This window comes from Rhinatrema bivittatum, chromosome 5, assembly GCF_901001135.1.
Source record: "Rhinatrema bivittatum chromosome 5, aRhiBiv1.1, whole genome shotgun sequence".
Taxonomy (NCBI): Eukaryota; Metazoa; Chordata; class Amphibia; order Gymnophiona; family Rhinatrematidae; genus Rhinatrema; species Rhinatrema bivittatum.
Genome location: NC_042619.1, coordinates 307,298,215 through 307,442,393, shown reverse-complemented (window position 1 = coordinate 307,442,393; position 144,179 = coordinate 307,298,215). Strand labels below are relative to the sequence as shown.

Here is a 144,179-nt window from a genome sequence, read left to right as displayed (position 1 = left end):
GACTTTGGCCCCCCATTGTTTTGCTTTCTGGCTGTTGCAAGCAGTTATCTGTGGGACTGACAATGGATGCATTGTCAGGGGCTGGACCTCTACAGCTCGTGACCGGCTGGACGCTGAGTAGCACAGTCACCCCCTGAACCTTCACAATGCACAATGAACCACTACAGCCTGTCTTTCTCTCCTCTTCTTTCTGCCATACTCTCATACTCCATCATGCCTGCTCCTCGCCCTTCTTTTTCGTGTGTTTCTAGCTGTGGTGATGTATCACCCTCCTCTCCTCTTATGCTCACCGTCTTTGTATTACATCCTTTAATGAACCTCTGGACATCTTTCAATTGAACCAGGTATGTAACTATTTAGCACTATTCCTGGCAAAGATCAGGATATACACAGTCACATTTAAAGCCTAGGAGAAACAATCAAGCTGCGTAGAATCACCTGCTCTGCCTCACCTCGTTACCTCTCTATTCACACAAACCCTTCCACCTCCAATGACAGAATATCCAACCCCCACCACCCAGGGCTGGATTTTAAATGACTACAGCCATAGGCACAGCACTCAGAGTAGGAGGATGTTCCCCTGGAAATTAGAGCATAGTGGGGGGAGTCCCAGGTTTTGGGTGCCTTCAGAATTTGGTGCCCTAGGTACGAGCCTGGGTTGCCTATGCCTAAATTTGCAGAACATCCTAACTCTCTCACGTTCAATAACAGAACACCCAAACCTTCCCACCTCCAACAGTAAAACATCCAACCCCCCCCTTCCCCCCACTACCTCCAGCCGCAGAACACCCAAACCTTCCCACCTCCAAAGCATCAGGCTGAGAACCAGGGGAAGCCAGGGCTCAAATCCCACATTTCCCATTGACAATCTTTGTCGCCTTGGGCAAGACACTTTGCCCTTCATTGCCCTAGGAACCAACTTAGTATAAACCCTCTGGGACAGAGAACTCCTACTGTACCTGAATGTAATTTGTGTTGAACACAAGTTTAGAAAGGAAGCAATTAAATGCAAAATACAACTCCAAAAGCAGAACACCCACACCCTCCCACTTCCAATGGCAGAACATTCAAATCTTCTCACCGCCAGGAGTAGAACCAAATCTGCATGTATTGGGCTACATGGGCACAGCGTAAGCCCAAACACTGGAATTTATATCTGAAATTCCCTCCCTTTCCTACCATCCTTTAGGATCGGTGCTTGTTATTTTGTATTAGTAAAGATGTTCTTTCAACATATTAATGGATCAATTTGGTATTTATGAAAAGAAAATTATTTCCTTACCTGCTAATTTTCGTTCCAGTACCATGGATCAGTCCAGACCGTGGGTTATGTCCCCCTTCCAGCAGATGGAGTCAGAGCAAAAACTGAGAGGCAGTCCCTCATGACTGGTGCTCCCTCTGTAAACCTTCAGTATTAAGAATATCCAAGCAACAAAGAAAACCCCTTGGATGGATCAATACAAAAATGAACATCAACTAAATTGAACATCAAACTGTAAATCTGAATAGGCAAACTTGCAATGTGAACTCTCAGTCAGCCCCAAACAGGTCCTGAAATGATTACATAGTCGAGCTGAAGGATTAACCCAAAGAAAAAAACCCAAACTCCTTAGGGTGGGTGTCTGGACTGATCCATGGTACTACAGGAACGAAAATGAGCAGGTAAGGAAATAATTTTCTTTTCCCTGTATGTACCAGGATCAGTCCAGACAGTGGGATGTACCAAAGCTTCCCTTAAATAGGGTGGGCCACTGATATCCCAGCTTGAATGACCTGAGCCCCAAAAGAACCCGAGGTCGTTGATTGCAGATTCAAGCGATAGTGATGTGCAAAAGTGTCCAAAATACTTCCAAGTGGCCGCTCGGCAAAATTCCTGTGGAGAGACCACTCGGCTTTCTGCCCAGGAAGCTGCTTGAGCTCGGAGAGAATGAGCTTTAATACCATCTGGGGGCTAACGCCCCAAGCCATTGTACGCGGCAGAGATTGCTTCCTTCATCCATCGGGCAATGGTGGTCTTTGAAGCCTAGTTCCCCTTCTTGGGACCACTCCAGAAGACAAAAAGATGATCTGATAAGCGGAAGTTGTTAGTAACCTCCAGATATCGAAGGAGGACTCGCTTGACATTTGGGTGCCTGAGCTCCTTGGAATCCTCATTCTGGAATGATGGCAGTTCCACCAACTGATTCAGATGAAAAGACGAGACCACCTTTGGAAGGAAAGATGGCACGATACCAGAGGATACTCCAGGATCCGTAGAGTGGAGATAAGGCTCTCTACATGACAAGGCCTGCAGCTCCGAGATTCTGCAAGCGGAACAGATGGCAACCAAGGAAACTGTCTTAAGAGTCAGGTCCTTGAGGGTAGCACTCTACAGCGGTTCAAAGGGTGGCTTGCCAAGAATACGAAGGATCAAAATCAAAACTCCCCGAGGGGCATAAATTCTGTAACTATAGCATGGGTTATTTTTCCCTATATGCATCACCTTGCACTTATCCACATTAAATTTCATCTGCCATTTCGATGCCCAATTTTCCAGTCTCACAAGGTCTTACTGCAATTTATCACAATCTGCTTGTGATTTAACTACTCTGAACAATTTTGTATCATCTGCAAATTTGATTACCTTACTCGTCATATTTCTTTCTAGATCATTTATAAATATATTGAAAAGTAAGTGTCCCAATACAGATCCCTGAGGCACTCCTGCCCACTCCCTTCCATTGAGAAAATTGTCCATTTAATCCTACTCTCTGTTTCCTGTCTTTTAGCCAGTTTGTAATCCACGAAAGGACATCGCCACCTATCCCATGACTTTTTACTTTTCCTTGAAGCCTCTCGTGAGGAACTTTATCAAACGCCTTCTGAAAATCCAAGTACACTGCATCTACCGGTTCACCTTTATCCACATGTTTATTAACTCCTTCAAAAAAGTGAAGCAGATTTGTGAGGCAAGACTTGCCTTGGGTAAAGCCATGCTGACTTTGTTCCATTAAACCATGTCTTCCTATATGTTCTGTGATTTTGATGCTTAAAACACTTTCCACTATTTTTCCTGGCACTGAAGTCAGGCTAACCGGTCTGTAGTTTCCCGGATCGCCCCTGGAGCCCTTTTTAAATATTGGGGTTACATTAGCCACCCTCCAGTCTTCAAGTACAATGGATGATTTTAATGATAGGTTACAAATTTTTACTAATAGGTCTGAAATTTCATTTTTTAGTTCCTTCAGAACCCTGGGGTGTGTACCATCCGGTCCAGGTGATTTACTACTCTTCAGTTTATCAATCAGGCCTACCACATCTTCTAGGTTCACCGTGATTTGGTTCAGTCCATCTGAATCATTACCCATGAAAACCTTCTCCGGAACGGGTATCTCCCCAACATACTCTTTAGTAAACACCGAAGCAAAGAAATCATTTAATCTTTCCGCGATGGCCTTATCTTCTCTAAGTGCCCCTTTAACCCCTCGATCATCTAACGATTCAACTGACTCCCTCACAGGCTTTCTGCTTCGGATATATTTTAAAAAGTTTTACTGTGAGTTTTTGTCTCTACGGCCAACTTCTTTTTAAATTCTCTCTTAGCCTGTCTTATTAATGTCTTACATTTAACTTGCCAACGCTTATACATTATCCTTCAGCTACTATTACGAGCACGGAGGCACGGTCGTTTCTGAAGCGGGTGTTGTGAGCCCTTGGGCCATGGCATGATTCAGGGAGGAGCCCCAAGACACACCGCGGGAAGTGAGCTGGTGCGAGCACGGGTAATGTAGAGCAGGACAAGGCTGAATCGGAGACAAGGATACAAGGTCTGACCCTCTACCGGACCTGCACGCCCCAGGATGACCAACAACGCAATGTTGATCGATGAACAGTCCTCTGACCGTTCCAAACCCTTTCGGACCTGCCGCTGGGTATGGCAAGAGGTGGTATGCCGGACAGAGGACGAGGGTAGACGGAGTCCTTAGAACACAGAAGTCTTGGGACAAAGACTGAAGCGAGGACACTGTAGATGAAGGCTGAAGCAAGGACACTGTAGACGAAGGCTCAAGGCATGGGACCAAAGTGCTGGGTCAAGACTGCGACGCAGCGCGCCCTACACAGTCCACCAGCAGGACTAGTCGCGGACCACGCTGGGCTTGAAGCAGACTAGAAGAGATAATAGAAGCTGATACCAGAACATGACGAAGATATTGAAGAGGCCTGCATCGGGGCGCGCCCTACACAGTCCACCCGCAGGACTGGTCACGGACCACGCTGGTGTGGAGCATGTTCGAATAGAGTCTTGACATGGACAGACGCAGTTTGCAATAGGCTCAGAAGACCAGGACAAGACTCAAGCACAGGATACAATTCTCAAGGAGTAAAACTTAGGACTGAAGCAGAAGTCTTCCGGAGGGTTGCACTGCAGAGATGAAGATGGCCTTTGTACCGTGAGGCGCCCTACACAGCCCACCCATGGGACGTCGCGGACCATGACAACAGCATGCAGGAAGGTAGACATCAGGGAACCAAGGCATGGAGGCAGAGGCGAAGACAAAGGCATCAGGAAGGGCATTGGACATCAGGGGGTATGAACGAAGAACATCAGGAACATGAAGACAACTGAAGACCTGGACGAAGGACATCAGGAACATGAAGACGACTGAAGACCTGGACAAAGGACATCAGGAACATGAAGATGAAGCCGTCAAAGCAAGAGAAGACCATGGAGGACCTGGACCGGAGAGAAGACACAGCCAACTGTGGAACCCGTCCCGAAGGCCCGGAAGAACTGAAGCAGGAAGACGTCATCAGGTAGGGCCAGGAGCACTTCCTGCTACTGGCCCTTTAAATACTGTGAAGAGGCGCAAGCCGGTGCCTAAGAGCAGGGCCCTGGAGGAAGCAGGACCATGGACAGCAGTAAGCTGCGCACAGGAGCAGAACAAGGAGCAGGCAGGCTTTGGAGTGGCCTCCAAGCTGCAGGATCGCGAGGACCCCAGCAACGGCGTCACTGCTCTATGCCGCCGAGAGGAGCTGGCTGGTGCGGCCTCCCGCAGGGCTCGGCAGTGGATCAGGGCCGCAGCAAAGATGGCACTGGCGGCGGCCCTGACGCATGGGTCCCGGCATGGGTGTCGGCAGCGACGGCTGCAGTCGGGGCGGTGGCCCTAGGCTGCAAAGACAGTTGGCAGCGAATACCGCATGAAGGGTGTCCCGGGAGCACGGCCCAGCCGCAAAGGACAGAGACAGCGGTGATCTGCCGCATTTGAAGGAAGGTTAGGGGATTCACAACAGGCTTCTAGCCTTTCCGCCTGTTGTGCCTCTCCTGGAGCCAGGACCTGAGTCCAGGGTAGTTGTTGGACCACCGGAGTCATGCACGCTGCATCAGGGAGCTACAAACAGCAGCCTGAACTCCCAAGGCGGACGCCTCAAACACTCTCTTCAAAAACACCTCAAGTTTGCGGTCCTGCAAATCCCTGAGGGCTGCTCCTCCAGTGACAGGAATAGATGCCCTAGCCGTGACTGCGGATACCGAAGAATCCACCTTCGGTACCTTAAGTAGTTCCAGGGACTCCTCGGGGAGTGGATAGAGTCTGTCCATCACTCTGCCAACTAGCAGAGAGGCCTCCAGAGTCTCCCACCCCCTGGACAATAATTGGAGGAGCATAGGATGAAAAGGAAAGTCTTTGAAGGTGGCTTGAGCCCTAGTAGAACGGGATCCCCTCTCTTCGGTGCAGTGCTGGCGGCAGGAGCCTCATGGGGGGCCTCAATATTTAATCCGGCCAGGACATGTGAGATAAGCGGAACCATCTCATCGCTCTGGAAAAGGTGTAGAATACGAGGAACATCCCTTTCGACTTGCACCGAGGGCATTGGGTCATCTAGATCAGGGTCCACTGCAGGGTCCGTCGTGGGTGGAGGGTCAGGACTGAACCCTAGAGGATCCCGAAGGGGCCACTGGAACGGCAGGGCCAGAAATACTGGTGCTGTACCGGGCCGTGACAGTACCGATCCCTGAGGCCCCCTGCCACGTCTGGGAGTTCCCCCAGACTGACCACTTTAGGAGGAGGGGGAGCCAAAACTGCATCCTGGTGCTGGCTGAGTCTTGCCAAATAAGCCCCATGCATCAGAATAAATTCTGTGGAAAAAGGCTCCGGGGAGGGATGGTCGGAGGGTCCTCTGAGGGCGGCTCTTTGTCGGGGAGGTGCGCCGGAAAGAGAACCGGAGGAGAATGAGGTCCGTCCGGGTCTGAATCCCCGGGAGGCAGCGCTGGAGCAGCAAGTAGTGGATCCAAGATGGCCACCGTTCTCGCGTTGGACGGGAATGGAGCCAACCTCCTCAGAGCCTGGCGCGCATTTGCGCACGAAACAGACCGCTCTCTAGGGCTCGAGGTACCCTCCCTACCGGGGAGGCACCGAGCACACAGGCCTTCCCGGGAGAGCCACGATCCAGGCTCCCCGCAGGCGCTGCATCGTGTCAGCCACGGCATGGAGGCAAGTAAAGAAGGGCTTGGAACCCAGACTTCCGAAAACCTTCGACAGCAGGAACGAAAATCAAAGTCCTGCACTGCCTGACTAACTTTAACAACCCGTTCCATTTTTTTTTCCAAGCCAGAGGGATGTTGCGCTCTGAAGCTTAGGGGCTGCCCTGAGGAAACGACAGCGGGCAGCAGGTCGATATCGAGGGGGAGAGGTTGGACTACCAAATTCACTCCTAAAGGCAGAAAATGACAGCCCTGTAAAAGGAAAGTTAACAAACTTACCCCCAAAACGATACTGCAATAAATAAAAAAGATGACAGTTCTGCCACTGAAACATAAGAACATGCCATACTGGATCAGACCAAGGGTCTATCAAGCCCAGCATCCTGTTTCTAACAGTGGCCAATCCAGGCCATAAGAACCTGACAAGTACCCAAAAACTAAGTCTATTCCATGTTACCATTGCTAGTAATAGCAGTGGCTATTTTCTAAGTCAACTCAATTAATAGCAGGTAATGGACTTCTCCTCCAAGAACTTATCCAATCCTTTTTTAAACACAGCTATACTAACTGCACTAACCACATCCTCTGGCAAAAAATTCCAGAGTTTAATTGTGCGTTGAGTGAAAAAGAACTTTCTCCAATTAGTTTTAAATGTGCCACACGCTAACTTCATGGAGTGCCCCCTAGTCTTTCTATTATCCGAAAGAGTAAATAACGGATTCACATCTACCCGTTCTAGACCTCTCATGATTTTAAACACCTCTATCATATCCCCCCTCAGCTGTCTCTTCTCCAAGTTGAAAAGTCCTAACCTCTTTAATCTTTCCTCATAGGGGAGCTGTTCCATTCCTCTTATCATTTTGGTAGCCCTTCTCTGTACCTTCTCCATCGCAATTATATCTTTTTTGAGATTCGGCGACCAGGATTGTACACAGTATTCAAGTATTCAAGGAAAGCTCTGCCTGCAAGCGTGCAGCAGGACAGCCCATAGAAAGTAGAGCAAAGCTACAATGAAAAGTCTTTGCCTTTCTTTTTATTTTTAAAATAAGTTCCATCCAAATAAAAAGTGTTAACAAGAAAACAGGAGAAATAAATCAACAAAGACTATTCTCACAGAAAAAAAATGGGAGAACCGAAGGTGCAACCTGAATCTGCTGGAGTCAGAGAAATACTGAAGGTTTATAGAGGGCGCACCAGTCATACTCTCAGTTTTTGCTCTGACTCCATCTGCTGGAAGGGGGACATAACCCACAGTCTGGACTGATCCTGGTACGTACAGGGAACAGGATGCCATCAATGGAGGCACAGAATATGGAGAGAAAGAAAAGCAATCTAATTAAAACAGGGATGCCATCATGTAGGGAACTGGCTTCTTTCCACTGAATTTTATCCTTCTTCCACAGAGGCTGAGCAGATACCTCACCTTACATTGCACGATGCACTACATACTACCTCCAATCAACTTGCCAATTCCTGAAGGCAGAGTATATTGATACAACTTGCCAATTCCTGAAGGCAGAGTATATTGATAAAACTTGCCAATTCCTGAAGGCAGAGTATATTGATAAAACTGCTGATTAAGATCTGGCAACGGTTATCTCAATCTTTACAACTTTTGCCCTATTTTTTTCCTTATTTACCAATCCTGGGAAATTGTCACATTCTTCCAAATTTGAGTCAGGCTGTTTTTCGCCACTTGAACAAAAAGGGATTGAGAGTGCTCTAATCGGTCACTGGCTGATCATGGTAGATGTTTTTCATTTCCACATCTACGGAAGCAATACCTACTGGAACATACTGATTTATTTGGCTACTTACAAATTTGACATTACCTTCATAGTTTAAACCTTACTAAATGGCTGGACACTCGTTGGTGCTCTATTCTCGAGATATTTGATATGCAGGATCCAGTTCATTTTGCGCTCTCTACCCTTCGTAAATTCTTGATGACATTTGAAGTCGTTTGATTATCAGACTTTATTGGATAAATGACAATACAAATTAAAAATGCTGTTTATCTCTTAAGCATTTCTCAGACTGTTTTTCAGATATTAATACATTATCCAAAAATATGCATTGTGACCCATAATATAAGTTTTTAATACATTTTTACATTTCGCAGTGCAGAGCTTTCCAATTTGGCATTGTGATGACCGATTCATGTTTGAAATATTCTGCAGATCCTGGAAATCTGGGTCACACTTTATGGACTTGTCTTGTAACCCAATCATTTTTGGCAAAACGTGTTATCTTTCACGGGGAGGATAATGGGTGTCCAGATTCCTATTGAACCAGCCTTTGTGTTGCTTGAAGATTCCTCCTCTTTCGTACCTGGCAATAAATACATAAAATTATGGTTACCTAAGGGTTTGTTTTTTTTACTGGGTAAAACAATTCTTCATTTTTGGACGGCTTCACAGCCCTTAAGCTTCCCTATTTGGAGAAACTTGCTGCATAACTTAGTGATGCTTAAAAATATGTGAGCTAAATTGGCCTCTCCAAAAAGGAAATCTGAATTTCTACATATTTAGTCTGTTTACATTGATGACTTACCCCATAGATCCAGCTCAAATGACTTTAGTTGACTTGTTTTTCTTTTTGAACGTTTATAACTCCAGCTTTCTTTGTGCTTATATGGAGCTACCTGTATATATGCTCACTATGGGAAGGGGAGATTACACTGTTTGGTTCAGATAAGATGTACTAACCATAATGGTGTTTGAAGGCAAACCTTACACTACGTCTTTGTGTTGCTGCTTGCTAAATATTCAATACAAAATATTTGACCATGAAATAAGGATACTTGAAGATCATTCCACAAACAATTCTCACACTTTCATTTCAGGGTCTCCTGGCTGAGTTTCCGAGTGCTTACACAAGGGCTTACACCCCTATGGCTTTGACACTAACTTACTAATTTTACAACGAGCATACGTATCAGCACACAAGCAAAGATATGCTGTAATTTTAAAATGTCATAGGTAAATAATACACATGGGGTAATTAATAACCCAATATCCCCTTACATATAATCCATACCAAATACTGAGAATATTACATACTGTTCAAAGTATATGCAATCTTTATTAATTCACATAGAATACCTCACTCTATCTAGACAATAAAATCTCACTATACCACATACATATGCATTCATACCAAGCTAAAAACATGTTAAAATATAATTCCTCCAAACATTGTGACCCAAAAATATATGTTAACAGCAAATTATATTATATAAGGAAAACTCTATAAAGCTTTTCATCGCTTCAATGCATCATCTTCATGCAAATATTTATCAATGTCACTGTTCCGTTGTTCCTTTATTCAGTCACTGTTGCATTATCCTGTCCGACAAAAGATCTTTGTTTCTCCCCTCTCACGGGGCTTCCTCAGGGACTTATTCCATAAAGTGACTCCTCACTCCATAAGGTACTAAATACCGATATCTAAAACACTGTTGCGATCCCGGGTCGGCCCCGGGATCGGCGCCTACCCGATCGCAGCTCCGGCACCAGCCCGTGCTCCCCGGGCCCCCAGGGACCTCCACCTTCGCGGCCCCGACGTCGGCCTATCTCTCCTGGGCCTGCAGACCCCTCTACCGCCGCGTTTCTGCCCCGCCGGAGCAGCCGGCGTTCCTCGGCGGCTGGCCCCGCCTCCTAGACGCACGCGCGCATCTCAGTCTTTAATTTAAAGGGGCCAGCGCGGGAAAATGCTGGGTCTGCCTCCGATGACGTCAGACGCTGCAGGGCTATTTAAGTCCTGCAGCTGCACCTCTTCAGCGCCTTGCAACGAGGTTCCCAGGTTTACCTGTCTCCAGTTGCTGCGTTCCTGTGCCCTCTTGGTCTCCTGTGGTTCCTGATCCCGGACTGGCTTACGGTGATTCTTGGCTTCTGACCCCGGACTGGCTTACAACAACTCTCTGGCTTCTGACCCCGGCGCGGCTTACGGTGATCCCTCTGGCTCTTGACCCCGGACTGGCTTACGACGACTCTCTGGTCTCGGACCCCGGTTTGGCTTACAGCGATCCTTTGGCTTCTGATCCTGGACTGGCAAGCGACGATTTTCTGGTACACGACTCTGGACTGGTGAGCAACGACCTTGGACTCCGTCTGACTCAGCCCCCGCGGGCCCTCCTAAGTCCCAGCGGCCGGGTCTCTACGGGCTCCTCCTGGGGGGACTCCGGCTTCCAGGGTGAATCTCCTAAGACCCAGCGGCCGAACTCCTATGAGCTCCTCTCGGGGGAGGATTGGCTTCCAGGGCGAAGATCCTCTCACCATTGTACCAGCTCCACCATTTCATCCTTCCTTGCCACGGCCCTTGGACGCATAGGGCTTCCTAGGATCTTCCTCCGGCCACCTACAACTCCGTCCTTGCCGCCTCCCGGTCGGGACCACCGCTGCCACCTCGCTCAGCGGCTCACCCTCTGGTTCCGATCGGCCCAAGGGTCCACGAATCCAACAGATTGCAAGGCCATGGACCCGGCGGACCTTGCCGGCCTCAAGGCTATTCCGGGCATAGCCCAGAAGCTGCAACAACAATAGACTTGCCTCGATACCTTGATGTCAACCGTTCAACGTCTGGCGGATCGGGTTGAGGGGGCCTCCGTAGCCCGCTCCGCAGCATCCTCGTCTCAGGCCAATGCGGGCTCCTCTGCCCCGGTACAGATGCCACCACCGCCCCGGTATTCTGGAGATCCGAAGGCGTGTCGGGGTTTCCTCAACCAATGCTATATCCGCTTAGACCTTCTGCCTGCGCAATTCTCCACGGACCGGGCCAAGACGACCTACATTATTTCCCTCCTGGATGGCAGACCCTTGGCTTGGGCCTCCTCTCTTTGGGAGCGCCAGGATTCCCGATTGAATAACCTCGTACAGTTCGTCAAGGCTTTCCGGAGAATTTTTGACGAACCGTCTCGCGCCTCCACGGCTGCCTCAGAACTACTCCAGCTGAGACAAGGCAATCGCCCCCTAGAATACGCTATGGAGTTCCAGACCCTTGCCTCTGAACTGGCCTGGGGGGAGGACAGCCTACACGGAATATTCCTGGAGGGCCTTTCCCCACGGCTCCAGGATGAACTCGCGGCCCGGGACCTTCCGGACGACCTTCAAGAGCTCATAGAGCTGGCCGGACGAGTGGACCGACGCATCCAGCGCCGCTTCCGGGAGCGAAGGCCTGTCCAGGCAATGGCCGCTCGTCGAACCACGCCACCTCGGGTCCGAGCCTCACCACCTGCGGCAGCTGCCCTCCCGCCTGAAGAACCCATGCAATTGGGCCGAGGTCATCTCGGGTTATGTCTCTACTGCGGTGGTAAGGGGCACTTCCTGGCTCGCTGCACAGAGCGTCCGGGAAACGCCCGAACCTAGAGTCTAGTGGGGAGTTGATTCTAGGCAGTGCCTCTCCGAACTCCCCATGTACCGTCCCGGCGAAACTCTGCCTTCCTGGAGGAGGATTCGATACCCTGGCACTGCTCGACTCCGGGTCTGGGGGGAATTTTATCCTCCGAGATCTGGTACAACAACTGCAGCTCGAGGTCTTGCCTCAGGAACCACCTTTGCGGGTATCATCCATCCAGGGGATTCCTCTCCTAGGGACCATTACCACTCGTACGCACCTTCTCCAGCTTCAGGTCGGGCTTCTTCATAAGGAGGAGATCTCTTTTCTCATCCTCGAGAAATCCATTCACCCGCTCATCTTGGGACTGCCCTGGCTATGGAAACATTCCCCGGTGATAGACTGGGACTCGCTTCAGATCACATCATAGGGGTCAGCCTGTTCCCATCGCTGCCTTCCTGCTCGCCTGCTACAGACGCTCCCCCTTCTGGCAGCCCCGCTGATGGTGCCACCACAGTACCAGACCTTCCGGGATGTCTTCTCTAAAGAGAAGGCTGAATTACTACCTGAACATCGCCCCTTCGATTGTGCGATTGACTTGCTGCCAGATACCATGCCACCTCGCGGTAGAGTTTACCCTCTGTCTCTGCCAGAAACCAAGGCCATGTCTGCCTACATTAAGGAGAATCTAGACCGAGGGTTTATAAGACCATCCAATTCCCCGGCAGGAGCCGGCTTCTTTTTTGTGGCCAAAAAGGATGGGTCTCTTCGGCCCTGTATCGATTACCGGGGCCTGAACCAGATCACCCGACGAGATCGCTATCCGTTGCCCCTGATTCCGGAACTCCTGGATCGTCTGCAAGGGGCCCGCATCTTCACCAAGCTGGATCTTAGAGGAGCGTACAACCTCGTACGGATCCGTCCAGGAGACGAGTGGAAGACCGCTTTTAATACCAGGGACGGTCACTACGAATACCTCGTCATGCCATTCGGTCTCTGCAACGCCCCAGCCGTGTTCCAAAATCTAATGAACGAGGTGCTTCGCGATCTCCTTTACACCTCAGTCATTGTCTACCTGGACGACGTATTAATATTCTCCCGAAACCTTGAGGAACATCGTCAACATGTGCGCCAGGTTTTGCTAAAGCTAAGAGAGAACCGACTGTATGCCAAGCTGGAGAAATGCCAGTTCGAGGAGGAATCCTTACCCTTCCTGGGGTACATCGTCTCCTCTACCGGCTTCCGCATGGATCCCGATAAAGTCGCCGCTATCCGGAACTGGCCACAACCGATGGGGGTAAAAGCGCTCCAGCGTTTCTTAGGCTTCGCCAACTTTTACCGCCACTTCATCCCGCAGTACTCCACCCTGGTGGCGCCTCTAACAGCTCTCACACATAAGGGAGCCGATGCCCGAAACTGGACTCCAACCGCCGTGCAGGCCTTCCAGGATCTTAAGCAGGCCTTCCTTCAGGACACCTGTCTCCGACACCCGGATCCCGTACGCCCGTTCATAGTGGAGGTGGATGCCTCCAACGTGGCCGTTGGGGCCATCCTGTCCCAGATCTCCAAGGACGGTAAAGCTCGGCCATGTTCCTACTTCTCCCGTAAGTTTTCGCCTGCCGAGAAGAACTACGGCATCGGGGACAAGGAACTACTTGCCATCAAACTAGCCTTTGAAGAATGGCGTCAGTGGCTGGAGGGGGCCCAACATCCAATCGTAGTGTACACGGACCACAAAAATTTGGAGTATTTATCCCATGCGCAAAGGCTCAACCCCCGGCAGGCACGCTGGTCCCTCTTTTTCAGCCGGTTCAATTTTTCCCTCCGGTACCGACCGGCGGCCAAGAATATTAGGGCAGATGCTCTCTCACGCACTTCAGAGATTGAGGATACCTCGGAAACCCCTCAATACATTTTGGATCCGGCGAAGGTCCAATTGTCTGCCACCGAGCTTGCACCCGCGGGGAGGACAGTAGTTCCCGTACGCTCTAGAAAGAAGGTCCTGGCTTGGGCACACGACTCCCTGACAGCCAGCCATCCCGGGATTGCCTGGACACTTGAGCTACTAACTGAGTTCTATTGGTGGCCACGGGTGAAGGAGGATGTTCGCCTATATGTCCAGTCTTGTCCCACGTGCGCGCAGCAGAAGCCGTTACCAGGCTGCCCCTGGGGGCTCCTCCAGCCACTCCCTGTACCCGCAGAACCGTGGACTCACATCTCCACGGATTTCGTGGTGGAGTTGCCTCCGTCCCAGGGTAAGACTGTGGTCTGGGTCACTATTGACCGCTTCTCGAAAATGGCCCATTTTGTGCCCCTAGCCAAGTTACCCACGGCTCCAGAGTTAGCTGAACTGTTTATCCAACATGTCTTCCGACTGCATGGTTTGCCCCTACATATTGCCTCGGACCGAGGGCCCCAATTCACGGCAAAATACTGGCGGGCACTCTGCAGGAAATTTGGGGTTCAGCTGGACTTAACCACGGCATTTCACCCCCAGGGTAATGGTCAAGTGGAACGCACGAATCGAACTCTGAAAGCTTTTCTCCGAGCCTTTGTAGGGGAGCAGCAGGACAACTGGGTCACTCTTCTTCCGTGGGCCGAGTTCTCTTACAATCGCCATCGACACTCCGCCACGCTACAGTCTCCCTTCCAGTTGGTTTATGGGAAGGTTCCCAAACCTCCCCTACCGTTACCAGTATCTACCTCCTCTCCAGCGGCGCAACTGACGGCCAGCCAGATTCATCGGCTTTGGCGCGCCACCCAAGAGAAGCTTCACCGCACCACCGCCCGGTTCAAGGCTTACGCGGATAGGTCTCGGCGACCCGCTCCAGTGTTTCTGCCCGGATCTAAGGTGTGGCTGAGCACCAAGAACATTCAGCTTCGGACTCCCTCCATGAGGCTAGCGCCCCGATACATTGGACCCTTCCGGGTGGCCGAACGGGTTGGAGCAGTCTCCTACCGCTTCCGTCTTCCGTCTACCCTTCGGATACACGACGACTTCCATGTTTCCCTCCTCAAACCGGTGATCCTCTCTCGCTTCCGACCTCTGCCTCCGGGGCCCTCCAAGGTCGCTTCTGATCCTGGGGCCACGTATACAGTTCGGGAGGTGTTGGATGTTCGGCTCCGTCGTCATCGCTGGGAATATCTTCTCTCTTGGGAGGGATACGGTCCTGAGGAGAATTCGTGGGAGCCCTCTTCACGCATCCTGGATAAGGACCTCCTCCGCCAGTTTCATTCCAGGCACCCGGACAAGCCACGGCCTCCCGGGAGGGGGCGTAGGAGGGGGGGTACTGTTGCGAACCCGGGTCGGCCCCGGGATCGGCGCCTACCTGCTCGCAGCTCCGGCACCAGCCCGCGCTCCCCGGACCCCCAGGGACCTCCACCTTCGCAGCCCCGACGTCGGCCTATCTCTCCTCTACCGCCGCGTTTCTGCCCCGCCGGAGCAGCCGGCGTTCCTCGGCGGCTGGCCCCGCCCCCTAGACGCACGCACGCGCGCGTCTCAGTCTTTAATTTAAAGGGGCCAGCGCGGGAAAATGCTGGGTCTGCCTCCGATGACGTCAGACGCTGCAGGGCTATTTAAGCCCTGCAGCTGCTCCTCTTCAGCGCCTTGCAACGAGGTTCCCAGGTTTACCTGTCTCCAGTTGCTGCGTTCCTGTGCCCTCTTGGTCTCCTGTGGTTCCTGATCCCGGACTGGCTTACGGTGATTCTTGGCTTCTGACCCCGGACTGGCTTACGACAACTCTCTGGCTTCTGACCCCGGCACGGCTTACGGTGATCCCTCTGGCTCTTGACCCCGGACTGGCTTACGACGACTCTCTGGTTTCGGACCCCGGTTTGGCTTACAGCGATCCTTTGGCTTCTGATCCTGGACTGGCAAGCGACGATTCTCTGGTACACGACTCTGGACTGGTGAGCAACGAGCTTGGACTCCGTCTGACTCAGCCCCCGCGGGCCCTCCTAAGTCCCAGCGGCCGGGTCCCTACGGGCTCCTCCTGGGGGGACTCCGGCTTCCAGGGTGAATCTCCTAAGTCCCAGCGGCCGAACTCCTACGAGCTCCTCTCGGGGGAGGATTGGCTTCCAGGGCGAAGATCCTCTCACCATTGTACCAGCTCCACCGTTTCATCCTTCCTTGCCACGGCCCTTGGTCGCATAGGGCTTCCTAGGATCTTCCTCTGGCCACCCACAACTCCGTCCTTGCCGCCTCCCGGTCGGGACCACCGCTGCCACCTTGCTCAGCGGCTCACCCTCTGGTTCCGATCGGCCCAAGGGTCCACGAATCCAACAAACACCAACAGAAAACATCCTTAATATCCTCAACTCGTATAAACTTATACCAACCTCTCAAAACCATCTCTACATAGATACTAACCCAGATTATCGAACTTCAATACTACATTTGCATCAGCTTGATATCGCATTTCAAGGCAACAATATCCCAAATTGCCGAAAAATCATTCCAAAACTTTTCTTCATGAACGTGCCAAAAGCACAGTACACTGTAAAACAGCAAGCAAGACAATGAACGAATAAACAAATACTCACAGCAAATAACATTCAAAAATGCACACCATGTAATCTCACTCCCGATCCCGCCACCATATCTTGTACTCACATTAAACGGAACTGACGTCCTCACCGACGTAGATCACATGTTACAACGTCATAGCGTAACTCCCTATGCATAACCAACTTATAAAGATCTATCAATCAACCTACTTAACTCTAAATTGGAAAACCCCTACACATTAAACAGAGCTACTTAAAAAAAGCGTTCCGTTCAATGGGTCCATTAAGGCCACCAGGACTCATTGTCCCCCATTGAAAAATAAAACGTTGTTCCGTCCTCCGCAATTTGGCCAACATATCACCATTATAAGAATACAATTTCTTAATTACCAGAAATCTCATCTCATTCACAGTATGCCCATATTCAACCCAATGGTCAACACGCGGAGCATGCTCAGTACGAGCATTTATCAGACTCCTATGTTCAATAATACGTGCCCGAATTGCTCTTGTAGTTTGACCAATATAAATTAAGTCGCAAGGACAAATAGCGTACACTACTCCTTTGGTGTCACACGAAAACAAGCCAGGTAATCGATAAGGGGAACTTAACTTCGGATGACTAAAATCTTTACACTGTAACCAGTGGCGTAGCCACGGGTGGGCAGGAGCCCACCCAACTTAGACCCAGGCCCACCCAACTGGTACCGGAACTGCAAGGCTGTCGCGGGATCCCATCCCCGCGACAGCGAACAAGAGAACCGACGCCTCGCGCGCCATCACGGCACACATGGGGAAGCGCTGCTGCGGCCGTATGGCCAACCGGTCTTCCTGTTGGGGGGGGAGCGGAAGCGCCGCGCGCAGCTTCCGCTTCCTCCCCCCAATGCAGGAAGATCAGCTGGCCTCTCCTGCTGCCACCCGTTCTCCTGCTATCTTCGGGCCAAACGGCCCGCTGAACTTCCTGTTTGGGGTGGGGGAGCGGAAGCGCCGCGCACAGCTTCCGCTTTCTCCCCCAAAGCAGGAAGATCAGCTACCTCTCCTGCTGCCACCGGACTCCTGCTATCTTCGGGCGTCGGGCCGTACTGCCCGCCGATCTTCCTGCTTGGGGGGGGGGGGGAGGGAGGAAGCGGACGTTGTGTGCTGCGCTTCCGCTCCCCCCCCCCCGACAGGAAGTTCGGCGGGCTGTACGGCCCGACGCCCGAAGATAGCAGGAGTCCGGTGGCAGCAGGAGAGGCAGCTGATCTTCCTGCTCTGGGGAGAAAGCGGAAGCTGTGCACGTGCTTGAATGTGTATGTGTGGATGAGAATGGGAGTGTGTGTGGGTGAAAACTGGAGCCTGGGTGTGTATGTGGGTGAGAATGGAAGCTTGAATATGTGGGTGAATGGGAGCTCGAATGTGTGTATGTGTGGTTGAGAATGGGAGTCTGGGTTTGTGGGTGGGTGAGAATGGGAGCTTGAATGTGTGTATATATGGGTGAGAATGAGAGCCTGGGTTTGTGTGGGTGGGTGAGAATGGAAGCTTGAATATGTGGATAAGAATGGGTGCTTGAATGTGTGTATGTGTGGGTGAGAATAGGACCTTAAATGTGTATATGTATGGATGAGAATGGGAGCTTGAATATGTGTGGGTGAGACTGGGAGCATGGGTTTGTGGGTGAGAATGGGAGTCTGGGTTTATGTGTGTGGGTGAGAATGGGTGCCTGGATGTCCGTCTGTGTGTGCATAAGAATATAAGCCTGGGGAGGGGTGAGAAAGTGAGAACTTGTATGTGTGTCTGCAGAGAATGTGAGCTTGTGGGGGGGGGGAGGAGAGCATATGAGAGTGACAGCTTGAGTGTGTGAGAGGGAGTCTGTGAGAGAAAGCGTGTATGTGTGTGTGTGTGTGTGGAAGGGAAGAAGACAGTAATAGAAGAAAGACACTGAAAAGGAATTAGGAAATGAGCTATAAGGGAAAAAATGGGAAAAAGAGACCAGGACCAACTGATTAGAAAAATACAAAGATCAGACAGCAAAGGTAAAAATATATATCTATATTTTGAGATGTTAGCAATTTAAATATAAGCAACACAACCGCTCTCTCAAAATTTATGGACAGGTAGGAGCCGTGTATAAAATCGTAATAATAAGAAGGCTAAAGTACCACAAATCACCGTGAATTATGTTTGTATCATTAAGTAAACCTCATACTTAGGCGTAGATGTGAATGCTATGCTGCATAATTTGGCATTATTTATCAGTAAAAAAACAACTAGTAGACCTGCATGCCTACAGCCCACCCATGTTAACCTTGTGCCCACCCAAAAAATCAATTCTGGCTACGCCACTGACTGTAACACATGACAACATACTGAACACGTACCACACGTGGTTTGTCCATATTCTTGACTGTCCGTGATCTTTAATGGTCTGTGTTTCAATTTTCCCCTCAAATTCTGACTTTTTTTATGGCAAATATTGGTTTATCACCAAATCCTGGCATAGAAGACAAAATATGCCAATGTCTCAAAATGCTAAATTTAACCTCCGCTGATTTAGAAGAATGGGGAATTGCACAAATCATCCGCTTTAGTCTATCTCTAGGTTGTTGTATTAAGAGATTCTCCCTATTAGCATAGAGGGCCCTTTTATATGCTTTCTTGATCACTGACTTCTTATACCCTCTATCCATGAAACGTTGGGACAACTGCTGTGACTGAATTTCATATTCAGAGATCGATGTACATAACCTCCGATAACGTAGAAATTGTCTGGTGGGAATATTGTAACGAAGTAGTTTGGGATGAAAACTATGGTAATGCAGTAATGTGTTCCTGTCGGTCATTTTTCTATAAACTGTAGTCACTAATTTATGATTGTGGATATAAACTGACATATCGAGAAATGTTACAGTAGATGTATTCTGATTAACTGTAAACCTCAGATTAACATCACTCGTGTTTAACATCGCTAAAAAAGCTTGTAAATCATCCTAACTACCCTGCCAGATAAAGAAAAGATCATCAATATATCTTTTCCATGTTACTGTCTGTCTGAACCATTTAGACTTGTATACATATTGTTCCTCAAATGCTGCTACATACATGCACGCAACACTCGGTGCAATCGGTGATCCCATAGGGATACCTTTGATCTGTAAATAATATTTAGAATCATAAGTGAAAATATTGCAGTTCAAAACCATAGCTGTTATATTCAATAAGAATTGCAACCTACGTTCTGACAGATCCATCTTCCCTAGTTCACTTTCTACAATCTGCATCGCAGCAAATTGAGGAACGTTGGTATAAAGCGATACAATGTCAGCTGTAACTAAAATCCAGCTCTTTTGGACTCGAGGTAACTGATCTAATTGATTTATAAAATCCGTAGAGTCCTTAACATAGGATCGAATGGCGGTAACCTGGGGTTGCAAAAATCGATCTATTAACTTTGCCAAAGGTTCCAAAATCGTCCCCACACCAGCCACAATTGGTCTACCCGGTGGGTGGACTAACGATTTATGTACTTTGGACAAAATATAAAAATATGCTACAGTAGGATGTGCCACATAAAGGTAACGGAACTCTCTGTGAGTAATGATCTTGTCCTTAACAGCAGATATTAATAATTGCTGAATCTTCTGGCATATCTGAATGTGTAAGGTCTCATCCGTTTCTTTATAAAAATGTACATCATTCAACTGACGTAACACTTCTCGATTATAGTCCACACTGGTCATAATCACTACCCCTCCCCCCTTATCTGCAGAGGTAATTAAAATAGACTTGTCCTCCTGGAGTTGGCATATAGCCTCCATTCATCTTTAGTCAAATTATATGATAAATGCTCTTTTTTCTTATCAATATTATCTATATCCTTTAATACTAACATCTGGAATGCTTGCAGCAAAGGGCTAGGAGCAACTGGTGGGATCCAATCTGATGCCTTAAATAACTCATTAGGGTTCAAAGAGCTGGAATTATCACCAAAGAATTCTCGTAGATGTAATCGTCTAAAAAATGTATACAGCTCAACCCGAGTGTTAAATGCATCATATCGGGTAACCGGGACAAACAAAAAACCTTTATTTAACAATGAAATCATAAGAAGGTGTCAACACTTTAGAGGACAAATTAAATACAGCAGAAACTTCATCGCTACTGGCTATTTCCTCAGATTGTACCCCGTACCTGTATTTTTTCCTTTTTGGAACTTGGATTCCCGTGCATACTTGTAACCCCGAGATCGTTGATCTAAAAAAGTTGATAAAGAAGATGTAGGAGCCGAAGAGTGCTGGACAGAGTCACGTGAAACCTCTGCTACGTTGTCTTTAAATTTCACATGTCGAGAGCCTTTCTGGCTCTTCTGGGGAGGTATGTCTGACTCCTCATTTGAGTCATCAGAAGAAAAATCCCCCCGTCTTTTACTTTGTGTTCTTTTAACCTGCATCCAGGCGTAAACATACCCCTCAGTGTAATCCCTTTCATCCCTACGAAATTTATTCACTTTAATTTGCTTAGTTTCTTTCTTATAATCATCTAATTGACTCTGTAATTCATTCATGTACTCCTCCAACACATCTTTCGGAAATTCTTCCTGAATCTTCTCCAACTGAATCGACTTCAGTCTGTATGGTCATGATCTTATTTTTAGTGTATTCAACTATCAGGACCATCAGATCATGCGAACACTTATTTAAAATGGAATTCCACTTCTGTATAAACACTGCATCATCTGAAAACAGAGACGGCTCTTTATTAAGTCTCAATCCTCGAGGGATACGTTTAATATGGCAGTACTCCACCAATGTTGCTGCATGGAGTTCCATCCTAATTATTTTCTTACGGTTGTTGACATTTATTTATTTTATTTATTTATTTAAAGGTTTTTTATATACCGCGGATCGTTTCAAACATCACCTCGGTTTACAATGAACAATAATTTAGCAACAGGCTTTACAATCAATTCAGAAAGAACAAGCATATATCAATAAACAAGGTAATGAGTCAACATATGGTACAATTGAATCCCATCTAATCTTATGGGAGAAACTATGTATAATTACCAACGGTATAAACTTAGGTGTATTATGTACAAATAAAATATACAATCTATGTATAATTAGGTACATTCAGGCAGAGGAAGGCAGATAGTAGTGAGAGGGAAGGGGGGGGGTGAGAGGCTGGCTGATAGAATGGTAGGAGAGGGAGGCTGTTTGAGGTAGGATGACTGTTTGAGGAGTCTAAGGGCATTATGTATAAGCTTCTCTGAAGAGCCAAGTTTTTAAGTTTTGTTTGAATTTCTTGAGACAAGGCTCCAGGCGCAGGTCTGTGGGCATTTTATTCCAGATGTTTGTTCCTGCTATGGTAAATGATTGTTCTCTTGTGGAAACATGTTTAATTTGTTTGAGAGTGGGAGTCTTGAGTTTGGCTTGGTGTATTGTTCTTGTAGGTCTATTGGATTTGTGGAATGTAAAGTGGTCAGAGAACCATTGCATTTCTTGGTTGTAGATTGATTTGTGTATGAGGGTAAGGACTTTGTATGTAATTCTCGATGCTACTGGTAGCCAGTGGAGGTATTGGAGTACCGGTGTAATGTGGTCATGGCGATGCGCATTAGTGAGTATTCGGGCGGCTGTGTTTTGTAACATTTGTAACGGTTGTAATGAGTTTTTAGGCAATCCAAGTAGAATGGAATTACAGTAGTCCAGTTTTGACAATATTGTAGCTTGTAAAACAGTTCGGAAATCGTGCGGGTGTAGGTGAGATTTGATTCTTTTTAGAGTGTGGAGTTTAAAGAATCCGTTTTTTACAGTGGCTGCAATGAATTTTTTTAGTGAGAAATAGTTGTCTATGATAACACCAAGACTACGGACATAATTATCCCAATTACCCGTTTTATTTTCATTAGAGGCTACATCAAACAGATGTAAACCGCTAAAATCATGTTCAGTGTGTCATGCATATGAGAACAATCTGTCAGGTGTGTTCCAGCAGAAAAAAAGATTGAGAACCACTGCTCTACACCACCAAACCAGCCTTGCATTTGATGTCCGGTTTTCAGCTAGCACCCTTCATGCCAGACAAGCTGAGCCAACCCTAGTTTTATCTCGCTGGAAAATCTGAACTACAAGTCCGTACATGCAACATGAGTTTATCAGGGGGGGGAAAATTGAGCCATCTGTCAATCCTTGTTCAACAGTGTCTGCCATTTTGCTTCCTGGCGTCCTCGATATGCGCTACACGGTATTTACATGTCATCATGGCACATGAAGAGAAGCATAATCATTGCCAGCATCGCGCTGATATAGAAGCCAGCAGCCAGGACATGTATGAAAAGAGCGAGTTATACCAAGAAGAATGGCAATGTCCACCTACGAGACGAAAATCAGTTTAAGTCGCTTTGTGATAAGCAAGGTGCATTAGAGAGGAAGCATTGTACTTCTCCATGGGTTACTGTCCATAGTGTCCCCCACATCTCTCCATCTAGCTAAACCTGTGGCACTTCCACATGAAAACAGAACAACATATTGCCGCAATCTTGCGGGAGGAGGCACAAAGAGGTAGCGCGTGAGATCCCCACCCTACCCGCATCTCTACCTCAAAGATAATTAAATCAGGCTGCCTAGCGATAGCACCCGCCCCCGCGGACAGCTTTCCGCCGGTGCTTGTAATTAATCCATCTGCTGAGATCAAGCATCCCCGGAAAATCCCCCCCTGCTGCAGCCCACAGCGCGTGCGCACCGGTTCACGTGTGCTAGTCCTGGCCTTCCTTAACCGGCTTTACAACGTCCCGGGGCTGGAAAAGATGGAGGCTCGAAGCGCGCTCTCTCTCCCGCCCAACCCCCAGCCTCAGCTGCAGAAGTCCCGCCTTCTGATCGGCCCATCATTCCGATCCGGGCGTCTTGATTGGTTTCCTGGGAAAGGGGGCGGGGTGGAGTGTAGAGTGCGGAAGTTGAGGCCGAGGGAAGCAGCTGTGTCATACTGTTTGGGTCGCGGCTCTTCTTGAGGGGGGGAGGAAGCTGACCATGGCTTCTTATTTTGACGAGCATAACTGCGAGCCCACTGTGCCCGAAGAGCAGTACCGCCGTAACGCGCTGCTCGAGCTGGCCAGGTGAGCCCGGGCGCTGGGGGTGAGGGTTTGATAGGGCCCGTGGAGGAACCCTCACGGCACTACGGAGAGGGTACGTGCCGTCACTGTGATTGTACAGTGCTGTGTGCACTGATGGTGCTTTTAGAGATCTGCCAGCTGGATCTGTGCTTTTTTTTTTAGCTCAGTCTTGATTTCCATTAAAAAAAAAAAAAAAAAAAAGCCAACACTACAGTTGAGGGCGGGATATGTTAGAAGTCTACAAAATCATGAAATAAACTTGAATGGGCTAGGGGGCACCCCATGAAGTTAGCAAGTAGCATATTTAAAACAAATCGGAGAAAATTCTTCACTCAGTATACAATTAACCTCTGGTATTCCTTGCCAGAGAATGTGGTTAGCTAGTGTAGCTGCGCTTAAAAAAGGTTTGGATAAGTTCTTGGAGGAGACATCCATTAACTGCTATTAATCAATAGGGTATAGCCACTACTTGTTGTTGGCATCGATTGCATGCAATCTATTAAATTTTGGGTACTTGCCAGGTACTTGTGACTTGCATTGGCCACTGTCGGAGATAGGATACTGGGATTGATGGTTCCTTGGTCTGACCCAAAATGGCATATCTTATGTTCTTATATTCTTATTTAACCATTAAGCCTTATGATTCACTTTTGTTGCAACTCCAACATTATTCACTTCATCAACGGCAGGGAGGTAGCAGGAAATTCGAATCAAATAGTTACCAACAAGGGCCCTGAACTTGGTAGTCGGTGAAACAGATAAGTATAGGAAAATGTGTGGGAGCTTGCTGGGCAGACTAGATGGGCTGTTTGGTCTTTTTCTGCCGTCATTTCTATGTTACTAACCAGTCTGGAAAAAACACAGCCAGTTGCCAACCCATGTTTTTAGGAATAATACAATCTGAGTAACCTTGCCTTTCTCTTCCCAGATGTGGAGCAACTCATTTTGCTCTGAGTAACTCTTCTCTCTTTGCTGCGTTTGCAGAACTCTACTGAGTAGAGCAGACCTAAACTTGGAAATGGTAGCAGACTTCGCGGACTGGGATCACCGTCTGCCACCTCCAGCTGCTAAGCAAGTTGTCCAGAGCCTGCCCTCAGTGACAATCACTCCTGCACAAGCTGGTGAGATGCCTTCCATAGTGGGTCCAGGGGGGGTTTGCAGGACATCTAGAAGAGGGTTGCGGTAAAGCCAGAATTTCTGATGGTTAGCAGTCTGTACTTATTCGTAGGAGTCCCCAACCTCATTCCCAGCTTAGGCTGCCTGAGCCAGCGAGAACTAAGTACTGTTTCAGAGCCACCTACTGAACTGCTGAAGCCCATTAGAAATGCCCATGTGTGTGCTGCATGCTGCTCCTGGCTACTTGCTGAATGCCAAATGGAAAGGATATGCAGAGAGGCAATGCATGATGGTCTCAGATACAGTATATGACCACTTGGGACTAGGGCCAAATCAGACAATGGGAAAAGTCAGATATCTGGACTTATTGGTATATAATAAATTGGTATATAATAAATGATAACTACTGGAGTCCAAGGAGAAAAAAAAACAAGGTGGAGTGAAGGATAGAATATATTTTTTTAATGAAACTTCTTAAACATGCTGTAAGAATCTGGAACCAAGAAATGCTTCTCCCATTGTTCTGTGCAGAATTTTTGGACTTATAATTTCAAGCTGTTTACACATGCTAGAAGACTCTGGAGGTCTAGCCTGGAAATGACATGTACTGGGGACTGAGACAGCAAGAGGTCCGACAGGCTGATTGGTGCAAAGCTTGCATTCAAGAAAATATAAAAACATAATAACTGACAGCAGATAAAGACCAAAATGGCCTTCATTTTGTTCAGTTGAGCTTTCTTCAGTTTGGATAGATAGGCATATAAATTCCCATATTTATTTATTTATAAAAAAAATTGATAGTCCACTTATCTACAGTACTAAGTGGGTTACAATTTACATACACAGTATTTTTAAAAACAGAAGGACAATGACAAATTAAGAACATAAATAAGACATTATAAAAGACATATAACAAAAAATCAAAACAAAACAAACAAAAAAGATGACCCAGATTAAAAGATACCTCCTAGCTAGCACATAGTAAAACTGAACCATAGCAGCAATAACTACTCCATACCATAATTAAAGGCTAACAAAAAATAAATGAGCCTCCTTTCTGAACGCCGCTTTAAGTGTTTCAGGTAGATGCATTCCATAACATTGGGCCTGCAACATAAAAATTGTGCTTCCCAGACTCTGCTAGTGATACTGGACAAACTGAAGGAATTTCTAGGAGATTACAAAAAGAGGACCCCGTGTGCGAGTTGGCTGTTAATTTTTTTAAATGGAATTAAAACATGAGGGCTAGACCATTAAGAGCTTTAAACACCAAAAGTGAAATTTTAAAATGGATTCTCCAAAAAATCGGTACCTAGTGAAGATCATGTAACAGGGGTAAAATGATTACTTTCTAGCAGTCACATTTTTTTTATCTCACCGCGGAATTCTGGATCATTTGTAAAGCCTTCAAGGACGATTGAGGCAGACCTATATGAAGGGAATTGCAATAATCCACTGAGGACATAACCAGGGCACACACGACAGTTTTCAAAACAGTACAGAGAAAAGGCTTGATATGTCTTAATAAGGTAAAGTTTAAAATAACATTTAGAACACCACCTTCAGTTTGTATTTTCATAAGTAGTGAAGAGTTCATAATTATTCCCAGATATTGAGCTTTTGAAGAAATTGGAATATTCACCCCATTAAATGTTAAAAAAAAAAAAGGGGGGGGGCATACCATCTACCCCCCTTCTCCATGTCTTATATCTGACTTCTCAACCCTTTTTAACACCATCCTCCATATCTGTCCCAGGAATGGCCAAAACCAATTACAGTGATGAAAGTGAGGGTGAGGATGGTAGTCAAAGGTCAAAACAAAGCAGCTGACACTGGTCATTTAGCTGGACTCTGTCCTCAAAAGCTCATGCTCTAATAAATTAGTTATTCTGAAAGGTGCCACCCAACTCCTGTCTTTTTTTTTTGTACACCAGACTAACATGGCTATCCCTCTGAAGACTTTTTTCATTGCATAATAACATAGTAAATGACAACAGATAAAGACCGAAATGGTCCATCCAATCTGTCACCCTTGAGTAGATGGTGTACAAACTCCTATATGTATCTTTACACCAACTTTGCTTCCTCCATTTCTTCTATTGAACCTCTTAAATCCCTTGGTACCATCACTGCCCTGCATCCATCCTAAGCATGCCCCGAATCGTCCACAGTAATGGTCTGCATCACCTCTGCCAGCAGGTTGCCCCAGGGTCTGCCATCCCCAACCTTGCCACCCAGACCAAAACTGGGGCCCTCTTCCATGACCTATTAAATTTTGCAATAATCTTCACAGCCATCAAGGTTAGTGAAGCTGCCTTAAAAATAAATAACATCCAGTCTCCCCATGTTCAGATCTTGACCATGGTCCCTTCTTGGAAGCCCAGCACTGTTGTACCCCTTCTGTACAGAGCTGTAGCTGCCACTCCATGCAGGCTTTCTTGGAGGCCCAATGCCACGCCCCTCATTGTTTTAACTGCTGCTTGGTGCAGATTAATCTGTCGTCTTGGAAACTCAATGCAGTCACGATACTACTGTTTTGGGCAGTATATCTCGGTGCTTCATCACAGTCTTCTTGCCACTAAGGATCTTTGGTGTTTATCCCATACTTTATTCAATTCTGTTACCATGGTTGTCTCCACCTCTGAAATGGTACTCAAGCCATCCACTACCCTTTTCATGAAAAAAGTTTTGAGGTTCTTATTCCCCTTAGACGCCTCGTTCCACAACTTCCTTTCCTATGAAAAACAACTGTTTGTGCAATATCAATACCTGTTAGGTATTTGTCTCTGTCATATCTTCACCCCCCCCCCAACTCTCTCCTCACTAGGGTATACATATTTATGGCCTCAAGTCTCATCTCCTCTGGCTTTTGATGCACAGCTCCCACCATTTTATTTGTCTTTCTGTGTAGCGCATCTAGATATGGCCTGTGTGAGATACAGCCTCCAGAACTGAACATTGTATTCTAGGTGAGATCTCACCTGTGACCTGTACAGAGGCTTTATCACGTCCTCCTTTCTGCTGATTATGCCTCTCCCTGTGCATCCCAGCATCCTTCTGGCTCTGGCCACCGTTTTTTGTTACCTCAAAATCATTAGACACTGTCACTTCAAGGTCTGCTTCCTGTCAGTGCACATCAGCTTCTTGCCCCATTCTGTATCTCTCTTTCAAATTTCTGCACCCCAAATGCAGGACTCTGCACTTTTTGGTATTGAATCTTGTCAACTTGAGATGCAATCGAATACTTTCTCTTAGATCACTTCTCATTCTATCTTTTCCCTTACAGGTATCCACTCGTAAATAGTTACATTTTTACTTTTAATTTCTTCATCATATCACTCAAAGATATAGAACAGCCCCAGAATGGATCCCTGGGGCAGTCCACTAGTTACCTTTCTCTCCTACGAGTGAATTGCATTACCACTACCATTTTTCTGTTGTCTTATCAGTCAACCATGTTCTAATCCAGTTCACCACCTTCAGACCCTCCCCCAAGCTACACAATTTATTAATGACCATACTATTCAGATCAGTACTGAAAGCTTCGCAGAAATACAAGTAAACCATATCCAGCGCACACCCTTAATTTAATTCTCTAGTCACCCAATTGAAGTTAATTGGATTCATTTGAAATGGTCTGCCTTAGATCCTGCTACCCACTCAGCTGTAGGTAATCACTATCCTTTCCATTAATTTCCCCACCACTGAGGTAAGACTAATTAGCTTGTGATTTCAAACGCACCCCCTCTCTGTTTGTTTGTTTGTTTATTTATTTATTTATTTTATTTGCTTTTATATACCGACATTCGTTGGTGTACATCACATCGGTTCACATTATAACAGGGTAATAGTATGACGGAGGGGTCGTACTATTTTTACATTGTAACATTAACTTATACGTAGGAACATTTTTACATTGGAACGTAGAGACATTACTTTGTACATTGCAACAATTATGCATTACTTTATACATAGTAACCTTTATACATTACTTAAAACATAGTAACCTTTATACATTGAGGCTTTCTCGTAGTATCTGTGAGACAGAGGAGGGAAGGGGGAGAGTGCGGGAGGGGGGGGAGGAGGAGTTAGGTCGCAAGTTGGTAGGCTTTCTGGAACAGCCATGTTTTCAGTTGTTTTTTGAATGTTTGGTGGGAAGGTTCCAGTCTGAGGTGAGAGGGTAGCTACTGAGAAGGTGCGTTGTCTGGTAGAAGTCAGGTGAGCAAGTTTTGTATGTGGAATGATCAGGAGGCCTGTGTTTCGCGAGCGCAGGTTTTTTTGGCTATGTTGTAGTTTAGTCCATTTGATTTTTTGGTTGTCGATGGTTTTGTGTAGTATGGTGAGGGTTTTGAATTGAGATCTGTGTGATATGGGGAGCCAGTGTAGAGCTTTTAGAGTAAGGGTGATGTATGAGGTTCGGTTGGTGTTTGTGAGGGATCTGGCTGCAGCATTTTGGAGTAGCTGAAGTGGTTTTGTGGTGGTGGCGGGCAGTCCGAGGAGGAGGGAATTACAGTAGTCTAGCTTGGATAGTATGAGGGTTTGGAGTACTGTGCGGTAGTCGTGGTGGAATAGAAGTGGTTTGAGTTTCTTGAGGATATTTAGTTTGTAGAAACCTTCTTTGATTGTCAGGTTGAGGTTGAGTCAAGGTGGATGCCTAGGTCTCTGACCTCGTTGGAAAGGGTGGTGAGTGGCTGGTTGGAGGTGCTGTCTTTGCTAGAGTTGGATGTGTTTTTGTTCGATAAGTAAAGGATTTCGGGTTTTTTGTGGTTGAGGGTGAGGGATATCTGCGTGAGGAGATTTGATATTTGGATGGAGAGAGAGGTCCAGAAGGCGATAGTGTTAGGGATGCTTTCTTTGACAGGGAGAAGAATCTGGACGTCGTCTGCGTAGATGAAGAATGTGAGGTCCAGACTGGAGAGGAGTTTACAGAGAGGGAGCATGTATATGTTGAATAGAGTAGATGAGGGAGGAACCTTGAGGGACTCCGTGAGGGAGCGGAAATTGTTCAGATTCACTGTTGTTGATGTGAACTTTGAAGGATCTGTTGGCTAGGTAAGGTCGAAACCAGTTGAGGGTTGTTTCGCTGAGGCCAATCTCCATCAGTTGTGTCGTGAGTATGTTATGATTTACGGTATCGAAGGCAGTGGAGATGTCCAGTAAGATGAGTAGGAAGGATTGACCGGCATCAAAGCCTCTTAAGACAGTGTCTGTGAGTGATAGGAGGGTCTCCGTGCTGAGGGATTTTCTGAAGCCATGTTGGGTGGGGTAGAGGATGTTATGAGTTTCAAGGTGTTCAGAGAGTTGGAGGTTGACGTGTTTCTCTATGATCTTGGATATGAATGAGAGATTTGAGATAGGTCTGTAGTTGGAGAGGTCGGAGGGGTCGAGATGTGGTTTTTTGAGGATGGGTTTGATAATGGCGCATTTCAGGGCTTCTGGGAAGATGCCTTGCTCAAGTGAAGTATTTATTATGTCCGCGATGGGTTTGGCGATGGTGTCAGGAATGAGCTTGAGAGACTTAACTGGGATGGAATCGATGGGGTGTAAGGCTGGGTTGATTTTTTGGATGGTCTTTTTTACTTCGGTTGAGGCAATGAGATCAAAGTTGGACCAGATAGATGGTGCTTCGTTGCGCGGGGAAGGTGTTTCTTCTGATGTGTGAAGGTTAGGATTTATGAGATTGCTGACTTTATCAGAGAAGAATCAGGCAAGATCTTCGCAGGTCTTTCTGTTGCTGTCTGTGGATGGGGCGAGAGGAGGAGGTTGCGTCAGTTTGGAGACGAAGTTGAAGAGGGTTCTTGGGTTGTGTTGATGTTGATGAATTTTTTTACCAAAGAATTCACGTTTGGCTTTGTCAGTGTCGGTTCTGTAGATGTAGAGGAGCGTCCTGTATCTGTCAAGGTGCGGGGAGGTTGGTTGTTTTCTCCAGGTTTTTTCGGCTTGACGGAGTAGTCTTTTGGTGTTTTTCAGTTCGGGGGTGTACCATGGAGTATTGTAGGAGTTGCTGTTAGGAATTGCTTTGGTGATGATGGGGCATTTTGATTTGGCAAGTTTTGAGTTGATGTCAATCCAGGAATTGATGGCCGTGTTTGGGTCTTTGAGTTCCAGTGCAGTAAAAGCATTAGTGAGGTCTTCAGCAAGGATGTCACTGGGGCACGGCTTTTGGAAGCTGATGTATTTTTTGGAGTTATTTGGAGTGGGGTGGTGGTTTGTGAGGTGGAGGGTGTTCTGGATGAGTCTGTGGTCGGACTAGGGGATGCTGGTGGTGATAGTGGGACTATTGGATGTAGAGATTTTGCTGTTGATAAAAATCAGATCGAGGGTGTGTCCTGATTTTTGCGTTGGGGAGTGAATTATTTGCTTGAAGTCCATCGCATTTATGGTATCTAGGAGGAGTTTGCATTGTGGTTGTAGGGGGGAGGCGTCAAAGTGGAGGTTGAAATCTCCTAGTATTATTGCTGGAAGGTCCAGGTTGATTTGTGAGGTGATGGTTTCGATGAGGGTGGTGAGGTTTTGACCTAGGCAGTTTGGGGGGGGGGGGGGGGGGCATATAGTAGGAGGATTTGGAGGTTTTTGGATTTAAAGATCCCTATTTTGAGGGGGGGTGGGGGGTGAAGGGGATGCATGTGAGGTTGCCACTTTTATGAAAAGGAATTTGACCTTCTCCTGTCTCATGGAATCATGCCAGTTTCCGAAGATCTATTGAACATAATCTTCATTGAGCTTGCTCCCTTAGTAACCTAGAACGCATTTCATCTGGCTCCATGGCTTTTCTCACATTCCATTCATTGTGAATATCTGCTTTACACACACTCCTTTTTTTCATGTTTGAATTAGGGATGTAAATATTGTTTACATCGTTAACCATTTAAAATGAATGGGATACAAGAAAAAAAAACTGTGTGGGGATCTTATGGTTGCTTGTGACCCAGACTGACCAGTGCTGGAGACAGAATGCTGGGCTTGATGGGCTGTGGTCTGACCCAGCATGACCTTTCTTATGTTAAAGCTGGGCTTAAGTCTCTTTGTTTGTTTACATGTTCATTGGTGGGTGGAGGAGTACCTGTCCCTTTAAGAGGCCTACTCCGAGCCATGATCAGCTGAGAGAGGCAAGGGCTTCAGTGGCCAGTGCTAACCCTGCACCTGCTTCAATCAGCTGTTGGACAGAACAGTGAAAGGGTGTTGGTTGGGCAGCAGTCAGGTTGGTGAACCCAAAAGTGAGGCTAGATGGGGTGGAGACTGGTGGCAGGATCATGATCGCTGCTTCCCTGTATGTATCCGGATCAGACCAGACTCCTGGGTTTATTCATTCGGGCCAGCAGGTGGAGACAAAGAAAGTAAAACTGACACGGCTTTATATACCCTGATACCACCTGCAGTTCCTCAGTATTTCTCTGTCTCCAGTAGATGGTGGCTGATGCTTAAACCTGTAGTTGGTTTAGTGTGCCCAGTATTTTTTTTTTCTAACTTTTTTTGTTTCTTTGAGCCTTCCTCCCAGGGGTCGGGGTTCCTAGGGAGGGATCCCTACCCTTTTTGGTTTGAGTCGGCTGGGTGTTGGTGACCCCTTTGTATGCCCAGTCCAGGGTTAGCCGGGGGGTCTGATGGTCCAGATCCCTCCCCTTCATGAGGTCACTTAGGTGACTGTTCCTTTGGCTCACTTTGTCTTTTCCTCGCCTTTTATTTGCTGAATTGAGCTGGACAACTCTCTTCAGTGGTAGGAGCAGGGAACTGCGGTAAGGCTGCTTAAAGTTTTTTGTTCAAAAAAGAAAAAGAGAAGCAGGCAGGATCAGCGGTAAGGATGGCTCTCTCTTCCCCCTGCGGGTCTTCGCATTGTTTTCTTCTTGGTGTCTGTTTTTTTTTTTTTTTTTCAGCCCAGGTTTCTCTTTCCTCCTGTGGGTCAATTATGAGGCTGGCGGCTTGCCGCACATGCAGAACAGTTCCCATGCAGTTGAATCGTCACAGTCTCTGTGTGCCCTGCGTTTCGGGAGGGAAGGGGCTCTCTGAACTCCCAGCACCCGCAAAAAAGAAGGAAATTCACGGTTGCCCTGACTGCTGCAGCTTTGGATGGCTCAGCCCGCGCGCCACCCTCTGCTCCTATAACCGCGGGAACGGCAGCCATTTTGGAATCCTCGGCAGTCAGGCCCGCGCCATCGGGGACTGATGGGGATTTTCCTCCGGCGCTTTCCCCAATCCACCTGGGTCCTGTTGGGGGACAGGGGGACTCTGAGGGATCCCAGGGTCAGGGTCCTCCACCTGTGGGTGAGGACATTGTGGCCGCAATCTCACCGCGGTTCCGCATCCCTTCTCACCCAAATTAATTCTGCTCTTGCACAAGGCCTATTTGATGCAGCAGGAGGGGCTTAGGTTCCAGCAGGGGGGGTCCAAGACCCTTCCGCTTTATCTCCAGAGCCGGTATTGTGGCCGGTCGGTCCTGGGTCATCATGGGGCACATCAGGTACCAGGATTTTGCGTTCTGCTTGATGATGTCTCAGACCTGGGGGCGGTGCTCTCGGGGGGTGGGGGGGACCAAGCAGCGGACCCGGTGGCTACAGACGCAGTCCAGGGAGATGATACTGACCCGATGCCGGCTGCCGAGGGGGATGACCCCAAAACCGTCCATTTGTTCTGCAGGGAGGAACTTACCTCTCATTTCCCAGGTTCTTGAGGAACTGGGGCTCCAGCCTCTGCCAGAGGACTCTCACAAAGATGGGGCAGATCCGGTCCTGGAGGGCATGAGGAACCCTCCTTCTGGGTTTCTGTATCATGCGTCCATAAAGAAGATGGTGGATTAGGAATGGGGTACCCGAGATGCCGGATTTCGAGTAGGCAGGGCAATTGTGACGCTTTATACCTTGCTGGAGCAAACCTTGGTGCTCTTTGTGCTTCCCAAGGTGGACGCGGCGGTCATTGCTGTCACGAAGAAGACTACCATTCCTGGTGCAGGAGTTGCAGCGCTGAAGGATATTCAGGACTGCAAGCTGGTGGTCCATCTCAAGCGGATTTTCGGGCTGCCATTTGTTCCAGTTTCTTGCAGAGAGCTTTCTTATACTGGGTGCAATGTCTCCAGGAGGGGCAAGTGATAGTTTTGTTCCCAAGGGAGTCAGGCTGAACGGTTGGAAGATTCAATAGCTTATGTGGCGCATGCCTTGTATGATTTGGTGTGGACATCTTCCTGTATTAAGGGGGCTGCAGTTTCTGCATGGCATGTCTTGTGGCTCAGTAACTGGTTGGCGGATATTTCGTCTAAGTCCCAGCTGGCTTCTTTAAATTTCAAAGGCTGCCTTTTATTTGGGGAGGACCTGGAACAACTAGCGAAGCAATTAGGTGACAATAAGTGCATAAGTTGCCTGAGGAAAAACTTAAGGACAAACTAAACTTTCCATCACGACTGCATTTTTGGGACAACTGGAGAACTCAGCAGCCGAGGGGGATTCAGCAGCGCAAAGACCTTTTTTCTTCTCGCGGTCAGGCCTGGGGGCAGTCCTTTCGTGGAAGCATCGGCCCTTCAGAACCTCCATCAGTGGAGGAGCCTCAGGGTCCAAATCTGCCCAATGAGGCGAGGCCGGCCTACTCCGTCGTTCCTTTTATAGGGGGTCATCTGACTCGCTTTTATAAGAAGTGGGCCAAGGTCACCCAAGATCAATGGGTCCTCAGTGAAATAAGAGATGGTTACGCATTAGAATTTGCTTGTCCCATGCGCGACCTTTTTCTTGTCTCCCCCTACAGCTTGTTGCAAAAGTGCTGGGCGTAGGGGGAGACTCTAGACAGGTTGCAGCGCTTGGGGGCCATGTTTCCAATGCCTCAGGACGAAATCCGAATGGATTGATATTCCATTTACTTCGTTGTCCCAAAGAAGGAGGGATCTTTTTGCCCCATTCTGGACTTGAAGCATGTTAATGCGGCGTTGAAGATACTCAGATTTCGCATGGAAACATTACAGTCTGTGATAGCAGCCATATGCTCTCAGGAGTTCCTGGCATCTCTGGACATGACAGAAGCATACCTCTGCATTCCAATTCGGCAAGATCAATGCTACCTGAGATTCATGGTCTTAGGGCAGCATGTCCAGTTTCAGGCACTTCCATTCGGGCTGGCCACAGCACCCCGTACCTTCACCAAAGGCATGGTGGTCGTGGAATTGACTTTGTAGTGCCAGGGAGTCTCGGCTATTACGGATGAAGTCGGAGACTAGTTGTCGCTCCGCCATACAACAGTGCTTCGGTCTCTACAATCCCTCGGCAGGGTGGTGAAGTTAGCCAAGAGCCACTTAATCCTGTCCCAAAATCTGGAGTATTTGGGGGCATGCTTCGACACGAGTCGGGGTAAGGTCTTCCTGACTGAGGAGAGAGTGTACAAATTACAAAATAAATTTAGACGCTTGTCAAAGTTGCGTGTACCTAGAGCTTGGGACTTCTTGCAGGTTCTCTGTTCGATGACTTCCACTTTGGACCTGGTACCGTGGGCCTTTGCTCATATGTGACCACTTCAGAGAGCTCGCCTAGCTCAGTGGAGTCCATTATCAGAGGAGTTTAATCAACTTGTATCTCTCCTCCTGCCAGGGACAATTTGTCTTGGTGGCTTCAGGCACCCAGCCTGGTACAGGGGGATCACGTTGGAGGTTCCGGATTGGGTCATCCTTACTACCGATGCCAGTCTTTCTTGTTGGGGAGCAGTATGCCAGAGTCAAGCAGCCCAGGGCACCTGGTTGGTGGAGGAGGCTTCTTGGTCTATCAATAGTTTGACCAGGGCAGTACGGTTAGCGTTACTTGCCTTTCGGCCTTTGGTTCAAGGGCGTTCGGTATGAGATCTGTCAGACGATGTGATGACCATAGCTTACATCAACTGGCAGGGTGGCACCAAGAGTCCTTCAGGAGCTCAGGAGTTGATCCTTTGGGCGGAGCAGCATCTTGTTCAGATAGTAGCATTGTATATCGCAAGGGTTGAAAATGTCCAAGAAGATTTTCTCAGTTGCAGTCTTCTCGATACGGGAGAATGGGAATTGTCAGACATAGCGATGTGGCTCATTTGCGAGAAATGGGGCCGTCCTCATGTCGATCTGATGGCGCCTTGGCACAATGTGAAGGCTCCTCGTTCTTTCAGCAAACGAGGGAGTACAGGGCAGAGGGCATAGATGCTCTAGTGTTGCCTTGGCCTCGGGGAGTAGTTCTGTACATTTTCCCTCTGTGGCCTCTGGTAGGAAAGGTCTTGTGGCGGATAGAGAGGCATCCAGGGGATGTGGTGCTGGTGGCCCCGGAGTGGCCTCGCTGGCCTTGGTTCGTGGATTCGGTCAACCTGGTAATTGAGGAACTTCATGATTCAGTCAACTCCCTCATCTTCTGCGGCAGGGCCCCATATTTTCTGACAGGCAGATAGCTTTTTTCTAGCAGCTTGACTTTTTTGAGAGGAGGCATTTGAGGAACAGGGGGGTACCCAGAAGCAGTGATCATTACCCTTCTCCAAGCAAGATGGAAGTCAACCTCCTTATCATATGTCAGTCTGGAAGGTCTTTGAGTCATGGTGTGTGACTAAGAGTACAGGCATTGCAGACTTTGCTCTCTCACATCTTGTTCCTTCAGGAGGGGTTAGTCTAAGGTCTCGCTTTCAGTTCTCTTAGAGTTCAGGTGGCAGCCTTGGCTTGCTTGAGAGGGAAGGTGGATAGGTACCAGTTATCTTCTCATCCTGACGTGATCAGATTTATTAGAGAAGTCAAGAATTTGCAGCCTCCCGTGAGCCGAATTTGTCTTCCCTGGAACCTGTAATCTCATTCTTCGGGGTTTGTGAGGCTCCGTTCGAACATCTCTGCAAAGTGACCCTTAATGATTTGACTCTAAAGGTCATTTTCTTGGTAGCCATTTGCTCTGCGAGAAGAATTTCAGAATTACAAGCTTTGTCATGTTGAGATCCATTCCTTCAGATATCGGAAGTAGGCATGTCTTTGTGGACGATGCCATCTTTTCTCCCGAAGGTGGTATCTGCCTTCAATAACAATCAAACAGTGGCCGGCCTTTCCGGATTTAGGTGCTTATGAGGCTAATGCACAAGAACTTAAGTTGCTGGACATCCGTAGAGCTTTGCTGCACTGTCTCAGTCACAAATGATTTTGGAAGGTCTGATCACCTTTTTATTTTGTGGAATGGCCTGAAGGCCTCCAAAACTACCATTGCGAGGTGGCTTAAGGAAGCTATTGGATCAGCTTACATCCTCAAGGACAGGCTGGTTCCGGAAGGTTTGAGGGCCCATTCTACTCTCTCAGGCGACCTCTTGGGTGGAGGCCCAGTTGGTTTCTCCACATGAAATTTGTAGAGCGGCGATTTGGAAGTCTCTGCGTATTTTTGCAAGGCACTTAGCTGGATGTGGGGGATCATAAGTCTCTGTCATTTGGCGAAAGTGTCTTGCGAGCGGGACTGTCCAGGTCCTACCCTCATTAAGGAGCTTTGGTACATCCCATGAGTCTGAACTGATCCAGGTACATACAGGGGAAAGGAAAATTGGTTCTTACCTGCTAATTTTCGTTCCTATAGTACCACGGATCAGTCCAGAACCCACCCAATTTATGGAAGTGGAGAGTCGTCCACTCAGCTATTGTATATCTCAGATAGCAGAAAATGTATCTACCAAGTTTATTTTTTTTTTTTTTTTTACCAGTTTTATTGGAAGGTTTTTTTGTTTGAGTGCACGGTTTGTTGCATTTAGCTTGGATACAGGTCAATACTGAGGAACTGCAGGTGGCAAAAGAGTATATGAAGCAGTATCAGTTTTACTTTGTCTCCATCTGCTGGCACAGATAGATAAACCCAGGAGTCTGGACAGGAATGAAAATTACAAACATAGATACATAGAAATGACAGCAGAAAAAGACCAAACGGCCCTCTAATCTGCCCAGCAAGCTCCCACACTTATTTTCCCATACTTATCTTTTTCACCAACCACCAAGTTCAGGGCCCTTGTTGGTAATTGATTCGAATTTCCTGCCACCCCCTGCCATTGATGCAGAGAGTAATGTTGGAGTTGCATCAAAGATGAATCATAAGGCTTAATGGATAAGGGTAGTAACCGCTGCATCAAGCAAGTTACCCCGATGCTTGTTTACCCCGACTGCACAGATCAATGACTTGTCTGAATGTAAATCCTCTCTCTCACATTTCCCCCTTCCATTGAAGCAGAGAGCAACGCTGTAAATGCAGTCAAAGTGAAGTATCAGGCTTAATTGGTTTAGGGTAGTAACTGCTGCAATAAGCAAGCTACCCCCATGCTTATTTGTTTACCCAGACTGTGTAGTTCAGTCCTTGTTGGTTGTTTGAATGTAAATCCTCTCTTCCACATTTCTCCTTGCCATTGAAGCAGAGAGCAATGTTGGAGTTGCATTAACCGTGTGAAGGCTTATTGAGTAAGGGTAGTAATCACCAGGTAGTATCCATTCCAGCAAGCCAGTCCCATGGCTCTACTCTTCCTTTCTGTCCCATCAGCTGAATCAGAAGAGGGGATGGGGACAGCTGGTCAGAGAGCACCAGGGCTGGTGGTGACTGAAGGGGCTGCTCCTGCCTCACCCCCTTCCCAGTGTGACCATACACAGCCTAGGCTGGCCAATAGCAGCCCAGCTTGCTTGGAACTCAGCCATGGCTTAGCTGGAGATTAAACTATTTAATATTTAGAACTGGGAGAGGAGAAGTGGGTATGTTGGTTTTATGTTTTGAGTGTGTTATGTTTTTATGATGTTGGTTCTAAACTCTATGTTTCTTTGAGTGATATTTTTTTAAATTAGGAAAGTAATTAATACATTCCATTAAATAAATAAAAATTTAGCATCCCTAGTCTAAGTCCTGACTAACCTTTTGAAAATATAACCCATGTGTATACTCACAAAGTAAGCCACTTTTCTTTCTTCTTTGTTGCTCCTGTTTTTATCTTTCTTTTGTGTATCCTCTTTCCTTTCTCCCTTTAGACAAAGGCCTGAAGTGTCCAGTTTGCCTGCTGGAGTTTGAGGAAGAAGAGTCTGTGAAGAAAATACCTTGTGAGCATCTCTTTCACTCTGCCTGTATCTTGCCCTGGCTGGGGAAGGTGAGTGCACACTAGCTCTCTCCTCTTTTGTCTCTCTCTGTTTCTCAGCCCGTCTCCTGCCGTGATCATGAAGGTACGTGTACTCTGCCTCTTCATCTAGCTGTCTGTTGCTCAGACTGTCCCTTGGCTTCTGAAGGTGAGTACACACTAATTCTTTCCTGGTTTGTCACCTCTGTCACTTAGTTTATCCCCTGCCCTGGCTGGGGAAGAGCTTTCATTTCTTTGCCTTTGTTTCGTGCCAGCTCTGCTTAGGATCATGTGACATGGAAATCCCACCTGTAAGCTGCAGAACTCTGTATAAGCTTCTTGTGTATTTCTGCTTCTTCTGAAATAAAATAAAGCTTTGTGACATGATTGATATCATATAAAGACATTATCACATGAATCAGAATTTGTAAGATTTAAATAGTTGGAAAGGAAATGAGCCTTGAGAGACCATAAGAAATGTCAGTGCCTTCAGGCCTAACTGATTTCACGTTCAGAAGACCAGCATAAGGCCTTAAAATTCTTCTTTCCCTCAGAAAGAAGTTAAATACTGTTTAAAATCAGACTGCCATTCAGCTCTGGTTTTGGGGTTTTTTTGCACAGTATCCAAATGAGCGAATCGGGTTTTCCTTTTCGTCCTGTAGACCAGTCCATACAGGTGGGATGTATCCCCTGACCAGCAGATGGAGGCAGAGACGAAAACAATCGCGTGCTGACTTCACTCTGTGTAAAAAGGACTGGTGCTGCCTCAGCAGATGTTGACTGAAGCTGTAAAAGATGGATTAATTTGTGGCGACCAAAATGATAAAGGGACTGGAACTGCTCCGCTATGAGGAAATACTCAAGAGGTTAGAGCTGTTCAGCTTGGAGAAAAGATAGCTGCAGGGGGGGTGATATGATAGAGGTCTTTAAAATCATGAGAGGTCTAGAACTGGTCTATGTGAATTGTTTATTTACTCTTTCAGATGATAGAAGGACTAGGGGGCACTCCATGAAGTTAGCAAGTAGCACATTTTAAAACTAATTGGAGAAAATTCTTTTTCACTCAACTCTGGAATTTGTTGCCAGAGGATGTGGTTAGTGCAGTTAGTGTAGCTGGGTTTAGAAAAGGTTTGGATAAGTTCTTGGAGGAAAAGCCCATTAACTGCTATTAATCAAGTTGTCTTAGGGAATAGCCACTGCTATTACTGGCATCAGTAGCATGGGATCTACTTAGTGTTTGGGTACTTGCCAGATACTTGTAGCCTGGATTGACCATTGTTAGAAACAGGATGCTGGGCTTGTCGGACCCTTGTTTAAATTATTTTGTATTGATTTATCATACATTCTTATTTTTTTATTTTTATTCTTTTTATTTTTATTTTCACACCCAAGTTTTTTTGCCCATAAAAAAATAGCTAGTCTAGCCCTTTTACCACATGTGCGTCCCTCTACTACATTAGAATGTGTATATTTAATGATATCATCAAGTTGTTCTGTTCTCCCCCTTCCGCCCAGGATTCTAATCAACAATTTGTGGTATTATCATAACGAACCGCGATATGAGAAATTCGTATTGGAACAGGTACTTACATTTGTGATTGTATTCCTCCACTACAAATGGTCTTTTCACTTATTTGCATCCACGTCCACTGACCTAATAGACACACACGTTTGACTTATTTACCCGCAAGCATAGATGTTCATATTTTTCGCATGGTATTTAAGGAGATTCTTTGTATATACTGTCAATATATATACATTTTTGTATATTATTAATATATATTTACATTGGTGATTATCTTTTAATTTGCTATTTGATTTTTTTATAATTTTTTGTTTTTATGTCCTTTGACATTTTATATGTATCCACACATCTGTCTGTTTCAATTTTATGTATGTGTGTTTTCTTTTAGTCATTTTTTTACCATTGTATTATTTTATTGCCCTTGCAGTAGCCCCTGAGGCAGCTCTGTTATGAGCGAAACTCGGCCAGAGTCGGGCGTTTTCCAATAAAGAATCCCTTGTTACACCAATCTTTACCTTTTTGTCCTGCTTCTCTGCAATATAGATCGGCTTCCGCTTTGCTTTTTGGGCCCAAGAAATTAATATGGAAAGTTTTGACTAAGCCGAAACATTTTATTTTGGGAATTTGACCTTAGTGTTACTTTGGATGAAGAGATTTGGGACCTGTTTTAAACTACTTGCATCACAAGATATTCCCAAAGATACCAAATATTTGAGTATCCCATTTCCTGACTTGCCTAAATCACATTAACATTTAATACATCGAATTGTATTAGCTGCTAGATTTTCTTTGGCGACCTTCTGGTTGCGCCTGTCGTGTCTATCATTAGAAGTGGTCAGAAAAAGGCTGCATGATATATATTTTCTAGAACGTCTTACAACTTTGAGGTGGGATAAGTTAGAGGTCTGTAATAAGGTGTGGGAGAGAGAGATTACTGGCAGAATAATCAGCAGCCATGAATTTCCATTTTTCACCTTTTTATTTTTCATATATCTCTGTTAATCGGAGTAAATATTGGAGTATTTGGTTGCCAAGAGGTTATTGGGTAGGAAGGGAAAATGTTGGGACAATTGTTTTTCTGCTGATCATATAATTTTGTTTTTGTACGTGTACAAATGTTGATCATGTATATTTGATTATTAATACAATGACAATAAGGAATCTGTAGAGCAGCTACAAGGGCATCTCTGTATACATTTACAGAATATTAGAGGTTAATTATTTTAGGAGAATAAGGAAACAGCATTTAATATGAGAGAACTGGAAACAGGTCTAAGTAACTCCTGCTCAGGTACGTCCCACCTATATGGACTAATCTGCAGGATGAAAAAGGTGATCCTAGCAGACCAATCCAGAACCCACCCCAGGAAGAGAATGATGGTCAAAACAAAGGGGTGTATCTACCTACATATGGTATATCAGTGAATGATGACATTGACTTAATTGGCATCTCAGAGACATGGTGGAAGGAGACTAACCAATAGGAGAGTGCTATACCAGGGTACAATGACAGAGAGGAACATCTGAGAGACGAGGTGGCGCTTTATGTCCGGGATGGCATAGAGTCCTGCATGAGACTAAATGCACAATCGAACCTTTATGGGGAAGAGTTGAGGAAAAGTATAGTGATAGGAGTATACTACCATCCACTTGGCCAAGATGGTGAGACAGTGAAATGCTAAGAGAAATTAGGGAAGCTAACCAAATTTGTAGTGCAGTAATAATGGGAGATTTCAATTACCCCAGTATTGACTGGGTAAATGTAACACCAGGACATGCTAGAGAGAAAAAGTTCCTGGATGGAATAAATGACAGTTTTATGGAGCAATTGGTTCAGGAACAGACGAGAGAGAGCAATTTTAGATCTAATTCTCAGTGGAGCACAGGACTTGGTGAGAGAGGTAACTGTGGTGGGGATGCTTGGCAATAGTGATCATAATATGATCAAATTTGAATTAATGACTGGAAGGGGGAAGTAAGCAAATCCATGGCTCTAGTGCTAAACTTTCAAAAGGGAAGCTTTGATAAAATGAGAAAAATAGAAAAAAACTGAAAGAAGCAGCTACAAAAGTAAAAAGTGTGCAAGAGGCGTGGTCATTGTTTAAAAAAAAACAACCCATCCTAGAAGCACAGTCCAGATGTCTTCCACATGTTAAGGAAGGCAAAAAGATTACAAGCATGGTTAAAAGGTGAGGTGAAAGAGGCTATTTTTAGCCAAAATATCTTCAATCAAAAATTAGATCCAACAGAAGAAAATAGGATAAAGTATAAGTGTTGGCAAGTTAAATGTAAGACATTGATAAGACAAAGAGAATTTGAAAAGAAGTTTGCTGTAGAGGCAAAAACTCACAATAAAAACTTTTTAAAATATATCTGAAGCAGCCTGCAAGGGAGTCAGTTGAACCATTCGATAGAGGGATTAAAGGGGCACTTAGAGAAGATAAGGCCATTGCGGAAAGATTAAAGAATTTCTTTGCTTTGGTATTTACTGAAGAGGATGTTGGGGAGGTACCCGTTCCGCAGAAGGTTTTCATGGGTAATGATTCAGATGAACCAAACCAAATCATGTTGAACCTAGAAGATGTGGTAGGTCTGCTTGACAAACTGAAGAGTAGTAAATCACCTGGACCGGATGGTATACACCCCAGGGTTCTGAAGGAACTAAAAAATGAAATTTCAGATCTATTAAAATTTGTAACCTATCATTAAAATCATCCATTGTACCTGAAGACTGGAGGATAGCTAATGTAACCCCAATATTTAAAAAGGGCTCCAGGGGCGATCCGGGAAACTACAGACCGGTTAGCCTGACTTCAGTGCCAGGAAAAATAGTGGAAAGTGTTCTAAAGATCAAAATCACAGAACATATAGAAAGACATGGTTTAATGGAACAAAGTCAGCATGGCTTTACCCAGGGCAAGTCTTGCCTCACAAATCTGCTTCACTTTTTTGAAGGAGTGGATAAAGGTGAATGTCTCCGCAGCGTCGGCCCCGGTGCCGCCCCAACTCTTTCTCTTCTGGGGACGACTCCGCCCCGATCACCCTATCGCACGTGAAAAGGGACTTTTCGCGTGCAAAAACTATTGAAAATGACCCCCAATGTTAGGAAGTATTAGGAAGGGAATGGTGAATAAAACTGAAAATGTCATAATGCCTCTGTATCGCTCCATGGTGAGACCGCACCTTGAATACTGTGTACAATTCTGGTCGCCGATGGGGAAGGTACAGAGAAGGGCGACCAAATTGATAAAGGAGATGGAATGGCTCCCCTATGAGGAAAGGCTAAAGAGGTTAGGACTGTTCAGCTTGGAGAAGAGATGACTAAGGGGAGGATTTGATAGAGGTCTTTTAAATCATGAGAGGTCTAGAATGGGTAAACGTGAATCTGTTAATTACTCTTTTGGATAATAGAAGGACTAGGGGGCACTCCATGAAGTTAGCGTGTAGCACATTTAAAACTAATCGGAGAAAATTATTTTTCACTCAAAGCACAAACTCTGGAATTTGTTGCCAGGGGATGTGGTTAGAGAAGTTAGTATAGCTGGGTTTAAAAAAAGATTTGGATAAGTTCTTGGAGGAGAAGTCCATTACCTGCTATTAATTAAGTTGACTTAGAAAATAACCACTGCTATTACTAACAACAGTAACATAGGATATACTTAGTTTTTGGGTACTTGCCAGGTATTTGTAACCTGGATTGGCCAATGTTGGAAACAGAATGCGGGGCTTGATGGACCCTTGGTCTGACCCAGTATGGCAAGTTCTTATGTATATATGAGTGTATGTACATATAACAATTAGGAAAAAAAGAGGGCTTTTCTCCCAGCAGAGAAACACACAGCTCAGGGAGAAGGAGCAGATGTCATCCTCAGCCATGATCTTTTTGGTTTCATTACTAAAATTTTACTTTTTTTCTTCTCTATAGTTCTAGGGGAAGCCTTACACTCAGAAAGCTAATGGAAAGTATAGTGTTGTCCATGCGGACAGCAGTAGTCCTGATTTGCGAACCTGGAATTGAAATTTGGATTCTGGGGCTAGCATCCAAGAAGGAGACATTAGTGATGGTGGTAGGTTTTGGTTATAATGATGATTTGAGAAGCAGCACTAACAAAGGCTGTTCTTTAAGCTTCAGGATAGCACGCTAAGGCAGCACCAGCCCCTCTTATAGTGAAGTCAGTGCTTGAGTTTTTTTTGCCTCTGTGTCGATCTGCTGGTCGGGGGACACATCCCACCTCTGTGGCCTGCTAGGACTGAAGGAAAGAAATTAACTGGTAAGTATAAATTTCACCATTCTTACCATAAGTCCTTGAAAAAAACCTGTGATATTTTTGAATGAACCGACACAAAGTGTATGTGTGTCTGTGTTTAACTGCAGACTAACTCCTGCCCACTGTGCCGCCACGAGCTACCCACGGATAACGAGGAGTACGAGGAGTTCAAGAAAGATAAGGTGAGGCTTGGCAGAGGCCGGGAGGTCAGGGCTGGAATCTACAGATGGGTTTTCTTGGAGAAGGGGTCTTGAGTGGGGGAGGGGTGTCTGACCTGAGCACCACTCTCTTCTGTTTTCAGGAACACTTCCTGGCTAGAGTGGCAATTGCCAGCTCCAGGCCTTGAACTGTCCCCAGGCAGGTCTTTTTTGCATGATAACCAAGATGTATAAATTAACTTGAACCTTTGCCAAAACTCCTGCAAATATACCTTGAGACTTCAGTGTGGATTTCCTGAGCTGTTGTGTACGTACTCAAGGACAGGTTTGGGAACCACTGGGTTAGAAAAAATTCCTGTCTGCTGTATCCTGCAGAAACATTCATTTAATTTAAGACATTAAACTGATGCTTCTGGCCATTTACCTCCAAAACCTGTCTGACCAGGAAGTGTAGGAAGCTGGCACCTTAGGGTAAGAGAGGCGGGGGGCTCTCTACCTTCCTTGTGGACCCCCAGGTCCTGCATTGATAACTGTACTGGTGCCTTAGTGATATGGACAAAGGGGTAGAGGACTGAGGCCGCTGACTCTGTTCCTTAAACCTGTAAGGCAGAGGGGGTGCACAGCTCCAGCTTTCAGGTCCTCTTCAACGGATCTGCTAGATTTACACACATTTGGTTGAAGAACTAAATTAACTTGCGCAGCTTGCTTAAGCCTCTTCTGGGCCCTAGAGGAATGGGGGTACAGTGATACCTCGGTTCTCGAACGCCTTGACTTTCGACCAAATCGGTATTCGACCAGGAGATTCGAGAAACTTTTGTCTTGGAATCCGAACAAATATTTGGAACTCGAACTTCCGAGATGAGCCGAGTTGAGCCGAATGGCGTTCATTCGGCCCAGCGCGCCTTGCTTGCGTCATCAGTGTGAGTGCAGAGAGAGAGTCACGCTTTGTGGAGAGAGTCACGCTTTACACTGAATTTAACCCTTAGACATGGGTCCAAAGAAAGCCAGAAGTGGTAATGCAGACAAAGGTAAGCGGAAAGCTGTGAGAACAACTATTGAGCTGAAGAAAGAAATCATTGCCAAATATGAACAGGGCACACGTGTTTCGGATCTGTCTGCTGAGTATGGCGTGCCAAAATCAACCATCTCTACTTTCCTTAAGAATAAAGCTGTTATAAAGGCTGCCAATGTTTTATTTCTTGTTGAGACTCATGTTTTTCTACATATTATATACAAATTAGGCCAGTAAATAGGCATTTTCTGGGGCTTGGAACGAATTAATCCAGTTTCCATTATTTCCTATTGGGTTTCATTGCTTCGGTTCTCGAACAATTTGGTTCTCGACCGTCCTCCTGGAACGAATTATGTTCGAGAACCGAGGTATCACTGTATTTACCTGAGTGACACTGAGTTTCTAACAGTGAATGGTAGAAACAAGCTTTGCTGATGTTGGGCATTGCATAGCCTGGCAACTTTGACCGGGTGAAAGAATTAATTGTCCACATTTTCTTTGCCTGTGTGTATTGTTGTGAGCTGCTGTTTCTCCCTGCCCAGCCTTCTCTAAGCACTGTATTTCATGTTGGCATTTCTTCGTTCTCAGGTAAGGAAGGAGCAGAGCCTGCATCGCTTGGAGTACTTACACGATGCAATGTACACGTGAAGATGAAGAGGAGCTCCTCCCCGTCATTGCTCACCCTTCCCAAGATCTCCTTATTGTCCCTGCCTTCTGAGCCTGCGGAAACAGCTGCATTTCCTGTGGAGCAGACACCCGGCTGTGACCTCCCATTCTGCTGTAGCCAGAGCCTGTGCTGCCAGCCTCTCTCATGCCTGCTCCACGTGTAAATACATTATCTTAGGCGGGGCAGAGTGAAATACTTTGGTTGTCATTTCAACGGCGTCTCAATGAGAGGGTCAGTACTGTTTACAGCCACCTGTGGCCTAAAATGGTTTCGGCCCTCTTTTTAATATTTTAAGTCACTTCCCAAAACAGTTCTTTCCTATTCTCATCCCCCCCCCACCCCCCGGCTTTCTTCCTGAATGCTGATCCTTGGTAAGCGAGCAGTGGATAATATTAACCCCTGTAGCAGTGCTCTCTACGAGGAGGGCTTACCCCTTTCCCCTCCTCTGAGCACATTACCTTTGGCCTACGCCAGAATCTTACTGGGCAGATTAAAAAAATGGGGACCCAGGAGTCATCTAAGCTCCTGTCTTGACTCCACTGTAGAGCAAGAAGCAAAATCTGCAGCGGTGGAAGGGTGGTGGATACTCATTTTAGGATTGTTAGCCTCTACCCCTTGGGGGCTGTTTAACACCCCTCTGCCCCTGCACCTAGGAGCTTCTGCTGGCGCTCAGGCTCAATAGAAGTGCCTGAACATTTGGGAGAGGATAGGTTTTGTCATTCCAGGCACTTGGGCACATGGCTGCCGCTGTGCTGAGGGTCCTGAGTTAAGTGGGGCTAGAGGGAAGGAGACTGAAAAAGAGTGGTGGTCGGCTTTATTAGAGGTGGAGAATGGCCTGATAGTACTTCATGGGTAGGGATGGGTGCTTCCATGCAAGGCAGCACACTCAGCCCTGGAAGCAGGGGAGAGAGGGTCATGGTGGAGGGTGATACCTGGGGTTTGTGTTATTGCCTTAATCTGACTTTTCTCATTAATAAATTCCATTTTATTAAATTTTTATACCATTGCAATTATTTACAAGGGGGGTGGGGAGGGAAGAAAAAGTGAAACGTTTCATTAAAAGCATTGCAACCATGAGGCTTAATGCAGTTCTTGTGAGCATAAACCCTACCACCATCCTGTTTCTCTGCCTGTGTTCTGGGCTAGAGGCTGGACCTTTGTAAGGACATTAGGGCTAATGCAATACAGTGTGCCCCACGGTTGGATGTGCATTTTGGATGCAGTAGCATAACTCCTGCGGCACTGATGAGTAGCATATCTAAAATATTCATCCAGACCTGCATGTAGCTAATATTCTCCCAGGACAAGCAGGATGGTAGTCCTCACATATGGGTGACATCACAGGATGGAGCCCAATCACGGAACACTTCTGTCAAAGTTTCCAGAACTTTGACTGGCCCCTACTGGGCATGCCCAGCAAGGCACCAACCCTGGAGCCAGCAGAGGTCCCCTTCACTCTTCTTTTTTCCGTACAGCAGTAGCCATGCAGTTAAGGAGCTCTGCAGAGATTCCTGACAGGAATTTTCCTCACGGAATTACTAAAATTTAATTTACCACATAGAGGTCCCTCCTTCAACTTTTTCAAGCCGCGGTACTCCGGTAAGTTTTTTACCTGTTTTCCGTCGTTTGGCCCTCGCGGCCTACTGGCCATCGACCGTACCGTGGCTCAATTTTTTCATGGCCACGGCATTGGGGTTCTGCCGGTGCCCGGACTGTAATCGCACCATGTCCATCACATACCCTCACAAAGTCTGTGTAATGTGTCTGATGTGAGCATGATGTCCTAACCTGCACCAAATGTGCCCTCATGACACCAAAAGGTCACAAGGCTAGAATGGAGAAGATGGAACTTCTCTTCCGTGTTCAAACCCCGACGCCGTCGATTGCACCGACGTCGTCAGAGCGGACACCGTCAACTTCGCGCCAGCATTGACCTCTGGCCGGTGACCGGCGTAGACTTCTCGGCCTTTGACACCCTCTACTCCCCCTCAGGATCGAAGGGATCGTTGAGATAAACATTGCCACCGGCATCGAAAGTCTCGGACCATTGAGAGAGCGAAATCATCGACCTCTCCATCGTCCGAGCCACAGTCTAAGAAACCCCATCCAGAAAAGGCACTGACCTTTTTGGCGACCGGGTCACCGAGGCAACCCTCACCCGCCAGGGTATCAGGAGCCGTGACTCCGCCTTTAAAGGTGGTCCCTCCAGCTATGCTTCTTTTCCGGAGCCGGGGCTGCTTGCTCCAGGTCTCTGAGAAGAACTGAACCGGATGGTTCAGGAGGCCATTGACAAGGAGATGCATCGATTCCGGGTTCCTCCGACACTGGTACCGATTGTGGAACTGACCTTATTCCAGCAGCGTTGGCACCGCTGCTCTCAAGGATGGAAGCGCTCATGGCCGCTTTTCCACCGATGAACCCTGGGTCACCGATGTTTCCGGTGCCCGCCCCGCTTGCTTTGTCATCGGGAGGAGAAACACCGTTCCACGTCCTTCCATAAGGAGTTCTGCCAATGCCTCAGCTATCGATACCGATCCACCCATCTGTGCCGACGTGTCAATTGGCACCACCGAGCCATCCCATTGCCACCAGCCGTGCCTTCGATGCCTTCATCGGTGCCTCCAGTTATTCCTTAGAGTCCTTCAAAGCCTCGACCAGGACCTTCAGGGATCCCACCACCCCGTCCTCATCTAGGCCCTAGAGGAGCAGGTGCTGATCCCTAGGACACCTGGACTGATGATTCTTCACCAGACACCAATGATTTACCTTCACCACCTTCACCTACTGAAAGCAGAAAGTGTTCTCCTCCAGAGGAGTTTCCCTTATAAATTTTGTGAAGGAGATGTCTGCATTGGTTCCCTTCCAGTTGCAGACTGAACAAGATGACAAGCATCAAATGATGGAGCTGTTACAGTTCCTGGATGCTCCCAAGGAAATAACCTCCATCCCTATCCACAGAGTTCTTCTGGATCTCCTCAAAGAACTGGGAACATCCTGGCTCTGTGGCTCCAGTCTACAGGAAAGCTGACATCACCTATCTCGTTCAGTCTGCTCCAGGCTTTCGCAAACCCCAGTTGGATCACTAATCTGTGGTTGTCGAATCTGCCCAGAAAAGAGCAAGGAGATCAAAACATCACACTTTCTTTCCCCCAGGCAAGGAACAAATTTCTAGATGCCATTGGTCACCGTGTCGTCCAGGGATCAATGCTCATCTCCAGAATTGCCTCTTATCAGCTCTGTATGACCCAATATAATAGGGTCTTATTTAAGCAGATACAAGATTTAACAGACTCCCACACTCAGCAATTTCAAGAGCAACTCCAAACCCTAGTAAACAAGGATTTTGAGGCAGGGAAGCATGATATCAGATCATCTTACAGTGTCTTTGACACTGCTACCAGGGTATCTGCACCTACTATCTCAGCAAGACCATGGGCCTGGCTCAAGTCTTCCGACCTTCGCCCTGAAGTACAAGACAGATTATCCAACCTGCCTTGTGTAGGAGATAATCTGTTTGGCGAGCAGATTCAATGAACAGTGGTGGAACTCAAGGACCATCATGAGACCCTAAGACGGCTCTCTGATGCCTTCTGAGTACTCTTTAAAGCAGCCCTTCCGGAAGGACTCTAAGAAGTAATTCTTCTGCCAGAAGAAGTCCTACCCGCCACCAACTAGAACCCGTTCTACGAGACCATTTCAAAAAGCCCAGTCTCTTCAGACACGAAAACAAAAACCACAAGCAGTTCCTCAGCTGGGCCCTGCTTCCGGTTTTTGACTCCTGCATAGAGAGGAGCAGCAGCCATGTTCCATTGCCCCACATACCAGTGGGAGGTTGAATGTGCCATTTCAACAAGTGGCAGTCAATCACCTCAGACCAGTGGGTCCTAACAATAATTGCTCAAAGTTATCATCTGAACTTTCTCTCCCTTCCACTGGACTCCCCACCTCTACTGACATGGAGAACATCCAATAACTCCATCCTTCTGGAACAGGAGGTCTCCCTCCTCCTCCAGTCCAAGGCAATAGAACCAGTGCCCTACTCTCAGCACAGCCCGAGGTTCTATTCCCGGTTCTTTCTAATCCCTAAATAATTGGGAGGAGTTCGTCCAATTCTGGATCTACATGCCCTCAACAAGTACCTCCAGTGAGAGAAGTTCAAAATGGTAACCTTGGCCTCTCTTCTTCCTCTTCTACAAAGAGGAGACTGGCTCTGCTCTCTAGACTTCCAGGATGCATACACTCATATCACGATAATTCCATCTCATCGCAAATACCTGAGGTTTCTAGTAGGCCCCAAGCACTATCAGTACCAAGTGCTTCCATTTGGCCTCACGTCTGCACTACGAGTCTTAACAAAATGCCTTGTCGTAGTTGCAGCCTTCCTCAGGACTCAGGATGTTCAAGTCTACCCCTAATGTAGATGATTGGTTACTCAAGGCTCCCACTCAGCAAGCTGCTCTGTCATCCCTACATCTTACTTTACACACTCTAATTTCACTCGGATTTCTTGTCAACTATGACAAATCCTACTTAGTCCCATCTCAAGCCTTATCGTTCATTGGGGCAGACTTGGACACCTTGCAGGCATAGGCTTTTCTGCCTTGACAGTGAGCTCTCACTCTCATGTCTCTTGCACACCAGCTGCAGTCTCAGCACTCCACGACTGCACACCACTTTCTCATCCTCATAGGACACATGGCGTCCTCAAGTCAAGTCACCCCAATGGCCTGCTTGGCCATGAGAGTCATGCAGTGGACTCTAAGGTCACAATGGACTCAATCCATTCAGCCCCTGTCGACCATTGTCCACATAACTGACTCACTCCGTCAGTCTCTCGCCTGGTGCAGAAATCAGGTCAATCTCTCCTCCAAGGCTTGCCCTTCCAGGCTTATTCAGTACTCCTGTAGCATGATGACAGGCTAAAAACAGCTTACAGATCAAGTTCCATATAGATAGTAAGGGGTAATAGCGTGTCGAAAACATGCGTCCAACCCCCACCCCCCCCCAAAAACCTAATAGCACCCTAAACATGCAAATGCATGTTGATGGCCCTATTAGGTATTCCCGCACGATACAGTAAGTAAAATGTGCAGCCAAGCTGCACATTTTACTTTAAGAAATCAGCACCTATCCAAAGGTAGATGTTAATTTCTGCTGGCGCCGGGGAAATGCACAGAAAAACAGTAAAAACTGCTTTTCTGTGCACCCTCTGACTTATTATGGTGATATTAAGTCAGAGGCCCCCAAAGTTAAAAATTAAAAAAAAAAAAAATTTGAAATGGACCCACGGCTCGAAAACCGGACGCTCAATTTTGCCGGCGTCTGGTTTCCGAACCTGTGGCTGTCGGCAGGCTCGAGAACCGACACCGGCAAAATTGAGTGTTGGCTGTCAAACCCGCTGGCAGCCGCTGCTCCTGTCCAAAAGGAGGCGCTAGGGACGTGCTAGTGTCCCTAGTGCCTCTTTTTGCCTTGGGCCCTAATTTAAATAAATTAATTTGGTGAATCGCGCGCACAGGAGAACGGGCATTCGCCCGCTCTCCCACAACTTTTACTGTATCAGCCCGATAATGAGTAGTAGTAGCAAACCATACAACCAACCCTTTGCAGCAGAGGGAGATGGGTAGGGCCACCCTCTTTGTACTCCTGTAGCTTGATGACAGGATAAAAGCACTAGTTCCTCCCCCTGCAGCCCATTGGTCAGGTATCCCTTAATGGCCAATAGGCTGTAGCTGGAAGCAGAGCAGTGACGAGAGTACACTAACTCAGCTCTCTTGACCTCCAGGCTTGGAGGAAATTTTCCACAAATTATTTCTTTTCAGAATTTAATGCTGGAATGGATTACAGTGATGTAACAGCCTCTCTGAGCAATCAGATCTGACTGATTGTTACAATGGCTAGTTACATCCCAAAGTCACACTGATCGACCAAAGAGTTAAACCAAAAACACAACAGCAATTAAAAATCAGTTTAACATTTCTAAACCAAATGCAATTTGCGTGTGGTGTAAAAGGTAATAGCTGTAAAGTTTATGCTTAGCATCGTGTTGATGGAGGAAGGATGACTGCCTAAGATATAGCAGTAATGCCTTTTTTTTTTTTTTTTTTTAATGTTCTTACATAGTAACGGTTGGCAGAAGCCAACCAAATGGTCTGTCCAGTCTGCCCAGCAAGTTGGATATTATGGCAACTGCTCTCAGTGCTGGTTACCCCAAGCCTTATACTCAAGGTAGTAATATTTACAATCAAAACCAAGCAACTGTCTAACCCATAACAAAACTACTGCTAGTAACATTTCTACAGTGTGAACAGCCTTCTTGATAATTCAGACAATGCTGCATGAATGTACTTTGCTTTTGGCCTTGGCTGTAGAAGCAGTACTGTCCAGAAAATAATGTGGAAGCCGATTCAAAGCAGTAAGAATGTGATCAAATCAAAATTAGATCAGTGTCGAGAAATACTTTAAATATAAACAGTAAAAACCAATGCCTGACTCGGGCAGAGTTTTGCCCATACAATGTGGGCTGCTTCAGGGGCTATGTATTTAAAATAACAACGTGAAATAGAAGATGATCATTCAAATAATGTTAAAAACAGAAAATCCTCCACAGTAACTAGTGGTGCAGCTATAGACATCAGCTTTAATGTTACAGTACTGCAGAGCATGAATGCACACGTCTGCATCAGGATACCGGGCATTGGTTTTTACTGTTTATAACTAAAGTATTTCTTGACCTGCAAAGCAGTATTATACTACAAAATGCATTTTTGCAAATGTCTGCATATCAGTACCCCAACCTGTAAAAGTCAGGGCCCAGCATTGGCTGTCGTCTGCATCCAGTTCCCCTGGTGTTGAAGCAGAGAGCGACATTACAGTTGCATCAAAGCTAATTAGACTGCAAATGCAAAAGTGTTTCTAATTCGCAGCTCTGCCCTGCATCTGTGGCCTTTGTGCGGGCAGGTCACCCCCCAAGCCTTATGTTAAGGGTAGTAACTGCCCCTGTATGCAGGTTACCCCCATCCAAAATGTTGTATGTAAAGTTAGTAATCACCGGTTACCCATTTCAGTCCTCGAGCCTCTGCTGTGGCTTGATTCAAATTCTTCAGCCAAGACCCTGCTGCTGGCCTTCTCCAATGACTGCTCAAGGGGGTGGTATGGAGCTGATGCTCTCTACCCCTTTTACAGCATTTGCCTGAAAATACCTCCCTTTTACACCCACTCCCGCAGCAAAAAGAGAACCACAGGCAATGTGTGTGTATATATATATCTTTAATTTGTAGATTTCAAAAAGTACTTTAAAACACTGGATTCTTTGACCTGAGCAGAACAGGTGAGGATAATGCCACATACTGAAGGAAAAATAGCCTTTATTGGCACACAGGGCACCTGAGGTGGCACTGGATCTCCCACTGCAGGCAACTAGCAGTAATATACCAGATCCCTGCTCCAAAACAAACATTCAGCTGACATCTTTGACCTTACAGCATGGCCCTACAGGGTGGAGTCCTTCAGCTAAGAGTGGGGCAGTGGACTGCTAGCTGAAAGCACAGCTATTCAGATTAACGCTAGTCCAGCCTTGCCCACTGTAGCAAATTTTGAAAACTGCTCTCAAAAATAATATTGAGCCATGTAAATTGGCCGATGTGGAAAAAAAAAAAAAAAGGATAGCCTCAACCCTACTAGAAGCAGATGGCAGGAGGGGGCTTTCACAGCATCTGTACTTTCAGCTACACTACTAGGAGACATTTATAGGGCAGGGGGAAAAAAAAAAGCATGCAGGCATGTAAAGTATACGTGCTCTTGTAACCCTCCCTTCCTGCCCATGACCATCTACCAACAACAGGTGCAAAGTGTACAGTTGGCACATGGACTTTCTGCTATCTTAAATTTCAGAGAAATGGGTGGAGTAGTGTCCCTTTTAAAATCTGCTACAGCGTACATCCAGAACACCCAGAGCTAGTTAAAAATTGCCCCCCTTTTATGATATTTTAAGCTATACGTTTTCCAAAATGCTGATTCTGTGAGCAAAAAAAAAAAACAAAAAACAACCCAATCCATAGGAAAAAGCTCCAGGCTGGCACACAAAGACCATAAAACTGGAGAAAAGAAAAAGATGGCCTACACTTTTCAACCCTTGACCCAGCCCCCCGTGCCGGTGGGGGAAGAATAAGAAGAAACTACATTACTGCTTCCTTGCATTGGCAAGAGACGGTGACCCGGGTTAAGAGGGAATGGCCAGTCTATAAATTGCTAGAAGGAACTTTGTGGCAGAAGCCATGACTTTGCACCACCCATAACCAAGCTGCTCCTACAAATCGGCTGCTTGTACTTGATGTGGAGTTGGCAGTCTAATAACAAGATATCACCTAAAACTAAAAAGGTCAACAATACGGACTAAACACAACAAACACACTACTTTATAAATAACCTGTAAAATAAGAAGAATCACCCCAGCAGGGCTAGCAGGAAAGAAACCAAGCAGGCTCAGGTAGCTACTGCAGGAGGGGCAGAAGTTAGGGAAAAAGGGGGTTAAGAATGGGTGTTAGGAAAGAGAAAAATAATGAATTTGTGGAGGGAAGTAGGTAAGAATGTGAAAGAGAGATAGAGGACTTAAGAGACAAAAGAATGGAAGGGTAGGAGAGAGAAGAATGTAAAAAATAAAAAGGGAGAGGTCTAGGTCGATTCTTAAGGAAGAGGATGCTGGGAAAGAGAAAGGGAGCAGATGGGAGAGATAAATATAAGGTTGATGGGGGTAAGAGGCAAATGGGGAGAGGTGGGGGAAGCAAAGGGAATGGAAGTGTAGAAGACAGTACGGTTAGAGAGGTGAAAAAAGCTGGGACAAGAGAAGAGATGGAAGCAGGGAACAGAGTACTGGGGAATGAAATCCAGAAGAGAGGTAGAGGGATCAAGAACCAGGGTAGAGGGACAGGATGCAGGATTTGGTGCTGGTAGTGGTGGAGGGAAAGAGAGAGAAATCCAGGGCAATAATAGAAGAGTAAGGGAATAAGAACAGACAGAAAAAAAAACATGTAAGTAGAGGGAGGAGAGCATGCAAGAAGGGAGAAGAAAGAAAAAGAATGAAGCATTAAAAAAAAAAAAACAAAAAAAACAGCTTTCTGAACTGAAAGGATTGTTGTGATCAGTTCATGTGGCATCCAGGCAAGCTCCTATAAAGTCCAAATTATAAAAGAGTTGGCTCCATATTGGATGTTGGGAAACTGATGATGAATCCTAGAGCTTGAAGAGCATTCATGGCACAAGAGTGTGGCAGACCAAGCTTCCTGAAGGCCAGTCGTTTATATATGGGGAAAAAAAAATACATTGTTTGTTTAGATGAGCAGCAACAACTGAAACACTTTGTAACACCCTAAGATGGGGAGGGAGAACACATTGATTGCTGGCTATGGTAAACTGTAGAAATTCCCTGTGAACTAGAATATGCATAGAGTGGTTAGCCAATTTCTGATTAAGAGAGGATGGTGGCTTGAGAGTTCAGGCTGAATTTTTCCTTCTGCAGGAGTTTGAGATCCAAGGGCCTTGGCAAGAACCTCACATTCAAAACCGTATCCTTGTTGTACGATCTTTAATACCCATTAGTCTATAGAAATCAGGGACCATAGGAAGCTGAAGTGGTGGCTGTTTAAATCTAATAGGGAAGCTTTTTTTTTTTTAGTGTCTTGGGATTAGATTTAGTTTACAACTGTTGTCCAGATTTGTGCTCTTTTCCCCCTCTACTACCATTGCATGCATGGCTGCTGAAAACAAAAGTTTGGTACTTTCTTCTTGAACAGAAGTACTGTCCTCCTGAAGCAAGGAGGTTGGCTTTTCCTACGTGTAAGATGGCTGCTCAGCCGTCACTGCTGCCAGGGTGTGGAGAACAGCAGTGAGCTGTAATAAGATCCACTCTTCCTTTTACTTTTTCTCCAAAAAGATTAGCCCCTGTACCTCAGCAAGCTTCTCATGAACCTCTTTTCGAAGGCTGGAAGCTAAAAGTCACGCGAGCCTGCTAGCTCCAATAAATATTACAAAAGTCCCGGAAATAGCAGCATAAACTGATTGAATTAGACATTTTCCACATTCTTCTTTTTGTAATATATACGTGAAGCAAGCCCTAGCCAATCTGAAGGAACATGTTGCCAGAGATCGATGTCTTGCAGCTTGTGTAAGGAGTTATCTATATACATACTGAACCATATATAATGGATGAGCAGCTATCCTAGACAGTAGCATAGCTGACTGAAATATTTTTCTCTCTATTATCCAGTAATTTGAAATCTTTTCCCAGAGAGCTGCTGGAATGTGCCTTAAGCCTATCTTTTTTTTATGTTTTTTGTGAGCTAATTTCACTGCTCCAGCTTCATGAGCAAGCTACACCTTTTGATGACCAGGACAACACTGAACTGTACTGGAGATCCAGTTGCCCTGCTCCTGCTAATGTAGACAAGAGCATTTGCACATTCTGATCTGAAGTCTAGCAATATTTGAGTTATCTTTCATCCAAAGACATTAAGGCAGGTTACATTTCTAAAATATGTAATAGTGCTGTAGTAGTCTGAACTGGAACAGCTACTACATGTATTGAAGCTTGAATATTCTTTAGGACACCAAATATCTTATCTCCATCTCCTGCATCTTCTTATAAAGTGAATGAAATGCTTATTTATTTTAAAGACAGAGGCAGGATGAGACATATCCTCAGCTGGGGCTATATTTCTGGGAGGTGGTGCAGAGGGAAGTGATAGAAGAGTAGTGGATTCATCCCCTTCAGAATGGTATGACAAAGCATAGGAGGATTGTGCCCCTAGCACAGGCTTGGAAGAGTGAACCCAGGGACTGCTGACTGACAGGTTAAGGCACAGTACAGAATTGCAAGACGTGGAGCTAGAGGCAAGATCAAGGCAGGTGGAGTCCAGGCAGAAGCAGAAGATCAGCAAGGCTCAGAGCAGGCAGCAGCTGGAAGCAAGGTTTCAATCAGAGCCAGAAACAGGAATAGCCAGATACAGAGGAACAAAGAAGCAGGAGGTGTTTGTTAGGCACCTGGGCAAAGGAGTGAGCTTCCTTTGATGGAGGAGCAGTGCAGATGTCATCAGTCCGTGCCACTGGAAATGCCTAGATGCTGGCTCTAAAAAGCTGGTAAATTACTATGAGCCCTTATGATGAAAGGTCTCACTCGAGCACAGGACTGTGAGGTACATGGCACCCACCACCGTGTAGCACTCCATGGTCAGCAGCATTTTACAGACCCTGCTGGTGAGGAGGATCTTCTGAGGGTGTCCTAGTCTATTGCTAAAGGTCACATATGAGTCTTAGACGGTGACTGAGTTTGTCTCCTTTCTTTGCACTGATGTGGTGAAAGCGTGGATAACGTTTCCACAATAGGGACTAGTCACTCCAGCCTATGAAAGATTTGTTCCAGTTGCAAAGGAAGAGGCAGAGAATCTATTACAGTTATAAAACATTGTTTTTGATATGTGCAAGTCATGGTTTTCCTCACAGAAGGGAGGATATGCATATGGGGGAGGAAGGAACAGTAGAAGCACTATCTATTCTAGACCTAGCCTTGAAAGAGGTTGGTTGGTAGTAGATTCAGAATGAAGCACCCTTTGTTTCTCAGCAGGGAGAAGGATGCAATGCTTCTACTTGCTAGCACCAGCATAGCACCTGCAACAATGGTGGCCAAAGTCTTTTTATGCATGGACAGGGCTGATCTTGGCTCCGGCAGAGGCTGAGAGACATCCCTCATTGGTGAAGGCGGAATGGTGCCTTTGGCAATAATTCTCCAAATCATAGCTAGTAGTAGGAGAAGACGCTGCCTTTTATTGATGAGTGACTGGTCCCTCAGCTGTAGGTAGTTCTCTTTAGAGCAGTGGAAGAGCAACAAAATACAACATGCAGGCAAAAAAAAATGCAACTAGCAGTTGAAGGCAAGAGAGCAAGAGTCCTTTCACACAAGTGGAAGAAAAAAAAAAAAAAAGGCTCACGGGCAGAGCTGCACAATTTTTATGAACTCTGAGAAAGCTTTTCTATCAGTTAACATGCAGGCCCAGTTCAGATCCTGCTTGTCCATGGAGAAATATGGTACTGCTCTATAGGCTATCATCCCTCACTCCCAGCCCTAGACCTATAGTACTACCACCTGAAAACATATTGCCATGAGGGTGGGATTAATGGAAAATCAGCTACAGCCATAACCAAAACAAGCAGGAGGTGCATAGCCTATCAGCCTTAGAAAGAGTTAAAAAGAAAAAAAAAAGGCTGCATGAAGGTGACACCCCTTTTATTCCCACTGAACGCTTTAATCTGTGCTTCTAATTTATCTGGTGGGTTAGAACAAGCTTCCCAGGACTCTCAGTGATAAAGCCTCAGCATCACATTAGGGTTAGGGCTCACCCCAGCAGCGGCTATCATCGTCCTTCTCTCCCTAGGGGTAGAAGTAGGATACCTCTGGGTTAGCACAGCTCAGCCAACCACTGAAAAACAAAAGAATAGGCCTAGAAGCTCCTGCATTGTAGTGCTACAGCCTGAGCCCTGGCTGCAGCGTACCAAAACCCATTTCAAGCAGCAAATGCAGGAGTTTAATACACTGATCAGCTGCAGATCCCTTTTAAAAGGGCTTGCACTGGCCTTCCCCCTAATACATGGAGAATTATAATGCCAGCTCACAGAATCTAGCTCCCCTACTGAGAAATTACTACTTACCGGATAATTTCCTTTTCTTTAGAGCAGTCAGATGAATCCAGAACAGGTGGGTTATGCACCTCCAGCAGGAGATGGAACACACTGATGTCACAGTATATCACCCCCTCTAGTGACATCATCCCACCAGCATTCTCTTTACATTTAATGGTGGACAAACTAGCAAAAAACTTGATGAAAAACAGATAATTTCAATACTCTGCCAACAGGAAACCGTGTGCTCAGATAAGAATATAGTAACATTAGGCTAGGGCCTAGAGTAACACTTACCAGTAATTCCTGTAATGTAGTCGCACAGGAGGACCATAATGCGGTCAGTTGGCAGTCAAGGGAGGGAAGCTGATTCATCTGACTGTCCTAAAAGAAAAAAGGAAATTATCAGGTAAGTAATAATTTCTTATTTCTTAGCATCCAGTCAGATGAATCCAGAACAAGTGGGATGTACCCAAGCTACTCCTGAATAGGACAGGAGGCTGCCTACGGTCCTGTCAAAACCGCATGCGCAAAGGCTGCATCCTCCCGGGCCTGCACATCTAGTGACAAAACCTGGAAAAGGTGGGTAAGGAGGATCATATTGCCACTCGGCCAATGTCAATGGGAGACAGCAACCCAACTGCCACCCATGACACTGCTTGAGCCCTAGTGGAATGAGCCCTAACCTGACTGATGCTGGCATTTCTAATGTATGCTGCCATGACTACCTCCTTAATCCAGCATGCTAGTGTAGCCCACTAGGCCAGTTCTCCTTGTTTAGTACCCCCGTGAAGAACAAACAGGTGATTTGTTTTCCGTAAAGTCTCACTAACCTCCACCAGATGATGTCTCTCGATATCCAAGGGCCACAATAGATGATACTCCTCTACATTTCTCTCTGTCCAGAGACGGCAGGGAGATGGACTGATTCAAGTGAAATTCAGTGACCATCTTTAGTTAAAAAAAAAAAAACGGAACAGTACACTGCTGTGAGCTGTATCACCCTGAGAGGCATCCGGAGGAAAGGATCCCGGCAAGACAAGGCCTGCAGTTCAGAAACTCTCCACACAGAACAAAAAATTGCCACAAGAAACACAGTTTAAGGTCAGTAACTGCAAGGACAGGCTATACATCAATCTAAACATAGGACCCACTAAGAAATCCAAGAGCAAATTAAGATGCCATAAGGGTACTGGAAACCGCAAGGGAAGATGATGTTTCACTCCTTTCAGGAAACGGGCCACATCAGGATGAGCTGACAAGGAACCACCATTCACCTGACCCCTGAAAAAGGCAAGAGAGGCTTATTGTACATTTAAGGAATTAAGGGTCAAATCTTTATTCAAGCCATCCTGCAAAAATTCCAAAATGAGCAGGATCTTGGCTGAATGAGGAAGAGACCCTCGATCCTTATACCAGGCCTCAAAACATTCACCAAACTCACAAATAGACCAAGGAAGTGGAGAACTTTCTATCCCTACGCAAAGTGGAAATCACTGCCACAGAGTATCCACATTTCAGCAAACAAGCCCTCTCAAGGGCCATACCGTAAGACAAAATAGAGAGTTGGCTCTTCGTGAAAATCCAGAACCTGACTTAGCAGGTTCCTGGGTGCCGGCAGTAAAGGGGAGAGTTCTCTAGGAGTCACCGCAAATCCACTTACCACGGCCTCCTGGGCCAATCTGGAGCAACCAAGAGCACCATCTGACCAACATGGGCCATGGAGGAACAACATAAGCAACTTGTCTTACAGCCACTCCTGCACTAGGGCATTGATCCCCAATGACTTCAGCTCTCTCCTGTGACTGAAGAATCGTGGAACTTTTGCACTGCGAGAAGTAACCAGGAGGTCTAGGAACGGGGAACCCCAGCAATCCAGGATCAGCTGAAAAATACCTCATCTGACAAAGCCCATTCTCTTGGGTTGAGACTCTCCCTGCTGAGAAAAAGTCTGCTCTTGCATTGTTCTGCTATGTGCAAGGATGAGATCTGGAGATGCACTTCTGCCCATTTCATAAGCTGATCTATTTTCTGCGACACTTGCTGGCTCTTGGTTCCTCCCTGCCAATTGATGTAAGCCACAGTGGATGCACTGTCTGACATTATCCAGACCGATTGACTCTGCAAACATGCCAACCGTGCCACCCTGGCTTCTAGTAGATTGACTCCTCTGTATTCCAGCGCCCTTGTGCAGTCATATACTGATAGTGAGCTCCCCAACCAAGGAGGCACACATCTGTCGTCAGTACTAACCAATCTGTGGTGCTAGGGAAACTCCCTTTCTTAGCTGATCTGCCTGCAGCCACCACTGCAGTTGAGTGGAGACCTCCATCGGCAGATGGAGCCGAATTGAATAGTCCTGAGACTTTAAGAACATAAGAAATTGCCATGCTGGGTCAGACCAAGGGTCCATCAAGCCCAGCATTCTGTTTCCAACAGAGGCCAAAACCAGGCCACAAGAACCTGGCAATTACCCAAACACTAAGAAGATCCCATGCTACTGATGCAATTAATAGCAGTGGCTATTCCCTAAGTAAAATTGATTAATAGCCATTAATGGACTTCTCCTCCAAGAACTTATCCAAACCTTTTTTGAACCCAGCTACACTAACCACATCCTCTGGCAACAAATTCCAGAGCTTTATTGTGCGTTGAGTGAAAAAGAATTTTCTCCGATTAGTCTTAAATGTGCTACTTGCTAACTTCATGGAATGCCCCCTAGTCCTTCTATTATTCGAAAGTGAAAATAACCGAGTCACATCTACTCGTTCAAGACCTCTCATGATCTTAAAGACCTCTATCATATCCCCCCTCAGCCGTCTCTTCTCCAAGCTGAACAGCCCTAACCTCTTCAGCCTTTCTTCATAGGGAAGCTGTTCCATCCCCTTTATCATTTTGGTTTATCACTTTGAGTTTCACCGAGACAGCAGGGAATGATGAAGAGGACACATATGGGCCCTCGCCCATGGGACCACTTCCAGAGTCACCGCCGTTAACCCAAGTAACATGGTAATGTCGGCAGAAAAAGACCAAATGGTCCATCTAGTCTGCCCAGCAAGTTTCTTATGGTATTTATTTATTGAAAAGAAGTACTTGCAGGTAGGACCATCCGGTCGGATGCAGTGTTCAATAAACAGTTGGAGCTGACTCATCAACTTATGAATGCACGCTTCTGGCAGGAAATCTTTGCCCTGCCTCATATTAAACTGAACTGAGCACAATCTTTCCATGCAAAAATGCGTCATCTGCAGATGATGGTTGACACTTGAGATCCAGGATGGGACAAAATGAGTCCTCCTTCTTGGGCACAATGAAATATATGGAATAACGACCCATATTTTTTTTTAGATTTGGACACTGGAACCACAGCCCTCAGACTGAGGAGCCTTGCCAATACAGTTTCCACTACCATCTTCTGTGGCGAGTGGCAGAGAGACATCATGAACACATTCTGAGGAACTCCAGCATATATCCTTCTTGTATCACCTCCAGGACCCATTGATCTGATGTGATCTCAACCCACCTCTGAGAAAAAAACAAAACAAACGTCCCCCTATCTCCTGTTCCCGATGGTGGGTTGGCAAACCTTCATTGGAAGGGTTGGGAGGTTCCACTACCTGAATCCATGCCCCTTCTTGCCTGTCGCAGTTGAAAGGATCGAGACCTACCAAATGGTAGAGTTCTCTGAAGGATCGTTCTTCTATAGGGACGAAGACACCTGGATCCTCTAGTACCACCTGTCATGTTAAGAGTGTGGCATCTGCTTCTTATCCTCTAGCTAATGAGGACTGGGGATTCACCCCACTTACTGGCCAAGTTTTCCAACTCACTCCCAAATAAAAGTGAGCCTTTAAAAGGGCAATTTGGTAAGTTAGCCCTGGCTATCGCATCAGCTGACCAATTTCTCAGCCATAACTAACACCTGGCCTCTACAATGGAAGCCACTCCTCTGGGTGAAGAGCAGACAAAATCATAGCCCACATCTGCCAAACACACAGCAGCTGGCTCCATAATGACCATGGAGTTCACCCCAGAGTCATTGACCTCCTGGGAGAGAAATAAACAAGACCGAGCCACCAGCGAAAAACAAGAAGTGATCTGCAAGGTTATTGCCACTGCATCAAATACTTGCTTGATAATCTCAATTCTAACATGAGCATCCTAGGCTGTTCCTCCTTCCACGGGAATAGTGGTCTGCTTGGAGACTGCATACACAAGTGTATCTACTTTTGGAAAATGCTAATGTTCTCTTGCCACTGGATCCAAAGGATACAGGCCTTCTAAAACCCGATCCCCTTTGAAATTAGCCACTGGGACACCCCATTCAAGAACAATTAATTCTTGAATGGCTTCCATCTCGGGGAAAAAAAAACAAGAGGCCTTATGCAAGGAAACCAAAATGGGATTTTTCTTTGGCTCAGTCACAGCGTCTGCTCCAGGAACTCAAAAGCACATTCAAGGGCTGGGAAAGCAGAGCTGGCAGCTCATTTTTATGAAAGAACCGTAGCATAGTTCTATACGTTCTAATCCTGGAGGAATTTCACCATCCTCCAGGGAGTCCGGATTGGCGGCGTCATCCGTGCCATCCGGACCTCCATGGTGAAGGCCTGCTGCCACACTAGCAGTACTCTAGCACTTAACAGTAGGCCCCGGCAAGGTTCCTACCTGTGATTCTGCTCTGGAAGTATTAGAGAGGGCTGAAGATTGCCCCTGGAGAAAGGATTCAAATCCCTAGGGGAAAAAATAAATAAATAAATAAATAACTAAATACTCTACCCCTGAAAAGGTAGAAGCATCCAATCCAGGAGGTTCTTGAGGTGTACTCACTGAGCTACCATCCCCTGCTGAGGAACCAGTTAGGGGAGTTCCAAAATGGTGCCCCACCTGAGTTATCTGTACCCAGCCCTATATCCAGCTGGGAAGAACCAGGCTTAGAGAAATCAGCAGGCAGCAATTCTCCCTGAGCCTCCAAACAGCACTGGCCCAAGTTACCGGGCTGAGGAGCTTGAATATGACAGGCAAGTGCAAAGAGAAAGGCGCTTAGGTATCTTAAGAATAGGCTCTATATTGGCCGACAGTTGCTTAAGTGGCAGCCGGAGGTGTGCGTCTAGCTGGATTTTTTTTCTTGTATGTCCAAAAACACTAGGCATCCAACACTTAGGTGTCCCAATGCCTTATCAGCCCAAAACTAAGCACCAGAAAAACAATTTAAGCACACAATATAGCTTGGGCGCAGAAGTAAGGGTGTTGAGCCACTAGAGACACTGCTTTAACTTGGATGCATGGAATACAAGGCCCGACTAAGCATCCAAAAACTGGAAGCACAGCTAGACGCACACTCCAAACTGACAATCCTGTAGAGGGCAGCCTGAGAAAAGCATACAAAATGCCGTTGCAGCCTACCACATGGCGTGCAGCAAAAAAGCCTCAGAGCGGGGCCTAGGCTACAGAGGTTGCTCAAGCCACCAGGCTGCCCACGTCCTTTGTCCTCCCATGGCGCAGGACGAACGTTGGAACGGTGTGCCAAGCACGGAGACTGGGAAAAAGGAGGAAGCCCTACATTACAAAAGCCTCCTTTTAGGTCTCTGTAAATATATTTTATATCTTTAATTAAAAAAAAACAAAACACAACTTACCTGAGCTCAGCCTTACCTAGCTGAGTACAGAGACGGTCTCTGGCTGTGGGGGGAGAGGGCATATGCAGTCGCCGCCACACTTGGCTTCCTGACCTGCTGCCTTTCAGCCACTTAAGCAGCTAAGTCCATGCCCGCTGAGAAACCAGCTACCGGACAGAGTCACTCATCTGAGGGACCACAGAAATCACCTCAGGAATTCTCAACTGGGGGAGGGACCTTTTGGTATCACTGCAGGACAGTGGGGCAACATAATATCCTTAATTTTCCTTTTTCAAAATGAAGCAATCCCCAGTAGGGAGATGCACATCCATCATCTGCTGGAGTCTGAGAATACTGGCAGGCTGATGTCACTGCAAGGGAATATATATACTGTGACATCAGTTTGCTTGGACTCCATCTGCTGGTAGACATGCATAACCCACTTGATTCTGGATGCTAAGAAATTTTCCTTTTATTGAAAAGGGGGAGGGGAATAAAGAGCACTTGTATAACTATTTCTGGAATATCTCTATTGCTGCTGATTTGCCTCAGCAAAACCATGCTCTCTGACATTAGAGCCAGCTTGAGATAATAGCAAGCAGGCATTGACATCACACGAGCATAAGCTGTAGCAAAACTAATCACACCACATAAAAAACTGTGTCACAGCCAATGGTCTTGCAAACAGAACAAGAGAATGATGAAATCAGAGCACTGGACAGGAAACCACTTTTTAAAATTAAAAACACTCCTGTTTCAGGAGAGCAGTTTCCTTCTCTCTCAGGTGCCAGAAACTTAACTGAACATGCACCAGTTCCATGCTGTAGGAAATAAAGAGCACAGCCAAGATCCCTCACACCCTTCCTTAGGCCAAAACGCTGAAATCCGTAATTTATAAACAAATTCAATAATGACTGACAAACACTGTGGTAAAAGCAATGCTCTTAAAATAGAGTCTGCACTCTCCAACTCCGATTCATGAAACAGTGTTCCACGTCTACTGCCAGGAAGCTAAAAGGGGAGAAAGGAAGTATTTAGTCCAAACCAAGAAACTTCTCTTGTACAAAAGCCAAACTCAATACCAGCAATCGGTTACACTCAAGCACAGGTTACATGAAGAGGCCTCCTTTACAGGGAAGTGTCTCCCCTTACAGGACCAGAAGTTCATCAAGACCTTCTCTCCCTAAGGAATAAGGACTGTGATAGTGTTCAACTCTCAAACATTTGCAGGCAGGCTGGATCTAACTCCTATGCCCACAGCTCCTTAACAGGATCTCCCAAATTGTCCTTTGACATGGCCACAGGCCAGGCCTAGGCTAGGGCTAGCAGCAGGTTTGTGGGCATTTCGGAAGGCACTGGCTGCTGGGAGAATGGTTTTATAAAAGTTTTATCACACATCCCCATCCCTTTTAGTCCTCCACAGTTCCAAAAAAGAAAAAAAAATAAAGCTTTGATTAAAGAGCAGGTATTCTATTATATAAACCAAGAAAACCAAAATGTTTAAATCCCCCACCCATCATTCTTGATTTAAAAACAAAGCAAACAAAAAAATACCCCCTCATCCACATCAGTCCAAGAGAGACACAGATGCTGCTGGGTTGAGTCCTTGGCTTTGCTGTAAGTTCCTGCTTTACTGAAGACAGACGCACTTATGCTCCATCACCGTCTTCTGTTACTGTGAGGTGAGATGGGGGAAGGAGGAGCACAGGCTGTGCACTGGTATACAGATCTGGGTTTGATTCCCAGGCCTGGCTCCTGTTCCTTGGCGATGCTGCAGAGGCCGTGTTCACAACTCCAGTGAGAGAGATACCTTGCGCAACAGCTGAGACACTAACACCTAGTCACCATAATTGGGATGCACAGGTATTGGGTTTTGGGGGAGCTGCAGCCTGTGGGCCCCTGGCCAAGGAAGGTCATGGCTGGTTGGGAAGGAACAATAAATCAGGGGGGGGAGGCAGGAAGAACAATAACCCCCCCCCCCCCCCCCCACACACACACACACACACACACACACACGAGATGCCAATCTAATACCATGCCCTCAGTGCTTCATCCACTATTTGCTCCCTACACTGACAGCAACCTTCCAAATAATGAGGAGAGCAATAAGGCAAGAGAAAGAGAAGGCTGCAGATCAATCATAGCCCAGCAACCTGGATGCAGCCCATACAATATACCAACAGTTCCAGGTCATAAACGGACAGGATAGCCTAGTCCTGGTTTTAGCCCCTGCATGCATGGGTATCTATTTCTGCTTTATTTTAAAAAAAAGGAAGTTGAAACCACACATCCATGCATGCAGTGGGGTATAACCAGGCCAGGATTAGCCTGTGCCCTACGCTATGCAAAAATATATAAATAAAATCCACACCAGGCATCTCAAAATGCCATGTCAGTAAAAAATGGCATGAGCCTCAGCACCCGTTTCCCGGGCCATGGGCTCGAGTGCTGCCAGGCTACAGAAAGAGGTGAATATCAGCATAATGAAGTCCAGCTGTGCATCAAATACAGAGAGAGTAAAACATGAGTCCATAAAAAAGTTAGATTGTCAGTAAACTTAATTTTTCATCCATTGATAATATTTGCAGTTATGTAAGACACAGAAGACAGTAATGTGGGCTTTGGACAGGCTCCCATGTGCTCCGGAAGCCACTTATTTCTGACCATTTTAATAAAAGAATTAAAAACGGTACATTTCCTTGAGAAGCGGTCATTCACTTTTATCCCCACCCATCTGAAACAAAGATCTGTGTAGTCGGGGACCAATTCACACCCACCAATCCCTTTGCTTTTGTGTTTCTATACACCTTACTAAAAAAAACAAAACAAAAATAAAAAAAGATGAACTCAAGGCAGTTTAACATAATTAAAAGATCTGGCCAAGACCCTCCCATCTCTCAGTATCAGCATTACCTCCATTAAAAGCCATCCACTGCCTACCCAGAGAGAGCAGAGAGAGAGAGAGAGAGAGAGAGAACAGGGTGAAAGGTGAAATCCCCCTTCACGCCCCCCCCCCACCATGGATATACCAAACAAGAGTGCGAGATTTAATATTTTCCCATTAAAAATGAGATCAATATATCCACAAACGTAATCTTGTGCTCCACCTTCCAAAACCAAATTTGGTCTCAGACCCTACAGCTGAAATGCCAGAGAACTTGTCATCCCATTGTGCAAATGGAGGCTCGATTTTCTCTTGCAGACAAATATTCTCCCCAACCCTTCACCGTACCAATCACACCACAATCTGTCACACTCCAAAAACGGATGCTTAAAAATAATAATTAAAAAAAAGGGTGGGGGAGGCAGGAAGGATGAACACATCCTGCAGTAACACATACCTACCACAGGGTGTCACCCTACCTCCATGGACAGGCTTGTGTATTTTGTCAAGAATCTTACTAGACTTAAAAGAAAAAAAAAAAGTTTGGCACGTTGCAAATTTCAAACAAGTAAACCTGTGAGTGAGTAACTGGACGTAACTATGCAGCTTTGCAATAATACTGTCTCCTTTTAAAAAATTTTTGGTACAAAACAAAAATACTAAAAAAAGTGTCACTAAAAGTTCTGAGTGGCAGCTGTTGGGGGCAGAAGCAGCAGCAGGAGAGGCGAGAGCTCTGCCCCACCCATGCCTCGGGGGGCACTGCTCGCTCGCTCCTCCTCGGCCTCATGCCCGTCAGATCATGGCAATACCCTCAGGGTTACAGTTAAGGTGGGTGGAGGTGCTGCTGCTGCCGGGCGACTTGCAGCCCTTGCTGCTCGACTGCTGGATGGCAGCTGCCATAGTGTCCCTGGAGACGCCGCTGAACTCGTAGGCAAAGGTCCCGTAGAAGATCAGGATGTCAATGACGAAGATCCACTCGCAGACGGCAGCCAGGTGCTGCAGCAGGAAGCTGTCATGGATGAAAAAGACACCGCCGAGAAGAGGGGCTGGAGTTAAGGAAAAACGGTTGATAAAGCAGAGGGTGGGGGTGGCAGAAAACCCTTTCCAGCAAGGAGAAGGGGGGGGGCTTCTGTGGCAGGGGAGGGGCCAACTGCGGCCCTCGAAGAGTCGCAAATGGGCCAGGTTTTCAGCAAATCCACAGTGAGTATGCAAGCCTGATTGTGGCTCTCCAGGACCAGAGTTGGCACCCTTGTTCAATGATCTTCACTAAACAAGAATCAGATCTGGAAAAGCCCCACACTTTTTAAAATATGGATCGTTAATTATGACTTACACCCAGACACAAACGACTTCTAAACATTGATCCATGAAATACTGCACCTCCTAAAACTTAACTGAGCTTGACCCCCCGCCCCCCTCCAACCCACACAGCTCTGCCAGTGCACCTCAATCCTGCCCTGCAGCAACCCCTGCTATTCCAGTACGGAGAGCCCTGTACACAGCTCTGCCAGTGTACCTGGTACTGTTTGTGGGGGGGTGTCCCCCCCCAAACTATGATAAAAGGCCAAGAAGAGCACTGCCCTAGGACCTGGCTTTAGCTAACATTACCAATAGAGTAAATATACATTCAGTCTATTTCTCTTTTACAAGTATCTTCTTGCCCAGGTAGCTGCTAACAGCCTGGGTAGGAGGGAGGAAAAAAAAAAAATTCAAAGCATGCTAGAAAGGCCAATGAGGATGAACAGCACATGCGAGGGCTCCTAACCTCCAGGGTAGACCAGTTGCTGCAGGCTTGTAGTGTGTAGCCATCCATCTAGTCATAAAACACTAGCCCAGGATTCCCTGTGTGTTTCAACACCTTTTATTATACCTTCTCCAAAGATGGCCTAGCAACTCAGCTTTTCAGACCACAGATCCAGTCCTCAGGAGGTGGGAGTAGGTGATCCTCACAGTACATGGATTAGATCAGCTTTAGTTCCAGCCCACTAGAAACATGTTGCACATACACAAGGAGTTCTGCCTTTGCAAACTAAGAGGCATCTTAACTTCAGACGTAACTAACAAGGCAGCCATTGAGTGGCTTTATGGGTATGGGTTTGCATTTGCTAAATACATTTACAGAATAGGTCCAGTGACTGGGATTGGAGGCTGCATTCTACAGATCTACACTACCACCGAAAACACAAAATGCTGTTAGAAGAATAGAGGGAGTAACACTAACACATCCAAGAGCAAAACTTCCCACATACCTTACTTGGGCTCCTCAAAATAGTCTGGACATATTCTAGTTCTAAAAAAAAAAAAAAAAAAAACAACCCACACACAACACAAAAACCTGCAGTGGGAGAACGTTGTATGTGTCAGACTAGGTGCTGGTACCTAATACATAGTAACATAGCAATGAAGGCAGAAAAAGACCAAACGGTCCATCCAGTCCGCCCAGCAAGTTTATGGTAGAACTGCCGCTCTATGTAGGTTACCCCCAAGCCTTATGTTAAGGGTAGTAAATGTTTCTAGTAGTATTACTACCTTAAACATAAGGCTTGGAGGTAACCTGCACAGAGTGACAGTTACTACCCTTATCAGAAACATGGGGGTAACCTGGATGCAGCAAGCAGTTATTAACAAAATTAACTTGCTGGGCAGGCTGGATAGACCATTTGGTCTTTTTCTGCTTCTATTGCTGTTACTAGAACATAAGAAGTTGCCATACTGGGTCAGACCAAGGGTACATCTAACCCAGCATCCTGTTTCCAGCAGTGGCCATCCCCAAGTTCAAGTACCTGGCAAATACCCAAACACTAAGCAGATCCCATGCTACTGATGCCAGTAATAGCAGTGGCTATTCCCTAAGTCAACTTGATTAATAGTAGGTAATGGATGACTCCTCCAATAATTTATCCAAACCGAGCTACACTAACCATATCCTCTAGCAACAAATTCCAGAGCTTAATTGTGCATAGAGTGAAAAAGCAGAATTGCTTGCATATAATAGGTGTTTTCCTAGGTCAGCAGAATGTTAGCCCTCACACATGGGTGACATCATCAGACGGAGCCCAGCACGGAAAACACAGAGCATGCCATTATCCATGCGGGGTCCCTCTTCCGTCTTATAATATAGAATTTGTGAAAAATAAAACCACCAAATAAACAAACCCAAAAGAGAAACCAACACTGAAGTGGTGGGTGGGTTTCAGGAGGATTAACATCCTGCTGTCCTAGGAGAACACTTGTTACAGGTAAGCAACTCTGCTTTCTCCGAGGACAAGCAGGATTGTAGTCCTCACACAAGGGTGAATACCTAGCTACAGGCTGTTCCCGAACAACTGCTGTCATGTTGGCCATCTTTGCCCAGAGAATAATGAGAGGTGAAGATGTGGAGGGAACTCCAAGTCGCAGCTCTCATCCACGGGTACCGCACACGGAGGTGGGCCACCCAAGCTGCCATGTCACGCTCATTCTGTGCAAGCCATGACCTTCAAGCTGCAGTCCGGCTTGCACATAGCAGAAAGACATATAGTTGGACACGGTTTGCTTGGACGCTGACAAAAACAGGTTGGGTTTTGCAAAGGATAGAAAAGGCTGTGTAGACTGCCTGTGAGCTGCTGTACAGTCCAGGCAGAAGGCCAGGGCTTTTTTTTTTTTTTTTTTTTTACAATCTAGCGTGTGCAGGGCCCGCTCATCTTTGTGAGAATGTGGCTTTGGAAAAAAGGTGGGCAGGATGATTGATGGAACTCCATCACCACCTTTGGCAAGAATTTAGGATGCGTACACAGCACCACCTTGTCATGAAAGAACTTTGTATAAGGTGGGTGCAGCAAGCTGACCCTGTGGGCTGAGGTGACTGCAATCAGAAAAAGGACCTTCCAGATCAGGTATTTTAGGTCACAAGATTGCAGGAGCTCAGATGGGGGGTCTTCATAAGCTGGGCTAAAACCACGTTGAGGTCCCAGGAGACCGCTGGAAGACAGATAGATGGCTTGAGTTGGAGCGGTTCCCACGAGGCAGCATGGAGATAGGCAAGCCATCCACTTCTTAGTGATAAACCCTCATGGAGGTGGTCTTCAAGGCAGCCTCAGAAAGGTGTACCAGGTAGTCCAGAAGTTTCTAGGTAGGGCAGGAGAATGCATCCAAACAGTGTCCCTCACAGCAGGCAGAGAACCTTTTCCACTTGACATTGTAAGATTTCCTAGTGGAAGGCTTTCTGGATTCTACTAGAACCTGAGATACCTTGTCTGAGAGGCCCAGGTTCTGTAGGGGCATCCAGTCAGCATCCAAGCCGTGAGAGCCAAGGATTTGAGGTTGAGATGGCACAGCCTGCCTTCATCCTGCATGATCAAGTCCAGAGAGATCCCCAGAAATAATCAGGGCCTAAAAGGACAGATCCTACAGTGGGAACCAGATCTGCTGCGGCCAATACAGTATGATCAGGATCATGGTCCCTTGTTCCTGCTGGAGCTTCAGAAGGGTCTTAGATACCAGCAGGTATGCATATAGGAGGCTGGTACCCCAATGGCAAGTGACGGCATCAGAGGCCAGTTTGCCATCTGTCCTGAACAGGAAGCAGAATCTGTGCACTCTCTTGTTGTACAGGGATGCAAACAGGCCTAGGCCTATGTCCGGGGTTCCCCAAAGGCAGAAGATCCGATCCACAACCTCCTGTTTTAGGGACCATTTGTGAGGGCGGAACAACTGGCTCAGAGATCTGCTGTCACATTCTCAGTCCCTGGCAACTATATGGCTTGAAGGAGGATGCCCTGTGAGAGCACTCAGGACTAGATCTGCACCACTTTTTGGCAGAGGAGGAACGAACCTGTGCCTCCCTGTTTGTTCAGATATATCACCACTTGGTTGTCAGTTTGAACCAGGCCTATCTTGTTGACCAGGTGCTCCCAGAACACCTCCAGGGCATACTGAATCACCTGGAGCTCCAGGAAATTGATCTGGAAACGCTGCTCCAGTGTGGACCATTGACCCTGGGTGCGGAGATCTCAGACATGGGCTACCCAACCCAGCCAGGAAGCAACTGTTGCGATAGTGATTTGAGGAGAGAAACTTGGAAAGGAATACCTACTTCTAGGTTGGACAATGTCTCCCACCATGATAGGGATTCTTGAAGTGGTGCGGTAACTAGGATGCATGCCTAAAGGTCCTGGATGGTCTGACACCTCTGGGAGTTCAAAGTCCAGTGTGTTCTGCACATGTGAAGCCAAGCAAATAACGTAACATGAACCTTCACCCACCATGTGCCCCAAGAGATGCAGGAACTTGTGTGCTCGGTGGCTCCGAGAGATCACCCACACCAGGGACACCAAGGCCAGCACTTGGTCCTGGGGCAAAAAGACCTGCCCTGGGCTGTGTCGAATCTGGCCCCAATGAAGGTCCAGGTATCGGGATGGAAATAGCTGGGACTTCGGGTAGTTGATCAGAAACCCCAAGGTCTCCAGGATCCGGATGGTAGATTGGAGAGATTGTAATGCCCCCGGCCTGGAGTCACTCTTGATGAGGCAATCATCCAGGTAGCTGAAGACCTACAGTTGTCGCATCCTACGATATGCTCCCACTACCGCCAGGCACTTTGTGAAGATACATGGTGCAGATGCAAGTCTGAAAGGTAGTACCCGATATTGAAAGTGCTCCTCTCCCACCATGAAACTGATTTTCAATGATTGTGAGAGATCACAATGTGAGCGTAGACGTTTTTTAGGTCGAGGGAGCAAAGCCAGTCCCCGCTCCTCAGGAGAGGGATTAGGGAGCCCAACGAAATCATTTTGAATCTTTCTCTTACGAGAAATCTATTCAACGTCCTCAGGTCCAAAATAGGACAAATGCCCCCCTGTTTTCTTGGGAATCAGGAAATAACTCAAGTAAAACCCACTGTTTCACTGATCTGGCAGGTCAGGCTCAACTGCTTGGGCCATTAAGAGAGCTTTACTCAAAGTACCTGCTGGCTTGTCAAAAATCTCCAAGAGGGGCACGGAGGGGATTCTATTGTGGGGGGGGGGGGTGTCTGTTGGAAGTTTACTCTCTACCCCCGAACACTGGTATGAGGTGAGAGTCAGTCTGCAAAGCTTAGCAGACAGCTTCCCACTTGGGGGGGGGGGGGGGCATTAGTGTGGGTACGGATTACTGGCTCAAGCTCCCTCACAAGTAGTCAAAACCCTGTAGCAGGGTTCTGCTGTGGGGCTGGTGGTGGCCAAAGGGGTGCACAGCTACCTCGTCTGTGGCCTAGCTGGTGCACGTTGAGGCCTTGCCCTACTAGCTGGAGGATAAGTCTTCCTTGGGCGGTGAAAGGGGCGCTTTGAGCTTTGCCATGATGGCCTTTTGCCCATGGAGTGCGGGTCCGATGAGGTGGCAGACAGATGTTGAAGGGTTTCGTGGTAATTTTTGAGCTGTACTATCACCTCCTTGATTTTGTCTCTGAAGAGATTTTCCCCCATACAGTGGAGGTTCGCAATGTGCTCTTGCACTTCTAGCCAGAGGTTGGAAGTCCGGAGCTAGGCTATGCTATGAGCTCCTATGCCTGCTGCCACTGTTTAAAAGATATCGTAAGCTGACCTCATGCTTGTTACACTCCAATCGTTATTGGATCACTTTCAGTAAGTCCTCCTGCAATTGAGGGAGGAGCTCCACCAGATCCTGAACTTGTTTCTAGAGGTTCCTGGAATATTGACTCATATAGAGCTTGTAACATGCAATCTGGGCCGCCAGCATGGACCCTTAGAAGACCTTCCTTCCTACAGCATCCAGGGCCCTGTGATCGTGACCTGGAGGAGCTGAAGCATGGGTCCGTGACCTTTTTGCTTTCTTTAAGGTGGATTCCACCACTACTGACTCATGAGGAAACTGTCTGCATTCAAAACCTGTGGTGAGTTGCACTAAGTAGACCGCAATTGTTTTTCGGTTTACTGGAGGAATGGAAATGATATGCTTCCACAACTAGACAAACAGATCTTTGAAGATGTTGTGTACTGGTACTGTGATGACCTTTGGGACAACCACAATTTGGAGGTCCTCTTATGCCTGGAATCTTGCTCAGTCAAGAGCTGAAAAGGCACAGATTCCACCATGGCTCTCACGAACCTGGCAAAAGTTAAGTCTTTCGGTGGAGACTTAACCCTCTCCTCTGGAGGAGAGGGTTCGGAGGGCAAATCCTCTGTAGAGGATAGGGACGCCTCATCCTCCCAAGGATCATAGGGAGGATCCTTGGGAGGATGAGGCATCCTCCTCACTCTGTGTGCCTGGGGGACATCGGGGTAGAGCCCCCAACGAGCTCTTGCACAGAGACTCTGAAGGCCTCAGGAGCCCTGAAGGCAGAGGCGAGGATGCCGCTGGAATCGAAGGGTACTCTGGCCCAGGCAGTGCAGAGGATCCCGGGATCACCAGGGGGACCGGTGGTCCCAAAGGCACAGAGTCTGACGAATCTGGGAATGGAATTGCCAGTTAGGGTGTCGGGTGCAAGGGCGGCACCACTGATCCTGATGGTCCTCCCTCATTGGATGAATCAATCAACGGGATAGTCTCCAATGAAGGCTGCCTCAAAGCCCCTTGTGGCAGCGGTGTCCAGGCCATTGGGGGAGGCTGCTTCGGCAAAACACAAGAGCAGTAAATCCAGCTGCTCCAGAGCAAGCACAGATGGAGTGGGCTCTGGTGGTGGCGGCAGCACCGGGGGCTCGATGCCCTGCAGGGCCCGGCCGACCGTCAGCCGCACATGGTGCTCCAACTCCTCCTGAAATGCTGATGAGGATATGACAGCTTTTGGAGGAGGATATGGCAAAACCATATCTCCCCCAGAACCCCGAGGGGGGATCAGTGCCCACCAACAGAACTGGTGGGGATTGCCTCAGTCCCTTGGGTTCAATGGAAGGCGATGCTTCCTCGGCTCGGGGCCATTTCAGGGGCACTTCTGTCCATGCCAGTGCCTTCCTGACTTTGGAGTCATGCGTTCATGGTTATCAATGGTGATGTTTTCTTGATTTCTCCCAATATTCGGCCCGGTCTTTCCCTGACACTGAAGTGGATGATGAGGAGCCGGACCTGGAACGAGAAGAAACTGATATTGGACAATCCCCCACGCCCAGTTCTACCCGGGAACCCAAAGTGGGGGGGGGGGGTGTCAAAAGAGCTGGGGGTGCCAAGACCTTCTGCCCCTTGAACATCAATTCCCCCGATGCTGAAGTCAAGGGCTCAGACTTTTTTGTGCCGAATAATTTTTCCCATTTTGACTAGGCATGTACGACTGCCCTTGGGAGTTATTTGGGTGCAAAAATTGCAAACCCAGACATCATGCGAAGCCCCCAGGCACAAAATGCAGACCTCATGGGGGGTCTGTGATGGACATAGTCCGGCGGTACTGGGGGCAGCAGCAGAAACCGGACATGATTGGGGGGGGGGGGGGGGGGGGGGGGGGGGGGGGGGGGGGGGGGAAATGGAGACCGATGTGCGTCTATACCCGGCAGCCACCTGGGAAGGGCACCTTTGAAAATAGATCGCAAACAAAGCACTTACCATGACGCCCAAAAAGTTTCCCAAGTGCAGAGGGACCAGATGGGACTCAGAACAGAAACAAAGTTTTCCACAGAAGAAGAGGGAGCTCCATAGTTGCAAGGCACTAGCTTCGCGGAAAAAGAGGCTGAAGAGAGACCCCACGTGGATGCATGGATAGTGGCATGCTGGACATGCTCAGTGTGTCGGCCAAAGTTTCTAGAAACTTTGACGTAAGTTTTCCATGCCGGGGCTCCATCTGATGAGGTCACCCACATGTGTGAGGACTACTTACCATCCTGCTTGTGCTAGGAGAAAGAATTCTCTCAGATTTGTTTTAAAATGTGCTGCTTGCCTGTATTATGTTCCGGGGACTATCTTTCATGCAGGTGGGAGGGGGTGCTTTTCTCTCCACCCCCATTTCTAGAACAGCACATCACTTTGACTGGTACTGATGCAGGCCAGGAGCACATTACATGAACTGAGAAAGAGGTGCATAGGTTGTAGGGCCAAAGTAATAGCAGGCTTGCAGGACTAGCTCACATCTAGCCTCCTGTGCCACAAGGGCCTAGCCATGTTCTCTCGTTGCAGCAGTGGAGAGACCCTGCTCGATGGGTATAAACCATTTACCCTCTCCTTCCTTCAATCTGTACCCTTATTTAAAAATTACTTTTACCTGAAATCATTAGTACAGCTTTAAAACAAAAAAAAAAAACCCACACACACACACACACACACACACACGCTGAATGGCATCATTTACACTTTCAAAATGTAGACCACCGAGAAGTAAATTTTTTTCTGGCCACGACTTCAGAAATTATAAGATGAAAAGTTTATACTTTTAGTCTAGAAGGAAGAAATAAGTGACTTGCAAAATATCTTCTAGGGCACTAGGGCCTCCTCATGACCAATTCCATCCTTCTGTGCCTCTTCCTTCACCTCAACAAGTTTAACCACCCACATCTCTCCTTGCAGACACTCGCTCCTTATTTCACAAAGCAAGCTTCCCCCTCCCTCTCCTCATACCTCGCTCCTGGTGCCCACTCCCTGCCTGCCTATCCCACTCCGTAGAGTGAAAAAAGGATACTAAAAACTAGTGAGATTAAGGCCAGGGTGGAGAGGGTGACCCGGACATGCGCCATCCAGAGGTCAAGCGTGCTGGCAGCAATGTGATATGTTAGGACGCACTGTAGGCACACGAAGACCAGGCCTGCTGGGAAGGCGACTCCGGCTCCAATGTAATGCAAGGACTTGGCATAGTCTACCTGTGAAGGGATGAGTACAAATCCAACGCATGAGGGCAACAATCCTGCAAAGGTGGCCCTGGGGTCCCTTCCCCTCCCCAGCTGCGATCAGCCCCTTCCGGTGGCAGGAAGCCCACGCACCACCATTACTAACATCTAATAGAGATTCTCCTTCAGGAGAGGAAGAACTCATCGCAACAGCGCTGAACTCCCAGAAGAAGCTCTGGGTGATTGCAGCCTGTGGGCCTGCACTGCCATTGGAGGATTCCAATTCGGGTAGAAGGACAATTCTACTGGGGACAAAAATAAAAAAAAAGTCATAAGATCTCGGTGTGCAGCAAGTCATCAGCCTAAGGAAATGCTGCTAACCCCAGGAAAAGGATATACAGACTGAAGCGCTTTCCGATGCCTCAGGCTCTGTTCTGCCCAGCATCGGGCCGGAGAGCAGCCTGCAGTGTAAGGGGAGGAGTAGCAGTAACAATAATAGGAGATTACACTGGAGCTGCACAGCCATCAACTTTGACATGGGCAAGATGCCCATTCACCCTATTAGGAGTGGTAAGCAGGGGCACAAATTTGAGCAAAGTCAAAAATTAAGCACTATCCTTTAATATGGGGGGGGGGGGGGGGGGGGGGATTTTGAAATAAGTCAACCACAGAAACAGTCCCCACCAATCATGTCAAGGTTGCCTCAAGAGCATCAAGGCACGAGGGTGAAAGTTTATAGGAGCCCCTTTCCCAGGGAGCTTACAGTTTAAACAGAATAACTGGGCAGAAATAAGGGGACAGTCAAGTGTTTGGGGGGTGCATGGCTCATGAAATAGCAAGTTCCCACATGACGGGATCTTCTCTCGGAGTAGGGGGAGGGGTGGGGGAAGGAAACGCACCTGAAAGTTGCCCACCACGATGAGCCCGGCAGCATTGGTGCAGCCGGCGACGAGTGCTGTGGTGTTCACCCAGGACCGGTGGCTCTGCTCGATCACCTGCCCATAACGCAGGAAGCATATCAGCACCACTGCAAGAGGAGACGGTGCGGGTGAGAAAGAAATGAGAGTTAGGAGCACAGGTTACAGTCTCACGTGATCTGACAGAGCCAAGTGCACCTGTAATTATGCGGCAAGACAGAAACAGGAGTATCCATAAGTGTACAAATCACCGCTTACCAAATTAAAAAAAAAACAAAAAACACACATAAATACGTAATACTTTAACCACTTTCAAAAAGTGCCAAGAAAAAAAAAAAACCTCAAAAGACCACCAGGTTTCCCAGTCTGCTGGCGTAAGAGATCTGCTGGAAGCATAGTCCTGCTGCTTGGGAGGGTAGGTAGTGTGGTTGCTTTTACCGACAGTGAAGATACTGCAGGAAGCAATGATGCGCCAACTCTGAATCTTCTCATTTCCAACACCGATGGATGTGTGGGGAGTCCTGTTTCCCCAGAATGTTACTCAAAACTTAGCCACCTGCCCCCCCCCCCCCCCCCCCGAGGCTTGCCGTTAAAATTTGTGACCCCGCATTCAAGTCCTTAGCAGCCCTTCCACTGCGACCATGCATGGGACCCCAGTGCTGAACTCATTCCTGCGGAAACTGGAGGAGATCAGGCAGAGTCACCAGCCTCCTGCCAGGTCCAGCCCCCCCAAATGTCCTACATCTTCCAGCTTACTGTGCTCAGTTACAAGGAACAGTACACAGGACTGGTGTTAAACTGGGACTAGACTTAAACCAAAAATCAGGGAGCTAGGTTTACTACTGCACTGGAGACTTTTGCACTTCAGGGAGCCTCAGCTGGACTAGACAAAAAAAAAACCAAAAAAACAAGCATCCCACAGTGCATTACTGCAGCAGAAAGTCATACACGAACCGAACCCCACCTCCCTCTACCAAATCTCTTTTCCACAAGTTAATAAGGTCCTGAGAGCACTTTTACCCTCAGGCCACACGGCTATTAGTGCCCAGATAGATCCAGGCCTAAACTGCACTCATGCGCAGGGGGTTTCTATAGCAACCATGGGCTTATCGAAAAGGTATTACATCTACAGCTGGAATGGGGGGGGGGGGGGGGGGGGGGAAGCAGGAGGCATATGAAGAACCACTTTTGTACAGAGCAGGCCCACAAAAGTGAAAATGATACTTAAGCCATTCATGTCCATAGATGGAACAAAAAAAAAAAAATTGTTTACATAAGTCAGGCTCTCTTTTTGCACAGAAGAGTTCTGTTGGAGGACGATCAGAGAGCTTTTCAATCTTACTGTACGTGCAAGACTTGGAGGCCTCATTCGCAGGAAGCAGGAAATGTGCTAAAATATGTATTTCCAGGCTTTTTTTTTTTTTTTTACACCCTGAGAAAAACGTAGCGACAGAAGTGTGCTCGTCTCTGAACAGACAAGCACGGGAAAACAAAGGGAGGGACGGAATGATTAACATCTTATATCCTACTCCCATCTTCTGCTTTGTGCCACCCCCCACAGAATTAATATATATATATTTTTTTTAACCACTTTATGCAATTATTTTTTTTTTTATTATTTTATCTTTATGCATTTTACAATGATGACAAGATTACATCTTGAAAGAAATACAGAGAAAATACAATCTTCACTAAACAGAAAAAAATAAGAAAGGGAAAATTCCCAATCAAGAAACTCTTAAGTTTTCTCTGTATAAAGTCCACTAATGAGGGGGGGAAGTTATACTCAACCTAAAAAGAAAACAGAAGAAACTCTTCTTTACTATACAGAAAAAAAAAAACCACTCAGTAGATATTAAACCAACTACCTTATGAGGAACTTACAACATCTATATTGGGGCTTGCTGGGGTCCCAGTAGACTTCACTCTCCCCGCCCCCCCCCGCCAATCTGCAGGACCTGAGGTCTCAATAAGAGGAAAGCCTCTCTTCTTTTTTGTGTCTCTCGCGAGACATCTGGAAAAACTGACATTAAGGCCAAGAAATAAATCATTCCTAGGTCGGAGACACAATCGTAATAACCAATCTATCAGGTTCAAGCGCAAGCGTCACTATTAACGTTGCTGGAGTTGCCAACTCTGTGTCCGATGTCTCCAGGAAGGTCAAAACATTCAATGACCGATTCGGTACAGGCTCAGATGTAATCCCTCCATCCGCTTGTTCCGGTGTTCTTCTTGGCTCTGGTAAATAAAAGATCTTTGTAATCAGAGGTATAGCATTTTCAGCAATTTGTAAAGTGTCCAAAAGTTACCTTTTAAAACATTTCTCTTGGAGAATTTAAAGGAACCCGAGGAAAAGTTTATAAACCTTAAGTTTCTGTTCTTGATTAGATTCTCCAGGTTCTCCATTTTCATTGCTGTGCTATTCTTTTCTTTTATCATTGCTGATTGTATTGTTTGTACTCCATTTATTTGTTGTCTATTCATCACAATTTGGTATTCCAGCTTGGTACTAGTGTTGCTCAGCACGTTCACCTTTTCCTCCAGTTGTTTAACTTTTTAATTAATAGGGTATACTTGCTATAATATGGAAGATTACATCTCGACTATATAGTTTCCCATATTGTCTCTAAGGTAAACACAGGTCTTACCACTGATGGTACTTTCATAATAGAGAGCTCTCCAATGGCTCCAGCCTGCCTTTCCAACGATGTTCCTCTTTCAACGCCGGTCTGCCCCAAGATGCTTCCTGGGCTCTCTGCCGCGGTCGTTGCCCCTCCGACCCCTGCAGGGCTCCGCCCCTCAACGCCTCGGTCTGGCGGAGTTTCCCCTCGATACAGGGGCACTTCTCCCTTCTGCAGGGTTTCCCGGTGGCGTTCCTTCAGCGGGGCTAAAGGGTGACATCGAGCCTGGGAGAGAGAGGGGAGCTCCTCTTCCCCTCCTCCACTCTCCAGCGGCTGCATTCCTTCCGCACTCGTGTCTCTGAGCACGACATGAGCAGCCATAGGGCCGGAGACGGGCGTCAACAAGGAGGTCACTGAAGGGTAAGGTTCCCCCCCATGGTTTTCGTTTCCTCCCCATAAAGGTAAATTAAAAAGTAAGAAAGATTTCTTGTAACTACCCGCAGGAGCTCAAAAGTCGTGCTACTCTACCGAGCGGCCATCTTGGAACCGCTTCCCCCTATGCAATTACTTTTTCAGCACGTGTTCAAATTGACAGGATAAGAGTTTCTCGGCTCTGAATCCAGACAGGAACCATCAGCAGGTAAAGTGGGTGTTTGCTTTTATGATTTTTGGATATTGTAAATTAGTACTGGGAGCTGAACTCCCTGACTTTCGGCCCCTGCTGGCTCTCAGACTTACAGGCAGATGCGATATTGGGCACAGAGATCAGCGCGCCTCTAAATGCGAGTTTTGGATGCGCTAGAGACTTACTCCCGATGCGAATCTGGGATCAGCGCGTCCATACCAGCACATAGCTAACAGCGCTCATCACATGTAAATTCCATGTAGATGAGGCTATTAACTATTACCGCCCGATTTAAAAAAATTTCCCGCAGGGCTAATAAATTTGCTGTGTTACAACGGGTGTAACTCCAGCCCAGGAGCTAGCATTAAGGCTCGACAATGACAAAAAAAATAAAAATAGGAGGAACTACATAAAGCAGCATTGTGCAAAAAATACAATTACACCTTCCTCTCACATGCCCACAGGTCCTACTCACTTATTGACATGTTCTTAATCGATAAGGAGGTCATAGAGTTAGTCACAGAGTCTGAAATAGATCTTATTAATTGGTCCGATCGCCAACTAGAACAGCTGGTAAACAATTTTGGCATTTAAATGACAGTTTATTAAATGAAAAACTTCATGGACTCCTTGACTAGTGAAATTCAGGAATATTTAACTCTAAATATCACAGAAGGCATAGCTCCTGGAACGATCTGGGACTGCTTAAAGGCGGTTGTTCGGGGGAAGTTAGATCTGCTACGCCAAATTCACTTTGACTTTGGCTGGACGATTGCTGGCTAGGAAGCTTAAGGAAAGAGCAGCACAAGGACTCCAAAGGGGTGATCTTACAAGATGTGGGTGAGATTCAAAATTGTTTTACCTGCTTCTATGAAGAATTGTATGCAGAGGACTTGGGGGAAGATCAAATTATTGATAAGTACTTGGAAAGGGTGGAGTTACCATCTCTCACGGAAGCAGTGAGTGGGTTTTTGAATGCCGAAATCACACTCGCTGAGCTTTATCAGGCGATTCAGGGCCTGTAGTTAGGGAAGACCCCAGGACTAAATGGCTTCACCGCCAAGTTCAACAAAGTCTTCCAGGCTGTGTTGATTCCACCCTTACTTCAGATGTTCAATGCTTTGAGGCATGAGAACTCAATATATCAAGATGCAAACCTGGCAGGAATCACCATATTGGCTAAGAGTGGGAGAGATCCTACACTTTGTGGGTCTTACTGCCCTATATCCTTGATTAATATTGATTTAAAATTATTAGCTAAGATACCAGCAACCAGACTAGGTAAGGTGGCCCCTCTTCTGACACATGACGATCAATCGGGATTTGTCCCGGCTGCTTGGCTTCAGACAATGTGCAAAGAGTACTTGAAATAACTTGGAGAGCGAAACAGGAGGGCACCCCCTTGATGTTTTTAGCGGTAGATGCTGAAAAGGCCTTTGATAGGGTACATTGGCCCTATCTCTTCAAGGTCCTTGGTAAACTCAATATGGGAAATATAGTTATATTAAATGGGTTCAATACTTATGAGAATCCTAGGGGGTGTCTAAAGATTAATGGGGAATACACTTCACCATGCCCTGTGAAGCAAGGCACCCGTCAAGGATGCCCTCTATCACCCCTCCTCTTTGCATCATCAATAAGATCTAATCCCCTGATCAGAGGGTTGCATGTGAGGCCCTTCACTTATAAAAAAAACTTTCCATGTTTGCAGACCTTGTTGCAGGAGATGCGGGCTTTTAACAAAGTTTTTGGCTCCAAAGTAAATGAGGATAAGTCTGAACTCTTAAATATCTCTCTATGCTACCTGAATACTTTGAGGCAATAAGACCTACCCTACCATTCTGTGCTGCCAAATACTGGGTAAAATATCTGGGGGTGAAGACTGGGGTCTTCCAACTGAACTACGATCCCCTCTTTCTTGCTATCCAGAAAGACCGACTGTTGGGACTTTTCTTGGTTTGGGAGGATAGCTATAGTTAAAATGAATATTCTACCCCGCCTCTGCTATTTTTTTTTTTTTTAGACCTTACCAGTGCAAGCCCCCGCTCTCTAATCGTTGTGGCAACGAAAGCTATTCAGGTTCATCTTGAAGCGCAGGCCCCACCCAGGGTTGCTCGATTAACTCTGTATCACGATAAGACTAAGGGGGTCTCCAGGTGCCAAGTTGGGCGTGGTACTTTGGTGCCTCGCAGCTTAGCACGCTTATCCAGTGGCATTTCCGGGGTGTCTCAAAACCTTGGGTCAGAATAGTCTCAGGCGCTGGGGGTCCACCACTACATATTAGAGCCTGGCAAAGAGGGAAGTTTATCCCCTTATTCTCGACTGGTCTTAACTGTTGGGGCAAATGGTGCTCCCAGCTGACCGGCGATAAAATTGCCTTCTACCTTAACATCCATTTTATTTCATATGAGAGAGATTTATACAAGTGGGAGTATATATGGAATGGTCAAAAATTGATCCCTTTCACTGATTTACAACACATAATTTATCTAGCAAGGATTTATTCGCATATAACCAGATCCTCCACTTATTTTCCACAGCACAAATAGGAACAGAACTAAAAGCGGGGTAAATCCCTCTTTGAAAACTATTGCTCCTACGCAGATAAGATTACTAAACCCATTTCCAAAATTATGGCTCTCATTAAGAGGTGTCAATAATTTCTGGACTCAAAGCCAGGGCAACAAGATCACTTCCAATCAGCAAGAGGTTTTTAAATTTAATTTATTTGGCTTCTTAAAAGACAAGTGTTCCTGTGAGATGCGATATGCCCTCTATCTGTAATAACTAGCATCTCCTCCAATACAGGAAGAGAACCTTCTTTTATAATTAAAACATACAGTATTGCCGAAACTTCCAGAAAGGTGTAACCGCCCACAAACACATGATGCTGTTGTCATGACAACCTAAAATGCATAGAAAATGCTTGTGAGGCCACCCTTCATTCATTTGTAAAAATCCTACTCTCCACCTATCTTCCCTGACACACCCTCCCACCATAAAAAGTTCCTTTATCACCCTGGCTTTGATGTACTCTGTTCTTCTGTTCTTCTCTTGATATTCTTTGTTGTGTAAACAAATCGCAAGTCTGTGGCTTCAATAGGATTTAGGCCTGAATTCCGTTTCTTGGCACCAGGATTTAATTAAAACTGTCACCTCACAGGATCTTCTTTTCAACTGGTTTCTGTGCATTGAGATATGCATTTGTAAGACAAAAGCTTGCATCCTGGTTTCATGCAAATCCAGCTTCAGTGTATTATGAAGTAAATGTTACCATTGAATAGGCCTCTTCCTGTTGATGCCAGTAGTTATACTTCAGGGATATTCTGCAAGTCATGCTCAGAAAGACACTCAGAGTTCATTCACCTCTGACAGGCCACAGTACAGCAGAGGCGTCTGGGTATTTTTTCTTCCTAATATTGTGTATCTGATCAATCATATTCTTCAGAGGGCACCATGGGGGAAAAATGCCCTTCCAATTAGCTTGGGAACGAGACATTGGAGAGCAATTTGAGGACAGTGATTGGGAACATTCTTTCACCACTACTGGCAGAATTTCTGCTTCCTCGGTGATAAAAGAAAAAACAGTTATAAAATACTGTATAGATGGTACTTTAATCCTGTGCACGTGAGCAGGATGCAAGGGGGCGGCACCAACCTTTGCTGGAAAGGGTGTGGGACCATAGGAACCTATTTTCATTAGTGGTGGGAATGTCCGAGCATTGTGCACTTATGGGAAGCAGTTATTGACCTTATTCACTTAGTTATTCGTCTTAAGGTCCCTAGGGATCCTAGAATCTCTTAATATGTTCCCTGATCAGGGACCATCCCCCTCTCAACATTGGGCTCAACAAGTAGTTTCCTCTGCCAGATACAAAATAGCTTTCTGGTGGCATAGACTGGAAGTCCCCTCCATTAGTGCTGTACAGTCTAGATTAGACAGGGTGTATTATATGAGCAGACTCACAGCCCTTCATAATGATAAATTAGTGTCTCATGAAAAGACTTGGATGCCTTACTCACACTGGAAATCGGGATAACTTGATATTTTTGGCAATAACCCTACTCATTTGAAGAGAGTATTCTCAGTTCTGAGCTGTTGGCCACTACTTTACCCTCAGAATCCTTCTTGCTTTTTATCTGGGGTATCCTTTTTGGTTTTTGTATTTCGGGTGTTCTTCTAGCATTCCAACAATTTTGCCATTCCCCAACCCTTATGCACGCTCTAGGATTAAATGGAAATTTGCCCTGGTTATGTTGTGTTATGCTTTGTATGCATCACCTCAAGATCTTTATTTACTCCCTGTAATCTCCTTTATTGTAATCATAGTTACACCATGCACTTTGCAGAATAACTGAAGGTGGATGGGGGAGGGGGGTAAGAGGAGGTATAAATGTGAAAAACTCATGCAGAATTTGATACTTTGACTTTTGTTATCATTGGTTTTATTGTTACGTGGCTAGATGCTGTTACTTTACATAAGAACATAAGAAAATGCCATACTGGGTCAGACCAAGGGTCCATCAAGCCCAGCATCCTGTTTCCAACAGTGGCCAATCCAGGCCACAAGAACCTGGCAAGTACCCAAAAACTAAGTGTATCCCATGCTACTGATGACTTAATAGCCACTGCTATTACTAGCAACGTAATTAATAGCAGGTAATGGACTTCTTCTCCAAGAACTTATCCAAACCTTTTTTAAACACAGCTACACTAACTGCACTAACCACATCCTTTGGCAACAAATTCCAGAGGTTAATTGTGCGTTGAGTGAAAAATAATTTTCTCCAATTAGTTTTAAATGTGCTACATGCTAACTTCATGGAGTGCCCCCCTAGTCTTTCTACTATCCAAAAGAGTAAATAAGATTCACATTTACCCGTCTAGACCTCTCATGATTTAAAAGACCCCTATCATACCCCCCCCCCCCCCCAGCCGTCTCTTCTCCAAGCTGAACAGTCCTAACCTCTTTAGTCTTTCCTCATAGGGGAGCTGTTCCATCCCCTTTATCATTTTGGTCGCCCTTCTTTGTACCTACTCCATCGCAACTATATCTTTCTTGAGATGAGGCGACCAGAATTGTAACACAGTATTCAAGGTGTGGGCTCACCATGGAGCGATACAGAGGCATTATGACATTTTCCGTTTTATTCACCATTCCCTTCCTAATAATTCCCAACATTGTTTGCTTTTTTGACCACCGCAGCACACTGTACCGACGATTTCAATGTGTTATCCACTATGACACCTAGATCTCTTTCCTGAGTGGTAGCTCCTAATATGGAACCTAACATTGTGTAACTACAGCATGGGTTATTTTTCTCTATATGCATCACCTTGCACTTGCACTTAGCCACATTAAATTTCATCTGCCTTTTGGATGCCCAATTTTCCAGTCTCACAATCTGCTTGTGATTGAACTACTCTGGAGAATTTTGTATCATCTGCAAATTTGATGACCTCACTCATCGTATTCCTTTCTAGATAATTTATAAATATATTGAAAAGCACCAGTCCAAGTATAGATCCCTGAGGCACTCCACTGTATATCCTTTTCCACTGAGAAAATTGTCCATTTAATCCTACTCTCTGTTTCCTGTCTTTTAGCCAGTTTGTAATCCACGCAAGGACATCGCCACCTATCCCATGACTTTTTACTTTTCTTTGCTACAGTTGGGCAATTATTGTAGCCTGAAATTTTGCATTTTTTTTTTCTGTGTTGAACAATAAAACTTAAATTAAAAAACCAAAAAAATTATATATTTTTCCTTTCCTAAAAAGGTGGTGGATGTACGGAACAGGTTCCCTGCACCAGGAATTAGAATTGGACAGACTAGATGGGCTTTTACAGCTATCTGCTATCGTATTCTATGTACGCCTTCAGGGGGACCATAGGCAGGGGTGGCCAACTCTGGTCCTCTAGAGCAGTGGTTCTCAACCTTTTTTTGGCCGGGACACACCTGACAAATGGTTCTCATATGCGTGACACACTGAACATGTGACCATCACGGGGCTAAGTGTAAACATGCACTCTGCATCCACAGGAATCCCCTCAACCCTCAGCAATGAGTGCAGAGCAGATCTAGGGCATAACCCGTACAACTCACCATACAAAAAAAAGATATTCTGGTTCTGATGACATCTCAGTAAAAGCAAAACAAACTCCCTTTACTACCAGGCACAATAACCTTCCTTATTAAAAGACAGTAATTTACCACTAATGCATATCCTATTGAGAAAACACATCAAATAAGATTGATACAAATGCCTACATGCTAGTAAAATACCTCACTTTGGTCACACACCCAGAACTGACCTTCACCAAGTACAGAAAAAACACAAATTATAAATATGGAGACAGAAACTGGAACGGAAAACCAAAAAAGCCACTCTGCATACAGTGCGAACCTGGAGAAATGGAAAGAGAAATATAGCACCTAAAAGACTCAGGATTTGCAATAATGCACACAAACTAACCTGCACAAAGTTACACCTGTATTACGGAACACACGCAAACAGTAACAACCCTATCTAAGAAATACAACTATTAAACCAGGCCCTAAACACTAAAACATTTCCTATTGGGAAAACAGAATAAGCCAAGCTGCTACAGAGCCCCACACAGAAATCATTGTAAAGTTATACCAAAAATGTTACAAAGCAGCTGCTGAACAAAATAATATTCAATTAAATACTCATAAAAATTATTAAAACATATCCAAATATCAATAAAATATTTCAAAACAGCAGACATCGCATAATACCCAATAATTAAAATGGCAGTCAATCAAGAAAAATAAATTTAAAAAGCCACCTGTACTTACCTTCTCCATCAACTCTCCTACTCCTTTCCCTTCCAGGCCAATAGCACTAACCAGAAGCAGCAAGGGCTGCTGAAGCTCTGTCCTCAATCTTCTTCCTTAGCACCCACAACCAGTCACTCACAACACACACACCCCCAATTAGACCCCACGACCAGTCTCGGTCTCTTTCACACCAGTCATCTTCCTGACCAGTTTCTCTCTCACACACAGAAACACATCACCTCCCTGACCAGTCTCGCTCTCTCAATCACACTCATGTTCTCTTATATACAAGCTCTCAATCACACACAAAAGCTCTTACACCCATTCACACCAGCTCTCACCCAAGCACCCATTCACACCCCTACACACAAGCTCTCACCCAAGCACCCATTCACACCCAATGACACAAGCTCTCACCCAGGTACCCATTCACACCCACAGACACAAGCTCTCACCCAAGTACCCATTCACACCCACAGACACAAGCTCTCCCCCAGGCACCCATTCACACCCACAGACACAAGCTCTCACCCAGACATCCATTCACACCCACAGACACAAGCTTTCACCCATGCATCCAATCACACCCTCAGACACAAGCTTTCACCCAGGCACCCATTCACACCCTCAGACACAAGCTCTCACCCAGGCACCCATTCACACCCTCAGACACAAGCTCTCACCCAGGCACCCATTCACACCCACAGACACAAGCTCTCACCCAGGCATCCATTCACACCCACAGACACAAGCTCTCACCCAGGCACCCATTCACACCCTCAGACACAAGCTCTCACCCAGACATCCATTCACACCCACAGACACAAGCTCTCACCCAGACATCCATTCACACCCACAGATACAAGCTCTCACCCAGACATCCATTCACTCCCACAGACACAAGCTTTCACCCATGCATCCAATCACACCCTCAGACACAAGCTTTCACCCAGGCATTCATTCACACCCTCAGACACAAGCTCTCACCCAGACATCCATTCACACCCACAGACACAAGCTTTCACCCATGCATCCATTCACACCCTCAGACACAAGCTCTCACCCAGGCATTCATTCACACCCTCAGACACAAGCTCTCACCCAGGCCCCCATTCACACACAAGCTCTCACCCAGGCCCCCATTCACACACAGACACACCAGCTCTCACCAAAAATAACTTCTTCCTTCATTGCAGGGATGGGCTCCGGTTCCGCCGTTGCTTTAATCCGGCAGGCCTTCTTTTTTCGGCGCCACGGGGATAGGCGCCTCAGTCAGAGGTCGGGTTTTCCTCTTCACCGCTACGGGGCTGGGCTCCCGTAGCGGCCTTGCACGGTCGGGGTCGGGTTTTCTCTTCACCGCTACGGGGCTGGGCTCCCGTAGCGACCTTGCACCGTCGGGGTCGGGTTTTCTTCTTCACCGCTACGGGGATGGGCTCCCGTAGCGGCCTTGCACCGTCGGGGTCGGGTTTTCCTCTTCACCGCTACGGGGCTGGGCTCCCGTAGCGGCCTTGCACCGTCGGGGTCGGGTTTTCCTCTTCACCGCTACGGGGCTGGGCTCCCGTAGCGGCCTTGCACCATCGGGGACGGGTTTTCCTCCTCACCGCTACGGGGATGGGCTCCCGTAGCGGCCTTGCACCGTCGGGGACGGGTTTTCCTCTTCACCGCTACGGGGATGGGCTCCCGTAGTGGCCTTGCACCGTCGGGGTCGGGTTTTCCTCTTCACCGCTACGGGGATGGGCTCCCGTAGCGGCCTTGCACCGTCTGGGTCGGGTTTTCCTCTTCACCGCTACGGGGATGGGCTCCCGTAGCGGCCTTGCACCGTCGGGGTCGGGTTTTCCTCTTCACCGCTACGGGGATGGGCTCCCGTAGCGGCCTTGCACCGTCTGGGTCGGGTTTTCCTCTTCACCGCTACGGGGATGGGCTCCCGTAGCGGCCTTGCACCGTCGGGGTCGGGTTTTCCTCTTCACCGCTATGGGGATGGGCTCCCGTAGCGGCCTTGCACCATCGGGGTTGGGTTTTCCTCTTCACCGCTACGGGGATGGGCTCCCGTAGCGGCCTTGCTTCGTCGGGGTTCTACATTGCTATTCCTCCCACCCCAATCCCGGGCTATGCCATGCCTGCCTCACCGGCCAATCAAAGACTTCCTCCCTTCTTCCTACTCCCACTGGCAGGTGGCAGGGAGGAGGCTTCCGATTGGCCTGCGCGGGGGAAGGCAAAATGAAGGAGGCTTCCCATTGGGCAGTGGGGGTAGGAAGAAAGGAGGCTTTCAATTGGACCACGGGGGCTGGAAAAAGGGAGAAGGAAAGTACAATGGGGCAGTGGGACACCGGGAGACGCGACACACCTGCCGGTGTTTGGCGACACACTAGTGTGTCGCGACACACCGGTTGAGAAGCCCTGCTCTAGAGTCACAAATAGGCTTGGTTTTCAGGATTTCCACAATGGATATGTATAAGTTCATTTGCCTGCACTGCCTCCACTGTATGCAGATAAAGCTCATACATATCCATTGTGGAAATCCTGAAAACCAAGTCTATTTGTGACTCTCGAGGACCAGAGTTGGCCACCCCTGCCATAGGCTTTTTTGTGCCAAAGAGAGGGTCATATTAAAGGCAGAAAATTCTTGTATTAAAAAAAGTCCCAATTTTGTCACTTTCTGGAGAGAGAAAAAAAAAAAGTGTCAGTACCCCTGAACCCATGGAAGTGCACGTGCTGAATATGAACAGAAAACCTGCAGTGGTGCTACCTCCTCTTACACTGTTTCCCTCATGCATTTTTTGAGCATTCACGGAGCTTTCCAAACAGAACAGGATGTTACAAATATCAGAATGTACAGAGCTGGCTTTTTAAGTCCCAGGAGTGTCCTAGAATGTCATAGCTGTTGGATATCAGGGGGGGGGGGGGGGGTGGAAAAGCAGAGGTCACGAATGTCAGGAATGCTTTGTACCGAGCTTCCCTCACAGGCGACCCCCCTGTGTGCTAGTTATTCATCCCAAAGCCAGGGAAAGACAAGGAGAGATGTGAATACCCAAAGCAGGAGAGAGACTTACCCATAAAAGCACCAAGGTTTCCAATAAGGCTGAAGAGGCAGCTCTCTGGAGGGTAGGTCCCACACTTACTGGAAAAGGGGAAAGCATGAAAAAAAAACCAAAATCTGAGAAAGCAGAAGGGGCTGCTTAGTAGTCACTCAGCTGGTAGGGCTGAAAGAGTCCTCCTGACTGCCTTACTACTCTCTGTATGAGGAAATCCAGAGGGCAGCAGACAAAAGGGACTCGTTCTAGACCCCAAACATGGCAATTGGCATGTCTCTCAGGTTAGTCAAAAAAAAAAAAAATTATATATTTTTATATATATATATATATATATATATATATATATATATATATATATATATATATATATATAAATAAATGACTTGTCCAATTTTAATAGTGTTGTAGGAGTTGGCCAAAAATGTTCTATCAAGTTTCCACTTTTTTTTTTTTGAGGAAGGAATTCTAAAGAGTGGTGGGAATCCTTCTTCCTTTAGTCTGTGGGATGCCGATCCTGTTTTTACCCCCAATTATCTGCATGGACAACTTAATGAAATCAGAACTGCATCTCCATACATGCACTGGGTACCCCCACACTCCTCCCTTGCCACCTGGCTCTCACATTTCACCATCCAGAAGTTTCAGAATAACGGTTGACCCACAGCTCTGTGAATACCCAGGATTTCTCACCTCTGCTCCAGTCTGTTTCCAACCTCACTCCATCTAAAGTCTAAGGGCAGGCAAGTACTTTCTTGGGTAGATGTAAAAAGTACACAGAAGTTTGCTATTAAACCATCTTTAAATTCCTACTCTCCAGCAGCTGCAGGGCATCCAGCTAATGCTCAAAATCTGCATCTAGCTCGTATCACCTCAACATTTCCACTGAAGGGAAACAGACAACGTGATGTTATTGTTCCCACTGCAGCACCTATGAATGCCTACACATCCCCCTCCCTGCCCAGACAGAAATTCCCCCTCCCCTCTGAAGACCCCAGCTCACAGCCAGAGAGGTACTTGGCCATGGCTGTACACGGGGGCCACACTCGTGCAGTGAATTGGCTGTCCCTCGAGGCTTCCTCACCTGATCAAGGGGACATCCTCCAAGGTGCAGCAGCTCTTGGGGTAGCCATGTTTGGCCATGTCATCTGAGCAGGATTCGTTATAGGTCCTGTGAGGGAAGACATTGCCTTGTTAGCACAGAGAAATCCTCAAGAGCAAGGAATGACGACATCTATCCCTCGGTCCTGGTCCCCAGAACCAAACTCTGTCCCCCTGCTCTGTGCAGTTCACATCATCACAGGAGCTGTCTGGTCTCTGGCAAAGTGGAAACATTTCCATTCCACCTGGATTATTAGAAGCCAGTGGGATCATAACCCCCCCCCCCTCTCTCCCCACCCCCCACCAAGATCCACACGGTCTCTCATCCAGGCCTGCTGTCAGGTGTTGGATAGCTCATTTCCAACTGGTCCTTATTAACCTACCAGCTCCCTAAAAATGCACTTCTCCCTTTTTTATCTAGGAAGCTTTTTGTCAGCTGGAGATCCATTTTCTTTGGAAACCAGAACCAACACCCCCCATTCCTGATGTTTCTAATTTAAAAGTGACTGAGGGGGGGGGGGGATGGAACGAAAGAGTTAGGAACAGAGGCAGGTAGCAGGCGATGGGAGTGCACACAGCCAATAGAGGGTTAAGCAGGGGCTGGGTGAGGAGAGGTGCTAGTCTGATAATACTCCTGCAGTATTTGCAAAAGCTTTACATAAGGAGATTATGCAAACTGAGGTTTTCTTCATACTGTAGAATGGTTTGGGACATGAGAGGCCCCTGAAAGCAACATCAAGGGGCAGAAACCAGAAAACAAACCCCCCACAGAATTAAAAAAAAAGTTGCACAGCAGCTTTAAGACGATAACTTTACAATGAGCACGCATGCACCCACGTACTCAGGAATCTCATATCGGCTCATCCAAGTACACGCATGTTATAACTTACGCCTATCACGCGTGTATGCGATCCTAATTTTAAGCATTTACACGAGCGTCCGCTAACCACACATTTTCCTTAGGAACTGTCTGCTTTTACACAAGCGAGCAAGGTAATTTTATAACATGTGCGTACGAAGGAAATGACCAGTTAAACCAGCTTGTCCAGTCTCACTCTAGGTCATCAAGACCTGCCAGGTTCTATAGCCTGCACGTCCCCCAGTTTACCCACACCCCTCACACAGTCTTTATTTGGCTATAAATTGTTTTATTCAGACTTACACCTGAGCAACTGCAGAAGCAAATATGCACAGGGAAGAGCTGTACATGCACTGCATTTGCAGGATATAGAAATCACTATTTATGCACATAACTTGGCCCCACCCTGTGCCTATTCCACCCTCCCCCCCCCCCCCCCAAGATGAGATTTTCACGCATCGGTACTTGCAGTGCGTATGTGCAACATTTATAAAATCTCCCTGGTGCAAATAAGCGCTATATATGTGCACATCTCCAACTTTTTGAACATGCAGTGCTTTTAAAATTCACCCTTTAAGATTGCCCTGGAGAAATTTTTAATCCATTTAACACAACAGAGGTTTCACGGAAATGCTGACAAAGCATATGCATGGACCCAGGAAACAAGAAGGCAGGCGATCTAAAAAAGCCATTAGGAAAACAAAAAAGGATTAGATGCCCAAGTCTTTTTCAATCTTTTATTGCAGTGGAGATGTATTTCAATTAAAATTGTTGCCCGATTCGGGCAGAGTTTCACCGTCCTTTTGAGTGGCTTCCATTACTCTTAAATGCTGATAGTGGAGACTGCATCTCCGTTTTTGCAAGCGAAGGCACTGCCATTTGGCTAGAATCTATGTCATTTGGATAGAGCCCATAAGTTTAGGATTTCTGCAGAGCTTCCATTACGGATTTGTTTACATGAGGTTGATCTCTAAGCTTGACGCCTCCTTTAATGGTCCCAAGTTTCAATGAGAGTCTAAGCCCCCTGAGGCAGTTGTCAAAAGGACAGCGAAACTCTGCCTGAGTCGGGCAACATTTGTAAGTGAAATACATCTCCACTGCAATAAAAGATTGAAAAAGACTTGGGCATCTACTAATCCTTTTTTGTTTTCCTAAAGCATAGGCATGAGCAGGGATAGTGGCATCCCTTAGCAAGTACTCAATGAGGGCAGGAAGTGTGTGTGTGTGTGTTGGGGGGGGAGCTGAAACTAAAGCAGGTTTCATACCAGTTTTCCACTGGGCACACGTGGTGATTCATTACAGCCATGGCATATCTACAGCAGAGAGAGAGAGAATAATCAGTCAGTCATTGACAAAAACAAAATATAAATGTTGTAGACAGGGAGAAGAGGCAGAATTCATGAGTTCACCACCTACAATTCCTGGAGAACACCTGAGCTTTCTTCACGGCCTTCCCCCATCCCAGCACAGTTAGACGCTTGCACAAACCCCCTGCTGTTTAGTTATATTCTCCAATGGTTTTCAAAAGCTGCTGTCAGATTTCCCATATTTTGCAGGGACCGATACCCCCCCTCAGACGAGGTACATCCAGAATAGAGCAGCTGGAAATCCTGGAGATTTGGAGATCACTAAAGCAGCCACACTGCTCATTCGCCCTCTAGAGCACCCCCCCCATTCAAGGCCATCCCAGTGCTACACTGCCCGACTCTGCAGGAGGACGAGGAGATTGCTCTTACACAATCCATATCCCAGTGATGGAGAAGGCGGAGAGGCTGATGGGAAGGATGAGCCAGGCTGTCATCAGTGAGTGCAGGAGGGCCGCATGTGTAGAGGGGGCAGGGAGGGGAGGGGAGAGGGGGAGGTGGGAACTCAGCTGCTACAGCACAAGGCCTCTAACTGGAGTCATCCACAATAAGTAACCTGAAAGGGAAGAAGAAAGCAAAGTGAATTACAAAAAAAAAAAAAGGAGCTCCTCCACCCTGACAAACTCCAACTCACCACCTGTTCCCTACCCAAGCCCCCACCAACTTCACAGAGGCTACAATGAAGTAACTAGGATACTAAACCTGACACTGTAGGCCAGCTTATATAAGGGGGTGCGCTAGGCCCATTTTTACCACGTGCGTGTATAACTTTACAGTTTAATAAGGATTTTAATCACACAAAGAATGTGCACATGGATGCATGTAACTGTGTGAACAAAATGTTGCCGCTCCATGTAAAATCCTATGTTAATGAAGGCAGAGCCCATGGTTACCAATCCCTTTTAATATAATCCGGTAATTCCCAGGTGGAAAATGAATTTGTTCCAGAGTGAGGGAACTGGGCATGCTCCTGCAGAGGATCAGAGTCAGACTGCGTGACAACTGGAGAGCAAGGAAGGTGCAGTAGGAAGTGAGAAGATGGCATTGCTGGCAGGCTCAAAGTATTATTCCTGCACGTAATTTGCGATCGCAGGATCAACATCTGACTGAAATAGCATCATTTATGGCTTTTAGGTTACAAGCTGCCATGCAATGTTAAGCTGCTCCAAAGTTATGGAATACACTACCTTTACAGGTGAGGAAGGAAGACGATTATTTAAGATTCAGTAATCTGGTAAAGGCTTTACTCTTCAAGTAGGCATGCAGGTCTCCCAAGATGTTTTAAGTTGCAGCTTCTGTAACTGAGCGCCGTTATTGTTTATGTATTGTGTGGGTTTTTATTGGATTTTAAGAATTTATGCTGTGTTTTACTATATTTTATTTATGTACGTAAAGTTGTAATCCGCATTGAATCTTGGAGAAATGGCAGATAAGATGGAATAAACTGTCTTGAATGTTGGGAAATACCAAAAATCATATTAGTCAGTGGTATAACTTCATGTCATACTGCCAAATTCAGTAAGCTGGAAACAAATCAATTGGAGTGGACACTACTTTATTAATAAAGTCATCAATACACTGAGCAAATTAGCCAATGGCCCCTTCGAAAGCTTGTAAGCCTCCAGTGTAGCCGAAAGGAGAGCTAAGGTTTGTATTGGTATTGGGGTGTTAAAAGGCAGGCAGATGCATTAAAGGCCTGAAGGTTTAACTCACTATTTTGTTTTAAATGCTGGAAATTAATTCCTGTCAGAGGTACAGAAATTGAGAAGTTACTACTTATCTGATAATTTCCTTTTCCTTAAGGTGGATAGATGGATTCAGGACCAGTGGGTTATGCACCTCTACCAGCAGATGGAGATGGAACAAACGGATGTCACAGTATATATACTCCTGCAGTGACCTCAGCCCACCAGTATTCTCTTCTAGGGATGTGCGTTCGTTTTGGACGAATTAGGCAATTTCAACGAAATTGCCTAATTCGTCTTGTTTTGGGAAACCCAAAAAAAATCCTGTTCATTTTTCGGGTTCCCTCCCCCCCCCCCAAAAAAAAAAAAAAGAGCCCGAACAGCAGGAGAAACGAAATTTCCCATGGCGGGCCGAAACCAAAGCCCGAACCAATAGGTTAGAGTTTCGCACATCTCTATTCTCTTCAAAAGCAATTGTGGATAGACTAGCAAAAACCTGATTAATAAGAGATAACCATTTCTGTACTCAACCAACAAGAAACACTGAACTCTGGCAAGAAAGTATGCATATTAGTCTAGAGACTGGATGAACACTTACCAGTAACCCCAGGAACATGTAGCTACACAGAAGGACCGTCGCACAATCATTAGGCAGCCAAGGGCAGGAAGCTGAATCCATCTAGCCACCTTAAGGAAAAGGAAATTATCAGGCAAGTAGTAATTTCTCATTTCCTAGCATGTGGATAGATAGATTCAGGACCAGTGAGATGTACCCAGGACCAGTGAGATGTACCCAAGCTATTCCTGAATAGGGTGGGAAGCTGCCCACAGCCCAGTCAACACTGCATGTGCAAAGGCTGCATCCTCCTGGGCCTGCACATCCAGATGTTAATACTTGGAAAAGGTGTGTAAGGAGGACCATGTCACAGTTCAGCACATGTCGAAGGGAGACAAAAATCTAACCTCCGCCCACGCCACTGCCTGAGCTCTAATGAAATGAGCCCTAACCTGAGTAGGCAACAGCTTTTTAGCGGCCACATATGCAGCTGTGACTACCTCTTTAATCCAGCACACTATTGAAGCCATGAAGTCGGCTCACCCTGTTTACCTCCACCATGAAGGACAAAACAGGCGATCTATCTTTCAGAAAGGTTTAGAAACCTCCAGATACTTCGACATGTCTCTCGATATCCAAGGGACACAACAGGCGATATTTGTACGCATCTCTTTCCTTTCCAAGGATAGCAGGGAAATGGACTGATTCAAGTGAAAATCCAAGACCACTTTAGGCAAGAATGAAGGAACAGTATGCAGCTGTATCGCTCCTGGAGTCACCTAAAGGAATGGTTCCCAGAAGACAAGGTCTGCAGCTCAGAATTTCGATGCACAGAACAAATCACCCAAAAATACTGTTTTCAAGATCAGTAAATGCAAGGAAAGGCTACACAGTGGTCGAAATGTAGGACCATCAAGAAATCCAACACCAGGTTGACTCCACAAAGGAACCGGTAACCACAAGGAAGGACGAAGATGTTTCACGCCCCTCAAGAAATGGACCACATCAGGATGAGACAATAAGGATTGACCATTCACCTGGCCCCTGAAACAGGCAAGAGCCGATAACCTGTACCTTCAAGGAATTAAGGGCCAACCCTTTATTTAACCCATCCTGAAAAAATTCCAAACATGAGCAGGATCTTAACCTAACAAGGAAGAATACCTCGATCTTCACACCAAGCCTCAAACACTTCCAAAACCCACACATAGGCTAAGGAAGTGGAGACCTTTTGAGTTTAAGGCAAGGTGGCAATCACTGCAGAAGAATGTCCACTCTTCAAATGAGCCCTCTCAAGGGCCATACTGTAAGACAGTGGTTCTCAACCTTTTTTCTGTTGGGACACACCTGACAGATGGTTCTCACATGCATGACACCCTGATCCATGATCGTCACGGGGCTAGATGTAAAAGTACAGTTTGCATCCACGGGAACCCCCCTAACCCACAATAATGGATGTAAAGCAGAATTACAACATTCCCCATACAATTCACCCTACAAAAAAAGATATTCTGGTTCTGGTGTCATCTCAGTAACAGCAACTCAAACTCCTTTTACTTCCAGGCTCAAAGCTCTACTTATGAAAAGACAGCAGTTTACCACCAATGCATGTCCTCTTGAGAAAACACAACAAATAAGACTGATACAAACGCTTACTTGCTAGTAAAATATCTCATCTCGGTAACAGACACAGAACCGACCTAACATACTCCCAGGACCTGTAGTAATGCACATAAACTAATCCACACACAGTTACACCTGTATTATGGAATAGGAGCAACCCTACCTATGAAAAGGTAACACTACAAATATTAAATCAGGCCCTAAAAACCAATACACCTCTTATTAGGAAAACAGAACTAGCATGCAGCTATAGATCCCCACAAAGAAATAATTGTAAAACTATACTAATAAGCAGAATAAATGTTTCAAAACAGCTATGAACAGAATAACATCCAACAATTAAAAACTAATAAAAACTATTACAAATTCTCCAAACACCAATAAAATATTTTAAAAAAAGCAGACATATCACATAATATTAAATAATCAAAATGGCAGTCAATCAAGAAAAATAAACTTAAAAAGCCACCTTTACTTACCCCCTCCAGTAGCTCTCCTACTCCTCTTCCATGCAGGCCATAGCACACAGCAGAAGCAGCAGTAGAGGCTAAGCTCTATATTCATGGTCCTCTTCCTTAGGGCCCATGTCTCTCACACACACACCATACCAATCATGCCCCCATGACCAGTTTCTGTCTCTTATACACCAATCATCTCCCAAACAGTCTTTGACACACTCACCAGTCACCTTCCTGAACAGTTTCTCTCATGCCACATACACACACAAGCTTCCCACTCCCATGTTCTACTTACAAATACGGGCTTTTCACTCTCATAATCACTTTCTCTGTCTCACATACACACACTCACCAGTCTCTCACTCCCATGCTTGTTCTATCCACATGCACAGGCTTCTCATTCCCATAATCACTTTCTCTCTGTTACACACACACACACCAGTCTCTCTCTCATTTCCAGGTTCACAGGCTTCTCATTCCATGAATCACATTCTTTATCTCACATTCACACACACCAGTCTCTTTCTCTCACACACACACTGTCACCTTACCAACCAGTCTCTCTCTCATGCATGCACACACATACACAGGCTTCCCACTCCCATGCTCTCTCTCACACACACACACACACACCACACCAGGCTTCTTCTGCCCATGCTTTCTCACATACCCAGATTTCTCACTTCCATGCTTTTTCTCTCTCTCACACACACACATCAGTCACCTCCCTGACTAATGTCTCACACTCTCACATACACATCAGTCATCTCCCTGAGCAGTCACTTTCAATGTCTCTCACATATATACACACACACACACACACACACACACACACACACACACACCAGCTCTCTGACCAGTTTCAATCACACACATGCTCTCAATCAAATACATTCTCTCACTTACACACAGGCTGGCTGCTTCTCTCTCTCACTTCAACTCCCCCCCCCCCCCCCCCGAGCACAAATGGTAGCTGCAGCAGCCTCCTCCTCCAGCCCCAGCAGGCCAATAAAGAAGAATCCCATCGGCCGCGGGCAGCTCATGCTGCTGTCTCCTCTCTCGATTACCGGCTGCTTCGATTGCTCGGGGGCCGCTGCTGCTGCCGCCGCTGCTACTTTTCCACACGGCACGGGCCGGCTCTTTCTCCTTCTCGCGCACCGCATATCACTTCCTGTTCCGGGTCACGGAGGGGGGGGGGGGGGGGGAGCGCGGGAAGAACAAAAGGCCAGCCACGGGTGCCAGAGCTTCTTCTAGCGCTGCTGCCGTTCCCGCTGGGCTTGAACGTGCTGATAGCCCGGCAGCAACGGCAGCAGGGAAGGAAGAGCAGCGTGAGAGACCGGGAGCACCTGACACACCAGCCGGTGCTTGGCGACACACTGGTGTGTCGCGACACACCAGTTGAGAAGCACTGCTGTAAGACAAAACAGAGTTGGATCTTCGTGAACATAAGAAAATGCCATACTGGGTCAGACCAAGGGTCCATCAAGCCCAGCATCCTGTTTCCAACAGTGGCCAATCCAGGCCGTAAGAACCTGGCAGGCTCCTGCAGCAACAAATTTCTGTGTGGTGGAAGATGAGTGGGGGGGGGGGGGGGGGAGTGGGTCTCTACCAGGAGTCTTTGCAGAGCTGCATACCATAGTCTTCTGAGCCAATCCGGTGCCACTAAGAACACCATCCCCCTGTGGCCTTTGATCCTTTGAACTATTTTGCCCGCCAAGGGGGAAAGGCATACAGCAGCTTGTCTTCCGGCCAGACCTGCACGAGAGCATCAATACCCAAGGACTTCGGATCTAGGAACTCTTGCATTGCAAGAAGTCGCCAGCAGGTCTATAAACAGAAGGCCCCAGCAATTCACTATCAGCTGGAATGCCTCATCAGACAAAAAACTTATTCTCCTGGGTCCAGACTTTCCCTGCTGTGAAAGTCTGACCTTACATTGTCTTTCCCTGCAATGTGCGATGCCGAAATCACCTGAAGATGCATGTCAGCCCATTCCATAATTTAGAATGTCTCCTGTGATGCCTGCTGCCTCTTGGTTCCCCCCTGCCAATTGTTGTAAGCCACCATCATTGTGTTGTCTGACATTATTCAGACCGCTCGACCCTGCAGTCTGTTGATCTGCAAGCAGGCCAACCGGACTGCCAGAGCTTCCAACCGATTGATGTTCCAGAGACTCCTCTGTATTCCAGCACCCTTAGTTCCTGATAGTGAGCTCCCCAGCCTTGGAAGCTTGTATCTGTTATGAGTGCCAAACAGTCTGGCAACGTCAGGAAGTTCCCTTTTCTCAGATGATCCACTTGCTGCCGCCACTGGAGGTGAGAGTAGACTTCCATCGGCAGGTGGAGCTGAATCAAATAGTTTTGAGACTGAGTTTCAATGAGACAGCAGGAAGTGCTGAAGTGGATGCATGTGCTCTCACCTACGGCACCACTTCCAGGATTGCCGCCATCAACCAGAGTACCCGTAGATAGCACACTGTCTGGTGCAGAGTGCTCACCAAGAGATGCACTTGAGATAATCAACTTTTGAATACAAGCTTCTGGCAGAAAACAAAAAAAAAACACAAAACACCCCAGATACTCCGATGACTAAGATGGCTAAATACTGCTCTTGGCCAGGTTCACCACCCAACTGAGCTCCTGTAACAGGGAGATCACCTTGTGGGTCACCAGATGGCTCTCTTCCAGAGACTTGGCCCGAATCAACCAGTCATCTAAATACAGATGTACTAGGATCCCATACTCTGTGTTCTGCCATCACCACCATAATCTTGGAAAACGTTCTGGGAGTAGTGACTAGAGACCAAAAGGCATCCCAACACCACAAAACGGTGGTGCTCCAATCAGATAGGAATATGGAGGTAAGCCTCTGACAGATCCAAGGAAGTCAGAAATTCCCGACTGCACGGCCATTATCACTGAGCACAATGTTTCCATACAAAAAGGAGTCACCCGCAAATGACGGTTGACCCCTTTGAGATCCAGGATGGATCGAAAGGAGACCTCCTTGGGCACAACAAAATAAAATGGCATATTGACCCATTTTTTCTTGAGACGTAGGTACTGGAGCTACAGCCCTCAGACTGAGAAGCCTAGACAGTGTACACTCCACCACCTGCTTCTTTTTCAGGGAGTGGCAGGAAGACACCATGAACACATCCAGTGGAACCCTGCAAAATTCCAGCAGATTTCCTTCTTGCATCACTTCCAGGACCCACTGATCCAATGTGATCTCGATCCACCTCTCATAAAAGATAGATAGGCATCCCCCTATCTCCTGTTTCCGGGTTGGCAAACCATCATTGGGAAGATCGGGAGGTTGCACTAGCCAAGCCCCCGCCTCACCTGGGCTATCTGGGACAAAAGGACAGAAACCTGATGAAAAGGCAGAGTCCTCTGAAAGGTTATCCCTTTATAGGGACAAAAATGCTTGGAACTTCTGAGACGACCCCTCATACCAAAGGGGCGCAGCAGCTGCTTCTTATCCTCCAGCAACCAAGGAACCAGATAATCGCCCCACTTACTGGTCAGCTTCTCCAACTCGCACCCAAACAAGAGCGAGCCTTTAAAAGGCAATTTTGTAAGATTAGCCTTGGAGGTCGCTTCAGCCAACCAATTCCTCAGACACAACTGGCATCTGGCCACTATTACCGAGGCTACTTCCCTGGCTGAGGTGCGAATCAAATTGCATCCCACATCTCCTATGGCGGCAGCGGTGGGTTCCATCACTGCCCTGGAAGTCACTCCAGAGTCATCGACCGCCTGAGAGAGAAGCAAACAAAAGCGAGCCACCAGGGAACAACAGGAAGCTCTCTGCAATGCCATTGCTTCAAATGCTTGCTTAAGGATGGCCTCACTCCTCCTATCCTGCACATTCTCCAACGTCACTCCTCCTTCCACAAAGATAGTCAACTTTTTAGAGACAGCACAGACAAGCGCATCCACTTTTTAGAAAATGCAGATGCTCTGTCGCCACTGGATCCAGTGAGTAGAGGCCTTCCAAGGCCCGACCCCCTTTAAAATTTGCCTCCAGGGTGTCCCATTCAAGATCAAGATACTGTTTTATGTATAAGGCTATGGCGTATGTTTTGTTCTCTGTACACCGACGTGATATCTCTGATGATCGGTGGTATATAAAAACTAACAAATAAATAAATAAATTCGTTCTTGAATGGCCTCCATAACCAGGAAAAAAACGAGAGGCTTTATGCAAAGAAACCAAAATGTGATTTTTCTTTGGCTCAGACATGGAATCTGCTCCAGGAACTCCCAACATTTTCAACGTCTGGGAAATCTGGGCCGGCAATTCATCTCTATGAAAGAACTGAAACAGTCCTATACGGTTCTAATCTCAGAGGAATTTCCCCATCTTCCAGAGAGAGTCAGGATCTGCCTCAACATTAGTGCCCTCCGGATTCCTGTCCGAACACCTGCAGCTCGCAGGATACTTTGGTGCTTAAACGTAGTACCAGAAGAGAGAGGCTACCGCCTGAGGAACTGAGCCAACAGGATTGGACAGGGCTGAGGACTGTGCCTGAAGAAAGGATTGCAATGCCTGAAAGAATTCTACCCAAGAAAAGGTAGAAGGATCCATGCCAAAACCAGGAGGCATGTGAGCTGCTGAGGAACCAGTCAAAGGAGTTCCTATATCAGGTATTCCTCCTGACATATTTACCCATAATCTCATTAGGCTGGAAAGAACCAGGCTCAGTAAAATCAGAGGAAGATAATTCTCCCTCAGCCTCTAAACAGCGCTGGCACAAGTTAGAGGGCAAGCCAGGCTGAGACGCCTGAATAGGACAGGTGGTGCATAGGGCAAGGTGCTTAGGCTTCTTAGCTATAAGTGCCATTATATATTTTTTTTTATATATGCATACAGGGTTTAGGTGTCACAAGGCTAGGCGTCAACTTAAGCACACACAAACATAAGCCCAATTTGTGCACACAGGATAAGCGTGTGCCCAAGCCGGATGCCACTTAACCTGGACACCCAAGCCAACTCTCAACTAAGCATCTAAAACCTGGATTCACACCAAGACACAGTGCTGAACTGATGTCCTAGAGAGAACAGCTGAACACATAGGCAAAAGCATGCAAAAAAAAAAAAAAAAAAACCCAAAAAACTTGTTGTGGCCTACCACTCGGTGCACAGTGGAAAAGCCTCTGTGCGGGGCCTAGCCAAAAGAGGCTGCTCAACCTGCCAGGCTTCCCTTGCTCCTGAGCCTTCCTTGGGGTGGGACAAATGTCGGGAACGCCACACCGAGCTCAGAGACCAAGGAAGGAAGAGGAATCCCTGAACAACCCTCCACTGTTTGATACCTTTTTTTCTTTTAAACAATTACCCGAGCTCAGCCTTTCCTGGCTGAGTACAGAGACTGTCTCCGGCTGCTTGGGGAGAGGCTATCTGGCGTCACTGTCGCACCCAGCTTCCTGCATCCACTGCCTTTAAGCTGTACAAATCAGCTATGTCCACGCCGGCTACCGGACCAAGGCACTCGTCTGAGGAACCATGGAAATCACCTCAGGAATTCTCCACTGGGGGAGGGACCATTTGGTATCATTGCAGGAGAGTGGGGCAATTTTTTTTAAATTCTCCTTCTAAAATCTGAAGCAATCTCCAGTAGGGAGATGCACGTCCACCATCTCCTGGAGACAGAATACTGGCAGGCTGATGTCACTGCAGGGACACACACACACACACACACACACGTTAGTTTGCTACCTTTCATCTGCTGGTAGAGGTGCATAAACCACTGGGTCCTGAATACATCTATCCACATGCTAGGATATAACTCAATTTTGGATGCTGGAATTCCAGGGTGGACCACTGCACCAGGACCACACTGGCACAGTACTATAAGCTAATACTAGTCCAAGCAATGTGAATTAACTTTTATTCTATCTCTGACCCAGACGTCAAAGTCTGAAAAAATAAATAAATAAATGTGAACCAAGCACGGGACCTCTGATCCAGTACTCCCCCCCCCCCATCCTTGTCCATTTAACATTCTACCATCTAAAAAAAATAGAAGTTAAAATGTAGGATGTACACAACATACTCTGCACTTTCATCGTGAAAGAACAATTATAGAAATATGCCCAAAGAAATTAATAAAAAAAGTAAAGTATTGACTGCACAAGTCTTTGCTTCCCTTGACAGAATTCTTGGAGGAAGCCCTCTTGCGGCAGTAACAGCCATGAGTTGTTTAAGATAAGGCTCTACCTAACTTTGCAGAGAGGGTTGGTGCAGTTTTTGCCCGTTCTTATTGGCAGAAGATCTCAAGCTCTTTCAGCTTGGCTGGGGATTGTCTGTGGACTGCAGTCTTCAAGTCTTGCCACAGATTTGCTATTGGATTCGGGTCTGGACTTTGACTGGGCCACTGAAGGACATTCACCTTTTTTTTTTTTTTTTTGGCTGATTCTCTCTTCTGCTTAGGGACCATTGTCCTGCTGAAAGGTGAAGTTGCCCATCCAAGGTCTATGGCAGATTGGAAAACTGGTTTCCCTCCAGGATCTGCCTGTACTTTGCACCATGCATTTTTCCCTTGATCTTCGCAAGCCTCCCAATCCCCACGACGTAACGTTGCCACCAGCATGCTTTTCTGTAGGAATGGGGTCAGCAGGGTGATGTGCTGTGTGCAGCATAAAGCAAACACATCACTTAGCATTAAGATCAAAAAGTTTCACTTTGGTCTCAGACCACAAAAACCTTCTTCTACCTGCATGCAGAGTCCTCTAAATATTTATTTGCAAACGCTATGCAGCACAAATGGCTTTTCTTCAGCAGTGGCTTCCTTCTTGTCACCCTCCCACCACAGGCTATGCTTGTGGAGTAATCGTGAAATTGTTTAAACGGTCAACATTTTCCCCAGTCTCAGCTGGAGATCTTAGGCCTCACTGTGACCTTCCATAGCAGGGCTCCTTATTCCTGAGCGGACTTTGTCTGATCACGGCAGTGCATTAGTGGCGCCTGTTTCCACTTTACAATGATGGACCTGACGGTGCTATTCAAACACACTGACGTGTTCCTTCTTCGATCTGTACTTTTGAATAACTTTATTCTGGAGTTCTTTCGGCAGCTCCTCGTTGGACAGGTTTTGACCCTTGCTTTAGATTCACGTCATACAACAGAAACAGCTTGCGTCTTCATCCAGGAGCATTTGAACCAGCTCTGCTACAGTGACTAAAATGTTTAATGTACGAGTCTTAAGGCAATATTTTGAACCAGATCTAATCTGGGTTTGCTATGACAAAGGGTGTAAAGACAAACAATCAAGACTTTTGACTGTATTCTTAATTACATTCGGAATATTTCTATAATTGTTCTTTCACGGCAAAGCTTTATAGTATTGTGTAGGTCTGTGAAAGACTCCTACTTTAAAAAGGTTGCAGAATGTGAAAAGTGTACAATGGTGTGAAGACTTCAACAAGGCACCCTCAGTCGAGGTTACTCTATGCCTGTCAGTTTTAAGTGCGTCTGTCTGGCTCCAAGTCCGCTGGGCAGGCTGAATGAGTGCATCTGTGAACCTTTAGAACCAGTCTTGGGGACGGCATAGCTACAAGTCTACAGATGCAGCAGGTGGGGATGGGCGATGGTTAAAACAGGCCTGAATCAGCCTGTCCACATGGCATCTGGTGACAGGCCTCCCGGAAGAGCATACTGGCTAAACAATATTGCCTCTGCTTTCAAATTCTCAGTGTGCGCACCAAGGCAAATAAATGGCCTGTAGAGATAATCAGGGCCACGTGTGTCCCCACTTTATGTGCCAGGAAAGGCCAAATTGCATTTTATGATGAAAGAGGTGGAGAGAGAGCACTGTAATTTACTCTCATATCCCCCCCCAATTAAAGGATGTGTTAACAACATACAAAAGCCGAGCCTTCAGATCCTTCTGACCCTTTGATCTGAAGGTGCTACCCCTGCAAAGCACACAGACCCTTGCCAAATATAGAATAAAGTGACCACAGACTACAAATATGCAGACAAGAAAAAAAAATGAACTGGAAACCCTAAGGAGCCAGGCTCTTATATACAATGCGAGAGAACCAGAAACGGAAATGCATTTCCTCCTGTGCAAAATAAAAAGATAGATCGGGTGGGGAAGCCAACAGCTATAGCAGCAAAATGTTATATCCTGTCACCAGGCCAGAAATGTAATCTGACCAGGGACAAACAATATGGATCAGCATCAAAACCTGGGAATTGCCCTTGTCCTCTGTATCCTGTAACTTTATTTTTACTATTACTATTGTACATTTTTTTCCTGTTTACTTTAAATCATGTTATGTATTACTTTGGCATAATACTACACATATTGCCTGTGAAGACATATGGGGCTTGGCGTTATTAAAAGAGCAACTCAGTAGAATTAACCGGGCAGCACAGGCCAAGACTCTTATAGGCCGATGCAATACAGTGCGCTCAGCTGAGCGCACTGGTTAACCCATGGGTGTCCACAACCCTTTATGCTGTAATGGAATTAGTGCGTTCAAACCCCCCCCCCCCCCCATGAAGCTAATAGCACTCATCACATGTAAATTCATATTGATGAGGTTAGTTATTCTCCCCCAACGCAAAAAATAAATAAAATGTGCACCCGGCCCGCAATTTTTACTCTCAGAAATTAATGCCCTGCCCGGAGCAGGCATTGATTTTTCAGCAGCCCAAAAAGTGTACAGAAAATACTGCTTTTCTATACTTCCTCTGACTTAATATTGTGGTGATATTAAGTCTGAGAAAGGAAAAGGAAAAAAAGATTTTAAAAAAGTCAGGTTAGGAAAAGGGACGCTGGTAAAACTGAGCGTCCCTTCTCTTAACCAGCTGATAGCCACTTCTCCTGCATGCCCAATGCCAAAAAGGCATTAAGGACGCACAATTTCCCCCTAGCGCCTTCTTTGTATTGTGGCAGCCGATTTAAATATTAAATCGGGCTCCCCAGAGAGGTTGATCTGCACGCATTGGGACTGGAGAGCAGGCACTCAATCATGTGTCCCCGTTTTTCCTGCGCAGTCTGCATGTTTCTAGTCTCTGATCACTTATTCTGTACTTGGCAAGGGTCTGTGTTTTTTTGCACGTGTGACCGAGGTGACATTCTGCTAATGGGTAGTTTCTGAATAGGGATCAGTAACAGTCCAGCTTGTTCCATTTTCCAATACAGTTCTGCTGGGGGGGGGGGTGGGTTGCATATTGGACGCTTAGAGCTTTTTAGGAAGGTCAGGCGGGTCCCGTACCGCCTGGACAATGTAATATGGTGCCAGGCCAAATAGCTGGCACGCCGAGGGTTAGTGGGGGGAGGTGCAACGGCCCGTATTCGGGCTCGTGTTGCGTGACGAGGTGGTGGTGGTGGGGGGGGGGGGGTGTTTGAGGTTTATGTTTAAACCTCCGATTCTCTGGGAACAGATTGGTTCCCTCTGACTGAAGCGGATGGGAATGGGAGGAGCCGAAGGAGGGACCTGGGAATTCGGCAGGCATTTTAGTTTTTCTGCCGTGGCTCCTAGTCGCTGCTAGCGTCCCGCTCCTCTTTTTTGCGTTTTGGGGGCCTGCTCAGCTGACAGGAATGTCGTCGGAGGCGGCGATGCCGGGTGATGATGCTCCTGTGGCGGCTCCGGGTGAGCATCGAGGCGACGCAGGAGATGGGGCTGACTTGGTGAGGGGTTATAATTGTCATTCGGTTCGCAAGCTGGCCCATTTGGTAGCCGCTAAACTGCAACAGGAGATCGACATGGGCAGGATTGCGGGTCCTTTTCAAGTTCCTCCTTTTGAGGACTTGGTCCTATATCCCCACTAGCTGTGGTGCCCAAGACAGAGGCGGGTAAGTTCCGTTTGATACATAATCTGTCATTCCCGGAGGGTAATTCGGTCAATGATTACATTCCCAGGGACTTGTGCACGGTGAGATATGCTTCTTTTCAGTCAGCGGTGTCGATGGTGCGACACTGTGGTGTGGGTGCCCGGATGGCGAAGGTGGATATTGAGTCCGCCTTCCGATTGCTGCGGATCCATCCTGAGTCGTTTCCGTTGCTGGGTTTCCGGTTCCAGGATTCTTTCTATTTCAATAAATGCCTGCCCATGGGGTGCTCCATTACCTGCGCCTATTTTGAAACCTTCAGTTCCTTTGTCCATTGGGTGGTAGCAGAGCGGACTGGAGTGGGTAACATTGTGCATTACTTGGATGATTTCCTTTTCATGGGGGATTCCTCTTCTAAGACTTGTTCCCGGAGCACTGCAGCTGAATTAGACATCCCTTTAGCAGAGGGCAAGACAGAAGGTCCTTGTACTCGCATTACTTTCTTGGGTATAGAGTTGGACTCTGTTGGGATGATCTCTCGCTTGCCATCCGATAAAGTGGAAGCGATGAGGGATTTGGTGTCCAGGGCATTGCGGGCTAGGAAGCTGACTTTACATTAGATGCAATCCCTGGTGGGCAGCTTGAATTTCGCTTGTTGTGTGATGCCTATGGCTAGGGTATTTCTGAGAAGGTGAAGTTCTAGTATGGCAGGCTTGCGGAAGAGTGGTCACCAGATTCACGATATGAAGCGGTTGAAGGAAGATTTGCAGATTTGGGGTCGTTTCTTGTCAGATTTCAATGGTTCACTATTGTGGCAAGATGATTCAGTTTCCAATCACGATTTGGAACTTTTTACAGATGCAGCTGGGTCCATTGGTTTCGGCGCCTATTTTCAGGGGGCCTACTGTGCTGCATCTTGGCCGGAGGAGTGGAAAAGGACGGGGGTTACTAAGAACATTACGTTCCTCGAATTGTTCCTCATTCTGGTAGCGGTGTTTCTATGGGGTGCGCAGCTTCGAGACAGGAGAGTAGTGTTTTGGTGTGACAACCGAGGGGTGGTGGATGTCATTAACAAGCGGGCTGCGAAATGTATAGTGGTCTCCGATCTGCTGCATTGTATGGAACTGAATATCACTGTATGGGTTAGACATGTTCCTGGGGTTTCTAATGTTATTGCTGATTCTCTTTCTCGTTGCAAATGGTCCTTGTTTCAGGAGCTTGTACCGGAGGCAGATCAGCAGGGGGCATCAGTGCCGCATTTCCTTTGGAGCATGGAAGCTGCTCTGGGTGTCCCTAGCTCCGTCCACCTGGATCAGTTATGTGGCATCGGCAAACAAGGTGGTGTCCTTCCTGGCCGGTTTGGGTTGGCAGGGGGGGTCCTGTATCAGATGAGCACATGGTACAGTTTATTGAATGCGCCAGGGAAAACGGATTCTCCTTCTATATGAGGGCTCACGGCTGGGAATTCCCGGTAGGGAGATTCCCGATTCGTCGGGTGATGCTGGGATGGGCCCAAGGGTCAGTGGTGGTTCCGGATAAATGGCTTCCGATTACACACGAGATTTTGAGTAGGCTGTGGGAGACACTGCTCGTGATCTGTAATAGCAAATATGAGTGTTGTCTTTTTCGGCTTGCATTTGTGTTGGCTTTTTTTGGCGCTTTTCACATCGGTGAGTTGGTAGCCCGTGCTTCCCAGGGGGCTGAGGATTCTGGCCTTTTGCTTAGGAACGTGAGTATACGGGAGGATTCGCTGTCCTTAGTTATTCACAAATCCAAAACTGATCAATCAGGTAAGGGGTAGTTAGTGGTGCTTCATCCGGTTCCGGGGTTGCAGACTTGTCCAGTAGTGAATGCACTGGCTTTTGAAAGAACTCGACCGGAGGGTGGAGTTCATTTGCTGGTACACCGCGATCTACGGCCCCTGACGAAGTTTCAGTTCGGGGCAGTTCTGCGGACGAGTGACTACTTTGGGGTTGGACACCTCGCGGTTCAGGACCCATTCCTTCCGGATCGGGGCTGCTACATCTGCAGCGAATGCGGGCTTGTCGGAGGGGGGAGATGATTCAGAGGATTGGCAGGTGGAAGTCAGATGCTTTCATTGGATATGTACGGCCGGGCAATAGTTAATGGTCCGAGATATTAATTCATTTCTCTTTGCAGGTGCAGTTCAACGGGGGACGGTGGTGTTGGTTGTGGGACATTCTTATATTGCCTGGGCACATTCCCATGCTCGTGGGCGTCCGTACGGGCCACACTTGGACTTGGAGAGGCGGGGAGTGAACATTTGCTGGTTGGGTCGACGGGGAATACGCTGGGCTGAGTTGCTGCCTTGTCTGCAAGAGGAGCGCAGTCGTCTCTCCCCACCGAATATCTTGATCGTTCATCTAGGAGAGAACGACTGGGGCAAAATGTCGGGACGAAGGTTCATTGGCATGGTGCGGAGGGACCTGGCAACGGTCTCCGGTTTGTTACAGAGTACTGTTCTTTGTTGCTCGGACATTATTCCAAGGACTGCTTTGCTTGCGCATAAGGTCTGGTGCTGGTGTCGGACCAGCAGATTGATTCCTGGCTGGCGGGTGTGGAGGATTTTCATATCTGCCATGACTGGGTTTGGGGCCTGGAGGCGGGGTGGAGTTCATTTATCTTTTGCGGGTATGGATATGTTTTGAACACGCTGCAAGAGGCCTTGGAATTTGTACTGCGTGGGGATCCGGGCCGCACCTTTGTGGGTCGCAGGTAATTACCTGCGCCTGTGGCGGTTGCCCGAGCAGATTGGGGGATTATGCTGTGTTATAAGTATCTGACTTGACAGGTGTTAGCTCAGTGGTTTCTAACTAACAACTGGGTGCAGTTGTTGATGGTACGGCCCCTTGCTTGGCGGCGGCGGGAGTCGTGGGGGTAATGTTTATGATGTAACTGCATACAGGCTGGGATAGCCTTGGATTGCCCATCTTGCTTCCACGTGGCGGATGCGCGGGGGGCGGAGGGGAGGGGAGGGGCAAGTTGGATGTTATGGTGAATTGGCTCTGGCACCAGGATATTGTTAATAAAAGCTGCGGCCTGTTGATCCCAACCTGTGTTAAGTGTATTTATTGGATGTAAAGGGACGGACGTGGGCAGAAGCGACTGTCCTGGCTACCCATATTACTTGTAGTATCTAAGAATTGTAAAACTCCCAGATACACCTAATTTCAGAGGTCCCCAACGGATGGTCTGCAGAGCTACTTTTCTCAGCTTACACTTAAGGGATATCAGAGGAGCACAGATACAAAAGGAGAAGACTGCCTGGACCAGCAGAAATAACTTCACCATGTTGCCTCCTCTGCCAGTGCGGAGTGTATGGGGACTATGGCCAAAAAGCAATAATGTGCAGGATTCAGGAAACATGAAGGGAGCCCCTTGTGCAGCCTCAGGGTCCGGGACACGCTGCTGCTGCATATGCAGAGTCCCCCACCTACGCTGCTGTGCTGGGGTAGGCTCGGCTGGGAGACATTGCTGTGCCGCTAGGATCCGGTGCCTGAATGAGAGGCCCGGCAGTTCCAGTGCCACCTTGATCTGTAAGTATAGGGCAGATGCACGCAGGCAGTCATCGGGATTCGGGACAATATTAAAACAAAACAACAAAAACTGAGCAGCGTTGCAACTTCTGCCTCTGCTCTCAGGTCCGCCACCCGGAAAAAAAAACAGTCGCAGCATAACCGGGCCATACCCCCTCCCCAAAAAATAAACAAAGCAACCAGGCACGTTGAGGGTTTGGAGGAAGTAGAGGGGGAATGACAGGAGATAGAAGGGAAGGGCGTGAAGAAAGAAGAAGTATGAAAAGGGAGTTAAACGGAAGAGAGGGGGATGAGGGAAATAGAGAGCAAGAGTGTGTGTGTGTTTGTCACAAAACACCACTTTGCCATTCACCCAGTCACCGCATCCCCAGGGGGCCCTGGACCCACAATTCAGCCAATCCCACAGCACTGTAGTGTTAGGGCTGACAGCGGGCTGGAGGAGATGGATGTGTGCTCCAATCATGGCACCAGCGCCTGGCAAAGATCTTTCCCACCCCCCTTCTCTGCATAACATTATGGCATTTCTTGGAAATGTAACAGTATAACAACAACTGCTTCGACTGTACCAGCAGGTCGGGCTTCACCTAAAACTCTGCTGCTGGGCAAATAGAAACTAGCCACAGGCAACAAGACCTGGGATTTTCACTAAAGCACCCCTCAGGCTTTAACCCCCCCCCCCGTTGAGCAGAGTGAGAGCAAAGGTCATTGTAAGTCACCTCGTTAAGAGCTCAGTTCTCTGTTCCTTGTCTAATTAGACCAGGTGGTGTTGTATCAAGGCAAACAAAAGGGAGGTGGGGAGACACATTAAGGTTATCTTGTTAGACAGACTGTCTCCTGAAACCTGTGCAAGTCAACAGTTGCAATCTGATAAGCGACCCCCCCCCCCCCCCCAGGTGATCTTTAAACCCTAAATAATTGCTCTTTCCAGTGATCGCAAGTCAGTGAAATAAAACCAGAAAAAAAGAAAGAGAGAAACACAAAACCAGTTCTTAACATTCTGATAATCTTGTAGGTAAAAAAAAAAAAAAAATCAACTTCACAACTTTTCAGTGGAAGAACCCCGCCCCCCCCCCCAAAAAAAGGCAGCCATCATAGCACCATAGTTAATAAAGACCAAAATGGCCCATCCAGTCTGCCCAATTGGATAGAACCTTGGCCCATTGTCACAGGAGACCCCATAGGAAGCCCACTCTGCCGTGGGATCTACAGGGCCCAACACCGAACTAGGCGGCAAGGAAGCCCCTGAATCAGAGGTTATAATCTCTCCTCTGCCCTGATTACATTAAAAGACAAGTTAAACACAGGGAGATACATTCAGTTCTAATCCTAGCTCTTCTTCTGGGAAGGCAGAGTAATCTCCTCTGGTCTCTATTTGCTCCGCGCTAGCTTGCTAGGTCATGGTTTGGTCTTCCCTTTGAAAAATGTATGTGGCCTGATTTGGACATACGAGGGGACTGAATCAGCACAAGTTTCAGACTAAAGAGAGTGTAACACCAGTAGTCCAGGCTTGATCTAGGCTTGAGAGCAATAGTCCCAAACTTGTGTTAAATCAACCTACCTCCCTCCCCCCTGGAAGAGGGCAGATGAATTAAGGAGATAAGACAATCCATCTTACAGGCGGCTGCTTCCATGCTCTTGAATTATGAGGATGCAATGTGGCTGATATTAGTTTAGATTTTCACTTTTCTTCTAGCGCACATTATTCCACAGTAAAATTAATCCTGGTATGTATCACGGGTTTTAAAAAGGTAGAAAAAAAAAGTGTGCGCTAAAACAATAGTAAAAAAAACAAAACAAAACTAGCACTAAAATTAGTGCAAGTGCATACAAATCCCATGTTAGAAGAAGGCATTAACTATTCCCAGCAAGGCCGGTGCAAGAGTATTTGGTAACCTAGGTACATGTTGGGTTACACACTCTCTCCCTGGAGATTACCTGTTAGCAGAAGCTCCAGCACAGTGCGCCCTCCCCTTGCCAGCAGCAGTGGTTCTGGCACAGCACCTCCCTCAGCCTTGTGCTGGCAGGATTTTGCTGCCCTCCCACAATTAGGCAGTTGCCTAGAGTGCCAGCAAAACAGCCCCGATTCCCAGCAAGGCAGGGAGAAATATTAAAAAAAGGTCAGACCATGGGAGGCACATTTTCTTAATGCTGGAAAATTAACTCCTGGGTCCAAGCAGGAGTAAACTCACATTTCTGGTGCCCAGTGTAGTAGAAACAAGTCATCGTCTGGGCACAGCACTAGAACATGACCACCTGAAAAATCTAAAGCATAATCTCTCTGGGGAAAGGCATCTAAAGCTACCCAGTACACTAAACGTCAGGATGCACAAGTGCCCTCCCCCCAGAGTTTACGCTGAAAGTTACATTCCTGGGTCACAGCAGGAGTAAACACACATTCCTAGGAGTCCAACTTATTCTACTGCTGTGCCCAGAGTGGTAGAAGCAGCTAGGCTTCTCTAGCTGCAGTGCCATACCTGGTGTCCATACAATGATCTGCCCCCTCGCCCTACACACCATGCTACGGGTATGGTTTAAGTGGAAGCTATGCTTAGTGGGGGAAAAGGGACTAAGTATTTTTACACTTCTCACCTTTTTCATAATAGAGTCTTTCCAGCTGGGTACCAGAATGTGGCAGGTCCAGGGCATCAGACGCATTGGACATAGCTGGGGGGGCTCTCTCTCGTGTCAATTGTTGAGCTGCACAATCACTACCAGCTGGATTTTTATTTTTTTTTAGCATACTCCCTGCTTCATCATTTTATGATGTCTAAGGAGAGATTTCTTCATCTTTAGCTCTAGGTAACACTTTATTTGAGCATTTATGCACGGAGGTTGGACAAGAAACGGGAGATTAGTCTCCAAGATATGCGCCTTACTCTTTGCATTGGGCAGAGAATCTTTCCCTTACATTAGGGCTTGGGAAGCAGACTTGGGGATTACTTTGCCACCGGAAACGTGGGACCAGGTGTTTTTAGCAGCAAGTTAATGCTCTCTCTGCCCTACTGCACGAAGACTGCTACAAGCTCTTAATGCGATGCTACCTCACACCGAGCAGATTGCACCCTATGTACCCTGCAGTTAGTGGAAATGGCGGCGGAGTGGGTACCTTTTTCCATCTCTGTTGGGATTGCCAGAAGGTCTCCATATTTTGGTACAGAGTACTACAGTGGCTGGAGTCAGTACTAAGGGGGGGGGGGGGGGGTGCAGGGTTTAAGAAATGCTGGCCTGGTATTACTTAATGTGTCCTCTCCGAGTCTAGATAAATTCCAACAGCGGTTTTGTCAGCAAGTATTCGCTACCAGATGTGAAATGGCACTGCACTGGAAGCGTTCGGAAGTGCCATCTTTGCAGGTTGTGTTGCACAGGCTAAGACTATTATCGAACGGCAGCATTATTTCAGAAAACATGGAAGCAGTTTTTGGAATGGGAGGCAGCAGGATCTACGGTGACAGATTTTTCCCCTCTGTTATCCTTAAGTTTGTAAAGTGAATTTATGCTCCTATCATGAGAAGGCATATAGTCGCATAGGACTGCTTAAACTAAGGCTTTACTTTGTATATAGCGTGTTTCTAGGCCTTTCCATTGTGAAATGTGATGGATAATAGCATCCTAAATGTTACTGAGAATAATGGGTGCTTGTGGTGTTTGATGTAAGGGGGGTAAGGGAGGGTTCTATTGTAGATCGTAAATTGAATGTCAGTTTTGATATTGCTTTGTTGCACACGTATTGTATGTTTTGTATTCTGACCTTCAAGAAAAAAAAAAGTGTTTTTAATGAGAAAAAAAAAAGCAGCAGCAGCTAGACATTAGTACACCGGGCACAGCACTAGAACATGAGCACCAGAAATATCAAAGCATAAGCTCTCTGGGGAAGGCATCTAAAGCTACCCAGTACACTAAAAGTCGGGTTGCACAAGTGCCCTCCCCCCAGAGCTTACGCTGAAAGTTACATTCCTGGGTCACAGCAGGAGTAAACACACATTCCTAGGAGTCCAAATTATTCTACTGCTGTGCCCAGAGTGGTAGAAGCAGCTAGGCATTAGTACACTGGGCACAGCGATAGAACATGAGCACCAGAAACGTGAGACCAAGGAAGGAGGTACATTTCCAACATGAACGCTTTTGGGTGTGCACCCAGAGCTGAACAAGATGCAAACTCCAGGGTAGGCACCTTCAGCTGAACAGCATGAACTCTGCACACTGACTCTGGCACACTGTCAGCTGTAGGTACCCAGCCCAGAAAGCTTAACCTTTTTTTTTTTTTTTATTAATGTACTTGCTATGCCTTGCCAAAATGGCCTTGGATACATGAGAATGTGCCCAAAATTGAGACATACAACATCAATCTGGCATGGCAAGTATTGCAGGTTTACTCCACCTCAGAACAAGGAAAGACTTAAATTTCCAGCATTGTGCCAGCCAAAGCAATTTCACTTACACCCCCCCCCCCCCACACACACCCCCCCCCCCCCCACCCACCTACTGGGGAGGAGAAGAGTGCATACACACAAACCCCGTACCTCCACGGTGCCCACCTCACACGAAAGGCAATCGTGCTGCAGTGCCAGTACATAGTCGGCTACATGTGCCAGGCATAAGTAAAACCGAAGTGTGAGCTTTCTTAGGAAGGCATCTACAGCTGAACAGTATGCACTGGCAGTGGGGCACAATGGCCTTGCCTGCAAGATTACATCGTGACTTGGGCACATTCATGCAATCAAGGATGCTCAAGCAAAGCACTCCAAGTGACCTCAAAGGGCAAGCTCTCTCGAGCAGGCACCTGGAGATGCAGTTGCACTCCTTTGTATCCTAGTCAGTATGCACAGTGCCAGAAGGAGTACTGTTTAACTGTAGGTGTCTGCCCTAGAGATTATCCTCTGATTTCTCTTGGCATGCAAGACTTTGCCCAAGTTGGGATGGACAGGGCCAATCATGCATGCAGAGCCATTTTGGTCCTACTCCCTTACCTGCCCAAGACAGGTGGGGAGTGAATAAACAGAAGGGAAGTGAGGGGAAGGAAGGTGGCGAGTGAGTGAAAGAGAGGGAAGGGGAATGCAGATACAGGAGAAGGAAGGGAGCAGGCTCTTGGGGGTGTGGCAGGGGTGCCAACTTTCAAGACATTTAGAAATATCATAGACATTCTATTTAACATGCACCCTGGAAACCCGATGCCTACCAGCATTTCAAATCATAAAGGACCAGATATGTTGGCCCCCCCAGAGCTCAGCAAATTCTGAGGTCATCTTATTCCTCGCCTCCCCAACTCAGGAAACACCAAGGGGGACCCTGGCCCTCTTAATTTGAAATTGGTTATCGCTCTTCCCTGATCTAAGTGACATAGAACATGCAGACACCTCTACAGCACGAGGCCTGGTAGCACATTTCTAGTGAGCAGGGAGGGGAAGCAATGCTAACAGCAGAGTAAACAGACCTGGGGAAAGTGATTTGCCCAGATTACATACAGGCCGATACAGAAAAACCCGTGGGAGAGCTGGCGAGCGCTCGCTCTCCCGGCGTGCGCTTCAGAAAAAAAAAAAAATGTAAACGAGGGCCAGCAGTAAAAGGAGGCACTAGGGACACTAGCGCGTCCCTAGCGCCTCCTTTTTGACAGAAGCGGCGGTTGTCAGCAGGTTTGACAGCCGACGTTCAATTTTACCGGCGTCGGTTCTCGAACCCGCTGACAGCCACGGGTTCGGAAAACGAACGCCGGCAAAATTGAGCGTCCGTCTTCCGACCCGTGGGCTGCAGGCGGGTTTTTAATTTTTGGGGCTTCCGACTTAATATCGCTATGATATTAAGTCAGAGGGTGTACAGAAAAGCAGTTTTTTTCTGCTTTTCTGTACACTTTCCTTATACCGGCCGAAATTAAAATGTGCGGCTTGGCTGCACATTTTACTTTCTGGATCGCGCGGGGCTAACTAATAGCGCCCACAACATGCATTTGCATGTTGTGGGCGCTATTAGTTTCGGGGGGGGGGGGGGGGGGTTGGTCGCATGTTTTCCACTCACTATTACCCCTTACTGTATAAGGGGTAAAAATAGCGTGTTATAAACGTGCGGCCAACCCCCCCAAAACATGCAAATGCATGTGTCGGGGGGGGGGGGGGTGGCCTTGTAGTCCTTACCAAAAAAAAAAAAGGCCTTTGGCAGGCCCAGAACTCTGTCTAGTCCAATCACCACGGCTGGGTCCTGACATTGAGGCCACATTCCTTTGTTTTAGGCCTAGGACCAGGCCTCACAAGGCCCTCTGTCTGATGTCCTCTTCAAATTGGTTTCTGCTGAAGGCACCACAGTGACATCACTGCAGTGAGTCCTTTCCTCACCATACTAATGTATGGACATAAAACAGAAGCCTCCTTTTCTCCACAACCAGGGCAGGGCTTGAGATTTGATAGTGCCTTTGAAGCTATGCCAACACATCAACCTAAAGCAAGCAGAAGCAGGATCCTCTTCAGCCCAGGTATTTGTCACCTTCCCTAAATCAGAGCCTGCCCAGGAGCAGAGAGCCGCACATTTTACTTTCAGAAATTAATGCCTGCCCATAGGCAGGCGTTAATTTCTGCCGGCATCAGGAAAGTGTACAGAAAAGCAGAAAAAACTGCTTTTCTGTACACCCTTCGACTTAATATCATAGCGATATTAAGTCGGAGACCCCAAAATTTAAAAAAAAAAAAAAAAATCTGCCTGTGGGTTGGAAGACGGATGCTCAATTTAGCCGGCGTCCGTTTTCCGAACCCGTGGTTGTCAGTGGGTTTGAGAACCTATCAGCGGCATTCGATACAGTAAATCATGATATCCTATTAAATAGATTAGAAGAAATAGGACTATGCAACACAACAATCAAATGGTTCAAATCATACCTAAATAACAGATATTTCCAACTGCTAATCAAAAAAACAAATGTCAGAAAGAATAAACCTTCAAACAGGAGTTCCGCAGGGATCAGCCCTATCTGCCACACTATTCAACATATACATGCTGCCATTATGCCACCTGCTAGCTGGTCTGGGCATCTCACACTACATATATGCTGACGATATTGAATTAATACTTCCAATTAATGACTCAATTGAGGAAACATTAACCTTAGCCAACATGTATCTAGATATAATAAAACAGCTATTAAACCAGATGGAATTAGTTATTAACATAGAGAAAACAGAATTCCTACATCTTGAACGAAAAAACATCACAATTATTCAAAACCCAATCACAATCAATAACAACCAAAAAATACAACTTGCAGAGAAAGTACGAAACCTTGGAGTGATTATCGATACGGAACTAAGTATGAAACAACATATATCTCTAAAAGTAAGAGAAGGTTACGCCAAACTTATGACTCTCAGAAGACTTAAACCACTACTAACACCAAATGACTTCCGGTCAGTACTACAAGCATTAATTTTTTCAAGCACTGATTACTGTAATGCCCTTCTACTAGGATTACCCCACACCAAGATAAGACCAGTACAGGTATTACAAAACACAGCCGCAAGATTTTTAACTGGTAAAAGTAAAAGAGACCATATCACCAAAACCCTGATTGAACTACACTGGCTACCCATTGAACAAAGAATTCAATACAAGACTCTTTGCATCATACATAAATTAATACACGACGAAAAGGCAGAATGGCTGAACACAGCCCTTCACGTACACGTCCCTAATAGAAACTTGAGATCAGCAAACAAAGCCCTACTAACTATTCCCTCAGTAAAAACAGCCAGACTAACTCAAGTGAGGGATAGGGCCCTATCCCTGGCTGGACCTATAATATAGAACCCCATGCCTTTAGAAATCAGAACACAAAGAGACATCAAAGCATTCAAAAAAAGTTTAAAAACATGGCTATTTAAGCAAGCATACCACAAAGGGAATGAAGAGTAGAATCCAGGGAATTGTATGATGCAGTCCGAAGAACTCCCACACACATCAGCTTACTAGAATGGTGTATGTGTGTATATTTTTATTTTACTTTACCTCTATTAGATTGCAACAACAGAGGACCAGACCTAAGTGTTAATTTATCTTACAGCTGATATACTTAAAGTAGACATGACTTATCAACCACTGAATACTATTTAATATGAAACTATGTTACAGTATTTGATGACACCTGTTTAATATAACTCAACTCATTTAAGTTTTAAATTATGTGCCTTATTGTGAACTGTTGTGACGGCAACTAGCTTAACGACGGTATAGAAAAGATTTTAAATAAATAAATAAATAAAATAAGCGTCGGCTGACAAACCCGCTGACAGCCGCCACTTCTGTCAAAAAGGAAGCGCTAGGGATGCGCTAGTGTCCTTAGCGCTTCCTTTTACCGCGGGCCCTCATTTAAAATACTTGATCGCGCGCCCAGAAGAGGGGCCTGGGCGCACGTTGGGAGAGCGGGTGCTCGCCTCAGGGTGCTGGCTCTCCCGCGGGTTTTACTGTATCGGCCTGTTAGAGAATAGCCACTACTATTACTGGCATTAGTAGCATGGGATAGACTTAGTTTTCTGGGTACTTGCCAGGTTCTTATGGCCTGGATTGGCCACTGTTGGAAACAGGATGCTGAACTTGATGGACCCTTGGTCTGACCCAGTATGGCAATTTTTTATGTTAAAAAAAAATTAAAAAAAGTTTGAGATATTTTAGCAATTGGAATATGTCATCTTTGGGAATGTGCAGGTCGCTCTTTCTTCAGAATTCCACTGTTCAAAGTCTAGTTTCTCAGGCTTTCTATTATGGTTTTGTCTGCGTGTTTCTGTTTCTAATTTGTAGTCTCTTATTTCTATATTAGATAAGGGTCGGTCTCTGTTTTGCCTCTCTGTGTGTGACTGAAATGCAGTATTTCTGCTCACATGAAGTTTCTCTGTAGTAGTAGTCCAGCTTGTTCTGTTATTCCCATAGGTGATGTATTAATGTTCTAGGGCCTGGTGTAGTATTTGCATTGCTGCTTTTTCATAAGGTTGCTGTTATTTGAGTCCTGAGAGTCAGTGCTGTATGGCAAGGTTCTAGATGTCTCTTTCTTTGCAGGAGTTTGGATTACTTCACAAAATAGCAGTGGAGGGATTTTTTTTTTTTTTTTATTGAGGTGACAGCAGAATTTGAATTTTTCTTCATATTGTAATGTGAATTGTCCTAGCTCTGCATCTGTTCTGATGATTAATGATATGTTATTGTAGTTATGATGATTTCTGGCTTTCTGCTAAGAGGATTCATGAAAGAATACATTCATTTTTTTTGTATTACATGATTGATTGGGTCTGTTTTCCTTGCTTGTTACATGATATACTTGTGAATTTATAAACTGCAATAAATATAAATAAATTAATACAGATTAATAAGGATTTTTTAAAGCAGGTAAGTGCTTGAAATAATTGAGGTAAAATATTTTAAAGTTTCATTCATGATGCATAATGGCTGTTGCAAATTACTTAGAAAGCCATTCTAGAGTGCAGAATAGGGCATTATTTACCAATAAGAAAACAACTAGTAGGTCTCAGACCTGCATGCCCTCAGCCCGCCCATGTTAACCTTGTACCCATCCAAAAAATGAATTCCAGCTATGCCACTGTTCACAGTTCTTGAAGATTCAAGATACTTTTAAATAAAATATTTAGAACCAGAGAATATTCACATGTAAAAAAACACAAAAACCCCCCCCCACAAAAAAACATTCAAGCAGGGTCAAGGTTGATTACTTAACCAAATCTAGGTGGAATACCTGCAAATCCAAATGGGTTGGAGAAACGTTTGCTTGACCCTAACAAATACCAAATATCCGACCCCCCCACCAACCCCCAACTGTAGAACCAGAGTTGCGAGTCTTGTGTGAGCAGTTAGACTCAAACACTTTCCAAGTAGAGGACACCAAACACAAGGGACAACAAGGCCCTAAGGGGTAGATTTTCAAAAAGTGTGCCTTCGCGTACTTTTGTTGACGCATCAGGCGCAAACAAAAGTACGCTGGATTTTAGTAGATATGCGCGTAGCCGCGCGTATCCGCTAAAATCCTGGATCGGCGCGCGCAAGGCTGCCGATTTCGTGTAGCTGGCGCGCGCCGAGCCGCGCAGCCGGCCGCCGTTCCCTCCAAGGCCGTTCCGAAATCGGAGCGGCCTCGGAGGGAACTCGCTTTCGCCCTCCCCTCACCTTCCCCTCCTTTCCTCTATCTAACCCACCCCTCCGGCCCTATCTAGACCCCCCCCCTACCTTTGTCGGGGGATTTACGCCTCCCGGAGGGAGAAGTAAATCCCCGCGCGCCAGCGGGCCTCTAGCGCACCGAGACGGGACATGGGGGCGGTTCCGGAGGGCGCAGCCACGCCCCCGGACCGCCCCAGGCTGAAACCACGCCCCCGGGCCCGCCCCCGAAACGCCGCACCGATCGGCCCCGCCCCCGACACGCCCCCCTCGAAAAACCCTGGGACTTATGCGAGTCCCGTGGCTCTGCGCACGCCGGTAGGCCTATGTAAAATAGGCGCACCAGCGCGCAAGGCCTTGCTCACGTAAATCCGGGCGGATTTACGCAAGCAGGGCTCTTAAAATCCGCCCCTAAGCATATAAGGAATCCCTGTCTTATGGGCCGATACAGTACAGTGCACTCCGATGGAGCGCACTGTTAGCCGGCATTTGGATGCGCTAGCTTTACCCCTTATTCAGTAAAGGATAATAGCTTGTCCAAAACGCACATCCAACCCCCCTGAACCTAATAGCGCCCGCAACATGCAAATGCATGTTGATGGCCCTATTAGGTATTCCTGCGCGATTCAGTAAGTAAAATGTGCAGCCAAGCCGCAAATTTTACTTTAAAAAATTAGCGCCTACCCAAAGGTAGGCATTAATTTCTGCCGGCGCCGGGGAAATGCACAGAAAAGCAGTAAAAACTGCTTTTCTGTGCACCCTCCAACTTAATATCCTGGCGATATTAAGTCGGAGGTCCTGAAGGGTAAAAAAAAAAAAAAAAAAAATGTAAAATGGGCCTGTGGGTCGAAAACCGGATGCTCAATTTTGCCGGTGTCCGGTTTCCGAACCCGTGGCTGTCAGCGGGCTCGAGAACCGACGCCGGCAAAATTGAGCGTCGGCTGTCAAACCCGCTGACAGCCGACAGCCACCCGCTGACAGCCGACAGCCACCGCTCCTGTCAAAAAGGAGGTGCTAGGGGCGCGCTAGTGTCCCTAGCGCCTCTTTTTACCGCCAGCCCTAATTTTAATAAATTAAAATGCTGAATTGCGCGCACAGGAGAGTGGCCTGTGCGCCCGCTCTCCCGTGATTTTACTGTATCGGCCCATTAGTTAATTAAGAAGGCTTATCTAAACCCCAACAACCTTTCATATGACTGATGGGGTAGTGATAGGATTGATGTTTTCTGTTATTCAGCCAAACTAATTAAAAAAAAAAAATTAAGCTACTGCTGTGATAATCAGGTTTTAACCTCCTGCCATTACATAACTTTTTAATCTTTCTCTCAGAGAGACCAGTGAGCAAGAAAATCTCTAGATAAAAACAAAGTCACCCTTAAGATGAAGCATAGGCCCAGAAACTGGATGTTCGAGTCAACACGAGGATAGGCTGTGAGTTTCTGAAGCACTAATCATTCGAATAGAATCTTGTCACCCAATAAACATTTGCATTGTTGGAGCCATAAAAATCATTATGAATTCATATGAATTTAAGTCATTTACTCTGGGGCATGTAATTTGTAGATCTTATGCAGATCCCAAATTGAAAAGTTCAGATTTAAAAAAAAAAAAAAAAAAAAAAAAGGGTGATTGTTAAAAATAGTCTACACAAGGAGGCACTATTTCAAGAAAAAATAAGAGTTTCCTCACAAATCTGTAGAAGTAGTGAGATAAGCACATGGAACATAACAGAAGATTCAGTATATACAAGTGGAAAAAAAAGTTACTTCATTTAGTATTTTCTGGAATTCCACAATGGGGCCTTATATAATGTAACTAAATGCAAAAACAAGGCCCTAGATTTGATGCCTCATAGAATTTGCTTCAAATCAGATTTAATAAAAGTGATCATATAAAAACAGTTTTATTTAGCTCCCCCAAAGCAAGGCGAGTGAGATTCTCCCACTCACCAGCATCCAAGTCAATGTCTTTATAGGATTTGTTTTCAGTTCCTGGTTCTGTAAGAATAGAAATGGTGTTCTTGGAAGCTCAAGCCCCTCAAACTCCTGACAGCACAGTAATTAAGAATCATATTACCTCTACCTACTTTACTAAGTCACCGTGAAGATCTACAAGACCAGAACAGAGATCAAGCTCCCGAAAATCCCTGTTCTGTGGCAGGGAATAAGAAATTAATTGTAATCTTTACAAGACCAAGACTACACAACATGTTCAATATACATACAAATCAACTGGTTTCCCCCTTCCTCCCTATATTCGAAGTCTCAAGCAATAGCCCAGGATTGTATGAATAGAACAAAAATAACCTTATATGGAGAGTTGAAACAGGTAATATTCCAACAACTTGGAAACCTCAATCACCTTTATCGGTATTTACTAAGCCCTGTTCACTATTTCAAAGCTTCCATGGGGGAAGAAAACTGGATACATTCTTAGAAGGACAGCGAGTGCATAATCCTATAGAAAGCATCAAGGATAGCCAGCCACCTTTTTACCTTATGCATTTTGCAGTAAGTCCAGTTTTAAAGCCTTCTCTGCTATCAGAAATGCTTCATGTCAAGCTCTACTTCGAGTTTATTAACAACCCTCACCAGGTACCTTTCTTCCCATAAGGCAGGCACAATTAACTGGGCTAACCTAGGCTTGACTGGGCAAGCTGCTTCCTGCCCCTCAGGAGCAGCTTGGGGTTGAGCAATACCCAGATCCTAGGGCTAAGGCTGGAGAAAGGAATTTTTTTGAACCGATCAGTGCCTGCCCGCATGGCATTCCATACCTTAACTCTCTTTCCCTGCACCGACTACCCGCAGAGGTCCCTTTCAACCAGTGACATTTACACAAGAAATAGCCCATACATACCCAAACCTAGAGCCCGCCGTGCTTCGGAAGCGCCTATCTGAAAACAGACCTTTAACTGTTTAAAGGGACAAGACCGGCCCCTGAGTGCATGTGACTCGGCTGCGGGGGGCTGGCTAGGGCTGCCGGGAGTCGTAGTCTTTCGGACCAGGTTCGCGAGCATTAATGGTGAGCGCGAAACTACAATTCCTGCAATGCATCCAGGTGACGGTAGGCCGGGGTGGAGCGAAAAGTAAAGCTCACGGGGATGCGCGCGGGCCTCGCGAAGCTATCATACACATCTAGGAATGGGCATTCCTTGAAACCGAAGAGGGGCACAAAGGCTATCTAGGCTCCGCCCTTCTGTGACATCAGCAAGAGAAGCTCGCCTTCTCTTTAAAGTGAGTAAGACCAGAAATTCCCGGGAATTTCTCGTAAGCGTGGGAGAAGCCTGGCTGCTTTAGGCTATTAATGTAACATTTTGTGGCACTTAGGTTGACCAATAAGAGAAGGTGGGCGGGATACAAATAAGTAGCTATGGGCTATGAGGATCCGTAATTTGCCCGCTGTTCCTTTCTCGACTTTCCCCTTTCTAGGCAGACGGTTCCAGCGTGACCCTGGAGACTACATGAGTTTCCTGGAGTTTGAAGAAGGGTAGAGCTTAGAGGTCGTCAAACCCAGTTTAGTGAAGCAGGGCAGAATGATAGACCGCCAAGGAAGGAAACGACGGTGAAGTCTTGTTAGTATTCTGATTTTAGGAGTTTACTTTCCAGTTTATTGGGGATTCTTTGGGGGTACCAAAAATAATTGTTTAGCAGTGTTTTTGCAGCGTAGGCACTAATGTTGGGTACCTTTGCCATTTGAATCAAATATATGCATTTGTGCAGTTAAGCCAGGAGTCGTTAGCATAGAAAAGGCGCAAAACAACGGAGCCGATGCAAAACAGTGCGCTCTGCACTGTGTTTAACCCGTGGTTGGACACATGTTGTGGAGGCGCAAATCCCATTATAGCATAAGGGGCTGTGGATGCAACTACAAAACACATGTCCGTCGATGAGGCTATTAGTTATTCACCCCTCATACAAAAAAAAATGTGCGTCCAAGCCACATATTTGTACAGATAAGTAGAAAATACTGCGTTTTTTGTACATCCTCCTACTTAATATTGTGGCGATAGTAAGTCGGACGAAGGAAAAGTTTAAAAGATATAAAAAAAAATAAGCGTGCCGGCGGTCAGGATAGGGAAACGGACACTCAGTTAACCAGGGTCAGTTTCCCTAACCGTGGCTGTGCGCCAGTTAGGAAAACAGACGCCAATAAATTCAGTGTCCGTTTTCTTACCCCACGAACAGCCGACCGCTCCTGGGTGCTTGCTGCCAAGGAGGCATCAGGGACAAGCGTGGGTTTGCATTACCAAAATTCCATGCCGATGACTTATGAAAATGCTGACATATTGGAACGCTTCTGTTAACCCTCTGAAGAAGGACATTTGCCGAAACACGGTTCCATGTTGGGCATTGTTAATGATGAGCACTACATACATTGGCAACTGCTATTGAGGCATTCGTTTGTCAAGACATTATTATTATTATCGCTCACTGATACCATCCTCGTGAACCTCGAGAAAAAACAATCTTACCTGCTGGTTCTACTTGATCTTTCTGCGGCGTTTGATACGGTAAAACATACTACACTTATAGACCAACTAGCTAATATAGGGATCAAAGGCACAGCCCTCAGATGGTTTCACTCCTTCCTAAGCAACAGATTCTACAAAGTAAGGATAAACAACAAAGAATCGCATCCAATCCTTACAGAACAAGGAGTCCCGCAAGGATCCTCACTTTCTCCCACCCTATTCAATATCTACCTCCTCCCTCTCTGCCACCTACTCTCAAACCTCAAGCTTACCCATTACCTCTATGCAGACGACATTCAAATCCTTCTCCCGATTACAGAATCCCTTCAAAAAACCATCACTTACTGGAACGAATGCCTACAGCCCATTAAGGAATTACTCTCAAGCCTCAACCTAGTATTGAATGCCAATAAAACCGAGATGCTCATTGTCTCTCAAGATCCCCTTACAATCTCTTCTAGCCTCTCTCTACCAAACGCTAATAACATGTTCTCAACTGACGTCAGAGACCTTGGAGCATGGCTGGACAATCATCTTAACCTAAAAAAGTTCGTAAACAATACCACAAAGGACTGCTTTTACAAACTGCAAGTCCTCAAAAAACTTAAACCCCTCCTTTACTTCTCTGACTTCAGGCTAGTACTACAATCCATTATATTATCTAAGCTCGACTATTGCAACTCCCTGCTACTAGGTCTTCCCAACAACACGATCAAACCATTACAGATGGTACAGAATTCTGCTGCCAGAATTCTAACAAGCACTAACAAAAAAGATCACATCACCCCAATCCTTAGTAACCTACATTGGCTTCCCATTAAACAAAGGATACTCTATAAGGTACTCACAATCATCCACAAAGCGACAAACAAAATAGCTCCCATCACGTTAAGCTCTCAACTCCAACCGCACACATCTTCTAGACCAATCAGAAGCGCTTACAAAGGAACACTGCATGCCCAACAAGTAAAATCATCACTGAGCAAAAGAGCGCTATCCTTAGCAGGCCCCCACCAGTGGAACATGCTCCCCCCAAATCTAAGACTTGAACCCAATCATCAAGAGTTAAAAAAAAGACTAAAGACTCTTCTTTTCCAACAAGCCTTCCCAGTCTCTCAATCCTACCAAGACGGAAAGCCTTCCCAAATAAGAAGTATCCCCCTAATTTAGGTCAACGTACCAAGTCCTACCTTCAGGTCTCTGCAACTGGACTACAATCTTTGAGTTCTAAAAATTCGTCTTATTTTTTATTTATATTTTCCTCTGCAACTGGACTACAATATCTAAGTTCAAAAATTCAAAAACTCATTTTATCTTATTATTTACATCTGGCATGGTTACTATGTCACTATATCCAAGTTAAATAGTTAAATTATACAGATTATATTACATAATTTTATTAATTACAATGTTAATCTATAATATTTATTATCATTATGTTATATTGTCATCCAGTTATATTGTTACATATGTGCCACTGTTCTATGTAAAGCCCCTTATCTCTGTTGGGCAGTTTATTGTTATATGTAAACCGGAGTGATTTGTAGTCTCTATAAGAACCTCGGTATATAAAAATTAAAAATAAATAAAAATAAATAAAAGACATGCAGACACTACACTTCTGAAAAATTCACAGATAAGTTTTGAGGCAACACGATGTGCCATTGATTTCACATATGCATTATGAGATTTCAGAAATGTCTTCATAATTCAGAGAATACTGCTTAGTTGCAATTGAAAAATACTAAAAAAAAATGTATTCACATCTACTAGTATCCTTTGAGGACAATCTCACCATTCATGGGATTCTGTTGGACATGTTTGTCTTTTAATGACCAATGATTATAAATAAGGCAGAGCAGAAAAGTGGTTTCACTATCCATGATGCATAGTATGATGGTCATTTATAAATTTAAGCATCTTTAATTTCTATAGATATTTGAGAGGTGAGGTGGTCTGCATTCATACATCTCCATTGGGTTAAAAAAAACACCAGATCTAATGAAAGAATTTTACAACAAAGGGCAAGGAGGGCTGGAGACACACATGAACCAATCATAATCGGCCAGATCCCTCTATATAGAAGTGCAGGCGAAGGGAGAAGTCAGTGTGATGCGTGCAGCTGTGTCATGGTTTCGCCCATTTCACAGGCCCTGGTTCAGCCTGTTGTGTAGTCTCCCCTCCACCAGTTGTCCTCAGCGAGCTTCACCTCCAGTCTTGTCAAGCTTCTTCTTGCTGCTCACACCACACTCAAGTTCCAGCCCTGGCTGCTTTTTCTTTTTCCATGCCTTGTGTCCTCCAGGCCTTCTGTTACCTCGCTCCTTGTCTTGTGGTCTACTCAGGCCTTATCTTGCCTTGTGGTCTCTGGGCCTTCGGTTACCTCGCTCCTTGTCTTGTGGCTACTCAGGCCTCACCTTACCTTGTGGCCTACCCAGCCCGCCTGTCTCAATTGTTGGCCTCCTAGGCTTCCTTGACTTGCTCTCTGGCCCCATGGGCTTCTCTGTCTTATCTTACGGCCTCCAGGCCTGCTAGGTTCTTATACCCAGCCTTGTGCCCTGTCAAGCTTTCCTGTTCTTTGTTGCCTGTTCTGTCTAGTCTAGTCCTGTCCAGTCCTTGCTCTGTCTTGTTCCACACTGTCTAGTTCCTTGTCTGTTTCCCTGTCCTTGACCTTGTCCCTGGCCCAGCTCTGATCCGGTATCCTAGCCAGGTGTCTTTGACCAGCCCCAGTTCCTGTTCAGTATCCTGCCCAGCCTGTGTCTGTACCTAGTCCCAGGCTGTCCCTAGTCTCCAGTCCTCCGTTCCAGCCTGCTCCAGTCTCCAGTCCTCAGCCTCCAGCCTGCTCCAGTATTCAGTCCCGTCCCTAGCCATGATGTACTGCCACCACAAGCAAGCCCTGTCGGCCCCCTGAACTCATGGGCTTAACCTGCAGGGAAGGGGGCTGGCTAGGTGGAAGACCAGCCCAGTGGTCCTGCACAACTCCTGGGATAGTGTTCCCAGCCCCCATGAGAAGCTGGCTCAGTAGCCTTTGACTGATGCATGTGGAAGCCAGAGCTTCTTTATTGCTGCTGTTCCCAACACTCAGAATGAGTCACATCCAGTGCTCGGTACAAACTCCCCATCTCACAGCCTGGGGAAGATGTGGAGGTGTCATTTGTGTTGCACAAAGTAGCGATCAGCTATCTTTGCCTTGCATGCTGCCCATTAACTACAACACTCCAGGGCTCATGCTGTAGCTAGGAAGAGGAGGCATGCATGATTACACCTGTTAGAAAAAAATTCCTGCATGTTTAAGAACCACTGCTGCTGTTTCTTATTGCTGAAAGCAAAGCCCAGGTTTTATCCTGGATCTGCATACCTGGGAACTCTCAGGATTTCACCCTGAGGGAATTTGCATCAATTGCAGGGTCTCAGGGCCTTTCTGTATACAGCTTAGCCACTCCCCTTCCTCAGTAAACCTGCATAGAACAGGAGAAGTGGGGCGAGCCTACAGTAGAACTGCAAGCAGCATGTGGGGAGGGGCTGCAATATACACTAAACTCAGTCTGCAGCTGTGATTCCAAGACTTGGGAATCATTCAGCTAAATGTAGAGTGAGGATGCATAAATCATGGAGAGGGCTGGGGTGAGGGAGAGGAAGGGGAAGTATGCTGGATCATCTCAGGAGAGGAGACAGGTGATGGGTTGGAGAAAAGAAAGTGTGGATTAGTTGGGTGGGTGGGGCAGTGGAAGAGAGAAAGCTGATGCATATTATTCCATTCCTTCCCCCTCTACCCCCCACCCTCTGCTAATCAACAGCAATCTCAGGGTGACACAACTCAAACTTTCCCAGGTATGTTAATCTGAGCATCAGGCAGTGCTGACTTTTCAGTGGCACACCTGATCAGGTCTGAAGGCACACTGGTTGGGAGATAACGACCTAAAAAGCTTGAAATAAACACAAAGGATCCTTACATGTGAAGGTAAAGGTAAAGCCTGTGATCAGAGCAGCTCTGTGATGTTGCATACTAGATGGGCCTTGCAGACATTATCTGCTGTCATTTTCTGTGAGTCTATAATAAACCTCTCCAATTAAATTTAAAAGTAAATTTTAAGTTGTGATAGTTGTTATTGAATCAACAGCAACCAAATTATACACAGATGTCATATCATTGTGTAATAGAGATGTGGACCTCCCCCCCCAGCTTGGGGGGGAGGCCCCCCCAAGCTGGCCAAAAGTCCCTGGGGGTCCAGCGGGGGTCCGGGAGCGATCTCCTACGCTCCTGATGTCGTTTTGCCGTACAAAATGATTCCTGGTTGCCCAGGAGGGTATAGACCCCATTGGCAGATTGAGCAGTCCCTTTCCTCCTGCTCAAGGGGACCCAGACTCACTTCCCAATCTGCTGCTGGGTTCCCCTTTCTCCTGGGGGACCGCTCAATCTGCCACTGGGGTCCACACCCTCCTGGGGGACTGCTCGATCTGCCGCTGGGGTCCATTTACTCAAGTGGGACCCAGGATCACCTCACTTGGTAGGAGGGTTTTTCTTGGCATGGGTTTATATCTCCACTAGGCCCATGGCTTGTTTAGCATTCAGTGATTCAGGCCTTCTGCAGTCTTAGCTTTCAGTGATTTTAGCTCTGCTAAGCTCATGCCCAGTCATTCGCTGTTACCCAGCCTGGATGGATCATCTTCTCTTAGCCAAAAGGCCAAGACCAAAGCAGGACCATGGAAAAAGCGTATGTGCACACCCTTCCATCCTGCCTGGCTTTTTTTCTGTTGTCTGAGAACTGGGTACCCAAGGGTCTGGCTCCCTTTGTTAGTCAGGGTGAGAATCTCTTTGCTTCCTAGGACTGTTTTTTAAATACATTTTTCTCATAAATCCCTCTTTCATTCAGAATTCATCAATGTAGGACTTTTCCAGTTATAGTTCTGTAATTTAGGATTTTGTTATCCTTTTATTTATTTATTTGTTTAGGCATTGTATATACAGCATTCCATGTAAAGATCACAACCGTTTACAAAGTAACATTCATAGCTATAATCAGCATATAATGACAGTTTACAGAGGTAGTGTTCATAAAGAGGTATTAACATCTATAAAGTAATGTTCCGCTGCATAATAACTAAAGATCTAGACCAAAAGATGTGAATTGCAGAAATAAATTAAGATAAAATTTCACATCTTAGTCAGTATGTGGAGTTTTATAAATCTCTCATTAAATTTGTTCCTCATGCATCAGTTAGTATCTCTTGACCTTCTTATTATTGTGGATATTTACATTCTGATGTTTCAAGTTAGATTGTATGCATTCTTGAAAAGCCATGTTTTTAGCTCACATTTAAATCTTTCTATCTGGTATCAAATGTAGAATCTCAGGTAGAGAGTTCCAAAGTTTTGTACCCGCTTGGAGAACCCACGATCTCTCACATGTGCCAAGTGTGTGCTCCGCATTGTGGGGACATCCAGTAGTCCTTTATTTTGAGATCTTAGTGTTCACTGTGGTGTGTATGGTTGCAATGTCACACCTATCATATTGGTGTTACTTGAATGTATGATTTTGAATATTAAAGTTAATACTCTAAAATAGATTCGGGATTGTACTGGCAGTCAGTGCAGTGAAATCAGTGATCAAATTTCCTAGATCCTAACAATAGTCTTGCTGAGGCATTTTGAAGTACTTGCAATGGCTTTCAGAGACATGTGGGAAGACCAAAAAATAAGGAGTTACAATAGTCTAGGTTTGAGAAAATTAGAGTCTGCAATAATGGTTTGGAAGTCTTCGAAAGTTAATAAAGGTTTCAACCGATGTACTATATGCAAGTTGGCGTAGCCTGTATTAATTAGTTTGTTGATATGTTTTTTCATAGTAAGGTTCTCATCTAGCTGGATACCTATGTCCTTTACTTGGTTTGAGAGAGTAATTTGAAAATTACTCATGTCTAGAGTCGGTGGTTTAGCTATCGGAGAGTTTCTACTTAACCAAATGATTTCAGTCTTTAGGATTTAATAGTTTAATATGTGATAGTTCCTGCTGTATTGCTTTCATATAGGCTGACAGTGTTGATACTGTATTTAAGTGATTTGGAGAATGGAAGAAGAATGTAATTCCTAAATTCACCAGTAATTTGCACAGTGGGAGCATATAAATATTGAAAAGTGTTGCCAAGAGTGATGAGCCTTGAGGTACACCTGATTCAATATGGAAAGTATTAGATATGTGATTGCCCAGTTTGACTTGGAATGCTCTATTAGTTAGAAAAGAGGAGAACCATTTGAGGACACTACCTTCGATCCCAATGTTGCTTAATTGAAGGCACATCAGGGTATGGTCCACAGTGTCAAAGGCAGCTGTTAAGTCGATTAGCATGAGAAGGTAGGTTTCGTCCATATCAAATCCTCGTAAAACAGAGTCCGTTAATGAAAGGAGTAGTTGTCTCAGTTGAACAATGTTTCCTAAATCCAATTGATTTGGGAAGAGAATATCTTGGTCTTCCAAATGAATTACAAGTTGGTTTAATACTACTTTTTCAAGTACTTTTGAGAGAAAAGACAAATTGGATATTGGACTATAGTTGTCCCAATCATCGATTCTACCAGTTTTATTTTTCAGAATCAGATTTATCACCGCTTGTTTTAATCCATGTGGTACAGATCCTTCTGATAGTGAATGATTAATTAAAGTTGTGATTGATGGAGTGATAACATGGTGGTCCAATAAAGCAAATCGGAAGGTGGTCCCACGTAGCCAAGGCAAAAAAACAAAGAGACAACCTTATGCCGTGGAAAGATTTATTAATTTATTGTAATACAGAGCCCGACTCCGGCCAAGTTTCGCCAATTAAGGCTGCATCAGGGGCTAAAAATATAAAGTTAAAAAAAGTTTTTTTTAAAAAAAACAAGTAATTAAATATTCATATCTATATAATTCCTAAAAAATTTTTTCATAAAAAATGTTTTAAGCTCACATGACTTCTGATGGCAAAAGAAACTACATAAGTATATTCTTTTGTAGTAATGTTATCAAGTCAAATTTCAATCTAAAATAAAAAATTAAAAAATTAAATCTGACACTGAATCATTCAAAGTTTAACAGATTTCAAATTTTTGATAAGAGATTGAACAAATACTAAGTTTGCATTTTTTGTTTCAAAAGGCATTCTCTATTTTAAAATTTTACATCTATTGAACAAGACTATATAAACAAGTCCTTCCGTGGTAACAAAGTATCAGTATGCAATAAAATTGTATATAGCTAACATTTAGCAACATGTGTTTGACAATGTTGATGATACTCAATTGCAGCAAATTTTAACCTCTATGTGTGTATATATATATATATATATATATCTGTCATGACGAGTTTATATCTTTATGGCAGTATGAATGATATAATTGTCCAAATTCTGAGTTAAAATTATTTTCTAATAAACAGCGGGAGACTTCAATTATTTACCTTGATCCTGCATACAGCTCTCTTCACTTCGTGAACTGGCAGCGTATCTCGCTCAAAATTGTATAGGAATAAGGCAAAAATAAACCGATGTGTCTATAATCTAGAACAACATGCCAGGATTGTATAGTTACTCACTATAAAAATACTCTAACAAGGTCAGTACAAAACTCTATCAATTGTTTGCCAACTTCATGTCACTAATGCCAAAGAAAATCCTATTCTAAGCTATAAGAAAAAACAAAAACATTTTTCTTTTAATAAAAGCTAAAAGTTAACTCATAATTCTTTTCACAAACTGTCCACAAAGTTCATATAGGGGCGGATTTTAAGAGCCCTGCTCGCCGGTGAGCCTATTTTTCATAGGCCTTCCGGCGCGCGCAGAGCCCCGGGACTCGCGTAAGTCCCAGGGTTTTCTGAGGGGGGCGTGTCGGGGGGGGCGGGCCCGAACCGCGCGGCGTTTTCGGGGCGTGTCGGGAGCATTCCGGGGGCGGGCCCGGGGGCGTGGCTACAGCCCGGGGCGGTCCGGGGGCATGGCCGCGCCCTCCGGACCCGCCCCCAGGTTGCGTTCCGGCGCGCTAGCGGCCCGCTGGCGCGCGGGGATTTAAGTCTCCCTCCGGGAGGCGTAAATCCCCCGACAAAGGTAAGGGGGGGGGTTTAGACAGGGCCGGGCGGGTGGGTTAGGTAGGGGAAGGGAGGGGAAGGTGAGGGGAGGGCAAAAGAAAGTTCCCTCCGAGGCCGCTCCGATTTCGGAGCGGCCTCGGAGGGAACGGGGGTAGGCTGCGCGGCTCGGCGCGCGCCGGCTATACGGAATTGATAGCCTTGCGCGCGCCGATCCAGGATTTTAGCGGCTACGCGCGTATCTACTAAAATCCCATGTACTTTTGCTTGTGCCTGATGCGCCAGCAAAAGTACGCCAAATCGCGCGGTTTGAAAATCTACCCCATAGTGATCTTCTTGTCAATACAAACCACTTTCTAAATAACAATCCTTAATTCTAGCAAAGTAACTTTATATATTCACATTTTGCCTTCTATTGCGGTTGAGAGTTTCTGAAATAGAAAAATGTGAGTATATAAAGTTACTTTGCTAGAATTAAGGATTGTTATTTAGAAAGTGGTTTGTATTGATAAGAAGATCACTATTTTGCGCGGTTTTTAAAGGAAACGTATATAAACAGGTCCTCATAGTGCTAAAGATTCGTTCCTATTAATGGATCTGTTTATATACGTTTCCTTTAAAAACCGCACGAAACTAAACCTGACATCAAATCCTCGTCAATGTGTCAATCATGTCAACGAAGTTTTATTGTTAATGAACAAACCTAGGTTAACAATGAGAACCTTAATAGTGTGCCAACTTTTAAATCAAATTGAGAGGTTTTTAAGCTGAACAATGTCACAAACAAAAGCATCTTAAGGGGTAATAAAAAAGAAAGCAACATATCTATCTGCCACTCATAGATCACAACAAAATATTATTTTATCTTTTTTTCAAAAAGAAAACAGCAAACAATAATAAAAGGGAGGTTATTCAATCTATCTATACTTTATAAATCAATGTATATTTAAATTGCTCGCTGTTTTATTTATAACCACTTCCTAAAAGCGCATGATCAGATATACTTAAAAACTATTGCCATAAGAAGTTACAGATATATTTAAACCCGCTACAAAATAATTAATACAATTTTAAAATTTTAAAAAACTATTGCCATAAAAATTACATTAACATGACAGATAAATATAATAAGAGATGTATTCATTTTTTTAAAAAGAGGTGTATATAAAAAATTTTTTTATTATGAAAGGGGAACCAATTCCCAAACTTGTCTATCCATTGTGCAATCGGAACTGGACTCGGAACCGATTCCGGTTCTGATTCACATCCTTAATGATTATTATCTATGCTTTGATGAGTCGGGTTGAGGAAGGTTATTTCCGCCTTTATTAATTGGTGATCAGACCAGGGCAATATAGTGTGAGAAGTATTGATTAGACAATTACTGGTATTGGGAAAAATTAGGTCTAGAATATGTCGAGCTTTATGAGTAGCTTTAGAAACAAATTGGGACCATCCCAAGGCATCCATTGTCTCTAGAAACATTTCACAGGCACGGTGTTTTATCTACATGGATACATGCAGGTTAAAGTCTTCTACAATTAAGGTGGAATCTAGTGATGGAAACACCTTAATGAATTTTATCAGTGGTTAGCAGGCTTTTTGTACTAAACCTGAAGGACAATAGACCAGTCCTTTGTTTAGTTGAGAAGATTTTATAATTGCCACTTCATAGGGAGGGTTAATCTCTACTTTGTAAGGTACTTAAGTTCTTTTTTACAAATTATTAATAAACCCCCTCCTTTTTGTTTAAGGTTAGGAAAATGAAATACCTCATAGTTAGGGTGGAAAATTTGGTTTAAGAGTACATTATCTTTGTTAGTCAGCCAGGTTTCAGAGATGCAAAAAATAGTTGGCTGAAAATCTTCTAGCAGGTCATTAATCAAAGGGATTTATTTTTGACAGAGACTGAACATTTAATAGGAGCAAAGTAAACATTAAACAGCAAGATATAGTGGAAGAGTTAGTACTTATGTTCTTACTTATTGTTGTGAAGACCAAGTTTGTGATCCTTCTTGGCTTCTTTCTTGGGGCATTCTTTAGATCTCCATTCATACCCTATCCTAGTATCGGTTCAATGAAGCTCATCAGATCCATGATTGTAGTATTCCATCTAGGGATTAATGGAATAAAGCATTTCGAGTCTGCAAGAAGGGGCGCACAAAGGGACAAGCTTCTTTGTTGTGTTCCTACATGTGTGTGCCAAGGGCATGCGCACTACAGTGCAAACACCTTCGGCGTCGCCACCACTGAAGAGTATTATCACATCATTTAAAACCCCTGAGTATAAACATTGGATTTGCATTGAGGAAAGCTGGAGACAGAGCAATGGTTTTCACCTGGCTCCTTGGATCTCCTTGAGAGTATCTGTCCAGAAACCTTAACACTCTTTATAGGTTCGCTACTACACACTTGGAGAAATGCGTTATGTAAAACTTCCTTCCCCGCTGTCTCCCTTGTGGTGTAACCCTGACACACCGGCACACTTTACAAAGTGTAGCGTCTCCTTTTGGAATGACCATGAGATTTGTGCTATGGGACAATTATTTGAAAAGAGTAAGTTCATGTCTCTTAGAAATGTTAATATAACTTGCAAGATAGCAAACACTCCCAATAGTTCAGGACTTGCAACTGAAAGCCCCATTTAGGAATCTAGGGGTTAGAACTTTATCAGCCTTTGAAAGCCTAAGACCATAAGAACCTGCCATACTGGGTCAGACCAAGGGTCCATCAAGCCCAGCATCCTGTTTCCAACAGTGGCCAATCCAGGCCATAAGAACCTGGCAAGTACCCAAAAACTAAGTCTATTCCATGTTACTGTTGCTAGTAATAGCAGTGGCTATTTTCTAAGTCAACTTAATAGCAGGTAATGGACTTCTCCTCCAAGAACTTATCCAATCCTTTTTTAAACACAACTACACTAACTGCACTAACCACATCCTCTGGCAACAAATGCTAACTTCATGGAGTACCCCCTAGTCTTTCTATTATCCGAAAGAGTAAATAACTGATTCACATTTACCCGTTCTAGACCTCTCATGATTTTAAAGACCTCTATCATATCCCCCCTCAGCCGTCTCTTCTCCAAGCTGAAAAGTCCTAACCTCTTTAGTCTTTCCTCATAGGGGAGCTGTTCCATTCCCTTTTTCATTTTGGTTGCCCTTCTCTGTACCTTCTCCATCGCAACTATATCTTTTATGAGATGTGGCGACCAGAATTGTACACAGTATTCAAGGTGTGGTCTCACTATGGAGCGATACAGAGGCATTATGGCATTTTCCGTTTTATTCACCATTCCCTTTCTAATAAGTACCAAAACACCAAGAAGATCCCATGCTAGGGATGCAATTAATAGTGGCTATTCCCTAAGTAAACTTGATTAATAGCAGTTAATGGACTTCTCCTCCAAGAACTTAGCTGCCTGATTGCAGACACCTTTTCTAGCAAAGATTTAATTTCTAAAATACACCAATTGCTAATGGAAGGAATTGGGGACCTTCTGAAGAGAGTTAAGCACTTGTCAGCAAAATATAGTAGCATGGGATCTATTTACTGTTTGGGATCTTGCCAGGTACCTGGGTCTCTGGCATAGCCATCGATGGGCCGTGGTCCACCCACTTTGAACTCAGGCCCACCCACTTAACATTGCCCCCGGCCTGGCAGCCTGAGAAGAGAAGCCCTGTCGCAGAGCTCCCATGAACAAGTCTGGCGCTACCAGCTGTGCACACCCAGTGAAGCAATGGCCAAAGAGAGAAAGCAACCCAGGAAGCCATCGGTGGACCCTGTCCCACCGGTGACTAAAAGAAGGCAGCCCATGAGGCTACTGGTGGCTCCCATCCCACTGGTGACCGGAAACAGAATGAGGCCTAGGAGGCTGCCGGAGGATCCCATCCCACCGGCAGCCGAGAAGAGAAATCCGACCAGAGAGAGCCAGTTCACCTGCTCCTCCTCATGGGCCGACCCTACTGAATTCAAAACACTTGCGGCTAACACATGCTCTTTGCTGATCTTGCCTGGGGGAGGAGGTATGAATGGGAGCCTGCCAAGGAGTATGGGTATGTGAGAAAACATGTGGGAATGGAGAAGCTGTGTATGTATGAGAGAGCTTGTGGGAGTGAAACCCTGTGGGCCAAATTTGTAAAAGCTCTGCGCGCGTAAATCGGGTTACGCGCACTGGGCCTATTTTATAAAGACCCGGTGATGCAAGTAAAGCCCAGGGACGCATCTAGGTCCCGGAGTTTTACAAAAGGGGCGATCCAGGGGAGGGGCAGGGGCGGGGCCAGAGGCCTCTGGCACAGCGGCCATCTGCCGCTGTGTTGGAGGATCGTGTGCCAGCAGGCTGCCGGTGCGTGCAAAATTGTAAGACAGAGGTCGGGGGGGGGGGGGGGGGGGGGGGGGGGGTTAGAATAGGGCTGGGGGGCGAAGGTGTGGGAAGGTTAGAATAGGGGGAAAGAAAGTTCCCTCCCAGACCGCTGCGATTTCAGAGCGGCCTGGGAGGGAAGGAGGGAAGGCTGCGGGCATCGGCACGCGCAAGATGCACTACTGTGCACCCCCTTGTGTGCGCAGACCCCCGATTTTATAACATGCTCGCGTGTATGTCTTAAAATTTACCTCTGTGTGTGTGTGTGGGGGCGTATATGCATGGAAGTGGGAGCCTGCATGTCAGAGAAAGAATGAGAGGGGGATCCTTTGTGTGTATGTGTGGGAGTGGCAGCCTGCTTATGAGAGTGAGAGCCTGTGTATGTGTATGAGCCTGCATATGAGAGCCTCTGTGTTTGGGTTGGAATTTAAACCTATATGTGAGAGAGAATGTAAGAGTGAGAGCTTGTGTGTGTCTGTGAGGGGAAATGGGAGCCTGCATGTGAGAGCGAGAACCTGTGTGTGTGTTTGTGAGAGTGAGAGCCTGCATGTGAAATTAAGCATATGAGAGTGGGAGCCTGTGTGTATGTGAGACAGAGCATACAAGAGTGGGAGCTTGTGTGAGTGAAAACATGTGATTGAGAGAGTGCATGTGAGAGAGAATCTGTTTGTGTATGAAGGAGGAAGGAAACAGAATAAAAGAGATCCTGAAAAAGGAATTAGGAAAAGACAGACAAGGGGAACAAAGAGACTGGGACAATCAATTAGAAAAATAAGATCAGACAACAAAGGTAGAAAAAAAATATTTTGCCTTTCAGCAATTGGAATATGGCATCTTTGGGAATGTGCATTTGTTATATATTTGTATTTTGCTTTTTCTTCGGTATTCCAGAAGCTGAGGCTAGTTTCTCAGGCTTTCCATTTCAGTTTTGTCTCCATGCTTGTTTCTGATTTGTAGTCCCTTATTCTGTCTTACGTAATGTTGGGAAATCCGGCCACGGGCAGCCGGGTCCCCCCTCACCTACCAACAGATGCCGATGCTCCCCGCTGGCTCCTCCGCTCTGGCTCTGTCCGTGTCGGGGCCTTGCCACGGCGTCCTCCCCAAGAGAGAGCCACCCCTGACTTCTTCGGGCAGCTCCACCCCTTAGGCGCGCGTGCATCAGGCCGGGATTTAAAGGGGCCACAGCAGGAAACCTTGGCTCGGCCCCAAATCCCATGTCATTATCAGAGGACTACTTAAGGCTCCTGCGGATCTCCTTGCCTTGCCAACAAGTCGACTCTCCTGAGTAGCTAGTTGCTGTTCCTGACTCCGCTCCAGTGATTCCTGCTTGTTCCGGCCTCCTTCCTCATGTTCCTACCTGTTCCAGCTCCGTTCCTGTTCCTGTGGTTCCGCTCCTGCTCCCACTCCTGCCTCTGCTTGCTTCTTCGGTTTTGACCGGCCTGGTTCCTGGATTCTTCTGTCTGCTACCTGTCCTGACCCTTGCCGTGTTCTCCGGCTTCTGCTAGTCTTCTGCCTGCCCTGACCTGGTTCCTTGTTTTGCACCTCCGCTGCCCGCCACGACTTCTGGACCGTCTCTGCCTCTTCTGCCTGCCTCGACTCGGACTGCCCACCGGACTTCCTTCGCCAGAAGACCTTCACCTAAGTCCTGCCGGCCCCGGCACCCAAGGGCTCAAACTGCAGGGACTGAGGGCTGGTATAGGTGAAGGTCCTGTCAGGTCTCCTGGTCCTGTTCTGCCTCCTGGCTACAAGTGCACTGTAGGCCTTCCTTCAGTGGATCTTCCAACTCTCGAGCCGGTTCAAGGGTCCACGTCTCCAACAGTTTGCCAAGGCCATGGACCGGGTGGATCTCTCTGGCTTCGCCATTCCAGGCATGGCTCAATGCCTGCAGCAGCACTGCTTAGACCTCTTAGCGGCTATGGTCGAGAGGTTGGCCAATCGCCTGGACTTGGCACCCACAGCTGCAGCTCCACCTCCGGCTCCCGTTCCAGTTCCAGGGCCTGCCGCATCTCTACATCTGCCTGCGCCTGTTGCGTCCGTCGGTCTTTGATGGCTTTGCCCCGCTTACCTCTCTACTTGCGGCTTCTCCCGCTCACCTTGGACTGATGGCCGCCGAGGCGTCTGCTTGCCGACCTCTCCGGCGTCCCCAGACCGGCTTTGGTGCTGCCTCCCGCCATTCTCCTTCAAGGTACCTCTAGGGCGTGTGCATGCACGCCGCCCTCATCTTTATTTCCAAGTTGGCGCGAACCTCAGGGATGTCCCCTTGTTCTGATGTCACGACTCCAGGGTATATCTGCCTACTACATTTGCTAGCTCGTTGAGTTAGCAACGGAATTCGTACGGATGGGATTTGCTCTCGTTCCTAAGCTACTCTGCCACTCCAGCTCTAACTGGAACTCTTACTACCCTTCGGGGTCACTAACGGGGTACCTGCTCCTCGGGGGCCTCTTTGCTTCTTTCAGGTGCTATCAGGAAACCAGTACTTGCTCCTCGAGGGCCCATGTTCCCTGTGTCGCTGCCTGCAACCTCTACCTTCTACTTGGAAGGTAGAGGTTGCAGGCAGCCATTAGTAGTGTGTACAGAAATTTAATTTAATTTTTTTTTTTTTTTTGTTGAAACAATTTTTATTGGGTTTTTCAAAAACATACAACATCACAGAGACGGGTGTGTTCAGATCCCTCTCCGGAGTAAACTTACCCAACAAACAAACAACATATCTACCCCCGCCCTCCCATCTCCTCCCCACCTCCCTCTCCCACCCTTTGCCCCTCTCCTTACAGAACAGACATATGCAAAACGACAATGTACACGAGATCATCGGGATGACTGGCCTGGAGGAACCCGACTCCATTCAATCATTCAGGATCAGATTCCGGACGCGGTGCGGAAGCCGCTGAAGGTAAGGGTTCCAAATGCTGGAGAAGAAGCGTCGTCTACGTGGAGAACCTCGCGCCGCCATGCTTTCCATGGTCATCATAGCATGGAAATGGTTCCTCCAAGCCCCAAAGGACGGGGCATCCAAGGACCTCCAAACCTGTAATATGGTCTTCTTCCCCACTAAGCTTGCCTTTTGTAGCAGCAGGTGAGAACCAGGATCTCGAACTCGAAGCGGAGAAATGCAGCCAAATAAAAACCACAAAGGGGAAAAAGGCAAGCCCACATCAAGCAGATTTGCCATATAATCCACAATCCTATGCCAAAACCTGTGTACCGGGGGGCAGGTCCAAAAAACGTGAGACAAAGAGCCCTCCGCATTTAAACAGCGAGTACACAACGGGGAAGGCGCTATGGTCAATTGAAAAGCTCTTTGTGGAGAGACATAGGCCCGACTTAAAAACCGAAACTGCATTTCTCGATAGTACATATTGGAGGAGATCCTGGTTATTCGCCAAAAACATATGCGTAATATAAAGCTGGAAATACAAAATACTCCATCCCCATTCCAGCGAGCAACCAAGGGGGAGCAGACATCTACCTGGGTTTTTGCCGTAAAGCCCTATAATAGCTAGAGAGGGATGGGGCACTGGGCTTCTCAAAATGAAAAATACTATCTAGCGCAGTGTATGATGCCATCTCCTGTGCCTCTGTTGATAAAGCCCGGACATAGTGCCGAACCTGCATGTATGGAAACGTGTGTGAGGGCCCCAAATGGTAAAGAGTTTGAACTTCCGAAAACTGCATAAACCCCCCTTCTCGGGTCCATAAATGCCCCAAGCGTGTAATGCCCCTAGCTTCCGGAGGATGTGGTGAAGACCAGAACTGTGAAGGACTTCAAAGGGGCGTGGGATAAACACTGTGGATCCATAAAGTCAAGAGGCCGCCAATGAAGAGTGGGTGACTCGCCAGAATGATGGCTACTGCCTGGAGACAATACCCTTATTAAATAAACATACACATGCTTACTGTGACTCCAACATCGCTCTAAGCTTCAACAGCAAGAGGAAATGTGGAAAAAAAGATTCACACTCACAAAGAGGGGAGTAGCTGGCTTGTTACGGCGGTAACTACCCCAAATCAAATAAGCCTGATACTTCACTTTCAATGCATATACAGCATAGTTCTCTGCTTCAATGGCAGGGGAGAAGAAAAACTGATACTTCACACATCCAGCAGAGCTCTCTGCTTCAACGGCAGGGGAGAAGAAAAGAGGGTTCGCACTCACAAAGCGGGGAGTAGCTGGCTTGTTACGGCGGTTACTACCCCAAACCAAATGTGCCTGATACTTCACTTTCGATGCATATCCAGCATGGCTCTCTGCTTCAACAGCATGGGAGAAGACTGATACTTCACCACGCATATCCAGCATAGCTCCCTGCTTCAATGGCAGGGGAGAAGAAAAACAACCAATAAGGGCTGTATAACATAGTCTGGGTAAAACAAATAAGCATGGGTGTAGCTTGCTTATTGGCAGGGGAGAAGCTTGCTTATTGGCAGGGGAGAAGAAAAACAACCGATAAGGGCTGTACAACATAGTCTGGGTAAAACAAATAAGCATGGGTGTAGCTTGCTTATTGTGGCGGCTACTACCCCTAACTAATCAAGCTAGATATTTCACTTAGATGCAGCTCCATCACTGCTCTCTACATTAAAGTTGGGGGTGGAAGGGAAATAGAACCAAGAGCTAAGAGAAACAGATAAGTATGAGAGAAAAAATGTGTGAAGCTTGCTGGGCAGACTAGATGGGCCATTTGGTCTTCTTCTGCCGTCATTTCTATGTTTCTATGTTTCCCACGCACGAAACATAGCGGATTGAGAGCCGGGTGAAAACTCCAAATTTAATTTAATTTAAAAATCTTTTCTATACTGTCGTTAAGGTAGGTACCGTCACAACAGTTTACAATAGGGCACATAAATTAATATTACTAATTTTATTAAATTATATCCATTAAACAGGTGCCAGAGGTTCAGTAACATGGTTTTATAATAATTATAATTTGGTAAATGTGATAAATCATGTCCAAATCTATCTGTATCCATTCTGAATACAAGCATAGCTTAAAAACTGAATCTTTTCCTTTAGTGGAGAGAGAAAAAAAATAAAAAGACACACATATTGATTAAGGAGAAGTGTGTGGGTGTTCTAGTGTCTGCACCCTGTACTTTCCTGGATTCTATTCTCCCTTCTCTTTGTGATAAGCCTGT

General features: G+C 46.2%; 2 protein-coding genes across 3 annotated transcripts; one reads left to right on the top strand and one right to left on the bottom strand.

The window, feature by feature from the left end:
• Positions 1–23,197: 23,197 nt before the first annotated feature.
• RNF181 (ring finger protein 181) lies at positions 23,198–47,157 on the top strand. The gene is made up of 5 exons (XM_029604275.1): positions 23,198–23,390; positions 24,372–24,508; positions 38,446–38,561; positions 44,429–44,503; positions 46,080–47,157. Exons 1-5 carry the CDS (start codon positions 23,305–23,307, stop codon positions 46,137–46,139), a joined length of 474 nt encoding a protein of 157 aa, XP_029460135.1. The 5' UTR covers positions 23,198–23,304; the 3' UTR covers positions 46,140–47,157.
• A 19,822-nt stretch (positions 47,158–66,979) lies between these two features.
• Positions 66,980–125,285, bottom strand: TMEM150A (transmembrane protein 150A). 2 transcript variants are annotated; one of them, XM_029604273.1, is made up of 8 exons: positions 125,018–125,285; positions 94,738–94,921; positions 94,267–94,314; positions 92,126–92,212; positions 91,063–91,130; positions 77,942–78,069; positions 76,898–77,075; positions 66,980–68,357 (listed from the first exon to the last, which is right to left on the bottom strand). In XM_029604273.1, the coding sequence occupies exons 2-8, from the start codon at positions 94,800–94,802 to the stop codon at positions 68,116–68,118; spliced, it is 816 nt and encodes a 271-aa protein (XP_029460133.1). In that variant the 5' UTR covers positions 94,803–94,921; positions 125,018–125,285; the 3' UTR covers positions 66,980–68,115. The 2 variants fall into 2 exon arrangements, with proteins under 2 accessions (XP_029460133.1, XP_029460134.1); XM_029604274.1 differs by lacking the exon at positions 125,018–125,285 and adding an exon at positions 124,657–124,734.
• Between the last annotated feature and the right edge of the window lie 18,894 nt (positions 125,286–144,179).

Excerpts from the sequence above, each read along its gene's own strand:
- RNF181 (XM_029604275.1), top strand. The coding sequence starts at position 23,305 with ATGGCTTCTTATTTTGACGAGCATAACTGCGAGCCCACTGTGCCCGAA. Across the intron at positions 24,509-38,445 it reads AATCACTCCTGCACAAGCTG|ACAAAGGCCTGAAGTGTCCA; the intron begins GTGAGATGCCTT and ends TTCTCCCTTTAG. Across the intron at positions 44,504-46,079 it reads AGGAGTTCAAGAAAGATAAG|GTAAGGAAGGAGCAGAGCCT; the intron begins GTGAGGCTTGGC and ends CTTCGTTCTCAG.
- TMEM150A (XM_029604273.1), bottom strand. The coding sequence starts at position 94,802 with ATGACAGCCTGGCTCATCCTTCCCATCAGCCTCTCCGCCTTCTCCATC. Across the intron at positions 94,315-94,737 it reads ATCACTGGGATATGGATTGT|ATATGCCATGGCTGTAATGA; the intron begins GTAAGAGCAATC and ends TCTCTGCTGTAG. Across the intron at positions 91,131-92,125 it reads GAGGATGTCCCCTTGATCAG|TAAGTGTGGGACCTACCCTC; the intron begins GTGAGGAAGCCT and ends CCCCTTTTCCAG.